This window comes from Ostrinia furnacalis, unplaced genomic scaffold, assembly GCF_004193835.3.
Source record: "Ostrinia furnacalis isolate ACB-3 unplaced genomic scaffold, ASM419383v2 OfSCF7652, whole genome shotgun sequence".
NCBI lineage: Eukaryota > Metazoa > Arthropoda > Insecta > Lepidoptera > Crambidae > Ostrinia > Ostrinia furnacalis.
The window spans coordinates 1-135,690 of NW_021137891.1; the positions used below are offsets into that span (position 1 = coordinate 1).

General features: G+C 38.0%; 6 protein-coding genes across 7 annotated transcripts; all 6 read left to right on the top strand.

Moving 5' to 3' along the window:
- The first annotated feature begins 18,568 nt into the window (after nucleotides 1-18,568).
- Nucleotides 18,569-24,202, top strand: LOC114365810 (uncharacterized PE-PGRS family protein PE_PGRS54-like). The gene is made up of 8 exons (XM_028322486.1): nucleotides 18,569-18,581; nucleotides 18,651-18,743; nucleotides 18,844-19,227; nucleotides 19,554-19,592; nucleotides 19,706-19,834; nucleotides 20,012-20,065; nucleotides 20,447-23,796; nucleotides 24,063-24,202. The coding sequence occupies exons 1-7, from the start codon at nucleotides 18,569-18,571 to the stop codon at nucleotides 23,788-23,790; spliced, it is 4,056 nt and encodes a 1,351-aa protein (XP_028178287.1). The 3' UTR covers nucleotides 23,791-23,796; nucleotides 24,063-24,202.
- Nucleotides 24,203-27,374: 3,172 nt separating this feature from the next.
- On the top strand, nucleotides 27,375-30,369 carry LOC114365811 (glycine, alanine and asparagine-rich protein-like). Its single transcript, XM_028322487.1, has 3 exons — nucleotides 27,375-27,535; nucleotides 27,719-28,734; nucleotides 28,766-30,369. Exons 1-3 carry the CDS (start codon nucleotides 27,454-27,456, stop codon nucleotides 30,314-30,316), a joined length of 2,649 nt encoding a protein of 882 aa, XP_028178288.1. The 5' UTR covers nucleotides 27,375-27,453; the 3' UTR covers nucleotides 30,317-30,369.
- On the top strand, nucleotides 30,319-38,597 carry LOC114365812 (spidroin-1). Its single transcript, XM_028322488.1, has 14 exons — nucleotides 30,319-30,334; nucleotides 30,417-30,482; nucleotides 30,559-30,615; nucleotides 30,724-30,964; nucleotides 31,200-31,345; nucleotides 31,733-31,756; nucleotides 31,993-32,133; nucleotides 32,487-32,546; nucleotides 32,734-32,790; nucleotides 32,991-33,128; nucleotides 33,307-33,324; nucleotides 34,802-37,069; nucleotides 37,201-37,230; nucleotides 38,357-38,597. Exons 1-14 carry the CDS (start codon nucleotides 30,319-30,321, stop codon nucleotides 38,485-38,487), a joined length of 3,393 nt encoding a protein of 1,130 aa, XP_028178289.1. The 3' UTR covers nucleotides 38,488-38,597.
- Nucleotides 38,598-40,690: 2,093 nt separating this feature from the next.
- On the top strand, nucleotides 40,691-46,514 carry LOC114365813 (uncharacterized). The gene is made up of 5 exons (XM_028322489.1): nucleotides 40,691-40,730; nucleotides 42,005-42,185; nucleotides 44,005-44,082; nucleotides 45,315-45,472; nucleotides 46,435-46,514. Exons 1-5 carry the CDS (start codon nucleotides 40,691-40,693, stop codon nucleotides 46,512-46,514), a joined length of 537 nt encoding a protein of 178 aa, XP_028178290.1.
- A 2,338-nt stretch (nucleotides 46,515-48,852) lies between these two features.
- LOC114365814 (uncharacterized) lies at nucleotides 48,853-53,754 on the top strand. The gene is made up of 4 exons (XM_028322490.1): nucleotides 48,853-49,052; nucleotides 50,654-50,768; nucleotides 51,207-51,364; nucleotides 53,588-53,754. Exons 1-4 carry the CDS (start codon nucleotides 48,863-48,865, stop codon nucleotides 53,752-53,754), a joined length of 630 nt encoding a protein of 209 aa, XP_028178291.1. The 5' UTR covers nucleotides 48,853-48,862.
- Nucleotides 53,755-87,274: 33,520 nt separating this feature from the next.
- On the top strand, nucleotides 87,275-88,986 carry LOC114365815 (solute carrier family 25 member 35-like). Of its 2 annotated transcripts, none has more exons than XM_028322492.1 (3): nucleotides 87,275-87,715; nucleotides 88,093-88,295; nucleotides 88,766-88,986. In XM_028322492.1, exons 1-3 carry the CDS (start codon nucleotides 87,477-87,479, stop codon nucleotides 88,777-88,779), a joined length of 456 nt encoding a protein of 151 aa, XP_028178293.1. In that variant the 5' UTR covers nucleotides 87,275-87,476; the 3' UTR covers nucleotides 88,780-88,986. The 2 variants fall into 2 exon arrangements, with proteins under 2 accessions (XP_028178293.1, XP_028178292.1); XM_028322491.1 differs by having other exon boundaries at nucleotides 87,280-87,715; nucleotides 88,735-88,977.
- Nucleotides 88,987-135,690: the final 46,704 nt, after the last annotated feature.

The following is a 135,690-nucleotide window of genomic DNA, read 5'->3' on the forward strand; positions in this document are numbered from 1 at the left end:
GGGAGATTACTTGCATATTTATGCAAACAACTTGAATTTACTTTAAAATTATGACTGAAATGTAATGTAGAATGTTTTTCAATTATGATATGACTGTGATTTATTTGGAATTATTTTTTCAATTATTGTCATGTAAATATGAAAATTTGCCGGAGCAAAATAAAAAAATTAAATATTTAAATTGACAACAATTTAATTGTGGGTTAGACACAAATATTTAAAAAGAAAATTTAAGGGATGGGTCGTTGGGCCGTTTGGTTGGTACTGATTAAAAATACTTAAGATTACTAGCGCGCTAGTCGCCACCACTCGGCTCAACCCCCTCCGCACCCGTCGGGCGCAGCAAGCGTCTGGCACTGCGGGACAGCCGGTGCCAAACACCTATTGAATGATCAAACGAACTTACCAAGTGAAGTTCGATCTAAATTATCCTGTTTTCGCCGAAGAGATTTAAGGTCCCTCCCAACCCGAAGATTTCTATATCTTCTTCCCTGGAGGTAAACGTCAATGTCATCTCTTCTCTAAATATAATGAGACCGCTCGGACACCGAGCCCACAGCGTGGTAGGGGTGGGGTTGCCCGCTCTTTTGTTTTTTAATACTACTACGCTGAATATTGTGTGCGGATTGGGTTGTCGTACAGGGGTACTACATGGTAAAATAAATCTCTTCGGCGAAAACAGGATAATTTAGATCGAACTTCACTTGGTAAGTTCGTTTGATCATTCAATTGATACGTGCAATTTATAAGTTTGCATACCAAAAGATGGAATATGGAGATACTATAAAACCTGTAACACTGACTGTATGTAATGTTCGCAAATAAAAATGATTTGATTTGACGCTCCAATTTACGTTATAGTCTACTTATGTTATATTTTTTTGAAGAGACATTGCTATATTTCGGTACACTTTGTAAGAAAAGTGAGTTATTTAATGTTCCAAACATTGTCGCACCTCTGTCTCACGCTACCTCACTTAAGTACGGAGCTAACTAATTCACCCACCCACTAGTAAAAGGGCGTAACCCGAAAAGTCAATATTTCCAAATACGTAATACCCTAAACGGGAATCGAATCGGCAACCGCAAATCCCGTGAAATACGGCCCACTTACCTGATTGCCCGGCTTGAGGGATGAGCCTATTTCGATAAGATCTTCTACTTGTTACTTTTATTTGGATATTTTTCTAGAATCTTACTTTTAGTTTGGAAGCAGTAAGTAAATTAAGAAAAACAATATTTTTTTCTGGTACCTACAGGGTCGACAGCAAATCAGTTAGTTTCTACTCTGTTCTATTTAATTAGTGTGTATTGCATTTGCAAATAAGTAATTTAACGAACTACAAAAACATTTATGTTGTACAGTATGATCTATTAGGTACATCTTAGCTATCTATTTATTGTGCAGTATTTAACTTGATGTGTCGTTATTTATAATAAGCTATTTATCACTTATTTTCTCCCTAACTATAGTTAAAGAAATTTCCACAATAGCATAACTCGCACAGAAAATGGTAACTCAAAAACTTTAATTTTCGAGTTACACTCTGTCTCCACGGAGTATCCGAGGCTGAAACTCTCAGGTGTCGGCGCAGGTGGCGCTGCAAACTTCCGCGCATTATCATTTTATGCTAAGCAAATACGAAGCAACTTCCGGTGGCGTCGAGTGAAACTGAAATTCGAATTATTTGACTTACGTGTGTAATTTTGTGTTTAAAATGCTTTGTGCTATTTAAGAATGGAAACGAGTGGTAGAGGGTGCTAACAGATAGATAATAATAGGGCTAAAAGTATGTAATGCATAAAGTGTTTGAATGACATAGAACCTACGATTATTTCAGCTATTAATTGCTAAACATTGCCTCGAGAAATGACTACCTCTACTACCTAAGATTAAATTAAGGTTTCGTTCGTTCGTTCGTTTCGGCCAAATGACGTCCACTGCTGGGCAAAGGCCTCCCCCAAGGTTTTCGACAATGAACGGTCCTGCGCTGCCCGCATCCAGGCTCTTCCCGCGACCTTTACCAGATCGTCGGTCCACCTATTAGGAGGCCTGCCCACGCTACGTCTTCCAGCCAAATTAAGGGTTCACTTCTCAACAACAAATTAATTGTCAAAAAGATGACAAAATAGGCAATCGATATTTTTTAATTATCATTCATCACTTTAAATTATTATTTTTTTAAAATTATCATCTCAAAATCTCATATTCAAGCAGCACTAAAATAAAAGCAAACTTCCTATTCCCATCTTAAACTAACAAAACCTAAAAGCTGCAGTCATTAAAACGGGAGTCTGCAGGCTCTTCCAAACCGGAAGGAATTCCGGTCGGCAGGCATGGCGGTAGACGAAACTTTTTGAATATTTTTTGCACTGGTTAAGGAGTTGATACTGGGGATTATAGTGCAAACTTCGTGAACCTGAGGACTTTGGAAGTTGGTTGGTAATTTGTCTAGTACCTGCATATAAAGTTCCCTAAAGAAAAACTGTCAATTATGAGGCATTTGTGCATGGAAAGTGCTCATGTTACATACTGACGCCCGTATTCACAAACGATGCTTGCTTAAGTGAAGCAGAAAATCGAACGCACAACGTTGAATAGGGCTCATGTGTGTCACCCTGTGCATCCACGCGCACTGTGAGAAATTATAGTAATGTTTGTGAATACGGGCGTAAGAATGATTTTAAGAGAATAAATTATTAATCGTACACTGAGAATAATTATTAGCAAGCAAAAATGTAGGTACCTCAAAAATGGGAAGTGTCGTGTTCCACCAGGCCCAGGTTGTTGTATTTCTCGAATCACACTTTTCACCAATATAATTATTGTAACAAACTATTTAATGTAACACACCATTTAAACCGAGTCACAGAAATATTCTTATTTAACCGAAATTTCTAAAAAAACTCCAATTTTAAGGGAGCGACGCGCGACCCGACCGAATACATTTTCCCAACTGCCAGTAACACAACTACCGTCCAAAATTTTTAGTAACTTTAAATCATTCTACCTACCAAACAACTTGTATACAAAAACTTTGTTCGTAATCAGAATCGAAAATTAGAAATAGCACTACGAACAGTTTCACGGACCCTCACGTACTGTTTTTGGTTTTGTCGACAAAACATAGTGCACTTTGTTTTCGCGTAAAAACTTTGTTTTTCCTAAATTCATCCTTAGAAACCCAGTTCCAAATTCAAGTGGAATTGATTTGAAACCCTCCGTCCAGGCCCTAATCAAGGGCGGAAGCCCGACCGGACGGCCGTAGGATCGGTTGTTTACACACCCGTAAAAATGAGTTTATTATGCATGCGAATACGCGTATACGTGTATTTGCGTGTACATTTTTCGCAGGCGTTTGCGTTTCGGTCACATCACAAAGTTAAATTTGTTTGCAAAACCGTATTGTTTTTACATGAATGAGTTAACGAAAAATATCAGTAGGTATTTTGTGGAACGTAGGTAGTGTACAGTCAGCGTCAAATAGTCTGTGACACCCAAAGTAGCCAATGTAATTTCAGAAGTTTAAATGCATCACGTAAATTAGTTTTCTTACATTGATTTATCTAGCTTTAAATTCTCTACTATCACGAAAAAACACTACGTTATGGAATTTTTCACACTTGGTTGTATAAAGTTCTAAAAAAGCCAACCTTGTCTATCCTACTAATTCACAGAAAGAGAAGCGTTACAGGCAACTTTGGATCCACTCTACAATATTCAGCTGTAGTAATGAAAAATCGAAGCTCTATTCTTATATCATTGTAAACGTAAATTGATCGATGTACAACAACATGGCTCCAGGATGCAAGTCGACGAATGTCCCTGCATCCGTAAATGGGACACATCCGCAGCGAGGAGGCAATTTCAGCTGCAAGAACCAGGGCATTGCTAATTGTAGTTTGAAACGTATGCTGTTTGCACTGTTTTGTGCTGGGCAAAATCAAAGAATAGTTTTTGTTTGATTGTGATTGCTGGAGCTTAAAATTATTTGTTTTTTCATTCGAGTTAAGACACTTTTAGACCTAAAGATAATTTCTAAATTTAGCCTAGGCGCAGACCACCGGCTTTTAGTTGGCCGATAGTTGGGTCGGGCTGTTGATCAGTATGGAGATGTATGAAAGTGCGCACATTACACCGATTTGGTATCGGCCGATTCTTCATACAAAATTAGAATCGGGCCCAACTATCGGCCAACTAATAGTCAGTGCTCTGCGCGTAGGCTTAGGGAGGACACTCCTGGTAATCAATTAGTAAATGTTTAATAATAATGTAATTACAGTCTGGAGAGCATTAGCAGTTTTCTAAATGAAGACTTTTCTGCTATCTTTTGACTTGAATTTTCTTTGACAACCAGCTTTCCACTGTTCTTGATCAACTGTCGACGCTACTTTTGAGGTAAAGCAAGTCGAAATTGTTAAATAATTTTGGATAATGGACGCCTCCTTTAGAGTAAAAATAGCATAATAACATTGGCACTGCCCATTTAGGGTTAACGTGATCAATGTCAAAATGCAAACTATCAATTTGGGCAAACAAAAACTTAACCCTCACTCACTCACGCCACAAACTTAGGTTCAAATCCCCAACTAGCACTAGTACTAGCCCAGCATTTGCCATAACGCCGCCAGATGGCGTCAAAACATAATGATAAGTGCTTTAAAAAGCGCGAACTCGGTCCACGGAATCTGGGGGCACGGCAGTGCCCCCACCAAGTCGAGCAAAAAAGCGGCACGGCCGTACCTCTGGGGGCACGGCAGTGCCCCCACCAAGTCGAGCAAAAAAGCGGCACGGCCGTACCATCCTTTTCTCGAAGCAATTCAGGCCATTTTCGACTGCCTGTAACTTCGTTGTGGATAAAACTAAAAGGCTGAATTTTCATTAGCTATGCAGGCATTGTAAAGACACGGTATATTTAAAATTTCATTCAATTTGAACCAGTAGTTTAAGAATTATAACGGGTCAAAGTTACTTAATTTTGTCACTCACTGACTCACTGACTGACTCACTGACTGACTCACCGATCATCAAAACTCTAAGGCACTTCTAGCAGACCTAGAAGCTTCAAATTTGGAATATAAGTAGTGTTTGGTGTATGAATCAAGGAAAAACTAAAATATTTGGGGGCACGGTAGTGCAACCGCCAAGTCGAGTAAAATTTTTCAATTTCGGTCCAGTTTTCTAGATACATAACTGCTGTCTACAAAATACAAAAAGAAATGAGATCCCATCAAAAACAATACTTGTCAAAAAAACCAAGTCTCGCAACTCAGTTGTTCTACGGTAAAAAGTTGTGAGATCCATGTAATACCAAGTCCAGGCCAGGAAATCTTTAACGTTTTACATAAATATATTGACTTGGCCATCGCATGAAAACACGTGTAAATTAAATTATTTAGTGCGATGGCCAAGTCAATAATTTATGTAAAACGTTAAAGATTTCCTGGCCTGGACTTGGTATTACATGTTCTCACAACTTTTTACCGTAGCACAACTGAGTTGCGAGACTTGGTTTTTTTGACAAGTATTGTTTTTGATGGGATTTGTATTTTACCCGCATTATTATGAATACGCCTGAAATATGTGCCCATTTCCCGGCTTTAGTCATGGCTGCACTCTAAATAAACTCAATGCTTGCATAAATAATTTTCAATCAGCTTTATGGGAGTTTTGAATTTATTAAGAGTTAAAAAAGATTCGTAGATGATCTAACTTATGTTAGGTTGTCGTCGCGACACAAGAATAGTTGTTGTATTTATTACATAACTAGCTTTCCGCCCGCGGCTTCGCCCGACTGGAATTTTGTCTGTCTGTATTTGCTCACCGTTTAGACCTACCCTGGATTACGACAAACATTTTAAAACCAAAATCAGCTCAATCGGCCCAGACGTTCTCGAGTTTTAATCAGACTAATATGATGATGATAAATAGTAATTAATCTGTTAAACAAAATATCATGGGCAAGAAACTTTTTGAGTGCGCTACCTAATAGTTTAACAGCAAGGGCTGAGTTGCACAAATCTTACTTTAACTTTAACAAACATCAACTCCATACATAAAACTCCGGTTATTGTTATAGCTTCGATTAAAGTCAGTTGGTGTGGTGCAACCCAGTCTAACATTTAGAAATTCATGACTCATACATTCCATTTTTTTTTGTTCAAACATAGTAATTTAACACAATTTGAATAATAATTATAAATAAATTATTGAACCAAAATGGCTCCTACTCAGCTTGTGTCATGTAGAACATGATGCTGACTAATTTTACAGTACTCTACTCGTACATGCATAGAGTCTATTACTTATTACTTCCAGCTGGCAAATAACCCCTTAATTATAATCATTGTACCCAAGCAGTTAACATAGTATTGTGTAGTTTAGCGTTTTATCTGAATCGCGCATGTAAACACCAGCAGATGGGGTCGAACTTTAAATTGCATGTAGATGTGATCGCGTCGCCCTCCCGGGACAAAACTTGCAGCGTAACCAGTTAGAGCAGTTCGCTGGTTATCCCGGGGGATAACATTAACAAACGAGGGGTCAGACGTGTGAATTACGCCCGTATTCACAAACATGGGCTCTCACAGTGCGCGTGGACGCACAGGGTGACGCACGAACCAATCACAGAGGTCTATTCAACGCTGTGCGTTCGATTTGCTGCTTCACTTAAGCAAGCATCGTTTGTGAATAGCGTTAGTTTGCAACAGCAATAAAGCCTGTAATCGTGTGGTTTGATGATAAATATTTGTTTTACCTTAATCTGCGAGACTGGTTGGTGGAAATGTTTTTATTACCTGTAACAATAATAAAAGGTAATTAGTAGATATCAACCATAAACCAGTTATAATGTAATAAAATTCAAAGTTATCTGAAAATATTAAAATTCACAAAATCGTTGAGACAAGGTTTCATTTCAATAAACATTTTCACGCCAAAAACGTTTGACAAATCTACAATGCGGATCCAATGTAATGTACTTAAACGTAAATTTTCTAATCTAGAGTAAGTATTTTAAAAATCCATTATAAACCCTCAATGAAACGGTATAACAGTCACCAGTACGACCTTTTTATTGTAAATCGTAATTATGTGACAACAAATTAAGGTTAGAATAAAGCTTGATATGCTACCCTCCTTGAATTTGAAAACCCTAACCTACGGTATTGCGTTTAGCAAAGCTTCTTAGCCTCCAAAATTAATATGATGATCCAACAAAAACAATGTTCAAAATAAGCTCTATAAAATACAATCAGAAACCCTGACATTTCCTGTTATCAGTTAATCTTAAGTTATCATTTTAGGATATATTGCCATGAGTATAATATTAAGTGGTAGAAGATATTTTAGTAGTAAATAGCCCCAGTTCAGTGTACTTCAAAATATAAAACGGAAATCAAAACAAGTTTTAAGTACTACACATTTTCATGAAATCCATTATTTTTAGTTCTACAGCCTTAATGAAGTTACTCTCGTCGTAAAATCAAAATGGCCGTCAGCTGCCAACAGCACTCTAATAAAAAGAAACTGCGTCAAACAATCGCCAACTTTTGCACTATCAACATAAAATAATAAACCACCCGATTGAGCTAACTGCGCACCTATAGTCCGATTTTTAATTCGACGGAATTCTGACAGCTGTCATTTTTTGACAATTCAGATGTAATAAGCCTTTTTTGCTTTGAATTATTAATAAATAATATGAAATGAAATTTCATCAAGTACAACTTACAAGAATGAACTATTGTTTGTTGTGTCAATTCAATGTACACTAATTATTATGTACATTTTAGAGTTTAAATAGAAAAAAAACTGTTTTTAACACAGTAAAACAACATATTATCACTAACGAAAATATGTATTGATCATCAATCATCATTATCGTCGTCATAATCAACTTGGATTATAAAATAGGCATCTTGTTAAATTGGTTATTTTATGAACCTAAGATTTTATTAACAACAGGATTTTCATAAAAAAGGTTTGTAACCCATGGATTATTGGCCAGGGAGTCCAGTGATAGAAAAATACAGTCCTCTCAACTTAAGCTGAGAATTGCATTTGTGTGAGTGCACACCGATAGTTTAGAGTGGCAATCGGCTTGAAGCGCGGCGCGTCCCGCGCATGGTTTATTATAGCAAGCGGCCTGAAGCGCGGCGCGTCCGCCACGCACCGCTTCCTTGTCGCTCACATACTTCACTTCACCCCCGGTACTGGTAGCAGATACGTGTAATTGTATGTAATTGTGTTCCAAATATTAGTGAAATGGCTCCTACTGTAAGTGAATTTCCTGTACGAAATCCATTAAGCAGCCAAGTGAAAGAAATTTTATGCAAATTGAATAAGTATTTTAAAGGTGTGAACGAAAAGTTTTTAGTCTGTTTTTATTTTGTAATTTTATAAAGTTTGTCTTTTTGTTGTATTTTGTAAGGCTGGCTGGACGCCCTCTCTATAAACGGTGCTCGCAGAATATCAGCGTCGAGGTACTTCGTGCCTTGGCATATGCTGAGCGAGGACCTGTTTTTATTTATTTATTTATTTAAAAGGATGTGTCAAGTGTCGTTACATCGGCCCAATTGGTAGCAAGTGTTTTATAGACTTCCTTTTAATAAAACATTAATTTTATTTGTATGTGTTTTACTAACGGTACTTTTGGCGATCACTCACACAAATGCAATTCTCAGCTTAAGTTGATAGGACTGTACTTTCCCAATTTTTTTTGTAACTTCAAAAATATGATAATAAAAATTCAAATAACCATTTTGAAATGATCAGTACATTTTTAAGCCTTAGTTTTTCAAGTGAAACCTTAAATTCAGGAAAGGATTATTTTTTAATTTGTGAAAATGCTCTCCATTCACAATGGGAATGTTTCAATGTTGACAACACTTCTGAAATGTCAAAATTCCGTCGAATTAAAAATCAGAGTTTAGCTGGAATGCGAGTCTCCCGCGCACCTCCCTGCCACAAAATATAACAGAAGGTAAACTCCATACTAAGCGCGCTCGTGCCACGCACACAGACACCGCTCACGCACGCGTTATCAAGATTGTCTTGGACGAATGCGAGGCGCGACTGCGTTCGCTTGAGTGACGCTGCTCACGCGTTTGTGAAATTATTTTGTTTGTGCGAAAATGAGTGACCAACAAAAAAGGGGTAATACAGTGTGAGTCACGTTAAAGTGTACATATGAAAATAGATGAAACTAGACCTATTTTTATCGACAAAAAATAGGTCAAAAAATTTTTGAGATTTTTTTAAATTTTTTATAGAATTCTTTTTTCTTCCAATTACTTATTGTAAAGAAAACGTAATAACTTTTAAACTAAGCGGTATATCCTGATAAAATAAAAACAGTAATAATGCTAAATAACAGGCAATACTAAAAAAATACATAAAATACATAAAAAAGCCAACAAATAATAAAAAATGATACTTTTTGAAAAAAATCAGCTTTTAAATTCGTGTTTTTTTTGGTTATTTGATAAATTTCTCCAAAAAATGCCCCTTATAACCGGTAGTTTTTATTACTTTGTATTATTCTCTATCGTATTACCTTCGTAAAACAAAAAATCGCATGTCTCTATCCCTATCACAACGTTTGCAATGATCGTTTGAACTAAGCCTCTCCGGGCGCGCCATTCAACGCTTTGTTAACAACGAAACTGAAAATGGCTCTAGACTTGTTATTTTGATAAAGACAAGTTAGATTTCAAATAAAAACAAAAGATTTCGAAGTAAAATAAGCATTTTAGTTAAAATTAAAATTGTCTCTAACTATAGCGGAGAATAATGTTGTGGCAGGCCTTTGTTCAAACGATCATAGCAAATGTTGTGATAGGGATAGAGACATGTGATTTTTGGTTTTACAAAGATAATACGATAGAGAATAATACAAAGTAATAAAAACCACCTGTTATAGGGGCATTTTTTGGAGAATTTTATCAAATAACCAAAAAAACACGAATTTTAAAGCAGATTTTTTTCAAAAAGTATCATTTTTTATTATTTGTTGGCTTTTTTTTTGTGTATTTTATGTATTTTTTTAGTATTGCCTGTTATTTAGCATTATTACTGTTTTTATTTTATCAGGATATACCGCTTAGTTTAAAAGTTATTACGTTTTCTTTACAATAAGTAATTGGAAGAAAAAAAATTCTATAAAAAATTAAAAAATAATCTCAAAAAATTTTTGACCTTTTTTTTGTCGATAAAAATAGGTCTAATTTCATCTATTTTCATATGTACACTTTAACGTGACTCACACTGTATAATATTTGACAAGTAGACGGTTGCTTACACTCAACATTAAAAACTAAATTTTCGTTTTTAAACTACGTAAGTAAGGTATTTATTTGTATTTGAATAGTTCGTTTAACGTTGATAAATTGAAATCCAACTCAATTATTAGGAATATCGAATTGTTTTAAAGAGGTTTTAGGAATTATTGGATAATAGTGTCAATCACTCAACTACATACTACTTCCTTCTCGTGTATTTGTTTGCAAACTATTACTTTACTTACTATCATAACGAAATAAACGAAACACATGACAAGACAACCCTAGCGCGACGGCCGAGCGTGCGAGCGAGCGAGGTATGTAAAGCGAGGTACATACATGAGTTTACCTTCTGTTATATTTTGTGTCCCTGCGTTCACCGCGCCCGCAAAAGTGCGTCGATGTGACATCACGGCTGCCGGGTGCGCAGTTAATCCAACCGAGTTGTAAGTTCCACTACTGCCTCTCCCTACTTTATGGTCTTCAGACATAAGACTAAGTCCTTACAGTGAAACCCGAGTGCTATCATAAATAATGCAGATTTATGTCAGCAGGATAGCTCGTAGTTTGGGGAAGTGGACTGTTTTAAAACGGGCTAAAGTTTTGTTTTGTGGTCTTAAGTTTTGTGAGACACAGGCTTAGCAGTCTTCGCACTGTATAGTAGTACCTAGGAAATCTAAACAGTAGTACCTATACGTAAGCTTAAATAGGTTGTCAGAAAGCTCAAAGCTCTTGTAGTTTGACATTCGCTATAGACAAGGATGCGTGGTCAGTTCAGTCTGCACATATTTGATGTACTTAAATTTGACTATTGTTACCGTTAGATAATTCCTGGCAATAAGTGGTGACTGAGTTTGTTCCGGCGTTTCTTCTCAGCTCTTGCCATATGTTTGTCTCGAAGCGCTGGTAGGGCCCAAAAGATAAGGAGACATGTAAAGTGCCCCATAAGGGCTACCTTTTTCTTTTTTTATTATTTTCTATTGACGTTCATAAGTGCCACTTGTGGTCTAAGCTGAATAAATATTTTTGATTTTGAATGGCTTAAGAAACAAGTCATAATAAAAAAGCTTCAGTAACATAAATTCCATTCTTTTTCTTGGGCTGAGTTGCACCACCTTACTTTAACCGTGACTATAACCATAACTGGTGCTTTTTTGTATGGAATTTGACAGACTTTTGACATTCAGTAAGATGGTGCCAAACCAGCCTTAGGCCTTAGTGACATCCCATTTCCGTACTTCAGGCTACATTTCCTCGACTGTAACGTTAATTTATTCAAACTTAAAATCACAATTTATAGCCTGCCCGAGTACAATACCTATGTTAGAATTTCCGTTTTATACGTAAAGTTTCTTAATAGGGTTCGCTGAAATTATACCTAAGAGGCGGGCTAAATGAAACTTCTATGATGGATCTTTGGCTATAGCGAGTGGGTGTAGCCAGAGTTTTATTCCGGGAAATAATAATAGGCGAGTCTTGGCATTATTAATAGTTAGTACTTGAAGTCTAAAATTAAATGATAATAGGACCGAAGAATGAGAATAAAACTGTCAAGTGCATTAATTTAAGTAATTAGATTATTATTAAAATCGATCAATCTGTGCAAAATAGGTTCTGAAACTTACAAAGCAGTATAAAAGCAAAAATACGAGTAAGTAGAGCAAAAGTATACAGAGTAATCAAGATAGCATTTTCAACCAATGAAATTCGTCAAAAATATCACCTGAAGGCCTAGGATGCGCCATTATATCGATTTTACGCGATAAGTCAACTGTCGCCAAATACGACTCAGAGACCACAATAATTCCCCTAAGTGGGTCCCTGTTGTCGTTTCTACAGCGAAGAACGCAACGCTGCGGCGAATACTCCGGAACTTCAAGGAAACACCCGATATTGTTCTATTTAAATGAGATCTCCAAAATTATCGTTACGTTCGAGAGTGTGTGGATTCCTGGCTCTTGTTGTAACGTCGGGTGTTCATTGGAAAAGTTTGCAGGAGAGACTCATTTTTGAGTCGAATAGGTAAGGAGAGGTTATGATTTAAGGTGAAGAAATACATCCGGAAGAATAAGTAAAAATTAGGCTTCAATTTGAGAACTACCAAAAATCTAAAGCTTCATAGGCATTTGTACAGAATGAAGCCCCTATCAATCACAGATATAGTTGAAAACTTCTGTTACCTAGCTTTTAAGATGATTTTTTGACTGTAGACCTCTTAAATGCATTACGATGACAATACTACTTAAAACTCGCTGATGACGTATGTATATTATTACAACTTTATTGAGATAGATACTACAATTAAATATTGTCACCAAACTTTCACGATTAAAATTTTATTATTCAAATTGCAATTATAAAAATCCAAAACACCTGTTATCACCCCAGAAGGGTTTAACTGCGTAATCTATTTTTAACCGCCATAAATATTAAGAGCGCCTAGCCCTCCCTCTATCTGTCGGTCGCAGGCCTGCGTCATTGCCGCGAGATCTGACGAAGGCGCACACAAACGTTATGGCAGGCAAACAGGCCTACCTCACGTTGTAGGAAGAAAATCGCTATGTTAAATAGAATTTTACGTAGAAATAAGCAAAAATGCTTTAGTCAGGTATGAGAGTAGATGCACTGTGATAGCCAAAGGTTTTGTTTGTGTAGTAAAACTGAGGTTACAACTCTGATGTTAGATGTTGTAGCTATATTTAGTTCAGACCTATAATTCACTAGGTACCTACATATAAAACAAAGTCGCTTTCCTGTCTGTCCCTATATAGGGTGTTTGGTAAATGGGTATATGAGCTGACACTAGCCCATGTTTTTATTTGTATAGAGAACAATAGTGTCTAGACAAACCTAAAAAGGATTTAGGACGCTATTTGGATCAAATATGTAATTGCTCAATAATGAATAATAAATAAATAAAATAATTAAATAAATAAATGTTAACATGGGCATATAAATGGTATGGTGAAGTCAGAAAATTTATATCATCATTTAATTTTTTTTTTGTTTTCATACAAAATAAATATTATAAAATCCGATTTGTATGAAAATTAAAATAATTAAAATGAAGATATCAATTTTCTGACTTCACTATACCATTTATATGCATATGTTAACATGGGCTAGTGTCGGCTCATATACCCATTTACCTAACACCCTGTATATTCTTAGATATTTAAAAATTACGCAACGGATTTGCATAAGGTTTTTTAATAGACAGAGTGATTCAAGAAGGATTTTAAGTATTGTACTTGTACGAAGCAGGGGCTCGCTAGTTGAAGTATAAAGTACGAAATCGTATTCCAAACAGTAAACGATAAATCATCTTGATACCATATAAATCTAAAGGACTTTTCTCGCATCTAAAATGTTACCCGCAAAATGTAACGTATTCCAGCAAAACATAGCTGATTCTTTTCCTCAATCTCGGAGGCATCCGTCAAAAAAGACGTATCCCTGTGACGTATCGGAGTCTTCCCTCCTCCCACACTATCGAAGCTAATATCCTTTACTGTAAGGCGGAGGACTCACTGAGGTCGTCAATCTACACTAATAATATTAGTCGTCGTAGGTCGTCAATCTATATCTGAGTTACCTTCGCATTTATAATAATATTATTAGATATTATTATAAATGCGAAGATAACTCAGTCTGTCTCACTTTCACGCCTAAACCACCGAACCGATTTTGATGAAATTTGGAATAGATATAGTTTGAGTCCCGGGAAAGAACATAGGTTTTTATCCCGATTTTTGAAACAGGGACGCCGCGATAAAGTTTTTCTGTGACAGAGTATGTGAGGGCGGAAAGTTATTTGTCTAATAACCACATGAATATATGTATTTAAACAATATTTTGACTAACGGATTTGGTGAAACTTTTTCTGGAAGGTCGCGGGAAAAACCTGGATGCGGGCAGCGCAGGACCGTAACCGTTCATTGTGGAAAACCTTGGGCGAGGCCTTTGTCCAGCAGTGGGCGTTATTTGGCTGAAACGAACGATCGATTTCTGGGACTGGGAGGTGATTCACACTTAGGTAGGAAAAGACAAGACAAGACTGAAAAGCATAATAATGATTCACTGAGAGCTGGTTTAGTGATAATCGTAGTAAACCCTAAGCGTAATTTATTTAGCTGGTAATCGGTTTTCAGTTGGGTGTCACAGGACAGAACCCAATTAAGATGTAGCGTTTGTGTGGCGAACATTGCTAACGAGGTTATTCGATATACATAGTTATCGATGACCTGAAATTAAAAGACAACACTAGCTCACAATATAAAGGGCGAGTGTTTTTTTTAACCGACATAAAAAAGACTTAGGTGACATTTCATCCGAAAAAATCACATCCGCGGATGAGTTGAATCATCCACAAAATATTTATCTTCGGGTAGAACGTGATCGTTTCTTTCGATTTAATTTAATTTAATGCCAAGAATGGAAAAGACAAAGGTAATAAAAAAGCCGCGGATGAGATTTTTTCGGATTAAATGTCACCTAAGTCTAAAAAAACGGGGGAGGTTATTTATTTTTTAGATCAGTAATAAGATCAATCACCGGCTAGTAAAAAGTCAGTTTTATGGAAATATTTTTTTTCAAAAGCGAGCAAAAATAATTTCCGCGGGTGTTGTACCCCCAGCCTTACGAAGTGACATTTCTTAAACGAAAAATAGGGTATCAATTTTGACATTCCGCTGTCAATGCGTCATCTTGGATTGGTTTAATCAATCACTTTACACGCTATTGGAAACATAATGCGTGTTGTTAACCGTATGATACAGGTTTTATTGTGCGGTTTTGCTTCAGTTTGTTTTAGTTACTTTTATTATATTATATGGCAAACATCGTTTTATGTCTTACGTAGACTTTAGGAATCTGTATTAACTAGTTTTGATAGTGAAAACTTGATGAATTATTTCTTCTTCTTTTTCTGCTTTACTTTTTTCCATTTAATTAAGGGTTAACTGTTCGATCTACTTAGGCGCCAATATAGCTTATTTTAGGATGTCTGAGCTCCTTCTGAATATTTCGACATTAAATATCTTACTCAAAATGTTACAGTAGTAACGTTAGGACAAGTTTTTAATTTAATCGAAATAAAGTTAACAATTAAAATCCCCACAATCCCCGTGCGAATACAAAACTCAAACAATCCAGTCCGCACACGTCGTAGGTGGCGCTGGCGTCGTTAGTGGGTCGCGCTTCCGGTTCCGCTTCCGGCGCGCGCGACGCTATTGTGGCGGCATTGATGTATTTGTTTTAATGGGGGTTGCCTACTTAAGGGCGGTTTTGAGACAGTTTTGGTTCACGTGGAGAGATGTATTACCTATTATCATCATAATCATCAAGGGCTCTACAATTTCTTTAGTAAAAACAACGTAAAGAAACGTACTTATCACAAAACATCGTCCTTAAAATGAACCAAGTCAAAAAAGCGCAAGATTTAAGAATAAATTGGTTATTTATTATGAATCTTTTTAAATTGTAAGTTAAGTAATTTGACATTTTTCAATAAGGGCTATCGTTTTTATACTTAACAGTTGGCACCCCTGGCGATTGACAGGACCTTACTCTACAGTGGCGCCATCTTGATGAGTGCAAATACGATAGTCCTCCTACCACTTTCGCACTCACCAGTTGGTGCCACTGTCTTCGCTACTAGCAAGTGACAGGACCTTACTCTACAGTGGCGCTAACTGGTGAGCGCTAAAAAGATAGCCCTCATTACTTGATGAATATTTTCTTTAAAAGAAAATACAGCCGAGCCCGAGAGGTAGATAGATTTCAACGGAAATAAACAATGATTTATCGAGTAAATTCATAGTTCGATACGAGCTAAATTAAATCTTCACGTCGTCACGGCTCGTTTGGGAATATTAAAATGCGATGAAAACCGTTTCGAAATTATTTTTAATAATCAAATCGATTTTCCATACGTTTCAACGCGTGATGGTGGATGGTTTAAATACCCGGTGTAAGGTGATCAGAGGCATCTTCGGTGGGTGGTACCACTCACTGTTGGGTTGTTGTGGAGTCTGAACAGCCCTTGGTCAAGATGTGGAAGGTCGTTGGGGGTCTTTGGATCCTGCTGGCGCTGGCAGCCGGCGTCAGAGCTGAAGGTATGTTTTCATATTTTAAATTTTCATTGTAACTAAAAATTCAATCGCTTTGAAATACAAGTGGTGAAATTCAGTCGTAACATAACTTTTGAGTCAAAGATTGAAGCCAAATTCATCCCTATTAAATAAAACTTAGGCAACAAAGTAGAAAATGTGCTTCTTTATACCAGAAATCAAGCACTACTGGGCCAGCTAAAAATACTATGATTCTTCTTCTAACAGTTAAAATCAATAGCTTCTCTATATCACATCCACTTACTGATACATTTTTTTTGGTTGGGGAATATGGTCCTGGGGATATAAGCCCAGATATTTCTAAAATCTAAAGGTAAATGGGCAAGTGAGAGCGATTGTCACCATCCAGTACCTAAAGACATTCTTGCTCTAACACCATAATTCCGGAAGAATTTGAAAGTTGTTGTTAGTGTTCAAAAAGTTATTTGTACATTTCAGGCCACGATGATGCCGAAGAAAGTGGCGTGGAACAGCGCATGCCTAATCCCTTCGCACCGAAAACACGTGAGTAACATATCCACATTATATTCGCATAGTTTTGTATCGGCAAAGTTTCTGTGAGAAGAAATGGAGTTAGATCGATATGTAGGGGATCTGTGATAAATCTTATTCTTTCAAACTACTTTGAAATGATGTAGCATACATCAATATATTAACAATGAAATTATTCTATTCTTGAACTTAATGTCCTAGAATAGAGTATCAAATTGATTTAAGTTGAAACTTAACAGATGTCCTGTCAGATTCTCAGATACCATCCATCTTCCATTATTTATACTATCATATTCCATTTTTCTCAGGCTTGAACAAAAAATGTGATCAACAAAGAAACAGTTCGCGTTTTAACACCATTACTAGGGATTGCTGACATAACCGCAAAAATTCTTGATGTCCAGGCCCCTGCACTTCAGTCGGCGAGATGTACTACACTCGAGACATAATAGGGCGCTGCCACGTCTGCGCCTGCTTCGCCAACTGGCGTGGACTCTACTCCGACTGCCGCTCGTGCACCGAGTGTCCGTTATGTAAGTCTATCATTTCACTGTCACCCGCTACACTATTACACTAAACAGATATTTTTAACGCACTGACACAACGCGCCAAGGTTTTATCGGGCTGACATCACATGACATACAACATTACCGGTTTCATTAAAAAACTAATAAGAAAATTAAATCCAGTACTAAAATTATTGCACATTCTGATTTGAAAAACTGAGCAAATACACTTCGCGAGTATATTGCCATTTAAAATGGCAAATTTCAAATTTATTTCCATTTTTTAATTGTAAAACGTTTGTAAAAATACAAAAACAAATAAACTTAAAAATAATATTGCAAAATACATTTTTCTAATTTCAGTCCCCAAGCCGTTGCCACCAGGTAGATATTAAAATTTAATTTAAGTACCAATCAGTAGATTAGGTTGATAAAAATATTTTTAAAATTACAAAATTTATTTACAACTTTATAGTTTGCATTTATAAATGCCATCGCACTTTTATTTATTTTTATAATAGTGATTGAGAATTTAAAAATATTGTTATTAAGTTCGTCGCCGTTTTTCAGTGCCCCCTGGACCAATCCCAGGTAAATACTATTATATTTACTTATTCGAGAATGCAAAATAAAAAATATATTTTAAGGCATCTTCTCGGATTAAACAATAATACCGGTGGTAATTTAGAAGATTGATCAAATTAGAGTCTTATAAAAGCAAAATTATTTCTATTTAAATAAATAGTAATTTGAGAAAACTTTATTTGTAGTATTTATATACAATGCAAAATATATTTCAGTAGGTACACAAAAATATTAGAATAACTGAAAATAATGAAAAACTACTTGCATTAGCATTATAGTACTACATTGTAGGTTGAACACTTCACTTTACCATTTTTCATTTACAGACCCAATTATACCAGGTAAAATATTTTTATTTTTCTCTATTACCGTGAATTTCTGAATTCATTCGTGTCATCTTTTTTATCCTACTAACATTAATTATAATTTTATTTTTCAATATAACGATTAAATTATCAGACACTAATGCTTTTTATTGCTAAAAACAAAATTTAACGTTGCTTTTTAAATTAATTTATTAAAGAAATTATAATACTTGAATTATTATCGGCCTCTATTGTTTACACTTGGAAGATGCCAGCTTCAAGTTTCAAATTGCTATGTAAAAACTGAATTGCATATGTCTTAAAACGACTTAATCAATTTATTTCACCAGTACCCCCTCCGCCACCCCCGCCACCCCCGCCAGTTCCGCCACCACCACCACCGGTGCCACCAAGGCCTATCCCATGGCCACCACAACCGATTTGTAAGTAAAACTGCTATAATTAATTAATTAATTTGTTAATATTCCGAAGACTGAAGAAAACAACTGCTCAAGTAAAAATAAAACAATATATTTTCATCAGGCCCGCACCCAATAATCATCCCAGGTCCTCCCAGGCCCTACCCGGTGCCTGTACCTGTGCCGGGGAAACGGGTGTTGGTACCAGTACCGTACCCTGTGCCCTCACCGCCCGAGAAGATCTACATCCGCGGCCCAAGCATACCAGTACCGTACCCACAAAAAGTGCCGTACCCAGTACCGATCAACAGGCCGTACCCAGTGCCGTCACCGCCTAAACTAATCCCGTACCCAGTCACCAGACCTGTGCCTGTACCTGGCCCAGAGAGACCGATCCCGATACCCTATCCGATCCGCGGCCCGCCGATCCCTATCGCTGTACCGTACAACAGATACATCACAATCCCTGGAAGAGACAGAATCATCCCAGTACCAGTGCCGGTCAGCAGTAAGTTGATTAATATTTTGCTTTTATTTGTGATTTCTATATTTTATTGTACTGATGAATACAAAAGAATTGAAAATAAAAACGCTGTTTTTTATTACTAACATCTTTTTATAATTTTGTGTACAGTCGACGTCAAATAGTTCGTGACACCCAAAGTTGTCAAAAAGTTGACAACACAACTTTATTCAAATTGTAACAAAGACGTGTTGCGAACTTTTTGGCTACTTCATGTGTCAACTATTTGACGCCATTTAAAATAAGAACAGCGTTCAATACAATACATTTTAGAATACATTCAGATGTGTATGATATTATTTTTGTTTCAGCTACCAAGTACTACCCAGTGCCAGTCATCATCTACATTAGTGAGTAACTTAGCTCTCACATATTTAACAACAAAGTTAAAGCCTTTGTTGTTCACTTACATAAATTAAAGTTCTTTAAAATAAACCCTTTACATTTTGATTCCCCCTTTTAGGTCCGCTTTGCCGAGGACAAAGACCTTTGACTACCTTCACGATCCCTGGAGACAGGTGCCGCATACACGTGTGCAGGGTCAAATACAACTACGTCTACATTGAGTCTCAACCCATCCCTGGATGTCTTGGTAAGTTTCATTCATATACAGTTTCAAGAACTTCCATTATGAAATTTAATAAAAGAAAGTCTCCTGCTCCATTTCATTATGTAACATGTAATGTACCACATTCTGAAAATAAATAATTTGAATTTGAATTAAAAAAAAAAAGGATTCGATTAAATTATACTTATCATATTTTTACAGGTCCAATGCCAGGACCAATTCCTGGTCCAATTCCCGGTCCGATTCCGGGTCCAAGTGAGTGATTTTTTTTGGTATCTACCACCCAAATTTAAGCATGAGTGAGTATAGTATAATACAATCATCGGACAAGTTCAGGCTAGTTTTTATCTCGAATAGAAACATCAATAACTTTTCATGCTATCAATGAAATCGTTGATTATATTTTATGATTGATGCCTAAATAGGCATAAATGACGAACCGAACTAAAATTATTAATTTTTTTTCACACTATCTATTGCACTTAAAGGATTTGCCACATTAAGCCCGCATCATGTACGAACAACATTATCAGTCTCTATGCTTATATTTGACTGGCACATCCAGTGTGTCCAAATCCTAAATTGAATGAGGATTCATACCATAGTGCATAGTTTTAATTTTCATTTTCTTTTCAGTAATCTTTGGTGGCAGTGCAAACGCTCATGCCTCTGCCAACGCAAACGCTAACGGTGGATTCGGTGGCGCTGATGCCAGTGCCAATGCTATCGCCAATGCTAACGCTTTGGGAGGCCTCAATGGAGGCTCAGCACTTGCCGAGGCCTTGGCTAATGCCCACGCCTCTGGTGCCCGAGGTGGCGCATCTGCACTGGCTCAAGCCCTCGCTGCCGCTCAGGCGTCAGGCATCGGCGGTGGATCCATCGCTGAAGCCTTAGCTCTAGCCCAAGCTCAAGGTTTAGGAGGAACCGCCATCGCTTCCGCGTTGGCTCAGGCCCAAGCCCTAGGACTCGGAGGACTCTCAATTGCACAGGCTATCGCCCAAGCACAAGCTTTGGCTGGAGGACTCAGAGGCGGAATTGGAGACGCATCGGCCCTAGCTCAAGCCCTCGCTGCCGCTCAGGCGTCAGGCATCGGCGGTGGATCCGTCGCTGAAGCCTTAGCTCAAGCCCAAGCTCAAGGTTTAGGAGGAACTGCCATCGCTTCCGCGTTGGCTCAGGCCCAAGCCCTAGGACTCGGAGGACTCTCAATTGCACAGGCTATCGCCCAAGCACAAGCTTTGGCTGGAGGACTCAGAGGCGGAATTGGAGACGCATCGGCCCTAGCTCAAGCCCTCGCTGCCGCTCAGGCGTCAGGCATCGGCGGTGGATCCGTCGCTGAAGCCTTAGCTCAAGCCCAAGCTCAAGGTTTAGGAGGAACTGCCATCGCTTCCGCGTTGGCTCAGGCCCAAGCCCTAGGACTCGGAGGACTCTCAATTGCACAGGCTATCGCCCAAGCACAAGCTTTGGCTGGAGGACTCAGAGGCGGAATTGGAGACGCATCGGCCCTAGCTCAAGCCCTCGCTGCCGCTCAGGCGTCAGGCATCGGCGGTGGATCCGTCGCTGAAGCCTTAGCTCAAGCCCAAGCTCAAGGTTTAGGAGGAACTGCCATCGCTTCCGCGTTGGCTCAGGCCCAAGCCCTAGGACTCGGAGGACTCTCAATTGCACAGGCTATCGCCCAAGCACAAGCTTTGGCTGGAGGACTCAGAGGCGGAATTGGAGACGCATCGGCCCTAGCTCAAGCCCTCGCTGCCGCTCAGGCGTCAGGCATCGGCGGTGGATCCGTCGCTGAAGCCTTAGCTCAAGCCCAAGCTCAAGGTTTAGGAGGAACTGCCATCGCTTCCGCTTTGGCTCAGGCTCAAGCTCTAGGACTCGGAGGACTCTCAATTGCACAGGCTATCGCCCAAGCACAAGCTTTGGCTGGCGGTGGACCATCTCTCAGAGATGGTATTGGAGGCGCATCAGCCCTAGCTCAAGCCCTCGCTGCCGCTCAGGCATCAGGCTTAGGCGGTTTAACAGTTGCTGAGGCTTTAGCTCATGCTACCTCTCAAGGACTAGGAGGAACAGCTATCGCTTCTGCTTTGGCGCAAGCCCAAGCTCTGGGACTTGGAGGACTCTCAATTGCACAGGCTATCGCCCAAGCGGAAGCTATGGCTGGCGGTGGACCATCTCTTAGAGATGGAATTGGAGGCGCATCGGCTCTAGCTCAAGCCCTCGCCGCTGTTCAGGCATCAGGTTTAGCCGGTGCTACAGTTGCTGAGGCTTTAGCTCATGCTCAAGCTAGAGGACTAGGAGGAACCGCAATCGCATCCGCTTTGGCGCAGGCCCAAGCTCTAGGACTCGGAGGACTTTCAGTCGCAGACGCTATCGCCCAAGCGCAAGCTTTGGGTAGCGCTGGAGGACTTGGAAGCGCTGCTGCCCTCGCACAAGCACAAGCGCAAGCTCAAGCTGCTGGATTAGGAGGTTTGGGTGCCGCTGATGCTCTTGCTCAGGCTCAAGCTCAAGCTCAAGCTCAGGGAGGCGCTCTTGGTGGCGGCCTTGCGCAGGCCCTAGCTCAAGCTCAAGCGCAAGCTCAAGCTCAGGGAGGCGGTATAGGCGGCGGACTAGCTGATGCATTAGCTCAAGCTCAGGCGCAAGCTCAAGCTCAAGGAGGCGCTGGTGGTGCTGGTCTCGCTCAAGCTCTGGCTCAGGCTCAGGCGCAAGCTCAAGCTCAAGGAGGGGCTGGTGGTGCTGGTCTCGCTCAAGCTCTAGCTCAAGCTCAGGCACAAGCTCAAGCTCAAGGTGCTGCTGGTGCTGGTCTCGCCCAGGCGTTAGCTCAAGCACAGGCGCAAGCTCAAGCTCAGGGAGGAGCTGCCGGAAATGCCCTTGCAGAGGCTCTAGCTCAAGCACAAGCTCAAGCTCAAGGAGGCGCTGGTGGTGCTGGTCTCGCCCAGGCTCTAGCTCAAGCTCAGGCCCAAGCTCAAGCTCAAGGAGGTGTTGGAGGTGCTCTTGCTGAGGCTTTAGCTCAAGCTCAGGCACAAGCTCAAGGACTGGGTGGACTAGGAGGTAGCTCTGCTAATGCTGAGGCTTTGGCCAACGCTGCAGGTTGGGGTGGACTAGGTGGAAGCTCTGCTAACGCTCAAGCCGACGCTCTAGCTAATGCTGGAGGATGGGGAGGCCTGGGAGGCGGCTCAGCCAACGCTCAAGCTGATGCCCTAGCTAACGCTGGTGGATGGGGAGGTCTTGGAGGCGGCTCAGCCAACGCTCAAGCTGATGCCCTAGCTAACGCTAGAGGATGGGGAGGTTTAGGAGGCGGCTCAGCCAACGCTCAAGCTGATGCCCTAGCTAACGCTGGTGGATGGGGAGGCCTAGGAGGCGGCTCAGCCAACGCTCAAGCTGATGCCCTAGCTAACGCTGGTGGATGGGGAGGTCTTGGAGGCGGTTCAGCCAACGCTCAAGCTGATGCCCTAGCTAACGCTGGTGGATGGGGAGGTTTAGGAGGCGGCTCAGCCAACGCTCAAGCTGATGCCCTAGCTAACGCTGGTGGATGGGGTGGTTTAGGCGGTAGCTCCGCTAATGCTCAAGCTGACGCCACAGCCAATGCTGGAGGTTGGGGTGGACTTGGTGGAGGCTCTGCCAACGCCGCTGCTGATGCCATAGCCAATGCAGGAGGTTGGGGAGGACACGGCGGCAGCTCAGCTAATGCTCATGCTGATGCCCTAGCAAACGCTGGATTAGGAGGCAGTTCTGCTTCCGCTTTAGCAGACGCTCAGGCGAATGCTGGTGGTTGGGGCGGTCTTGGAGGCTCTTCTGCCAACGCTGCTGCTGATGCCTTGGCCAACGCTGGCGGTTTAGGCGGCGCTTCCGCTAGTGCCAACGCGCTCGCCAATGCCAACGCCAACGGGTTTGGCTTTAGAAGCGCTGAGTCCGCAGAGGCCTCCGAGGAGGCTAGGGCAAGGCGTAGCGTGAGCCCAAGGATGGCTTTCGTCGAAGACCATGCCGAGTAAATACATGTAAGTATCCTTCAATCGAATTTACTATGACAAATAGTTTTACACAGTTTATCCATTTATTTGTTTAACCAGTTTGGTTCTGATTTGACCTCAAGCTATAGATATTATATCGATAACAAGATTTATAAAAGGCCGTTCAGTGTAATAATTTATTATTGTATATTAATACATTAAAGTAGATCCATGAAATATTGCAAACTTCTTTTCAAGTAGCTAAATGACTAAAGCTAAACTCATTAATTAATCTTGGTTTTTATTTGTTGCAGAGTACCATGAATTACATCACAATGATCTCCCTCAATGACAACGCCGGAACATCGGATCTGATCAGTTTAGTTTTAGTTTGAGCAATTATAAAATGACAGTCGAGTAAGCTTCACACTTTTGTATAAAACAATAAATTTTAGTGGGATACTACTGCATTTTTATTTCAAATAGGCCTTTATGCTTTTTTAATTCACCACAATCACACAAAAATATATCACACAAATACAACAAGGGTATTATTTACTGAATTGATAAGTTAAAAGCGAATTAATATTTAATTTTCTGATTTCTTGCGAGCATTAAATGCATTATTACTATTGATACTATTTTATAAACGACTATTGACCCGCCCCGGCTTCGCTCGGGTGCTAAGTATACATATACACGTTCATCTTGAATCACTCTATTTGGCTGGTGGTAACCAAAATTAATAGTTTCTGAATCATATATAAAAATGAAACCCGTTTCGCGTTGTCACGGCATCACGTGTGAACGGCTGAACCGATTTCGATAATTCTTTTTTTTAAATGTTTGTGGAAGTCCAAGGATGGTTCTTACGGAAAAAAATATTAAGAAAATCTCTACGCTAAGGCGGTACGAAGTTCGCCGGGTCAGCTAGTTTTTTATAAAACAGTACATTACAAGACAATTTAAATAAAAAAATGTTCACTGTTTATTGAATAAAATTATTTCAATTGGTATTGATAGTAAGATGTAAACTACATAATATCTTTTCTGTATCTCAACTGACCATTGAGTTGGCTATCGGGATGATCTTTGTTTTGTTGTGTATTGTTTAGGTAGTGTTGTATGGATAGGTATTAGTAGCAGTCCAACCTTTACTAATATTTGGTAATAATTTAAGGGAAACCTGTTATTGGTCATATTGTGTGTTAAATTTATGTATGCTAAAATTGTATAAATACGCTGTTGGTTTTCTCAATAAAATAAAAAAAAACTCCGACCGCTTAACAAAATAAGTATACTCGTACAAAGAAAAAAAATACATCAACTTAATTGAACAATGAGTTCGTTTGAATGGCGTGGTAAAATAATCGATTCAGCTTTTGCACGAGAAAAAAATAATTTAAAATAAATTGAAATGACATAACTGTTTCATGGGTTCTTACTTAAAAATATTTTTGTATCCAATTAAAAATAACAAATACATCATAATACCAGGCCTGTTCATTGTGTTCATCTCCGCGAGTTTACATCGATAACAAAACACGCACGATGGCCCACCTACAGGATACTATTCGACAAGGCCTCACATACGAGCGAACATTGACTCACGCACGCGTATTCTTATGTATGATGGAAGAAAATAAAGAAAATGGTGTACTAAATACTGTGCAGTATTTAACTGCCTAAATAATAATAAAAACACAGAATTTACTTTTTTAAGTTGCCTCAAGACACTGAGAGGTAAATAAGTAGTTAATATTATTCATGATAATTCATGCTAAATCATGTATTTCCTCCGCCATTTTCCGCAGTTTGGCACCTCACATCTCATCATTTTACCGAAGTGAGCCCTATAGCTTCGGCGCAGTGCCGATCACTGACGTTTGTCAACAAAATGGTGCTTGACTCTTGAGACAGGCTAAATTACACCATATTGTTATTGACATTGAGCATACATTTTTTTAAATACCTTCGCGAAGTAAAACGTCTGTACCGGCCTTTCAAAAGACAAATTCTTTTGCGTTCCCTCAATTAATTTTAATCAGTGTATAATGAGTGTTAGGTAATAGTTATTTTCCCCTTAAAGTGAATTTCTTTAAGTGAAATTCTTATTCGCGCAAGATGATATAATTTAGTAAAATAAAATAATACAAAATATTACTACTTATTTAATATTTCCAAATACAATTAAGAGAAAATAATAACACTGGTCAACAAAAAAAAAAATTGTTTCTTGTGATTTTTTTTCTGTTTCTATCTCAAATAGACGCATATTTTTTAAATATGGCAACAGCAGCAACAGTTTTTCACTAACAGCTTTTGTTTATGTGTTATAGCTATCTACCCTCATTTAATATTTTTAATTAGATTTTTGATTTAATTGGAAAAAAAAATATTTTGTTGGTATTTTCGATATTGCTTCGTTATGAAGATGTTGTGTGCTTAATCCAGATTGCTTCTGCTATGTTTGTGGTAAATATTATAATATTTGAAAAATATCGAAAACCTCTATCGGACTCGATGAAAACTGCGTAACATCGACACTTTAAAATAAATATTTGAAATTAAGTAATAAAGACCACAAATGGGTCATTTTTGTTCTGAGAATAAGTAACTTCTTTTAGACCAACAAGGGGGATACACAAAGTTACCGTTCCATGGTGTCTCTGGAATAATCGAAAGAAACAATAGCATTGATTCGTCGTCGGCCGTTTGGTGTAGTGGTTCAGAATGGACTACTATGCCGAGAGGTCCCGGGTTCGATTCCCGGCCAGGCAGAAATTGAAATGATGAATTTTAATTTCTGTGACGGGTCTGGGTGTGACTATGTATAATATTTATGTATTTAAAAAAAAAAAAGTATATAAGTAGTATATCCGTTAAGCTAGCACCCATAACACAAGCATTAAGTTGCTTACTTTGGGGCTAGCTGGCGCTGTGTGAAGTTGTCCAAAAGATTTAAAGATTAAAGATTTAAAAAAAAGATTTAAAAAACTTTTGACCAGTGCGGCTTTCCACACACACAACTTTAAGCTATCCAACTTGCAAGGGTTAGGGTGCAACATGGGCATAAAAATACACTTCATGTACTCGCATTAACATCGATTTTCACAAAATGTGGGTGATTTTAGTGAGGAGCAGCATAAAAGATTTCATTAGAATTTTCGGACAATCGAAGAAGGTTAGGGGTGGTATTTTTTTTGATAATCAGGGCCATAGAAATACCCAATAACAGAACAAATTTAAAGGCAACAAAACATGTGTTGACCAGTGTAATAAATACGTGTAGTCATTTTATAATAGTAAGTAAAAACCTTAGCTTACTTTAAAGTAACAATTTATCAGTATCAAGAACATTTCGGACGTGTATAAGTGCACTGGAAAGGGCCTATGTAGGTACTGAATAAAATATTTTAATTTGAATTTTAATACAGAACTCTAAACAAAACATATCGTATTTTTGATTACTTTTCCATCAATCAAATAGCAAGTGACATCTATTAGTACCGAAGCGAATCCAAAAACATGGCGTTTCAAACTAGAACTAGATTGCTACACTAATAAATCATATATCACTATTTTCACACTGCATTAAGACATGTTTAAAAGGAAGGTACAACTGAGACCAACCATCAAGATCGGGCTTGGGAAGGCATCTAGTAAACAGGTTTATGTTTTAAGAGGCTAGATAAAAAATAAAAGATGCAAAAGGCCATCATCTGGGGGTTAGCCCTCCTGGCCTTGTTGCTATCTAGTACTACAGCCGATGAAGATCTCAACCCTGGTGAGTTTAGATTGAATTTTATTTAAGAAAACCACAGTTAGAACGTTATTAAACGGGTCAAAATTCCTACGTGTTTAGATTTTAAAGGTACGTCAAAACTTTTCGTTATTTAATTTAACATAGATTTTTTTGATCTCTTAATTTCATGTAGTGATTGTAATCAGTGTTTCTGATTTATTTCAGCTTACTCAGACCAGGTGGACGACTCTGAGGGTGTTGACCAAGTGTACGGCTCGGCCCATGACGGTGGTAAGCGCGGTGATGATAGTTCAAACGAAGATTATTCATCAAGGAAAAACAGACCGTATAAAGTGTACAAGGCAACACAAGGCGGCCGTGGAGCTCGTGTAACCAAGGCCAACCAAGATCGTTATTCCGACGAGGGATATGAAAGTGAAGATCATTACGAAGATGAAAATGGATCTTATCAAACCGCCGTAAGAACTGGCCCGGGATACGCCGCATCTGTGTCTAGGTCTTCAGCGCATGCCAGCGCCGTCGCTCAAGCCAATAGTGCAGGAGGTGGAAGCAGCTATCCGTATTCTCCTTTCTCTCCAGTAGGCGGGTCTTCAAGTGCCCAAGCCCAAGCCAACGCTAATGCCAACGCTGCAGGTGGAGGCGGCGGCGGATATTACCCTGGCGGTTACCCTGGCGGCGCTGCGAATGCTCAAGCCCAGGCCAACGCTAACGCCAACGCTGCAGGTGGAGGCGGCGGATATTACCCTGGCGGCTACCCTGGCGGCGCTGCGAATGCTCAAGCCCAAGCCAACGCTAATGCCAACGCTGCAGGTGGAGGCGGCGGATACTACCCTGGCGGCTACCCTGGCGGCGCTGCGAATGCTCAAGCCCAAGCCAACGCTAATGCCAACGCTGCAGGTGGAGGCGGCGGATACTACCCTGGCGGTTACCCTGGCGGCTCTGCGAATGCCGTAGCCAACGCTAACGCCAACGCTAATGCCGGAGCAGGAGGATATTCACCAGTTTACCCTGGAGGCTATGGCCCAGGAGGCAGTGCTTCAGCTGAAGCCAATGCTCAAGCGAACGCTCAAGCTGGCGGAGGAGGATACGGGCCGTACGTAGTCCCAGGAGGAGGTTCTGCTGGCGCTAGCGCAGCCGCTCAGGCACAAGCACAAGCCCAAGCCGCTGCTCAAGCTCAAGCACAAGCGCAAGCTCAAGCTCAAGCCCAAGCTCAAGCTCAAGCTCAAGCCCAAGCCCAAGCTGCCGCTCAAGCACAAGCTCAAGCTCAAGCTCAAGCTCAAGCCCAAGCTGCCGCTCAAGCACAAGCTCAAGCTCAAGCCCAAGCTGCTGCTCAAGCTCAAGCTCAAGCCCAGGCTGCCGCTCAAGCTCANCCCAGGAGGAGGTTCTGCTGGCGCTAGCGCAGCCGCTCAGGCACAAGCACAAGCCCAAGCCGCTGCTCAAGCTCAAGCACAAGCGCAAGCTCAAGCTCAAGCCCAAGCTCAAGCTCAAGCTCAAGCCCAAGCCCAAGCTCCCGCTCAAGCACAAGCTCAAGCTCAAGCTCAAGCTCAAGCCCAAGCTGCCGCTCAAGCACAAGCTCAAGCTCAAGCCCAAGCTGCTGCTCAAGCTCAAGCTCAAGCCCAGGCTGCCGCTCAAGCTCAAGCCCAAGCTGCTGCTCAAGCTCAAGCTCAGGCGCAAGCTCAAGCCCAAGCTGCAGCTCAAGCTCAAGCTCAGGCACAAGCTCAGGCACAAGCCATTGCCCAAGCTCAGGCCGCCGCTCAAGCACAGGCGCAGGCTGCTGCCCAGGCTCAAGCTATTGCTCAAGCTCAAGCTCAGGCCCAAGCCGCAGCCGCTGCTAAAGCCCAAGCCATTGCTCAAGCTCAGGCCGCTGCACGAGCTCAAGCCGCTGCTTATGCTCAAGCACAAGCTCAAGCTCAAGCTCAAGCCCAAGCACAGGCTGTTGCTCAAGCACAAGCTGCCGCCCAGGCCGCTGCTCAGGCTCAAGCTCAAGCCCAAGCTCAGGCTCAAGCTGCTGCTCAAGCTCAAGCCCAAGCACAGGCCGTTGCTCAAGCTCAAGCTGCTGCCCACGCCGCTGCTCAAGCTCAAGCTCAAGCTCAAGCTGCTGCTCAAGCTCAAGCCCAGGCACAGGCTATCGCTCAGGCACAAGCGGCTGCCCACGCCGCTGCACAAGCTCAAGCTCAAGCCCAAGCTCAAGCTCAAGCTCAAGCTCAAGCCCAGGCAGCTGCTCAAGCACAAGCTGCCGCTCAAGCTCAAGCTCAAGCTCAAGCGCTTGCCAGTGGAGGAGGTTATGCGCCATATCCACATATTGTTCCTGTCGTTCCTGGTTACGGAGGTGGTTCTGCTTCAGCCAACGCTGCAGCGAACGCTATCGCTCAAGGCGGCGCAGGCGGGTACGGGCCAGTGCCGGGTTACGGAGGCGCATCTGCTAACGCCGCGGCGAATGCTCAGGCCATCGCTCAAGGAGGCGCCGGGGGCTATTCACCCTACCCATATGTAGTCCCTGGCGGCTACGGAGGGGGTTCAGCTCAAGCCCAGGCAGAAGCAAGCGCTCAGGCTAACGCTCTCGGAGGAGGAGGCTACGGACCTTACGGCGTACCTGGTGGAAGCAGTTCAGCTCAAGCAAACGCCCAAGCTTTGGCTCAAGGTGGCGCAGGAGGGGGGTTTCCATACCCTTTTTACCCCGGACTAGGAGGAGGCTCTGCTCAGGCTAACGCCAACGCCCTCGCCAACGCCGGCGGGTACGGCCCTAGCTCCGCTAACGCTAACGCCAACGCTTTAGCCAACGTAGGCGCAAGTAAGTATTGATAATGATCAACCTGATTTGTTTGTGTTTTCTGTTTTCACAATAAACTTTACCATTCAAATTGTTTGTTTTAATTAAGCATATCTTTCAACTTATTCGAAGATTTAGGTTCCGTGCCAAAATGGCTTTCTTTCAGAAATAAATTCAAAACCAGATATACCGTTACAGGTAATTTCAGTTTGTATTCCTTAATACGTTTAGTGAAGGCCATATTTGAATATTTTTATTTATGTTTCACTTTTAGATGTTTTTTCGAGAGTAGTCCCATACAATGAATACATACAACCACACCTAATACCAGGTACGTGTTATTTTATTACAACGCTAAGCTTAATTTGAAAGACAGCTTGTGGCTTTTGAGATTTGGCTTTGAGGTTTCGTTTTTATGTCGCTTGATTGGTATTTGCAGGAGGTCAAGACATTGTGTACTGTACGAGGCCCGGCGAGCTGCACTATGTGTGGGCGGTGGGCTACGATTGTATGGTCTGCGTGTGTATGAATGACTTGAGCGCGGTGTGCGCGAGCTGCGGCGGCTGCCAGAGACCTCCGCCGCCGCCTCCGCCGCCTCGGCCTACACCGCCGCCCCCAAGGCCAATTCCACCGCCACCTCCGCCGCCGCCGCCACCTATACCAATACCGCCACTCCCGCCAATACCGCCATTCCCACCTATACCTCCACCACAACCGCCGCCACCACCACCACCCCCAATTCCCACAGGTATGTAATAGTTCTCATCATAAGATCACTATTACGTATTTCAAACAGAAACAACAGAAATATTTTCAAATTCATATACCTACTAGGTACAAATATAATAAGATACATACATTGATATTATAAATTAGCAGTATTGTGAAAAATACGATTCTATATGTAATTCTAATTTCAGTGACCTGCGCTCCACTGCCATCCAACACACCCTTCCAGAACCCTCTGAACCCGTGCCAAATCTGCGTCTGCCGGGAGACCTTCGACTTCTTCCAAGGAAGACCCGACGTCCAGATCACGTGCCAGGACAACCCTGAATGCGGTAAGTGGAACTTGCAAATTTTATAATCATTGAACGATAGAGAAATTTTAGTATTTCCTTAAAGAATAGGTTCTTGATCCATTTTTGATGAGCCGTCATTTACACGCACAATTATATTTTTTCTCTTTAGTTTTACCACCAGATGTAACAACGTTGCGTAAGTTCAGATTCAAGAAATATTAATATTACATGCGTATTATTCTTTTTGATTTTTTTTACCCCAATAACAATGTCGAGTAATATCAAAGCTGATTTTTAACTTGTAATATTATTAGAACATTAATCCAATTATGAGGTTTTCAAGGAGTTACGTAAGTCTTAATATACGTAGTTTTAAGTAAATAAGTATACTTTATGATTTTTAATTATTTTTATTTATTTTTACAGCACCGGCCCCAGAACCGATACCATGTAAGTATTTCTTCGTATATTAAATTGCCTTGATTTGTCTTTTACTATCAATAAGCAGTGAAAGTTTGTCCAAATTTAATTCTGTATCATCATAGGCTTCAATTGAGAATAAATCATTCGACAATTTTGTCAAAAGGGTTTAAGCATTTAGGGTTTTAAGCAGGTGATCAGGTAAAGCCATTAACATAACTTCTTATTCCTCTTTCTTCTTTCTTTTACCTGTTATGTCATTCCAGTGCCTCTGTGCGAGCAGTTCCCTCTGGAAGTTCTGTTTCCTCACCCCAATGACGTGTGCCAGTTGTGCAAATGCATCGCTCCCCTGGTCTTCGCCGTCGAACAAGTCAAACAGTTGATCTGCTTCCCGAATCCATCATGTGGTATGTTTTGAGATATCTTCTACAATATGATGATCACTTTCATGCGAAAATTGTGTTCCAAAATAGTAAAACTCAAAACTCATTTATTTTTGCAAATGGCATTTAAAAAGCACTTTTACACACCCAATATTAACCCTACCACTGCTTCGGGACAATAAATGGGCCAGTGCTGAGAAGAAGCAGCGCAAGAAATTCAGTCACTAATAGTGTCTTGGTTGTCAAGATCAACTTCAATATCAATTATCCAAAGTCTTGTCGTAAGATAACATAATGATTACTGCCATTGTTAATAGTTTCGTAAGAATAAAGGTGTCCTATTTCTTGAGGTCTGAAATACATTATTTACTTCTCAGAACCGACCCCTGCACCTGTCCCTGTGCCGATACCAGTGCCAGTGCCAGTGCCAGAGCCGTGTAAGTTCAAAATATTCTTTTCGCGTCTCCATACTTGGTCTAAAATTAATAATCCTAAAAACACATCACTATGATGTACCATGGCATTTAAATGCACTAATATTTTAACATTTTTAACGTCCAGTGTAATATAAATATAATAATCGTTACACTACACTGGTGAATCAATATTTTTTTGTTTTTATAGTACCGTGGCCCCCTGTACCCGATGTGAACCCAAGCCCCTTGCCAGGACCTCCACCGCGTAAGTTCCTTTTTTCCTTTTTTATTCGAAAACAAAAAAAAACTGACAAAATATTGCTTTACCAGTGTAGCTCAAAAAATTTAGTTTTTTTTTTCATAAAAAGGCTGTAATTTTAGTGAAATCGCGATGAAGTGGGAGTTATAAATTACCTAATATTCAAAATCACTTTATGATTATAGCGATTTGACTTGACTTTTCAGATGAATCTTGCCGCCCGTTCCCACCTAACCAACCGTTCCAGCATCCATGGGACGAGTGTCAGGTCTGCATGTGCAGCGAGACCTACACGCTAAACAAAATCATCATTGAGGTCAACTGCTACACGAAGAAGTCTTGCTGTAAGTCCATCTTTGATTGATTTTTGTCCAGTTTTTGAGTTATGTCATTAGAAGATTCTAATTCCGTAAGTCCATTTCTAATTGATTCTTAGTTTTTGAATTGTGTCATTAAAAGATCATTTCATATAACTCCGAATTTTTATTTATTGGATAATCAAATTATTATTTTTTGTTATAGGTAATGATGGTGGACTCCGTAAGTATTTGTCTCAATAATACATAATAGCACAATTCAGATCCCAACCTCACAAATCTGCAGGACAAATCAAAATTCCAATACCAATTGAAACTCAAACAGAATTCTTGCAAAATACTATTCCGCTGCGAACTCAAGTCACCTGCAAATGTGGACGTCGCAATGTTAATTTAACTTTGTAATATTGAAAACGTGCGATATTTATGAAGTTTTCAATACACGATACGTGATTGGAAACTTGCATGCACTCGAGAATATGTTTTACGCTTGCTTTAAACTTGTGTACGTGGAAAAAGTTGCCGTACAGTTAATTGCAAGGATGAAATAAGCAGGTAGACTTCACTATTCTACATTATCAGGAAAATGTCTTGAAATAACTAAAATTACTGAAGAACAAGAATGGATGTAAAAACATCAGCAGAAAAATCAATGACTATCTATAATTATGAAAATCCTAAATAGTATTCTCAGACGATGGACAATGTTGATAATCAAACATTTCTAAACAGTGTAAAAAATTATCGAAACCAAACTTGAATAGATACTCAGGCAGTAACACCACTAAAATAAAATCAATTTAGTCCCAACAATAGACGGTGGTCATCAAAAAGTTAATTCAGTTTGAATTTTTGTTTCACCCTACGCTTTTACAGACCCGAATGTGTAATAAACATACTGAAACCGAGCGTCATGAAAAATAAAAACATTTATTGGCGACCGCAAACACCTGCGCTAACGCCCTCTGTGATGTACTAAACATTTACGACGCGACATGTACGTCAGAAGTGGAGTAAAATTTTGCCATCGACTCAGGTGCTGTTAAAACGCGAAATTCAACCGTCCAATTTCGGAGCGTTTTGTCCAGGACGCAATAAGGGATCGTCAATGGACACAGCTGAAACTAAACAGCCAATTTCCATTAAATGCCTTTAGATCTTCAAAATTTTATATCACCTTCGTAAAATAAATTCAACGTACTACCACTTGAAAAGTATTGTTATACCTATTTAATCGATCTGTTTGGATAAATGTCTGTCTCAGATAACTTTCTGTGAATCGATTTGAAACTACCAGTCAGCGTAGGACGTTGGCAAGCTTTTTTATTTCCGCTGTGGCCCCGTATATCTTGGGTGCGATCAATGGTCAATCAACGTAACAATCAGCCGCGCAAACCGCGCGCCAATGATTGACCGCTTGCTTTCTCGTTGCCGTTTATCGAATTCGTTCGCCCTTGATAGCTGTTGAGGGGTAGCTCGTAATTGCACTTTTTGTTTTGTTGTTCCCCGCTCGGTTTCGGAACTGGTGCCTTTTGGCCATCAAGCGGTTAGGTAAAGGAGTTTATTGCTCAGACAATGGTCTTAGCATTAATTTGATTGTTAAAGTTAGGTAAAAACATTCGTAGGCATTCATCGCACATTTATGTACTTATCACACTTAATTTGTAGAGGCAATATTTTTTTTTTCTTCTTGCTTTCAGCTCCTCGACCATTGCCACTGCCCTACTACCCCGGTGGATCTGCCAGTGCTGACGCCCACGCGCACGCATCAGCTAATGCAAATGGCGGATACAGCCCATACCAACCGGGATACCTTGGAGGAGGTGGTGCTTCAGCTATTGCAGACGCCAGCGCCAATGCTATTGCCAATGGAGGATACAGTCCATATCCAGGCTATCCAGGAGGCGGTAGTGCTTCGGCTATAGCAGATGCCAGCGCGAATGCTATTGCAAATGGAGGATATAGCCCATACCAACCGGGATACCTTGGAGGAGGTGGTGCTTCAGCTATTGCAGACGCTAGCGCCAATGCTATTGCAAATGGAGGATACAGCCCATACCAACCGGGATACCTTGGAGGAGGTGGTGCTTCAGCTATTGCAGACGCTAGCGCCAATGCTATTGCCAATGGAGGATACAGCCCATATCCAGGCTACCCAGGAGGCGGTGGCTCATCAGCAAGTGCTGATGCTAGCGCAAATGCTATTGCCAATGGAGGATACGGCCCATATCCAGGCTACCCAGGAGGCGGCAGTGCTTCGGCTATTGCAGATGCCAGCGCGAATGCTATTGCAAATGGAGGATATAGCCCATACCAACCGGGATACCTTGGAGGAGGTGGTGCATCAGCTATTGCAGATGCCAGTGCCAATGCCAATGCAGGTGGTGGTAACATAGGATACTACCCACTTCCTAGTTACCCAGGAAGCGGTGGCTCATCAGCAAGTGCTGACGCTAGTGCAAATGCTATTGTCAATGGAGGATATAGCCCATACCAACCGGGATACCTTGAGGGAGGTGGTGCTTCAGCTAATGCAGACGCCAGCGCCAATGCTATTGCCAATGGAGGATACAGCCCATATCCAGGCTACCCAGGAGCCGGCAGTGCTTCGGCGATTGCAGATGCCAGCGCCAATGCCAACAGTGGTAACATAGGATACTATCCATTGCCTGGTTATCCAGGAGGCGGTGGTTCATCAGCAAGTGCTGATGCTAGCGCAAATGCTATTGCAAATGGAGGATATAGCCCATACCAGCCGGGATACCTAGGAGGAGGTGGTGCATCAGCTATTGCAGATGCCAGTGCCAATGCCAATGCAGGTGGTGGTAACATAGGCTACTACCCACTTCCTGGTTACCCAGGAGGCGGTAGCTCTTCAGCCAGCGCAGATGCAAGTGCAAATGCTATTGCTAATGGAGGATATAGCCCATACCAACCGGGTTACTTAGGGGGTGGTAGTGCTTCGGCTATTGCAGATGCTAGCGCCAATGCCGGTGGTGGAGACATAGGATACTATCCACTGCCTGGTTATCCAGGAGGCGGTAGCTCTTCAGCAAGCGCAGACGCTAGTGCAAATGCTATAGCTAATGGAGGGTACAGTCCATACCAACCGGCTTACCCAGGATATTACCCAGACGTTGTCCCCGGAGGTGGCAGTGCGTCAGCCATTGCCGATGCCAGCGCGAACGCTAATGCCAATGGAGGATACAGTCCATATCAACCAGCTTACCCCAGTTATTATCCCGATGTAGTCCCAGGCGGCGGCAGTGCTTCAGCGATAGCGGATGCCAGCGCAAATGCTAATGCCAATGGCGGCAATATCGGATACTACCCATTACCTGGTTACCCAGGAAGTAACAGCGCCTCAGCTAATGCGGAAGCTAGCGCTAACGCTGCAGTTGACGGAGGATACCCATATCAACCGGGCTACACCACATACCAACCGGGTTACACCACATACCAACCGGGCTACACCACATACAACCCAGACGTAGTCCCAAGCTACCCAGGTTCAATCGGCTCAGCATCTGCTTCAGCTGAAGCTAATGCTTTGGCCAATGCGGGATCAGGTTATAGTCCTTACCAACCAGGTTATGGACCAAGTTATGGAGGTGGTTCCGCATCAGCTGATGCCAGTGCTCTTGCTAACTCATATGGCGGGGGATCAGCGTCAGCAGACGCTTTAGCGAATGCAAACGCTGGATCAACAGCGTTGACTCCTTACCAACCAGCCTATGGCCCAAGTTATGGGGGATTAGGAGGTAGCTCAGCGTCAGCCGATGCTTCAGCAAACGCAAACTCGGGAGGATACAGCCCATATGTTGTCGGGAGTTTACCAGGATCAGGATCAAGTGTGGCGGAGGCTGAAGCTGATGCGGTAGCAAATGCTGGCGGTGGAGGCCCATTCGGAAGCCTTTACCCAGCGAGACCAAATCCAGCTCAAGGGCTCTACGGAGGATCTTCAGCTAGTAAGTTTCAATATTAATTTTATTCTAATTGATTTATTCTAAAACGATATAGAGAAAATAATCGCAAAACAATTTTTTTTTCGTCTTATTCCCTTCTCCTTGAAATATAATTGTTAATTTTATTTTTTCAGGCGCTCACGCATCAGCAATCGCGAAATCTGGTGAGTAGACTCACAAAGTTGCCAAGTCAACCGCAAAAAGTTTGTAAAGGAAATTATTTAGGGAAACTTGCGTATAATTTTTAACAAGGATATCCCGGTAATCCCCGTGGACTCCGACAACTTTCGGGACATAAATTAAAAATATATTATAAGAGCAGATGGCGCTCGGGTCTCATGCAAATTCCTATTCAATCAAACTTCTATTGGATCCCTTGCTGGAGCTAACTTATTGGATTTTTTGTACACAAACGTCTTGAAAATTTCGTTGGAAAACGTTTTCAGTAAGTAGATTAGTAGTTTGAACTTCCCGTTGCTTTGATCGGGAGTTCGGAACTTGATGTGTACTTAGACGACCCGACGAGAATTTTCGCCACCTAAGAATAAAACTGCACGTAAAAAGTTAAATACAGAGCAGTGTTTTCGTCAATGTATTACGAATTTGTAACTTAATTATAAACTCTAGGCCCTAACTAGATAATAACTATAATAAATTGTGCACATATTTTATAACAGAAATCCTGTAGATCATTGGATCTAAGCCACTTATAGTTTCAAAGTGCAATAAGTATTAACAGGAAAAGAATCGGATACACATCTCAGGGATAAGACCAACATTAATCTGGCGATCTAAAAAGGTGGCGATGAGTAGAAAAGTCAAGTTAGTCCTATACCAAATAAGGTTCATAATAGTCTGGCGGGTCTGTAGGGCCCGAGTTGTGCCAGTACGCCGGTGACGTGTACCACGAGGCGTGTCAAGCTTGCCTCTGCTACAGCTACACGAACGGCAGCCTCTATTCCGTGTGCTCGGGCGCCCCTTGCGTGTAAGACTTGATTTGACTCAGTTAAATTTTGAGAGAGATCGGAGGTTTTGGAATGCACTACTTTTGCTTGAAGCACACCCTTACTGTAGATTCCCCTTAGCGTGGGAAATGTTTGCTTTTTTTAAATTTAGTTACCGAATAATGTAACACAAATTATCCTTACCATAATTAAAGTAATGAAAAAAAGTTATAACATGGTAATCAAATTGTCTTGAAACCAAACATTTTATTACCTACTCCAAATTACGAAAACGCAAGTCATTGTAAAAGTATATTGTTCAAGACATTTTTGATTTTTGTTACAGCTGACGATGCCGAGGGCGAAGAAGTAGAAGAACAGAAGGTGGTAGAAAAAAGAGTAGAACAGAAGAAAGTAGAAGATAAAGTGGAAGTAGAAGATCAACCGGCAGAATCAGAGGCAGAGAAGAAGAAATGAATTAAATGTTAGATTTTAAAATATACGACGACTTATACAAAACGACACGGATTGAAAACGGACCTTTCGAGATTTATTTATATACAGTAACAGTGTGATAAGCAAAAGATGCTTAAAAATATTATAAATAAAGTTATAAGCATCGCACCATTTTGTTTAATTAATTTCCAGTCATATAATTGTCCTTGTAAACAGATACAAATAATAAAATTACATTGAATATTAGTATTTAGTCAGGGCAATAATAGAAATATGATCACATTACACAAATTAGGAATTATAACATTCAAATCCTATAGTTATGTCAATTCAGGGACTTGATAACAAAATTAATTTGCTTTTCTGTTATTATCTTCACAAATACGAGAGGAAAAACTACAGTAAATATGCTTTTGCAGATGAAATAAATTCAAGACCCGATAAAAATTGGTATCAAGAGACGAATACACGTCATAGCATCATTCAATTCTCTTGAAACTGAAAATAATGCCACCACCAGTTTTGCAATACAATAAGCAATAAAATATACGGCGGGTTATTACTTTGCATCCATATTCCATGGGCGTGCTACAATGTGACTTTATTGTATAAAACCTATGAGTTATGTTCCTTTGGTGCGTTGTGCTGCTTGTGATCGATGGTGAGTGCGAAAATATCCAGAAGTTTATTTGTAAGATGATCTAATTTATTATCATAATTATATTTAATGCTTTTTGCGAGGAGCTTTGAGTTTACATCAGTGATCTAGTTCATAATAACACTATTTAGAGGTTTTATTATTACTAGTAGGGCACGCAAATAGGCTAGTTGCCTAAAAAAATTTTTTTAGTCCGTAATGTTTAATATCAAAAAATATTGGACACATATATTTTTATTTGTCAATCTAACAAATAATTACATAGTTATGGTGCGTTGAAGTTGCGCACGACGTCACAACGTGCGGCATTTTTAAGCAAGCGTTGACGTCACGGGCCTCTTCTTATGAACTTTGGGGCGCTTTATCTCTTTAAATTTTCATTAGTTTGAAAAAGTGAAAAATACGTGTAGAGTATTTTTTGATAAGTTAACTGACGGACTAATTAAAACTCTTGCTTTTTGACCCAGGCAACATCCCCATTGTGAGGTTATTCTTAGTTCTTTAGTTAGAGCATTTCAGATTTGAATGAACCTACAGATTGGAAGCCCTTGCTTCCTCCCTTCCTTCCTTCCTTGCTTAAGATTAAGATAGATTTGTTGAAACATCAAGAAATCAAATTTTATGTATTGTTAGACACATTTAGCCCGTGTCTAAATATACGAGTAAAATATGTAAAAACGCTGTTCAATTTGTTGGGTCCATTAATTAAAACGAAGCCGATTCAATAAGTTAAAAAGTACAGCGACCTTTAAATTCTTTGTGCGTACAGCTTCGAGTCTAATCAGTCATCTCAAGCATGACTTCAAAGAAATCAGAACAGTCCAAATAATTTCCACAAAGGCATTTGCTTTAATCAAAATCCAAAATGTCCGTTTGGTCTTTTCACAGGATAATTTCATCCTCTAATAAATTAGAAATGCTAATTTTGCCGAATACAGTGTCACAGTCTTGGGGGTAGAGCCACAGTACATTAGACTGTATGTTTTGTAGTAAAATCACCCTTAATAGAACTGCATAAGATGTCATAACGTTTTTCTTGATGTGCCGCCAGTTTTAACATAGTTAAGGCGACGAATGCATTTACCACGTTTCTTTTTCAATCAGTATAAATATTAAGGAGGTTGATCTTTTTAGTTTTATCCATTATGGTGTGGCAAATCAGTGGTATTTCTTCTTTAATCTAAAATGTAACTATAGATGCTATAGTTGACAAGAACACTAATTTTAAATAAACACATTCCTAAACTATGATCTTACTAATACTTTAGTAATGTTTGCAATTTAACTAATTAAAGCAAACAGCAGCACTGTCGCTATGCGCCTTAACTGGGTTTGTATGAATATTTCTGGCGTTCTTGGTTGGAACAATGAATTTGTATAAAGCGCTTTATTCCTTTATTCTAGGGTGCATGCAAATGGAGATCGGATTACTCAACACACAAATTTTAAATAATTTATAGATACTTTATTCAATAAAGAACTTTATGGATATCGTTGGAAGTTTGGGGGAGGCCTTTGCCCAGCAGGGAGATGACGACATACGTTTATTTAAAAAATACTTCCACAATGTGGATAATATCAGTCATCATGACCGAAACAAGTATTTGTAAGTCAAATGGTGCAGAAATACATTTCCTAGACTAACTAGAAAATCCGTAGAGAAAATTCGTGTCTTAATCAGTACCAAGATCTCTGATTCGTTGCTATCAAAACCTACACACAGGAGGTTTCATCGATGAATAAATTATTATCGGTACGTAGAAGGGAAAGTTGTCGCAAGTTTTACTGTCAGCTGGAAGTTTTAATGAGCGCTTTTGGAGAAAGACACACTTAATCACTTCTGTGATTGGGACCGAGATAGGAAAAACTCACAGAGATTTTCCTTTAGTAAGCTCCGGTTTGGGTATTGAAAGATTTTTATGGAAGTTTGAGGTTTCTTTTGAACGTTTTTTTTTTGTGTATAATCTTTTTAACAATGTGTTGATTTTGATCGTGGGATTTTTTGGAATCTCAATTTTATTATAATAAGTGCGTGGGGTAACGGTCTGAGACAAGGGACATGGGCATTTATCAATCTCTCTTCTGTTAAATTTTCTGGCAGATCTTCTCTGATCTCTAGATCTTCTGCTAACATGTTGCATTCATGCATTAACATCACAGCGTCATTCAAAATACTAATCCCAGATGTAGCTTTCAATTAAATTTTCAAACCTCACATTCTGAATTGCGACTACAATCATAAATGTACCGTGAATACCCTAAGGGGATAAAACAGGAATAAAACCCGCGTTATCCATATTCCAGCTTTGATTGCGAGAATCTGATTATTATTTCCTTCCTCGGACGTATTTCTGCTCCATCCTCGTTTCTGTTTAATTGAAACGAAAGTGTCTGATGATATTATTTTGATGCGAGTACTTACGTAATAAGATTACGTTACATTTTTCACTATTTTCATTTGTAAAACTACTATAGGTAAAGATGTAGTACACAATTAAGAGTGTGTATAAAAACATTCATGGTCCTTGTCAGATATAACTTAAAAGGGCGATTGCAGAGGATGCATGCATTTTTTTATATTTTAAAGAGGAAGAAATAAGAGATGAAAGTTAATGTGAACAGCTCACTATTTCATGAAGGTAAACTTTTATGCTTGTCGTAAAAATATTGTTTTTATCCAGAGAAAGCGCGCGATGGTGATCTTGTTTTCCCAACCCATATGAAGGCAAAACTGCGGGTAGAAGCTAGTGATGATGATGTCAATGCTTGCTCTATGTAATAGCACTGAATTTAGGTTACAAAGGAAGGATTTAAGTTTCTTCATATCCGTTGCCTACCCATAGCAATACACTTTATTTAATGACTCTCTCACATCTCCAGCCAACGGTTGGTCCCACGAGAAGGGCCTGACCCCCTCCGGTCTGGCCCACGTGGACGACCTGAAGGACGTGGGTCACTTCGGGGACGCCCAGCACAGGGGCCACAAGTGGTACGACCTGGCCACCTCCAGGGAGGACTCGGGAGAGAGCGACCTGCAGACTGACGTCATCTCTTCTAGCAGGTATGGGTTTTATTAGAGAAAAGCGGGAGAAAGGTACAGGTTTGATACCAGGCAGGGCACCTATTCCAAATCATCAGTAATCCACGGAAATCAGAAATATTTATCTACTTTAAACATGATTTTACAAAGATACGTCAAAAATTTTAGCTTGGCAAACAAAAATATCGATGAAGACCAATTGGTGAGATGACCACTTTGGAATAATATGATGGCTGATTTTTGCAAACATTTTTTTTTTTTTTTTTTTTAAAAAAAAGATTATTAGTAATTTGTTATTTCACAAATTACTAATACTCCCGTTAGCCCCTCGTACTAAGCTAAATATGCTTGTGTCACGAGTGAGCTCACCACAATAGTCGAGCGGCGGCGGGGACCGAACCCGCGTTCCCCGGATCACGAGTCGACCAGTCCGACCCCTTCACCGTTCGGCTATCGTGGCTTCCTTAAAAACCTAAAAATTTTGTCGAATTAATCATTAGAAAGGATTGAGGATATAAAGCTTTTGGATCTACAGATCTTCAGTATCTCATTCAGATCCTAGCTCTTGTTTATAACTAAGAAGAACATTCAAAAGTTTTAGGTTTTTAAGAATGTGTAGAACATTCTTAAAAACCTAAAACTTTTGAATCAAAGCATCTTAAAAGACACAACAAAATAATTAAATAATGTTTCAACAAAATTATTACACAAGTACTTAGATCCGAGCCAAATAAACCCATTTGTACAACTAAAATGCTTAGATTAGATTTTGTAACTGGTAACACTGCTATTGCTAAGGTCATTAGACTAGCATTACTACTAATGTTGCCAGTTACGTGTGCGCTTGCATTAATTCGCATTGTTCGCTGAGAACTTGAAGATACAAATAAGAAATATGTAGGATTATTATGTAGTTATTTAATTAAAACACGTGAATAAGGTACACGGACTTGTATGGTATTATACGCTATTTGACCATGTGGTTTAAGTATCGTTACAGAAAAAGCCACAAAGTAAAAAAAAAACCCTCTTCGAAAATTCAAACAAGGGTTTTCATACCTATTAGATTTATTATCTTAGTTCAGGTTGGATGCCGTGTGGCTCACCGGTGAGACTGAACTAGATTTTCTATTGTGTTAAAATTCTCAACGTTTAAAGAAAACAAAATTACATAATATTGAGGGAGATTAGGCAAGTTAGAAAGGTAGAGTTCTTTGCAAACAGAATTACACGCGTTGTTTATTATGTTTCATAATTAGCAAGTCACAACATTGTAGCGCCAACATGATTTACCAAAATTCGAAACCTGCAGCGGAATTCGGCAATCCACACAACACATGTTTGATCAAGACTCAATTACGAAGCACGCTAATCCGCAGCTACTTAATTAGGTCGCTCAATAATCTGTATTAATTAATGGTGGCTACAGGCTACAGGCACAAACTGCTGCTAACCGGCACTCGGCTATCGATTTGTTTGATGGGTAACCACAGGTTTATGTATAATATTGAACGTCTACAAAATTTCGGTCTGTACATCGCTCTACGAGTAGATAGAGTAATAATTTCCTAGAAAACATAGTCTGTATTGACTGGAAAATAATGAGTGAGTAAACGAACTAAAGGCGCTGACATAGCCCGATGGATTAGTAAGCTGAAATGGCAATAGGCAGGGCACATAGTACGCAGAACTGACGACCGATGAGGCTGCAAGGTTCTGGAGTGGAGGCCACGTCATATCGGTGGAGTAATGTTATAGTGAAACTGACGCTTGATTCTGGTCAGGACCATGGTGGTTCACTTTATAAATCTATTCCTTATTATGTTTACTTTGGTTCCAGTTCAATATCAAGTTCGGTGATCTCATCGAGTTCATCATCAGAAGCGTCATCGGCTGAGACAAAGGAACGGAGGAAAGCGTGAGTTTGTACAGACAATGTAGCGCATCAGACTTTATTTTAATTACAAATAGCAGTCTAATTAGGCAATTTGAGATGTCTTTATTCTAACACAGGGCTTCCCCAACTTCACGCCCTTGGAGATTGAGATTTTTTTCGCACAATTTGTAAGCCCCTAGTCTTAAACCTTTGTGTTACGAACGGCCTCTTTTGATAGTTTATGGTTTTATATTTTTATATTTTACTAATGTCACTTGTCATCTTTCTGTCTCTTCTATATCCCTGTTTTCCTGTATCTTCCTTTTATCCTCCTTCTATTATATCGCTTTCCCTTCCTTGAGCCTGAGTATCATTTTTATCCCTTTCTATCCCGATTCTTAACATTACGGCGCCTTCAAGTCGGGCATCACATATCTACAGCTCTGCCTCTCCGGGCGCGCCTATCTCTGCGGGCCCAGGTAGAGCTGCCGCAGGTTTCCCTCTCCGGGCGCGCCTATCTCTGCGTGCCCAGGTAGACCTGCTACTTCAAGTGATCCCGATTTGCAATCTGGAGCTGCCACCGGGGATGCGCCTACCTCTGTGCATCCCGGCCGTTCCTTATCTAAGGTTGCTGCGCCTCTTCCTTCAACTCTGCTGGACGCTGCTTTATTTACGGTTGCCACGCCTCTTCCTTTCTACACGACGCCTCATCTGTTCACCTGACTGCAAGACTCCACCACCCCCTGACCCGAAGCCAGAACAATCTGAACCACCACGTCCCGTCACAATGTTAGATAAACTTTTAACTCTTTTTGTAGCCCACCTTAAGGCCGGTCGTATCAATCTCTCCCGCTCTGTCTCTCTTTTTTCTTGATATTCATATTCTATCATTGTTGAGAGAGAGGGAGAGATGTTACGAACGGCCTCTTTTGATAGTTTATGGTTTTATATTTTTATATTTTACTAATGTCACTTGTCATCTTTCTGTCTCTTCTATCCCTGTTTTCCTGTATCTTCCTTTTATCCTTCTATTATATCGCTTTCCCTTCCTTGAGCCTGGGTATCATTTTTATCCCTTTTCTATCCCGATTCTTAACACTTTGTATCACCATGAATTAGTGTTTTTTTTATTTCTTGTTGGTGACAAAATATTTTTTCTCTCAGCACCCTATCCTATACGCCTGGCCCTTCTCTCATGGATCTTGTATCTAGGAGATTTTTTATTTTTTCGTAAGTTATATTGGTAGCAAATAAAGGCTTCTTCTTTCCCCCAGCACTCAATCCTTCCGCACCTGCACCCCCTGCCCCCAGGATATGCTCAAAGCCCACAACAACGTCGGCATCAAGTGGCTGTGCGGCGGCTACCAGCGGGCGAGGAGATCCTTCAAGAGCGAGTGCATGATGCGGTACAGGAACTGCCAGGATGGGACGCGTGAGTATATGTATATGAAGAAGGTGTCACAATTTTGAGTGATTCTTCTGTCTTCCAAAATAGGCATGCCTGAAGTATGGACGACAGTGTCCTTTTGATTAGCTGTATTTTCTCTATTTTCCTAATCTGATTCTTTCTAAATTTCTTGTTACTTCTTTTTCTGTTTTGCTATTTTCGTTAGCTACAATTCTAGCTCATACAATTCACTTCTTCCCTACCCTTGAAGAAGTAACAGAGTTACTTTCAAACTTTGACATAGCAATTAAAACGGATAATAGTGTACTTGATAGTCATTTCCTTTCTTCCAAATAATATTTAGATATCTTATTCAAAAACAACACAACTTTTCCGCCCGCTGTTTCACTTTGCAAGCAAACTTCCTGGAACATCCCACAAAACACGCAAAAAAATATGCTGACAACGCCTCGATTATTATTCCCTTTCGCATCGCCCTTTTTATCATGTCTACAAAGCCCTTACAACTCCGCTTCACTTACAAAGTTGAAACAAATCTTTTCACTCGCAAACTTTAATCATGGAATTGCCAAAGACGCTGACAAAAACACAAATAATTATTTGGGACCAAAAGCAATCACTGGCACAAATAGAAAAAGAATTCGATCAAGTGTCAGGAACTTTTCACATTTACGAAAATAATGCGAGCCGAATGCGAAGTTCGGCGTAACGAAGCGTTTAACTGACGTGCAGCGCACTGTGAATGGGGGAATGAAATATTCTTCTAGGATGAAACAACGAACATATATTATGCTTTTTTCCGTCGATGAATCTGAGTGACTCACTCATCACGAAATCTCAGAAACTACAAGTGCTAGTCTCAATTTTGCATGGGGTCCTTTTAGAACGTAGATTTTGCAAAATTCAACCACTAACAGGATCCACGGGTACGAAGTCGCGGGCGGTCGCTAGTAAATCTATAATTTTCTGTTTCAATTTTCTTTCAGTGTTCGTGAAGTTGTACGACCACCGCTGCAAGAACGACTCTTATCATGGAAAACACTGGTTCTACGTTTACAAAGTTTAAATATATAAATTATAATAATATTATAATTTCTTATACATTTGTAGTTTCATTTCTTTGTCCTGTTTAAATAAAATATCTTTGGATGGCCTGGTGATAATTAAAAAGGAAAAATTAGACATATTTTTGAAGTAAAGGAATGTAAGAGTTCTGTGCGGTTTTGTTCGTAATCAAAAGCAAAACTACATCATTTTCTATCAAGATGCAAGACCTGAGGGAATAAATTACTTGTATTAAAACTTTTGCACACCAAATCATTTCTTTATCCGAACAGTATTCTATTACGCCATTTGCTGAATTCGCACGTCGTAATTACACCCACGGTCAAGGACGAGGGCACATCGGGATTCCTAGTAGGTTCTGAAGCAATTTGCCTCAGTTTCCACACCGGTGTTTTATTTAAAAGGTTTACTGCTCCACTTGAGAACATTGGCTTTAGTGGGCGTGCTCCAAATGCCGCAATCTACGCCGAAATCAAATACAAATAACGTTTTTGTTTGTGCAGCAAGATTGACTAATCTAGCTGTGATAAGTATTATTGCTTTACTATTTCCTTCGCTTCGCAAAAAGTTATAGTATTATCTGTCATATGTACTCGATTTGATCTGATAGGAAAAAAGTGTTAATAAAAGTGACTCCTAAGCCGTCACTACTTTGATGATGAAACTTCGTACAGAGATAGACTGAACATGAAAAAGGAAAAATAGGGTAATTTTTGGAAAAACTCGTTCATTTATCGTAGTATAATGGGACTATTTGTATTAATTCGATCAGCTGAGTGCTGACTGACATTGGCAGTATAACTAATGTGCTTAATCCACGTCTAATTAGCACTATTATGATCATCGGTAATTAGATACACAATATTAATGCGTCTTTAGTGTTTATGGTAACATCAATCAATCGTTATTGTTATTATTGTGGGTAGTAAATTTTGATTGATGACTCTTTGAAAAATCCAAAGATTCCTTCGAATGTAGCAGCTCAAAGTATATTATAGTGACCTGATTAATTTCATCCAAAACTCATGTCAGTTCTCTTGGCAAGACACTGCTTGCTTGTTGAATCGCCTTGCAAGTTGAAAATCAAGACGTTAGAAGAAAAATGGCTCGTTTAAAATGTAGATAGGCAGACTATATCATGAAAATAGTTCGCAATGACAGAATGAAACAAATGGGAGAGATTTATCTGGCACTCCTTGAGAAAGGCTGACATCTAGCAAGGAAAACAAAGGCCTCCTCCAATGCCCGCTTCTTGCGCCTAGCTTTTGCCATTCTTTGCCATTCATGGGGGGGGGGGGAGTTCTTGAGTGGCGACCGTTAGCCGGAAGACGTAGTGCGGGCAGGCCCCCACTAGGTAGATCGACGATCTGGTGAAAGTCGCGTTGGATGAAATCCTTTAGGGAGGCTTTTGTCCAATAATGGACGTCATTCGGCTGAAACGAACGAACCTATGTTGTGGATGTCCTACTACTCTAGCTGACTTGACCGATATCAACTGATAAATACATATCTATATATATAAAAGAAAGTCGTGTTAGTTACTCCACTTATAACTCAAGAACGGCTGAACCGATTTAGCTGAAAATTGACAGGGAGGTAGTTTAGAGCCAGGAGAAGGACATAGGATACTTTTTATCCCATTCGACAGCATTCCCGTGTGATTTGACATGAAACGTCAGTCACTATAAAACGTGGTATAACAAAAAAGAATCAGACTTGGAATAACAAACCACGCGGGCGAAGCCGCGGGCGGAAAGCTAGTTATGAATAAAGGTTATTTACAACTTGCCTGATGCATGCTCATAGTAATCACAACTTTATAGAATTTGCGAAAAACGTAAAATAATAAAACTAGCAATAAAAGTCCATAAGCAGCTAGAGAGATTTACGACTCAAATTGTGAGCCGGTGCGAAGTGTTACTGGTGCGACGAATTGGGCCGATATGCTCTGGCGCAGCTCGCAGTTCGCAGTTTTACTGGCTATCGGTGAGTTGGTATTCAATAAGTTCATTTCATATACAGTTAACACTACAGCTGCAGTATATTACTGTAATAAGCGTGTTACTTCAATGCCGCTTCAAACTTCATTTGGAATGGTGAACGTTGACAGATGATTCAGAGATATGTTCAGTAGTTTACCTGTGAGTTGGAGATTTCGAAACATATTTGTGTTTTTCTGATGTATGTACAAAAACTGCAGCATTATAAAGTATATCTACTCAAAATCCATCCAGTTAGTGCGTTGCGTGAAAGAGTAATAAACCAAAAAACATGAAGACCTTACTGCTTTACAGGTGATAGGATTTTTTTTACATTATTCAACTAACAATAAATATGTTCATTTTGTAAATGAATTCGATATATTTTACAGCAGACATAGCAGTTGCCAGCATAGGAAATGGCACCATAAACAGCGTGAGCAACAAATTGGACGTGGAGGCCATAAACAAAAAGCTGGACTTCATTGACTTCGACACCAGAAGACAGAGAAGAAAGAACACGCACAGGTCGACGTCTTCGTCTTCTGGAGAAAAGAAACGTAATAAAATATTATTTTCTAATTTTAAGCATTGGGAAGGTAGCTATCACAGTCACTGCAGGATCTACCTTGATGAGACTTTTTTTACTGTGACGAAATTTTAAAGAGATATTCCGATTGAATAAGGGGACGAGGCCATAAAGATTTTCTAAATAAGGTCACAATACATGACCTTCACAAAGTTAATACAAAAAACAAAGATACAAATACTTATACAGGGTGGAAACGTTAAGTGATCTCACTCGATTATTTCTAAACTACACAAGATATCGAAAAACGGGTTAATGATCCTGAAAGTGCTTCACGAGTTCTTTTTAACGGTATCAATAAAAGGTTACATCATTAACTGGATCTATCCGAAAATTCAATGTTTTCAGCCACCATACTAAATGTATGCCAGCCACACAATATTAAAAGTGTATTATTTTTTATTAAATAATAAACACTTAAAATGAACTCGTAAAATGCATTATTATTTAAAATTATTCATGGAAATCATTTATTCTAGGCTTTACTTGCTATAATGTTATCAAGACATGAGTGCCATGACTGTGACAGAACTAAATGTATGGAAGTTGGAAACATTGAATTTTCGAATAGATCCAGTTTATTTTGTGACTTATAATTGGTACCGTTGGATAGAGCTCGTGAAGCATTTTCAGGGTCAGTAACCAGTTTTTGGATATCTGGTATAGTTTTTAATATTAAGTTGTTTTACTAAATGTATGGAAGCTGGAAATGTTGAATTTTCAGATAGATCCATATTATTAGTTTATTTTGTAACCTGTTATTGATACCGTTGGATAGAGCTCGTGAAGCACTTTCAGGATCAGTAAACAGTTTTTCGATATCTTGTATAGTTTAGAAATAATCGAGTGAGATCACTTATCGTTTCCACCCTGTATACTGGGAAAGGGTAAGAATTGGGCTCTACGTGGGCATCTTATCTATATTCCTTCTCTATAAAAATAATAACTTAACGCCTGACAAACCAAGCTGAAAATTTTTCAATGTCAGGTTTCAATTTGATCTCAATGCTTTAACAACTTTGATCAACAGTAGGACTAAATGATTGTACATTCTATTACGATTTTAGACCGAGCGTTCATTTCCCAAGCCGATCGGCTGGAAAAGCGTAAAGTCCGTGTTTGCCTAACCCCGGTCTATCCACAAACTTAGGCAGAGCAAATACCCTACCTGTACTACTTAAGATGTTCTCAAAACTGCCAGAGAATTTAAAACCTTATCTTAAAGGAGCAGATCTGGTTTTCGGAGCGACAGGCAAAGATAGTGGTTACGTAATACTTGTTGGAGGCGTATTAAACAGTATCTCGATTCGATTTTGTTTCTGCCTCCGATGATAGTGAGAAACCGAAGGAAAATTTGCTTTTAAGGAAGAATAATAGTGAAGGTAGATAAGATGATGTTGATACAGTATTATGAAGTTTGTTTTCAAGGAACAGTAACGGCCCAAATTTAAATTTTCTCCACACAAATTATAAAAATAATTGTATCATCACTTTGATAGATGATAAAAATGACGGAAACATGAACTTTATCATGTGCTAGTCATTATTTTTATGATAATTTTATATTTTCAGATTCTGATGGTGAAAGTGGGGTATCAGGAGAGTCTCTAGAAGAGTCATCATCGTCATCATCAGAGCAAAGAGTTCGCCCGGCTCAACCGAAATCCAGCGCAGAGAGACCGGGATGGTGATTAATGCTATTAAATATTGAGATAATTTACTTAGTAGCTTAACTTTATTAATAACTTTATTATCTTTATGATAAAGTTTCAAATCAGTGGAGCATTTAATTTTGTCATTTTGTGAACGGTCGATTTATTCAAATAATTTTGAGTTATGCATTCACCATGATGGTCACCATAAAATTAGATAGAGGTTATGGTAATGAGTTTGATTCTACAAAGAAGTTCACAAAGTGGTTTTAACACAAATCAACCTAACCAAGAGGAGAAATGCCTAACCAAGCATGAAAAAGAACTGTCGTTCTTTAAATAAAAATTATCAGATATTATAATGTATGTTATACAGTCTATGCCTGGAACATGATATATTCTGAATCCCTTTCTTTCACATCTTAAGCGATGACAAAAGGTATAGTTTTCAGCAAATATTATATTTGTTACAGGAGAAAATGGCATCGCAAGTGCACCCCATGCCCTGAGGAGATGGGGATGAAGTGGCGTGATCCTCGGATCAAGTGGATCTGTGGCGCATACCAGCGCGCGCGCCGATCCTTTAAGAGCCTGTGCATGATGCATCTGAGGAACTGCCAGGATGGCACCAGTAAGTAAGAGATGGCTGTGAATTCCATCATCATTATCATCATCATCATTCCTTCAAGAGCCTGTACATGATGCATCAGAGGAACTGCCAGGACGGCACCAGTAAGTAAGAGATGGCTGTGTCCTTCATCATCACTATCATCATTATTATCATCATCATCATTAAATGGATCTGCCACTCATGTGCCGAAGTTTTGGGCTGACACCATCATCATCAACATTAACTATATCATCCTATAGAAGTCCACTGGTCTGTAGATCAAAAACCTTCCCAAAGGCGCTATTTTTCATCCTGTCTGCGGCTTGTCACATTCCAGCGACTTTTTGTCACATTCCAGTGACTTTTTGCAAGTCATAACTTAACTTATTCAAACTAAAGAAAAAGAATTCCTGACAAGTTCAAGTTTAATTTTGCAAGCATCGTACGTATAGCAAGACTTGCAAAACTTTTATTTTTGTGTACGAGCTGTAAATATCATTTCTCCCAAGGACGAGACTGTTTTCCTTAAATTTTCATAAATTACTTCCTAATTTCGCGGCCGGGTCATCTGCCCCGACATTAGTATCCTTAATTCTGTACCCCCAGTGAAAAGGGATCTAACTCGACTTAGATCAAAATTGACTTTATAACATAATGTGAATCTCTGAAAAATTAGCTATTTTTGTATCTAATCGGTATGTTTCTACGACGTATAGAAAAGAAAATAATTTTGTGCCAAATGATACAAGTAAGGCTTTGTGAACCAATTTTGAGTTTTCTTTCGTGTATATTGATACATGTCTACTTTTAACAAAGTGTACCGGAGGCTTCTTTAAATTTTTTATTGTGTCAAGAGGTACGACTCGTGTTACTACTTTTTACACGATTGAAGTTGTTCAGATTGAATTTGTGATTAACAATATAAGATGACTCATATTAATATACACAAAAAAAACTATGTATTGTTGGTTGGTGAAAAAGAATGTAACTTAATTTATAAGCCTTATTCCTTTACAATCGCCACTTATATCACTTTACACATAATTATTAGGATACTTAGATCGCTATTATGTTAGTTAGATCAGTTTACACATTTTTTTTCTCATCACAAAATTGGTGTATATTGATATAAGTAGAAATTTTTGGACGATTTACCCTAAATAACCTGAAATAATGATTCCTCATAGTGTAATTACTAATGTTTGTTTTACAACTTTTTCTAAAATTAAAGAAACAAAAAAATATCAACAGAAATGGCGTAAAATGTATCACTTTACACTTGTTAGCGAGTGGTCAATTCAGTGTGGTGTAAAATGATTTATGTCCCATTACATCACTTTACACGAATGTAAAGTTGCCGTGCATGGCGATATAACTGGGTTTTTATTTAATTACGAAAAAACTACATGCTATATTTCCCAAACTGGCACACTGCCTAATTATATCTAACATTACCTTTCACCTAAAAAATATTTCACCAAGTTATCTCTAATAGCGACGAAGCAGGATTTTTTTTAACTTCAAATGCGATTTCCCAAAAATCACCATTTTCGACTTAACTCCGTTTTCACTGGGGGTACAGAATTAGAGTAATTACTAAGATTACAAAGTTAATTTGAGTTGGTAAATATGTTTCGTTTAAGTTAAACACTTTAGTAGAAGTACCAGTTTTACTTTGGGAATGCCCATCAAATACCATAATATTTAGCTTTGAGGGTAATTAATAGGGATGATATTTATTTAGGGAGTGTACTTCATTCCGCTGATAGACTTAGAAAGTTTCTGCTGAACCAGAAAACAAGAGGATTAGGTATTAAATTGGCAATAGCTCTTCTATAAAATCTGCTAGCACCGTTTCATACCACGACTTGTTAGCACAAAGTTAGCTTTCAAAAAAGCACCACGGACTGGTAAATGCAATGAGGACAGACCTCCCACAAAATCAAAATCAAAATTATCTTTATTTGTGTAGACTAATTAAATTAGTACTTACAAATCGTCAAATGCTCTTATGGAGCCTATACATGTCTCATTCTTTTTTTGTCTCTTGCGCAGTGTTCACTAAAATCCACGACCACCGCTGCAAAGACAACGAGACACTCACGCCCGTATTCACAAACATTACTATGAGGTCTCACAGTGCGCGTGGACGCACAGGGTGATACACGATCCAACCACAGAGCAAGCATCGTTTGTGAATATGGGCGCGTCTCTGGTTGTAACCACCTGAGGTCTCTTTCGTAGTGTTCACCAAGATCCACGACCACCGCTGCAAGGACGACGAAGCCGGTGCCGAAGCCCCGCACGGCGATCACTTCTTCTACGACTACAAGGTGCGCATGAGTGGCGACACCAGCAATACTGAGGACAGCGAGTCTACATCTTTGGAGGACTCTTATGTTTCTGTATGAAGTCACCAATTTGACTTTTATTGACATAATAATAAATACTAGAATAGGCTGTTGGAATAAAACAAGTAATTGAGTACCTAACAATTTACGGATGAATCCCTGTATCTTATAAGCCAGTAATTTCACTAGAACTCAAAACTACTAGCATATAAATATTTTTTGATCATCAACATCGAATTGAAGGTTTTTATTTCCTCACAATGTGGGTTTCCCCTCTTTAATAAAACGATTTTTAGTAGAACATCTTCACCGTATATTTTTTGTCAAAAATTATAATCTATGCCAAGTATCAGGGACGTGTGGTGCTTGCCACCAAATGGACCAAACCAATAGAGGCACCAGCCGAGTATCTATCTAAACACACTTTCTAAAAATAATTTGGTATTATTCTATCTACTGACTACCTAGATCTAAAATCAAATGACTACCAGCTTCTGATCACAGCTAACCATCAAGTTTTAGCAAAGGAAAGAAGAGAAAGAAGTGAGCTTAGTTATTAAAATAAAATAAGTAGTTCAGATGGAAGAGCCCGGCAAGCGAAAGAACGTAAATTCGATTCCCACCTTAGGCAGTTCGATTTTTTCAAGAAATACGCTTACTTATTTGCGATGAAAAGTATCATATGTCATGTGAATGAAATAATTCCCCTCCTCAAAAGTTTGGAACAGCCACGATCGGACATTAATCACTATTATCGTGGAGACATCATCAGAGCTCGCGAACTACCCGGCAATTTGTCAGGAGCACTGACAGCCGACGCCATGTTGAAACAGGAATGGAAGTTAAATAATTTTAAAACTGTTATTTAGATTACAGTTACAAACATACGAGTAAAACTCGTTTTCGTCGGTACCGAAACAGTAAAAATATTAGCGTATTATACGCGTAGGTATGTATGAAGACCAGTACAAAAGGTATACCTAATACAAAATGCGTACAATACATTCGAAAATATTGGAAGTCCAAGACTTACGTTTCATATTGTTCAGTTTGTATCCTTCCTTGCTATAAATTCAAAAATATCTTGAGTAGTATTAAAAACTAGGTCATATTCATGATGACACTATAATTACATTGGTCTAAAAGGAATAAAATATTTTTGATTTTAATTTTATGCCTCAGCCTTTATTGATCTTTCAGGAATTTCAATGTTTCATCCTGTCCAGTTATAACTTGAAAAAAAAAAAAAAAATTTCTAGATAAATTATACCTTTATGGCCAAAACATGACCCACACATTAGCGTATCAATAACCCACTAAAGCAACTTCCACTAAATGTACAAACACTTGTAATTGACGCCTCGGCATTGGGTGGCTAACACGCGAATCAGCAAGGGCTGCTACATAACCGTTATGGGAACCGTTCGGGAAACTGCCCGTTTAATTATAAGGACTGGGCGAGGAAGCGGCTTGACTGAGGGCGATGAAATGCTGTGCTAGCAACAGTTTACGGCTTTAGCAATAGTTAAGATCAGTGGAGATTACTTTCTGTGCCTCTGTACGAAAGATTATGATTAGTAGAGTAGGACGATTTCAGGATACAATTCACAGGTAAAGCACATAAAATTGTGAAGATAATAATTTATTATGGCTTTTATTTTAATTATATTGCGATAAGCGCCCTAGAAAGGGCCTAAGTGCTGAATAATAGCTTTGGCATTGACTTTGAATTAGAAAAGGACAAATACAAGTTTACGCAGGGTGAAAATAGAGTTCGAGTAAATAGTTTTCCAAAAATGTTGTTTCAATACCTCAAAAAACCAAAAATATTCCTACAGTCCAGTCATTTGGAAGTTTCAGCTGGAAAATTTTCCGGGCGTTTAGAAATTGTCAATATTTGATTTTTTTCCGAATTTTAACGTTGCCACATCGTATCATTATCGCTTATGTATAGTTTAACCTACTTTCAATATGTTCTCCCTCTCTCAGTGAGACCGCGTCCTTGCGTGCGTACCAAAAGAAGGTTCGAAAGGATATCAAAGGCCGCGGCCCTCCGCGCGGATAATCCGAATATTTCGCATCCCCTCCACCCCCTTTGTACTTGTATACTCGGCAGGATTAAACAGCCCCAAATTATGTACTTTTTGTAAAGATACTTTGTGGGCCACGCGTGTTTATACTTTGAAATACAATATGGCGGGTACGAGGAACGCACAGAAGGAAAGTAATCTTGAAATTAAAATAAACTTTGGACGGTTTTCACTTATTTAAATTGTAAAGAGGTTTGTGAAAAAGTTGGAATAAAAAGAGTTGTATTTGTACCAAATTAATTGAATCAAATATGTATTGCACTTTGAAGGCACTCTTTAATATGTAGAGTAGGTGATTTTCTGTTAGGATTTTAATTTTCAACCCACAGTTGATGATAAATAAAATTTAGGAAACTAAAAATCCTTTCAATGAAATAAGCAGTTTACAAGATAAAATAGGTAAATAGATAATAGCTACGAGTACCAATCCCGAGTCCCTATTATTCAGATTCGCGTCTAAAACAAGGAAATCGTCCAACAACCGTAAAAAGATTTCAGCCCATCCAGAATTTCAATTTACCACTCCAACGCCTGCGGTCTTTAAGGCCGCAACAATACCAGAAACGCGACTCGCAGACAACAGGTTACATCAGGCGCTATCAACCCTCAAACGCCGTAATATCACAATTTGCATAATGTACCCTCACGGTGATGGCTTGGCACTTTTAACCACCGCATAAAAGGGGGTTATGTGTTTGGTGAGCGTCAGCAAACCCAGGATTTTAGGACATGAGTTGCTGTATAAAAGATAGGGTTGATTTTATTAAATCAGTCCGGTCAAAAAGTATTAAAGTAATTAAAATTCACGTAAAGCTGAATTATTTTGGCATAGGTGCATGCTTGTTGTGCACAAGTTAAATAAAAAAAAGTAGCTAGAACTTTTTTAATCGATTTGAAAGTTATGCGAAATACATAAAGTTCAAAACCCATTTAAAAATCCTGATTTGTGGTCTGATGTCAACCATACCTTCTTGATCCTACTTGATTTCTTTATTTGCCCCAAATAGGTCGGCTCTAGAGGTAGGGCTACAAATTGTCAAAGGAAGAAAAGGTTATTAAATTTAAGTCTGCCCTGCAATTTATTTTCAACCGACTTCAAAAAAAGGAGGAGGTTCTCAATTCGACCCGTATTTTTTTTTTTTTTTTTTCTATGTTTGTTACGCGATAACTCCGCCAATTATGAACCGATTTTCAAAATTCTTTTTTTGTTCGATAGGGTACACTTCTGAGGTGGTCCCATTATCACCAAATCAGGATCTGATGATGGGATCCTAGGGAAATCGAGAGCAACCCTCAAATTTTATAGGCACGTATATCGTTTTTCAAACTTTTTCTTAAGTTATTCATATATTTGCTCCTGGAAATCATCATCTCATATTGATGAGCTGATGATAGAAGGTAAAACTCCTTAATGCTTAGGAGTTGGAGGATAATTCTTTAAATATTATAAGTACAAATAGAACAACAGTTGTATTCTTTCATGTTTTTAAGGTGGGCTGACGGTTTAAGGTCTTTTTAGGTTTCCTATATGGTAACCTGAATTTTGTAGGGAATATTATTTTACACTAGACATGAAGAGTATGGTCTCAATGTACTGCCTACCTTCAGTGGTAACATCAAGGTAATAATTAGTTAACTAAAAAGCAATAAATAAGTAAAATTTTATAAAAAAAAATAAAACCGACTCCAAAAAACCTACATTAAAAAGTAGAAAAATAATTACTAATAACCTACTTATTTATTAGGACGAATTAATATTTATGTAGGTATACCATGATTGATACTTTATAATCGGCGGAGATATTGCGTATAAAAAAGTTCATCCCCAATTTTCCACCCTTGGGGGTTGTTTTTTCTATTATTAAATTTAAATGGGACCACCCTTGAGGTATTACCTATACGCCGAAAAAAGATTTGTTCAAATCGGTTCATAATTGGCGGAGTTATCGCGTAACAAACATAGAAAAAAAATAAAACATACGGGTCGAATTGAGAACCTCCTCCTTTTTTGAAGTCGGTTGAAAATGTCAAGCAGCGCACTGACGTCGAACGAAATTATAAAAAAAGAAACTACTCTCTCTTTGACCTGAGGCTCTGTCCATCTTTTTAATTTTTTGCAAAGAAAAAGAAGATAAAATATAATTATACAGGTTATAAATTGCCTAAAATTCAAGCCAGGATAACACACGTATCTATGCTAACCAGACGCACATTTTCAAAATACTACGCGCTCGAACGTACCGTCCGCAAAAAAGACAATGTAAAGTTATTTGCATGTTAATATCACTTCAACAGTACAACACGGGTGAATGAGCAGGATCACTGCAAACCGTAGTAGCCCATTAAGTCAGACATACTCTTATTGTTATTAAGACAATCACTGAGGTTTTCTGAATTGCATTTTAAAACTTGAAAAGATCAGAATTCGAAATTTTATTTTCCAATATAAATATGTAAAAGGATCGCGATCAAAATTGATTGAGCTATAAAGGCATATTAAATTAAACGTAAAAACAGACCGATCGATTAAAATTTGCGTCGCGATACAAACATTCCAACTCATACCTCTACATTTCTTAACGTAATATTCATTTTTATCTTACTTAGTAATGTGAAAAAAGTGAGTTTTCTGTGTTTTACTTTATGTAACAGGCTGTTGAATTCGCGGGGTGTTAAGACAACAATTTCAAAGTCTCACTGCTTCGGAAACTTGATATTGAGTGAAAGAAATTGAAGAAATGCATGCAAAGAAGGGTGTTAACGTATTACAGATCAGAGCAGTAAGTTCATTATTGAATAATAATATGTAAAGTGACCCATTTATAAGTACGTGGTTACGTGGTTGGACAAATAATAGCTAGGCTAATAGCGAAGAAATAGCAAAAGTTTAGTGTATTTTTCTTCTGAGGCCCATTATTCATAACAACTAAATCTGTAGGTATCATTTGCTCTCTAAAATAATACCTGAAGTAACTATGAAAATGGTTGATAAATATTTTTGAATTGATTGTCAAAAAATATACCAACATGACAAAAAAATACTTTCACGTGTCAGGCTTTTGTGGATTGATTCATACTGATACTTCTGCTACAATATTCACTGTGGTGTTACACATTCCGCGTCTCACGTCACGTGCCTCCCGAATGACAATTGTGGCGTTGTCTTTAACTTGATTGACACGATGACACGCGAACGCCTATTTCCTACTCGTATCGCATAATGTGTGTGCGCTTTGTTTTTTTATTACAGACGACAGCCCCACAAGCTCTTAGAGGCTATTTTGCAATAAAAATATTTAGTGACGTGCTGACGACATTAGAAAGAAAGAAAGAATAATTTATCTTGTTTTAGATTTAAAAAAAAACTCATTGCCGCAGTATTATTGTAAAAGATAGTTTTTAAAATACTATCAGTTATTGTTCTTATGAAAAATAATAAATTGAACAAAAGTTGGAAATAAATTCGAAATACTTATGTCAGTATCTTTTTATATTTTTTTAAACACATCGTTTAAACTTTTCTTTCACTTGTCAAGCACGTGTTCTTCCACGTGATATTTTTGCTCGCCCTCCGCATTTGTTAAACGACGTCATCAAGCTTACTCATTTGCGTGACGTCATAAATTGCCGTAGGTTAAATTTTACCCATTTTGCGTCATAAAACATGTTTTTTGTGTGAGTAATTTGAGCAAAGATGACGAGGAAACATGTTGCAGTAAGAAAGACAAACAAATTACGACAAAATTTTCCCCAACAAATATATACAGAGGACTTTTTCCGGATGCAATAAGAGACATACCGTTTTTTGCAGGAACTGTTTAGTACATGAGTTTTAATTGTAACGTTGAAATGAAAGAATTCCGTTTGCAGTGTCCCACAAAAAAATGATTCGTTCGAACTTGTAATTTGGATTTCAAACACTTATTAAGTGTGTTCACAAGACAGTCCAGTTTTGCGGGATTTTGCATTACTGGAAAGAGCCCCCTACGTGTATTGAACGCCTTTCCTACTAAAGGAAGTGTAGATGTAGAAAGTTAGCAAATGACTGACATTTATTTTAATTATTTTGCTACCACTACACTCGTGTGAAATCTCCAACGCCGAATTAATATACCGAACTCAAAATCGGCCCATTAATCATCGTCCACGTACTGCACTGCACCCCCCACGAGGAGGGGGGATGTCACTCATGTGGCATGCCAATCAACTGGCGCTCCCTAGCGGGTACATGGTCTACTCAATTACTGTTGCGTTGCCATGGAAACGGGGAATGTCACAAAAAGGCCACCATTCAATAAAAAGTATTCTTTTTTAGTTGAATGCATTTACAAAAGTTCTGTTTTAATTTTATTATTGTTTTTTGTCTATCAACGGCACAACGGACTATAATATTGATGTAAAGATTATCGCTCTTCTGGTTCCACTATTTTCTTACAATTTTACCAAGAAAATGTTTGCCTAATCAATTGGACCCCTTTCATAAGTTGGTATGTATGTACAAGTGCAGGATAATAATCTAACAGATAACAATACAACACACTTACATTCTTCGAAAGCGAAGAGAAGTTCTCGAAACGTGAATGCAAAAAAATCTTACCTGAAACAAAAAATAAACATTGTTAATAACACTAGTCAAAAGTGATAGCAAAATGTTTCAAAAATGATTGATGAATTAGAAAATTAAGCACTCTTAGAGCCTGTTTCACCAATTTCAGGGATTTGTTTGGTACTTTAGGTCACCGGTCACTATCATCATTCGAAATACAGCGTTAATGACCGATAAAGTATCTGAAACTGTGTAAAATCCAGTGAAACTGGCCCTAGGTTATGATGATACATAGCTGACATTATCTAAATTGAGAGCTGAAAAAAGCAAGTAAGTTAAATAATTTTCTCTATCTCTTACGTGTCCTATTCAAATAACTTATAATACAATCTCATTCATGAGGTAAATTGTCCATACGATAATAATTATAAATCAAACGCACATCAAGCGACCCATCTATTTTTATTACTATTGGCAATGAAACCATAATGCTATGGTCATTGTGGCATAACGAATGGGCCATTACTCGCAATGGGCCAGAGCCATATTTGGGCAATAATGGAGGAAGAAATGTGGGCCTTTGTTAATTTTTTGCACAGCCTCAAGTGTGCGAAGATGTGGGCGTGGAACATTTACATTGTAAGTCGTGGAGAGCTACAAAAGGTGTATAGCAGTTTTCATTGTTACCTAACACCACGACTCTAAACACTTTCAATTTGAATTTTCACAAAGCCTTCTTTTAAATTTACACGTACCTATGTAGGATATGATCCTGGCTCTCTTTCTCTCAAGACTCATGACTCTAATTAACCAAGACTCACTATTTGTGGCCTAATTCACGTAACAAGACTTCAACGACATGCAAGCAATTTGATCGCTATAATAGAGTCACTTCGTATTTACTAGTTAATCGCCCGATTTTATTTCGATTTCGTTTTTATGCATAAGTATTCAACCGTTGCTTTCGCGGTATTCATCTATTTTGAAGTTTGGTTTAATCAGATGACAGTAAACAAACGATAAGTGAGAAATCGCTGAGTTTCGATTCCTATCGAGTAATTTTTCTATCAAAATGACACGTGAATACGGATTAAGGACTGTTTATCAATAGGACGACTTCTAAACGTCAACGACATTTTGACTGTTTCAAAATACGTGAATTAGGCCACAGGTGTATCACAGTCATAGATCCTACAGAATTATTAGAGTTACCTAAGTATCTCAAATCAAATAAAACAATTGCTACCAACAAAGCGAGTCTCAAGCACGCAGCCTCACTAGCGGCCCGTGATTCCGACGGATGTCGGACGAGCCGAACATAATCCGAACCTGAACTTGCATTGAGGACCACCCTCAAGTTACAGGCTGAGCGAGGGATATCTTGATCTTCGGCGAAGCAAATCTTTGACTAGAACATGTTACCAGAAAAGTCCAGGCTCTCCAATCTAGTAAAGTCGTGTAAGAGAGTCGTTAGATGGTAAAGGACACACACCAAACCCTGTAACTTGTTGTCGGTCGACGACTTTATTTTAACAGAAACATGTCGACGACTTGTATTTTTATATGACTTGGCAACATGTCCAAAGTCGACGACTCATGTCGGAGGGTTAGCGGGTTTGATTGTAGACTGCATAAATGATACGAGTACATACAATGTTCTGACTTATTGTCTATACCGACAGTGAGATTACGTTATCACGGCTGCAAATTCCGTCTAGCCAGAATATGCGTAGCATTGAATTTCAAAATAGAATTTGTTCCAGGAAGCAAAAGTCCAATTCATAAGGTACAGGAAGCTCGAAACCGTTGCGTGACTTATTAACCGCTTGAGTCCCAGACGGCATTAATTAATGTCATAACAATTGATTATCTATTGTGTCTAGATTCGCGGGCCTTGAAGGATTAAGAGTCTGACCATTAAGATGTCACAATGAAAACTTACTGAAAAAATCTCCAGATTTTCAGAGTATCTTACTACCCGCTACCGTTACTATTTTGCCCCATCCCCCACTCGCGGATACCTCATAAATATTTTATGGGCCTGCGACCGCTCCTGCCGTTTTTGCCCCTAATAGATTGCCGCGGCGTGACAAACCGACCGACTTTATGATAACCACGTTAAATTCACGTGCTGTTTTCACTGCTTTTATGGGGCCGAATGGGTTATGGTGCGTCTGAACTCGATTTCCGGGCGGAGATGAGGTTGCCATGTCACCCGGTTAAGTACATTTCTTAACATTTTATCACTTGTGTTACTTTGAGCTATATTTTGAGCTCGATTCGTTTTAGATAAGCAAAAACCTGATCATCGTTTTAGTCAATAGAAGTTTACTGCTGGACACAAACGTACCCATAAGGCTTTTCATACAACCAAATGAGAGCTACTACGAGTATATCCGCTATCTTTTTGAGGTTTTCAGGCCATCGGAGCAGGTAATCTTTATGAAGTAAAATTTGTCAATTTGTAAGAACTATTTAATAGTCCATATAAATAAAATGTTTGACTTCGTATTATCTTAATTAAGACCTTTAAAACGTGGTATCTTTATTGACTAGTACGCTACCCTATAAACGCCTTTATACTGTGATCTGTTAGATCTTATTCGAGTGAAGTCAGTAGCGGAGGAAACCAATGCAAGAAAATGAGCACATTCAGATAAGAGAAGTGTCACCATATTCCGAACTATCTCCCCTAGTCAATGGAGGTCAAACGACAGTCGCTTAAAGGCGATCACACACCACCACTTGAGCTTATCGTTAAGCCAAACCGTGTGTAGGTTACGTAGTTTGAGAAGGCTTTAAAAGAGCTTAATTGTACGACGCAATTCAAGTCACGCCACGCTAAGAGTGTGTAAACTAATTGTCTTAACAGTCTTGAATAGAAAATTGCTGTAAACCAGTGTCAAAGGTTTCAGATAGAATTTCAGATAGCTATAGATAAAGACAACGCTATCTAACAAATAAAAATGGCTGATTACCAGTGAATGTCTCAGGTACATCTCTATTCGAACCTTTTTTTATTTCATTTTTATGCAGAGATGTTCAGTGAGATGTAGTCTAGGATGGTACATAATTATCTCCTGTGAACTGAAGTTTTTTTTAATTACTAATTTCATCTTTATTTACATTATACAGATATTTTTACACCTAAAGCAAACTTAACTCAAAACAAACAAAAAAAACTTATTTATTACTCAAAAATAAAAGTGTCCGCGAGGCAAAAAGTTATAATTTACCTGGCAGATCAAATCCAACTAGGCTACCTATTCGTCCCCCAATTCAATAAGCGAAAGCATCTTCCACCAAAGCGCTTCATGCCCACAGATTAGCCCCAATTTACTAGTTGACTGGTCATCACGTCATCCGCCGTAAGTCCGCATAACCTATTTAAGGGCGGAGCTGCCCCGTTAAATATTAACGGGGACAGCCCGCCTCGCCACCTGGGGCAAAGTGGACTATACGCAGCGCAAGAATATACAGGGTGGAATTATGTATTTCTATATGGAAGGAAAGTGTTTTTAATATTGTAGATAGAAAATTTTACAGGTGTAATTTTTAACGGATTTTAGTTGTTTCGATTCCCGGGTGTGGCAAGCATATTTTTGGAATTCTTCGAATGCAGATCTCTTTCTTTTCAAAAATAAAGGAATGTTTTCTTTGAGTACAATTTTCTATCTAGAGTATTAAGAGTGCTTTCCGTCCAGGTGGTATTACACAATTCCACCCTGTATAAGCGAGGATTATTTTGATGAACACACCGTGTTTGGGGCCCTTTTTTAGTGTCTTGGCAACCCAAGGAGCGTTATTACGAGGATTGAGCTTGGGGTAATAAACTGTATGAAGCATTACTTTGTTATGTGTGTTTTATACAATTAATGACAAATGTGCACTATACTCGTACCTTAGAACACTCTTTATTGTACACAAGATAAGAAAAGAAAAAGAAATATACAAAAGATATAGCACAATTTAGGCGGTTTTACCGCTATAACGCGATATCTTCCAGACAACCTAGAGGACAGATTTTTAGAATAATATACAGAATAATAATAAGTATACGAATAAAAGAGAAGGCAAAACTAACAGTCGTTTCTAAAAATTACCACATTAACATATTTTTTCAACCGACTTCAAAAAAGGAGGAGGTTCTCAATTCGACCCGTATGTTTTTTTTTTTTTTTTTTTTTTTTTTATAAGTAAAATTTTATAAAAAAAAATAAAACCGACTCCAAAAAACCTACACTAAAACGTAGAAAAATAATTACTAATTACCTACTTATTTATTAGGACGAATTATTAATATGTATGTAGGTATACCATGATTGATACTTTTGGATTCGGTGCAGGCAGACTTTACATGTTGCATAACCTTGGCACCGACTCCAGAAGTATCAATCATGGTATACCTACATAATATTAATAATTCGTCCTAATTAATAAGTAGGTAATTAGTAATTATTTTTCTACGTTTTAGTGTAGGTTTTTTGGAGTCGGTTTTATTTTTTTATTGAAGCAAGTTTTATTGAACTTATGAGGCTTAAATTGGTTCCTTTAGAAAACAATGTGGCAATTAGCGACTCTACAAAACAAAATAAAAATTAGCATCAGGTTTTCCATTTCCAATAATCGCATCTGTAATATAATCGAATCAGCGCCAGACCATCGAATCGAAAGGAATAAAACAAAATGGCTGGTTTTGTAATCTATCGGACTGATTGCCAAAGCCCGTATTTACGAGCCCGGACAATTTACATGAATGTTGTATGGCTAAACTATTAGCCGGGTCGGATCGCATCGAATATTTATTAAGAGTTATCAGTTACCGACTACCCACACGTTTCAATGCCAGAGATGGCTTTGTGTGACGTAAACAAGTCAAAAATAAAAACTTTCGATTTAAAAAGTACCCAAATCAAAAGATTTTTATTTGTATACAAATAGAATAATTACTAATTCGTACAGTGTATTTTTATGTCAACAAAAGTTATATGTAGTACTCGTAAAATAAAACCGAAAACAGTTACCTAATGTGCAAGGACTTCAAACAAATGAATGAAACTTTAACAGAGTGAATGCCTTATGTTACATTATTTGCTATTTTGTGACGTCCCATCGTAAAAAAAATCTTTCTTTTCTTCATAAAGCAACTTTCTTTAAACCAATTTCAAGCCTATATTTTAGCGCCTACAAAAATACATTCCCGCTAAAAGCCGCTATTTCCATGCACACTATTTCATTATGGTAATACATCACCTTCACCATAATACTTTACTCTATCGAAATCGGATTCTGTTATAGTGTCTTATCCGAGCCTAGATGACGGGGTTAGCGGGGTTCGCGGGGTTTGCGGGATTGACGGGGTTTATGAGGTGTGCGGTGTTCCGATGTCACTAAAGTGAACTAAAGGCGCGGTGACACGTGCGAATTCAATTGGAGTGTCACATCCGTGAAATGGAGTTTGGGGGGTGAATCATGTGAACTACTTATGGGTTATAAGATTGGAGGTACGCTTAACTTATCGACGTCTGATTTTTAGGTATTCTCCAAAATGGGTAAGGTTTACTTATTTCGAACTCCTCCGATATTCTCCTGATTAATTTCGTTGCGGGTCCAATGAAAATTTAACTTTCCCCCGGAACAAACTTGACCTTCACTGGTTGGGTTTTTATTGCCGGTCAAGCTGTAGATCCTGGCTACACAGGAGTTGCAGCGGTGGGCACGAGAGGTGGGAATAGTTCCGTAATGGGTAAGGTTTGCCATTTTATAATAGGTAAATATTTTTTATGCAGCGGAAAGCAGGCATTTGATGCAGTCATCAAACCTGATGTTCAGTATGGTCTAAGATGGTATATGCCCGGAAGAAGCCCGGATTATGCCCGGAAAAGACAGCAGAAGGCGTATAATTTAGAACAATAAAACAGTTTCGCTCTATGGGACCTTTATCAGTCTCTGTTTTTATCTTGTTAAAACTTATACGCAAACATTAAGCAAGTGTTGAAAAGGACCAGCAGAGTCCAGCAGTTATCACTTTCGGCCTGAAGTTTCCGCACTATCCTTCTTTGACTTTGACACAAGAGGTACAAACACAAAACCATACCTCACCTGACCCAAAATACCTGGCCTCATCCCTCACATTACAGACTTAACTTCAGCCCAAAATTACGGGGTTTGATTAAAAAAATTAAAAACCTCTGCATATTTTAATACGGGCCGCGGAAAGCGTAATGCTCATAAAATCTCTTTGACTCCCATGCTCTGAATAGCGCGGGATTTTGTATTTCACGGCGCGTGGTACAAAGCACCGTATGTATTTGTGGAGCTCCGATATCATTTATGTGAATTACATCGTAAATATGGGATGAGTTATTTTAAGAGAATATCTTTTGGGAGTGTTTTGATGAAGTATTTTATCTAAAATAATAAAATAGCCCTGCAATAGACATACTAAGTTAACTTTAAAGATGAAAATATTGTGCCAGGTTTTATTTATCTGTCGGCAATAATACGTAAGCAGTTGAAAACATTTCTGTTTCAATTCTATAAAATAAGTTATAATGTGTGTCCACGACGGAACTGGAAGTTTGCCCAAACTGTAATGCTTTGTTGAAAATGGCAAAATAAATAAGATTTCTTTTATGTAAGCCATTTTATGTTTGCTAGTCATAATTGGGTTTAAATTAATAAATTCACTAACTGTAACTCAGTGTCAATTTTTTGTTTAATATCAGCTCTATTAAATTCGCTATTGGACATCATTTTGGCTTCCTTAGTAAAGCGGTTCCGGGCCAATTATAACAGCATATTAATACTCGTATGTAACTTACATACAAAGTTTTCGAAAGAACAAAGACAACAAATACAAGTGCCATAATTTTTTAACAAAAGATAATAATAGTGTTGTAACAATGTCAACCTGTCACCGAACCGCTCGGTCTCGTTACTTGATATTTTTCACCTGGCACGCGTACGAATTCTGCACGTTTTAGCGTCGCAGTTATTTTTTAATAAATACCCCGAAGCGCCACAAAGACGGGCGTAATAATTGTCGATATTAAAAAAAGCGGCGGCGAAAAATGGCGGAATGATTAAAATCCTTTGTCTTACTTGACAACGAGGATTAAATGCGACATAAAACGCTTTTCATACAAAATTATACATAAAAATAAAGCTTAGAAAAAGAACACGTTTAATTTTCTTTTCTTCTTAATTTAGGCTGAGTTATACAATCTTATTTTAACTTTAAAAAACGTCAAAAATTTGTCGAACTCCATACAAAAAATACCGGTTACTGATAAAGGCACGGTTAGTGCAAATCAGCTCAATTTTCATTATTTTATAGTCATTAAAAACAATAGCAGTAAATTAAAATACCCTTTATTGTGGCCAAATAACATCGCATTTTAGCCAATCGATGTATGATTATCTAATATGCATAGATATTAGTTCGAAAACTTCGTTAGACTGAAATATGGCTTGCCTTGAGCATATTATCTACTTAAATTTGCATTGAGTTTTGCTAAACGATCGAAGTTCGCTGCACAAAAGCGCATAAACAAAGACGTATTCATAATGGCGCAAGTACACTATGTGGGAAATTGATCGAGACGTATGGTGTAAACACGAGCTTTAGTTAGTTTCGCCGTGGGTCGCCCATACTTTGGTGTGCGGGCTCGCGCTTCGTCTCGGTCAATTTCCTGCATAGTGTACTTGCGCCATAATAATGGCTGTGTGGTACAGTCTGCCGCATAATAATGTTAACATGCTACCATATCTGATGCAATTAGGTAAGTGCTGAGCCTTTGAGTGTAATCTCAGTACCTAGCTGTCAAATTAGACTCGTTAGCAAAGTCGTTAAAATTTCAATAAGATACTTTAATTCAATCACATACAATATAAGTTTAAGTTATTTGAAGTCTACAGTATTTTTTTTATTGTACAAATCAAAATAAATTTTAAAATTACCAAAATGTTTTATAGCATCTTTGAATCCTCAAGATTTGTATTAATGCTTCGACTTCTTGTTCATTCGTCAAAAAGCAAAAGTTAAAAAAGCATTATTATAAAAGTCTGGTAAACAAAGATAATGAGATTCATATCCTGTCATACATGTTTAACGCACGTATTCAAAAACATTACTATGAGGTCTCACAGTGTGCGTGGACGCACGGGGTGACACATTATCCAATCACAGAGCTCTATTCAACGCTGTGCGTTCAATTTATTGTTTCACTTAAGCAAGCATCGTTTGTGAACGGGCGTAAGAAACTTCGATATAAATCGTGCCCTAATTCGCAGTAGAGTAACTTATTCAAGCCCCACTGTACCTTGCTCTATCTTATCCAAATATCCCTATCAATAGGAATAAAGGCAGCTGCGCCATCTGTAAGCGGCCATCTTGGAACGTCATAAATTCATGGATTTTCACATAATAGGAGACTCGGACCGAATTCACTCGGGTCGACTGGTTTGTCATGTGATATTTGTCGAGTTAGTTTAGATATTGAATTAAAGAAGTTCATTCGAAAATATTTAAAGAACATAAGTAGTTTTGAATAGACTTATAAAAAACTCATCTTTCTATATTACACTTTTGTAATAAAATAATAATAAGATTAGGTTAAATCGTGGGTTCAATTCCCGCCTTAGGTAGTTCAATTTTTTCAAGTTAGTATTTATAATTTTCAAAATAGATTTAAACTGTAATTAGAGGAATATTATTGGGAGAGGCTTTTGTCCAGCAATGGCCGTCATTTGGCTGAAACGAATGGTTATTATTTATTATCATGGGGCCAGTCTTATTTTTCACGCATCCTACATGAACGAACTACTCTGAAAAAATCATAACTCCCCCTTTTTCTCAGGTGAAATATCGCGTGATATAAAATCACAGTTCTCGCGACTAAAGTATCGGAACGTTATTGAAAATAAATTGAAGGCGATGCGCCCAAGAGTATGATAGCTCGCTATTGGGAGGAATGAGATTGTTTTACGCGAGCGCGAACATTCAGATAGAGGTGTAGCATGTGGAAGAACAGCCAGTTCATGGTAGGAACTTGGTCGTAGTGGCACAGACATTTACCACATTTACGTCTGTTCAAAAGTTTTTGCTACGCAATATTGTAAACAACAAATCTAATAAAAACCCGAAGTACCTATTCTTAGACATAATGTCAAAAATAGTTATTAAATTAGATGACGACATCAACCTGATTTATATGTCAATATAGAGAATTAATTACCAAAAAAAATATTGTAAGAGTTGGGCAGCTTAATTTTCTATTTTTTTCATCTCATGCAAGGAAAGTAGAATGAGCTTTTCCAAACTTTTTTCTGCAATAATTATATGCAGTTTTTATGAATGCCGAAAGCAATTAGTGTAAGTTTGGTTTGTCTAATGTCCATTAGATAAAAAATAATAATTAAAGTATTTTGAAACAGCTTTTCAATTACATTTTTGTATTATGCAGTGACGCAGGCCGCTACCAACCGGGCAACATGGAAAGCATTGGGGGACGTCCTATGGCTGAGATAATGATGATTTATGCAGTGTGAAATGTGTTGTCTGCTCTCCTTCAGCTAGGACACGAAGTCATGATACGCGAATATTTCGTGATGGAATCTCGCGTTACTCTCCCCGAGGTGTGAATAGTGATTTTGTATTTTCACATAATAAAGCTTCTACGTAGTGTTTATTATAACGCTGGGTTTGAGGCAAAACCGACGATCAATATTTTTTTTAAGTTTTTCATCCTACTAATATTATAAATGCGAAAGTTTGGATGTCTGGATGTTTCACGCAAAAACTACTGAACGGATTTTGTTGAAACTTTACAGTATTATTGTTTGTAACCCAGTTTAACATATAGGCTATAATTTATGTCGATTTGTGACACTAAATTTCACGCGGGTGTAGCCGCGGGCAAAAGCTAGTTTGATATAACATTTTAAACATAAAAGATTTTGTACTTACTATGACATTTTAAGTTATTTAATACATTAACATTAACTATTCAATATGTTAACTTTTCTATAGGCTCTTCCAAATGACACGTTTTGCATCGGACGTATCAAGAGCTTCCTCGTTGTGGATAAAAAAAAATCATACGGTTAAAGTCCAGAACCAAAACATCTTTGAAAAAGCCTTAACTTTCTGTTACCTGTTGTTCTTTATTTTCTGTTGGCGCTGAAACCGCGTGAACTTGTCATTTTTAACCGACTTAAAAAAGGAGGTTATTATATTAAGTATCGCTCTAATACTGAAACGTATTATACACTTCATCTTCAACCACCGTTAAATATTATCCAGAAATACGCTCACTTTTAACATTTCGCCGATATTCACCTCCCGGTCCTAAACCCCGCATCCTTGCATTCAACAAACATCTTGAGAATCTCGAAAACATGAAACAATTCCTCGGATTTAAGATTCCGCCCTCCGGTGCCCGCCATTTGCATTTATGAATAACGTCTAGGGCGGTTATATTGTGTCTTCAGGATTTTCGGATACGGATACTTTCAGATAAAATGAGTTTAAACATTTTCGGAGCGATTCCTTTTACAAACTCAGAAAGAATCTCAAGAATCTAATGGAGATTTACAAGGGAACATTAAGATAAGGGGGATTAAAAAATAAATTTTTAAGGTGCAACAAAATATAATAGTACTAACCATCGAAATTAAAGACAGAAAAGATACATTATTGTATGAATAGGTGAATTTGGTAATTTACCTTTTTACGAGATGTTAGAAGTAAACGAATAATAATAAATGAATAAATACACCTATTTTTTATTCTATGTAGGTACTTGAAAAGGAACAAGAAAATGAACAGTCTAAAGTTTTTCGGTTAAGTATACCAGCGCTTATCCGTAACATCACTACCGCAGGGTCCAACGTGTTGTGTGTTGATTTTTGGCGGGATATTAAAATCTGAGTTTAGACATAAATATGGGAGCGGTATTAAAGTTCGCGAGATTTATAGAGCGTTAGCATTGGAATTACAAGATTAGGGAAAGTTTATGAATAATGACTAAATATAAAAAAAATAGCCTGAAACATTCTTGTAATATTACGTTGTATTAACCAACATGTTACATAATTTGTTGTTACATTATTGCTTGTATTAATTTGAAGACGAACTTAGTTAAGGCAAAGGCACGCATTTATAGTAAACCAGCTTTTGCCCGCGGCTTCACCCGCGTGGAATTTTGTCTGTCACAAAAAACATTATCGCGCGCGTCCCTGTTTCAAAAACCGGTATAAAAACTATCCTATGTCCTTTCCCGGGACTCAAACTATCTCTCAATGCCAAATTTCATCAAAACCGGTTCAGTGGTTTAAGCGTGAAAGCAAGACAGACAGACAGATAGAGTTATTTTCGCATTTATAATATTAGTATAGATTATAAACCTAGTTATAGGTAAACGTCACTTACTGACGTAGACATCAACTTAGAAAGTAATTTCCAAAATAAGGACTAAAGCAACGTTTCAACGATGTTCCAGAATTTGTACGGAGATAAGAGTGAATATTTTATCCCGAATTTAAACTAATAGCTACGAGTAAGTATTGTAAGACCTATTAAAAGTTTTCACTTTAATTTCTAAAACAATCCATCTTCGCCCGTGTCGCGGCAATCCCACTTCAATACTTTAAGAACGCTTTAAATCGAATAGAAGGTGCAATCTTCGAGCGTCGACGCCGCGGGCACGACAAGTTGGACAGAAAGTCTAAAAAATCTTAGGTCAACGCTTTTGTCTAAAGCATCTAACTTTTGTAGAAAATGTCTTGTTCATATATTACAGACTAGCTTTTGCCCGCGGTTTCACCCGCGTGAAATTTAGTATGTCACAGATCGTCATAAATTATAGCCTATATGTTAATCTGGGTTATAAACAGTAATACTGTAAAGTTTCAAGAAAATCCGTTCAGTAGTTTTTGCGTGAAAGAGTAACAAACATCCAGACATCCAAACATCATGACATCCAATCTTTCGCATTTATAATATTAGTAGGATAAAATCCAAATATAAAAGGATACTATGAAGTGGATAAGTACACATGGTAACACAGTTCATGAACTTTATAATATGACGAAAGTACACAATGACTGAGGCAAACTTGACATTCAATAGTTGAGTTTTTATTGGCGGCCAAGCTGTAGATCCTGGCTACACAGGAGTGTGTGGGAACGAGATGTGGGAATAGTCCCGTTAAGCCAAAATGAGTTTTAATGTACTACGAATATAGGCAGGCACATGTAAAATAAGATAGTTTGCGTTAAGTATTAAATACTAATGACCTACCGAAGCTCTGTGGTGGCCATTAAAACAGTTTCAGCTACAATTTTGGTCTCGTTTTCAGGCGAAGTTCAGCCTAAGCTACACAATGAAACTGTGTGTTAGCGGTTTGTATGTACTTTTATGTGTTTCTCTCAACGAATTTATGATTCAACTGGCATTCATCGATCAAGGAGCATCTTGGGAATGACATCATGAGCGAGGTTTGTTCTATAGAACATATTATTACGAATACAATAAAGAGTTTGAGCCGTGAAAATAAAGCACATTTCACAAGTTTTATTTAAACAAAAATCATCGTATTTCTGGTAGGTATACCAGAAAGACGCTGGACTCCGGACTAAGTCGGAAGTGGAACGCGGTGCTGACTGATTCGCGCCTTCGACACTTTGCTTGTTGAATTTGTCGAAAACTTGTATTAGTTCTGTTCACAGTGGTAGCGATGCGAGGAATCCAAAAACTTTTTCCTACACACAGTTTTTTATCTTAATAACAAGCAATTAAACTACATATCTACTATTCTTTTTCACCCAAAGACGACCATTGCTAGATATATGAAAGGTTGCGGGTAATGTGTATTTTCACAACATCAGGGCTGGCGTTACCCGCACCTTTACCACTATACTTAACGTGAAGTGACTATACATTAGCAGTATTTAGTTACCTACCACACTAATAAAATTCTGTCATAATGTTTGTTACAAAATACCTCTGAAACGGCTTGGCCGATTCTTATCGTAAAAGTGCTTTTTTAAGCCTATTTACAGAAATAAATGAGTTTTAATGAGTTTTTTTTTTTAATGAAATTTTGTGTGTATATTCAGTAGGTCTGAAAATAGGACGTTAGCTATTTTTCATACCCCAAATGCAAAACATTTGCGGGGTCAATAATTATGCTAAATTATTGTTTTTAAGTCCTCATAACCCTCCAAGATACACCTTCTTTCTCAGTCCTTTGTCGGAATTCAGTCTCTAATCAATATTAACAAGGCTTGCTGTATCGCATGCATAATTTAATCCGAAGCTATATATTTATAGCTCGTCTCCCGCTATGCTCGACCTTGTTCCAACTTGTCGTGAGATGACTTCCGGCCGCGCCTGCATCGCGACTTGAAAGCTTCGACAATGCGCCGGATAAACGTTTGCCTTGGACTTGCTTCTGTGAGCTTTTAAGCTTCGGATTAAATTTGGGATTTAAGAATGCATTCTTAAATATTTGGATAGACTTAGGACGTCCATTGAGGTCTTTGTACTGAATAATGATATTTTGTTTTAGTATCAGATAACTAAATTATTTATGCAAGTGTTTTGAAAAATGCTCCATGAGGGTTATGTTATGGATGAGTTATTTTCATGCAATTCAACAAACTCGATAGAAAAGGCATTTTTTCAATAATGAAATTGTAAAACCGTATTATGACGCTTTATTAACATTGTTGTAACCCATAAAACGAGATGCAACCATTCAATTTTATTGCTAAGAAAAAATACAAAATTCCAAATTCAGCACAGTAATCTTAGGTCAGAGTACAAATTATGTCAACCTCTATAAGAGACACCTACATACAAGTATCTGTTTCACCCATCCTTTCACCTACAGCGCTAGAAGCGTAATCTCCCGCCGCATTCACCCTATCTTTCAGCTCTGAAAGGTCAAGGTCCGCCTTTTGTAAGTACCTGAAGTTATTATACGCCTAGGCAACATTGCCTTTCATAAACCTGCAAGAAGCTGGATTATAGACCTTAAGGCTATCAGAATATGGACTTAGGATTAGGACTGTAGGGATTGACGCTAGCTTTTTGTGTTGTTGGGTCTAGGTAACAATATTGGACTCTCGTGTAAGTCTATTTGTGTGAGAGGGAACGTAAGAAGGCACTTATTTAAGATTCAGATAGGATTGATCCTAGATCTTTTCCAAGACATACGCAAATAAAATTGATGATATTATAAGCATTTAAACTTTCGCGTTCCATTTCAATTAAAATAGTAAGACACGGGTCTTAACGCGACGTTTATTAATGAGTTACATTATGGACCTACTCACGGCTTGACGTTTCGGCTGCGATATTGCAGCCGATTTTTAATTGATGATATTGTCGATAAAACTAATCCGAAATGAAACAAACCTTTATGGCCTCATTACAAAAAGTTAAACGCCCGTTGAACACTTGTTTAAATTGACATTTAGTGGGTATGGAAATGTCATTTTGAACCAGTGGTCAACGTGCGTTTAACTTTTGTTGTTGTTATTATTTCACGGGATATCTATCCTTTCTGAAAAACCTTCAGATTTCTCTGTAGGTACAATACATTCAAAATAAAGGTATCCGACAGAGAAAAAATAGAGCAGGCCAAACTGTCCAGTTAACTCAAATGAAAAGTTACACTGATATCCATTGTTGTTCCAGGAACGTACACAACTCCCAGGGACGCTAAATCGTGACAAATCATCAACAAGAGCCGCCATTTTGATTACATAATCATATAAATCACTGGCCGTGATCAAACGGTCTGTCACAGCGCCGTATATCAAAAACTAAACCGTCCACTCTGGGACCGCGCCAAAACTGTTAAATATTATGTCGATAGTGCTCACGCATAAAACACGTTTTTAAACGATCGTGCAACGACATAGACTCAACGAAATAGCTTTCACCATATAGAGAGGCTACAGTTTCTTTTTATCAAGATGTGTTTAATTTATATTTTGTAGAGTCGCAAGCAACAACTACGAGCTACATGTTCCCTCCCTGTATGTACTCTTCCTAGCGATCAGACCTCCTAAATTGTATTTCTTTTATAGGTAAGTATATATCGTGGCATGCAATAAAGAATATCTAACAACATTAAGGTGAGTATTTATTTGTAGCAGAACAACGAGCCGCTCTATGACATGTAATCGTGTCACACTTTAACGAACCAAACGTCGTTCATTTTCCCTGTATTGTACCATTCGCAAGACCGTTACATTACACAGAAATGCTCTAGTCGATACTCACCTTTACAGCGATCTGAACCACAATGTTATAAACGCTTGGGTATACATGCCAATTACACAAAATAGCCATACCAGGCCTGTTCATCTCCGCGAGTTTACATCGAAAACAAAACAAGCACGATGGCACCCAACAGGATTACTATTCGACAAGGCCTCACATACGAGCGAGCATTGACTCACGTACGCGTATTCTTGTGTATGATGGAAAAAATTTAAAAAATGGTGTACTAAATATTGTACAGTATTTAACTGCCTAAATAATAATAAAAACACAGAATGTACTTTTTTAAGGTGCCTGAAGACACTGAGAGGTAAATAAGTGGTTAATATTATTCATGATAATTCATCCATTTTCTGCAGTTTGGCACCTCACGTCACACATCATTTTACCGAAGTCAGCCCTATGGCTTCGGCGCAGTACCGATCGCTGACGTTTGTCAACAAAATGGTGCTTGACTCTTGAGACAAGCTAAATTACACCATATTGTTAATGACATTGATCATATTTTTTTTTTAAATACCTTCGCGAAGTAAACCTTCTGTACGTAGTACTTATTATTATTCTGTGGCCATAAATATACTTTATAGAGAGTAGCTAGCACACTAGGCCTACGACGCGTAATTACACTGTGGTAAATACCAACTGGAATGGGCACGCATAATCCCATGTAATGGGAAAAGTTGTTCCAAGTTTAAACCCGGGAATTTATCTCGCAAATTTTTCGGTGTATCAATCCAACGCGAGTTTGTGGTGGGTTGTGCTTTTATCGTAATTACGCTTGTATTTAATTAATACGTTCCTCAGGGATTTGGTGGAGCTATGTTTTCATAATAGGGACTAATTATCGAAGATGAAAGATCTTTAGTCAATTAACGCCGTCTCCAAAGACTAGTGGTTGGAGAACTGAAGTAAAGTCTTAGATTCAATTTTCAGGTCATACATTAAAAAAAGTCTTGATGTTTTTATTCCTGCTTGGTCGGGGCATAGCGAGCTTGAAAAAAAGCACATTTTCAGAAAACGAGTACTTAAAATCCGTGCTCAGGAAGACATGATAAGTCTTTGGTTCGATTGTTCCTTGTTCTGACAAGGATGTTTTATACTAATGTAAAGGCTATGATCTCACTTGTTACCTACCCAAAGAAGAGCCTATGAAGAAGAGAGTTTGGAAAGGCGGTAATTGTTAATAGGATGGCTTTAACCAAACCAATTGTTGGATAAGACGCTATCTAAAGTCAAAACCGTTAACACCAAAATAATTATAATCCAGTTAAGAACACAATCACGTGCAAACACTTCCCGACGCGAAATAACCAATTACGAATAAACACAAACGTGCATTTAGAGTGTCAACACTATAAAGGAATTCGTTAGGAAACTCCATTCAAAACACACGAAAATCCACCTTAACCCCGTCTCCACAAGGTCTCAATTTGAATAGACACAGATAAACGTCCCAAGATATCTTGAAAACCCTGAAGTTGTCGAACTAATACTCTCTTACCTCAAAATGGCTAAACTTCCAAGAAGCTATTGGGCGCAATTCGCATGACATTTTTGAGCGAAACTAAACCTTAATAACTTGTGTTAGAGTTGCAAATTGTGTGACAAGATTTTTATGTACAGGTTGATCCGATAATGAAGCAGTTTTAGGTGTTTTTAAGTATTTGAGACCTGTTGCATGATTGAAGATATTTTTATCCGCAAATTATTCAGTTCCCAAGTGGTTCATTCCAAGTTGAGTTCAATCCACTTTCAGATAAACTTTGAAAAGCTTAAGTTTCACACTTGCTTGGGTACAGGCACCAGCACATAATCTGACTAAAACGTTTTTGTTAAAATCTTAAGACATCGTCGTTGTGTGCTAACCTTGTAAGTCGATTTCTTACCAAAAATACTTTTAAATGTAATAAGTAAGAAATTAAGAAAACCTCTCAACGCACATTTTTAGCTCACCTATATTCGAATGTTTCTTTGTAATAAACATAAAAAAACCCGGGAAAAGGTTTCGTACAAAAATATTCAGGAGACTTTTTTGTCACTCCTGAAAAAAATTGTTTTCGGTACTCCCGAGGTTTTCAGTGGTCAACGACGATATAACATGTTACAGTGTAGCCCGATTAGTTTTGTCCCATAATCATTACGTTCTGAAACAAAAAAAATATGTAGTCTGATGTTTTTTATCGACTGTAGTTTCCAATGGACATAAAACTTTCGTTTTGGAATCTATGGCCACCTAATCAGCAAAAACCTTGATAGGTAACCGATCACTACCGCATTCATCTCGATACCAGAAGAAATAAAATAGCAAAATCTCAAATCGAGTACCTCCACAGTTTACTTTCTCAACAAAATAGACCGGTAACGACTAAACAAGCACAATCACTGGAAAACCATTTAGCAGCGTAACGAAGTCCTGAAACGCTGCGTCACCGCTACGGAGCCGTCACGGGGCCGCTACGGGGCCGCTGCGACTGAAAACAGCAAGGAGCACCATTTTTCCGGCTCGTTTGATACGTCCGACTCCTGCAGGGCTGGCGAAAGGTTTTCAGGAGTTTACAAAACTATTTCTACCCCCCTTTTCTTCTACTGCAAATACTAAGATTTGAAGTTACTTGGTATGAGTTTTGACAACTGGAATCATTGTGGAGTAACAAGCTTGAATACTATACGCTATGCTATAAACCAATCTGGAAATCATAGGCGGAGGCCTATGTTCAGCAGTGGTCGTCCTATGGCTGAAATGATGATGATGATGGAATTTCTGAAAATACTCCTTAAGGTGGCGGCAAAAAGAAAAGAACTGACCCAAGAAACTCAGTCAAATAGCCTTTCGATTTTTACTTGAGGCAAGTAAATTCCTTGCACATTCTTGTCATACTCGAATCTTTGTGAATAATTAAAAAAATATAAAGAATACTTAAGAAAAAAGAATTGTTGTCAACCTTCCTGTAACTAGCAACCCTGGCTGTGTCCGTTTTGTGTGATTTGCGACGCCATATTTTTTTCTCGGGCAACGTTTTTGTAGCGCCCTGTATATGTGACAGGTGATATTTTTTATTTCCTCGGTATACAGGGGAGGTTACTTAACGATTTAGGATCCACGAGAAGGATTTGTTTATGGGCTAATACAGAACGTTAAGTTTATGGTAGGTACTAAAAAGGATTTAATTTTCCTTTACATATGTACAATATTTCAGACTTTATCTTTAGAAACTTAAAGATTTGATATATTTTCAAAGAAACGTGCTGTTATTTTTAGCTTATCGATAAATCTGAATTCATTATTATTCATACAAATAAAAGATAATACCTTTTATTTTGTATAAGTTAGGTCTATGCATAGAGGTCATGAAGCTTTTGTTATAATTTTTATCCCTAGTAAAAAAATTTAGTTAAGTAAGTCTGTTAAAAGTTCAAAGTTTTGCCAACTTGAGCGGCTGGTCTCCGGAAAAAGTTAAGCCAAGTTCTTTCACTAACTTGCGCTAACGCTCTTGTTAATAATGTATTGTGAAAGTTAAATACACTCGCGAGCAAAAGTATGGAATCACATACATGAAGTTGTTTCCACGCGATCTTGTGTACTAACGAATTTCTTAGTAACTAAAAAAGTGGCACCATTTTAAAGATTAAACTTTTAACTTTAAATTGATAGCAAATTCATTTAAATCACACCAGTGTTTAAAAAGATATCCCGCCTAATGTGAAGAAGTAAGAATAAAGACACGTATCAACTGTTTGATACGTCGCGAGTTGCGGCCTATTTACCCCCTATAAACGCACGAGTTTTCGGATTTTGGCTTTCACACGTTGATCCATACACACCTCCGCTTCTTTTGACACTTTACCTGGGATTCTACACCTTCAGAAGCAGCACAAATCGTTCCACTATTGCAAGAAGGGCTCAGCCATCGGGCTGTCGCACGTCAGCTCCACATAAGCCAGTCCTGGGTTTCGAAAGTTTTAAGACGCTTTCGGGAGACTGGTGGCTTTATCCCGAGACCAAGTTCTGAACAGCGCCGGTGCATATCGCAGAGGGATGACCGTTTTTTCATGTCAAACTCTCTATGAAATCGTCATTTGACTGCTATCGACGTCCCGAAAGAGCTCAGAAATGTTCGTAGGATAGCTGTTAGCAAGTGGACAGTTCGTCTAAGATATGAGCAACAGAATTTGACTCCAAAAAGGCCTGCCACAGGCTCGAAACTGACGGCAGGTCACCGATAAGCACGCTTTCAATTTGCTCGTACACATCTCGATGGGAAGTCGAGCAAGCCACCCCCATAAGCCACTGTTTCAGCGAACCAGCACAGCACAAATGACTCTCCAGGCCGCCTATAGACCCGCCCTCTTAGACTGCTGCACTGGAAACACTGTCTGCATTCATCGGATAACAGAACTTGCCTCCATTACTCACCTTCCCATCAAAATGGGTGCGAGCAAATTGAAATTGGGTGCTTGTCGGTGACCTGCCGTCAGTTTCGAGTCTGTGGTCGGCCTTTTTGGAGTCAAATTCTATTGCTCATATCTTAGACGAACTGTCCACTTGCTAACAGGTATCCTACGAACATTTCTGAGCGCTTTCTGGACGTCGATAGCAGTCAAATGACGATTTCATAGAGAGTTTGATATGAAAAAACGGTCATCCTTCTGCGATATGCACCGGCGCTGTTCAGAACTTGGTCTCGGGATAAAGCCACCAGTCTCCCGAAAGCGTCTTAAAACTTTCGAAACCCAGGACTGGCTTATGTGGAGCTGACGAGCGACAGCCCGGTGGCTGAGCCCTTCTTGCAATAGTGCAACGATTTGTGCTGCTTCTGAAGGTGTAGAATCCCAGGTAAAGGGTCAAAAGAAGCGGAGATGTGTATGAATCAACGTGTGAAAGCTAAAATCTGAAAACACGTGCTTTTATAGGGGGTAAATAGGCCGCAACTCGCGACGTATGAAACAGTTGATACATGTCTTTTTCCTTACTTCTTCAAATTAGGCGGGATATCTTTTTAAATACTGGTGTGATTTAAATGAATTTGGTATCAATTTAAAATTAAAAGTTTAATCTTTAAAATGGTGCCACTTTTTTAGTTACTAACAAATTCGTTAGTACACAAGATCGCGTGGAAACAACTTTATGTAAGTGATTCCATACTTTTGCTCGCGAGTGTAGATTCTGTGGACACTAGGACGTTTCTAAGCAAACTTTATCCTTTTATGCGACAATCATGTAGATTGTTAACCTATCTGATCGAATTTAATACCAAAATTTAAAATTTTACAATGGAAAAGAAACTTGTAAGTTTTCTATCTTTATCTAACTAAATATATAAATCTTAAAGGTGACTGACTGACTGACTGAAATAGTGATCTATCAACGCACAGCCTAAACCACTGGACGGATCGGGCTGAAATTTGGCATGCAGGTAGATGTTATGACGTAGGCATCCGCTAAGGATTTTACGAAACTCCACCCCTAAGGGGTAAAACGGGATCCACGCGTACGAAGTCGCGGGCGGCCGCTAGTTCTTTGATAAAAATCAGTTTTTCTTAAAATAGTCATGGCCTTGTTCACCCTATGGCGCCGGCTTATCGTTGAATTTTGGGACACGATGTTTGTTTGGTGACGAGTTATTTTTAGGATTTTACAAAAAAATCGGAAGGACCTAAAAGTATAAAAAGATATCGAGTTGGCCTCTCCCCTGCTGACGGCTCAAAAGATCTGATAGGAGGTCAATTTAAAATGAAAAGCAAAGAAATATCCCCCCACTCACCCCGTTTCACCCCAGGCGGGGGTGAAATGTATCGCTTTATGAAGATCCCCATTCAAGATAGCAGCTGTCAAAGATGAATTGATTATGGGATATCGAGGAATATTCGAATGGTTTGAAAGCTCGGCTCGTATACCTTTGAAGAGTAATAAAAGATGTCATTGAAATGCTCTCTTGTTCAACTACAGGGTTGTTTTAATAAGATTTGAAATATAAATTAAACTAAATATTGTAGCTATTAGTACAATTATTTATAAGACTGATCGGTTTTTTATCCCATCAATCCCTACAATTAAAACTAGGGACGTACAATTTTAAATTCAGTAACGAGTAATTAACCATTCACCACAGTTGAAGGGCCATTTCAAGTCAAAATATTTTAATTGAACCGTCCATTCAACCATGTGATTCGTTTAATTTTATTTCAATTAAAGCATTTTATAAAACTTCAGCTTAGATAACCACTAACTACTATTTTAGCATGGTCATCAGGTATTTTTAAACTGTTTATTTTCTAGAGCTGTCAAGACCTATCGACGGAAAAGGTCCACCACCACGACAAGGCCTCCGAATAACTTTTTCGCGAATCACCCCGTCAATGGGGTAGTAAGACACGACACTTCGGGCGACGGGGGAATTCCTAATGACAGTTTTTAGCAGTGCCGGTTACTTAAATGTGCCTTGTTGTTTGAGATGAGATAATTTGCCCATATTTTTGTCCTTGGGACACATTCATTTAAGTAATAAATTGACTGGCGATACCAAGTGACAGGATTACCAAGTTGAAAATTATGACATAGAAGTGAAATGTAACAAATTATTTTCTAAAAATTGGTTTCTTCTGAAATTCTGTAACTGTAAGCTTTAAGCACTTACTTTGAATATCGTATGTGAATAACTAGATGTAAAGTACCATCTTTACATCATCATCATCATCATCAACAGCCCTTTACAGTCCACTGCTGGACTATGAGCCTCCTCCACTATAGTGGAGGGTTTTGCCATAATCTCCACGCTTGGCAGGCGGGTTGGAGATCGCAGTTTAAAAGATTGATGTTTTTCAGAGAGCGCTGCTGCCCATTCTCTGTTTGATGTGTAGTCCCTAAGTCGCCTCTTACGACACCCGCGGGAAGAGTAGGGGTTGGTGACAAATGTATTCTACTCTGCCGTCACCACACGGCACTACACGACATCTTTACATAGTAGACATAATATGTCTTATTATGTTACACTAAGCGTTTTGCTGCATGTAACATGGGCAAGAGCCTACAGCTTTTTATGGGGCAAAATATTATATTCTAAATACCTGTGAGTATTTTTCACGAGTTTGTTTCATGAGGATGATAAATTACAGTTTCATAGCAAGCACTATTAGAAAGTTCCATACAAATACATGTCTCGTTAGAAACTTTATATGTTTTCCATGACGAAAGATTACGCATATCTACATCGAAGTTATACGTCCTTGCTACTTTACAAAGATTCATCTGAAAACAAAATCTCTTCAGATGCGTCAAAAAAGTAATCAGCATCCATTTCAGTACAATTTCAAGATTAGCATCGTCACATTTCTCGTCGAATCATGGCCAGCAAACATTAGCACGTAATTCAGGGCCGCATTCAGGGCAAACAAAACGCGGACAATGTAGGGAACATTAGCGGGCCCTCCGACCGGTGTGTATTGTCGCATTGTGCGGCGCGGGCACGGACTTGGGATGCTGGGCAACAATAAAACAAATAAAATACATTGTGGTTGGTGTGCTTAGAGAATGTACTTTACAATATAAATACACAATACACATCCTCTAAATTATCGCTATCACAACAGCAAAAAACAATGTTTTTGGACGTATGGCACTTTTGTAGAGTTGTACGATATTATGATGTTGAGACTACAGTTTTAAAGCTCAAAATCTTATTTACTAGTGGCAGTAAAAGCTTTTACGTTAGCGTCGGCTATATTCCAAAAGTAAAAGATCGATGCCTGTGAAATGTGGTAAGTTTTTCAATCGTTTTAACCGATTTATTGTTTTAAACTTTCATGGTCACTAACATAATTATTAATATTGACGGGATTGCTACCATGCACCTTAATTTTGAGTTTCCGATAACGGTAGCAATCCTGTCAGTAATAATAATTACGTTTTAACCGATTACTTTTCTAGTTTGTAAGTCTGATTGAGATGCATAATGAACTTAGGTAGTAACACTCTAACGGCTATTTTCGCATGATTTATCGAGGCTTCCGGTGACTGGGACCGCAATTAACTGGGACCGCGGTCCCAGTCGCCGGATGCGTAAAAATTAAATAATTTTCTTCCGGCGACTGGGACCACTCATGGATTTTAGTACTGTACCGATTTTGGATTGAATAATATTTTCTTTAAAGTTATCTATGAGTGGTCCCAGTCGCCGGAAGAAAATTATTTAATTTTTACGCATCCGGCGACTGGGACCGCGGTCCCAGTTAATTGCGGTCCCAGTTGACGGAATCCTCGATTTATCGAGATTTGTAATTAAAAAAAACCTGGTGATCCTTAATCCGCCCCTGCAGCACCCATCGACACCGTCTCGCGGCGCAAATGTGACCAACATTGTGTAGCGCCATTGTCGACTTCTTTTGTGCGGGGGCGGACGATATTATTTTATTTTTATTGGACAGGGCTCTAATAAACAACGCCCTGATTATGTCGCGTAATTTTTCTTCTGCGCCGCCGAGTGAAGGGGCGGCTTTCATCATGACTTTTGGGACAGCTTTGATTCGAGATAAAGCTTCGTGTTTGAATGAGATTCAGGAGACACTGATTTTGTTGCTTAGGAAAGGTAGACTGACGATTTTAATAAAACTAGCAAAGATTAAAAATGATGGTTTTAGACATGTTTCTTGATTTCAGAACACTGGAATATTAGTTAAAAACATAACCCTCCTTCTGGCGCAGTCGGGTAAAAATAAACACTATTTGCTGTGCGAAAAGACCAAATAAATTGTCTCGTTGTAAATTTCTGTGGTAAGAAAAAAAAAACAATAACATCAAAAGTTTGACCTTATCTGCACATAAAAGAGCCTTATGTGTTCATCTAAACATTTCTATAGGTATCTACTTCATATTTACTAACTCCTTAATTTAAGCATAACGCGTGTTCCACATCAAATAAATCCAGTGGTCGCAAACCTTTTCAAAAAATCAACATCACATAGAGTACCTACATCTAAATTCATGCCTGCATCGCGCGAAGAGTGCCATTACTCCGAATTGTACTACGTTTTATTGAACATAACAGTCCGCTGGCAACAGGTGAGCGCGGCTGTAAAAACTTACACCCTGACCCCTTTTCGAGGAGTAGCATCTCGAAGCAAAACAAACTTAAAAATCACTAGGACAAGGTGCAAAACAGAGTGAAAAGGCAACAACAGTTGATTAAATGGAGGAAATTAAATCTGTTGTTTGCAATTTAGTGAGCTCCGCTTGAGGTGTCATTCTAGTCGAGTCTTTAATTAGAATAAGGTGTTTTAATGTCAGTAAATGTCTCCAGTTTCACTCGTTTACAATTCTGTTTGACACATAAAGAAATTAAACTGCCTTCGGAGACTGAGCAGAAATTGAAATATTTCAATATATTGTGCTAGATTAAGTTAAGCGTTAGACCTACATTGAAATTGTTAGTTCTAGCTTATTTATAAATAAAGCTCGCCCAAACCTTAAATCAATTATTTACATCAGAAACTTTAAGTTCCAAAGATACAATTTGTCAAGCATTCCAGCAAAGCCTTACACCCACGCGTGCCATCTAACCACCACCTCCACAACTCGAGCCCGTGACATAGTTTCATCTGGCATTAATTAGAACAGCCGCCGCCATTAAGGCCCGGACCACACTGAAATAATCTTTTTAAAAATTCAAAACGCCACACGTTTCGGTTGAAGGTTGAGCACCCCTGGATTTTGCACCACACGAATTCCAACCCTAATCCAAACTAGCAAGGTCGATTTTCAAGTGGTAGCGTCGTATTTTTTATTTTAAAGTAAACGTTGTGTTAACCGCGATGAAAGTGGTATTGCTAATTAAAAAATGTTAGCGTTTTCTGCCTATTTTCGAGGCTGGGTGTTGCTCGCTTTCTTATTAGGTTAAGGGCTCTTGCGGCACGACCTACGGCTCGGTTAATGAGGATCCAGTTATTTTAACTGTCTATTTCTGAAACATTTCTGAAAATGAGATAACTAGTTTCTAGGAGCATCTAAGGAACGGCAGAAAATTAACAACTTCTCTTATAATTATGTTTCAATACTTAAGTATTTTTTCCTTTAAAATTTAATTTAATTTTGACGCCTACCAATCTAGACTAAGAGCTAGTGAACGCCAGACCTACGTCATTTTATAAAAGCTGAAAGTTTGTCAGCGTATGCTCCCAATATAGGGATCGATGATAGAAGATCTGTTGGTGAATCATGAAGTTTGGGTCATCGTGGCTTTGGCAGCTATCCTAAAAAGACTGTCTGGCAAGGAGTTGGAACTGTCAAAACTGTCTGGCTGATTTTGAAACAACTTTTCTCTCTCTTAGTCTAATCCTTCTGTGTCTGAACTGCACAAATTAATATTATGTAGGTTAAGTACATTTTTACAAAGAAATGCGATATAAATGATATCAATTGATAAACGACCAAGCTACGAGTATTTCACAAATAGATTTTTTTATAACCTTCAAAATTACCTTGGAAATATAACCATTGTAGTTAACCCTTTGCGCGCACAGGCCATTTTTATACCCGGATTATATTTCCACTTGTCCGATAATTGGAAATGGAACTCCGGATATATTTGGCCGGCGTATTAACCGCTCGAATCCGGCTCTGAGTGTTTCGGATCGGATCGTTTGATAGAAATTCTTTACGTTGGCTCTTTTAAACGTGAAGTGATTTAACCGACAAGATGGAGGTTTATAAAAAAATATTTAGAAGTTCATATCAGTTACATGTAATTAGAATATTTATGTTATTCTTAGTTTTCTTCTAAGTACCAAGTTTGATTAACACTTTGTTGGAAAATTATGTAAAATTCTGCATTAGTCAGACTACTTATCTTCTAAAAACTTACCGAAATTGAAGTAGGTAATATGTGCAATCCTTACCTGCAAAAAAGGAAAATAAAATTTAATTATGGTTTATAATAAAAACAAAGAGATCACTAAATACTAATAACTACGAACAATATAAAGAAATGAACAATGTAAGAAAGTCAAACTCGAAGATTCTCATTTTATCACTCGAGATTTTGACAATCGTCACTTACTTTTCCCCATAATCCTAGTCTATAATAACTTACCCTGATTAAGTGGAAAGATCAACATTCGAGGATAGGGCCACCTTCAGCTTAATCTTGAGCTCATCAATCATAGAGGGCAGGGGGGTAGAAAAATGCCATGGAGGGGAGAACCGACACCTGACATCTGGGATTTACGTTTGATTAAAACGTTTAATCAGGTGTAATTTTTTGATGACTTAATTTCGAGGGACAGTGTGATTTTGGTTTGATTTGACACGCGGCGCGAAAAGCGGCGGCGCTAGTGCTGCAGTAAACATCGACTCCGTACTAATTTACTGATTTAAATAGTAAAAACGCGTAATTATATTCTACAACTTACTTCATATCATCCGCACGGTCCAATAATCAAGTGATATCGTTTGTGACTCAAAACTCTAATAACTGTGCGATTAAAATGCCCTTCAAAGTGAACAGTGACTGTGGGACGATTATGTGCGTAAAACTGTGTAAACATTACTAATTTAAAATGGAACCATCTTATAAGTGTAAATAACTGTGCTAAATTACTTAATAAACAACTACANGGCACATCAATAGACACGACCGTCAGAAGACCATTTGAAATTTCTGGAAATTAAATTCCCACTAGCCCATCAAACCCTAATCGGTCGCATGAAACCGCGGTAACAATTGATTTATTTATTAATTTTTATCGTGTCCCGATTCGCGGCTACTTGAAAGTTGAAGGGCTAGAAAAGACCTCACAGAAATTTATTAACACCTAACTATCATGTATATTTCTCCTTCCAAAACCCACAGACTAAATTATGGACTTCATCATTGGAGGCCTAGCAGGTGCTGGTGCCACCGTCATAACGAACCCCATGGACGTGGTCAAGACCCGCATGCAACTGCAAGGGGAGTTGAAGGCACGGGGAGAAGGCCCCTTGCGGTATAAGAGCATCTTCCATGCGCTGTATGTGATCGGGAAGACTGATGGGCTCTTTGCCCTGCAGAGGGGGCTTGCTCCCGCTATGCTGTTGGGGTTCACCATGAACTCTGTTAGGTGAGTTGGTAACTACACTTCTAGAATCCTCACTATACTTTTTGAGCTCTAGCAATCGTGCCGTGGGCCCTCTGCGGTGTAAGGACACCTTCCACGCACTGTGTGTGATCGGGAAGACTTAGGGACTCTTCGCACTTCAAAGGGGGCTCGCTCCCGCTAAACTGCTGGAGTTCACCTTCATGGTCTTCCTCTATTAGCTAAGTTGACTAATATTTTTAAGCCGAATGCTTTCTTACTACCCGCTTTGTTTATATTCATATTCTGCTCTATATCTTTACTCAGTTTCTTCAAGGGGAATAAGTTTTATTCTATGTGTCAAGTAACTCCCTTTTTAAATACATTGGTCGTTACCGACTAAAATCCTTAATCCTGGCCAGATTAGGAGGGTACCACACGACGCAGACGCTCGGCTGGACGAAGGATGCCAGCGGCGAGACGGTGCTGACGAGGGCGATGGCGTGCGCTAGCCTGAGCGGTGCGCTGAGCGGGCTCACCGGCAACCCAGCTTTCGTGCTCAAGACGAGGATACAAGCGTCCGCTCATCCTAGCATCGCGGTTGGAAGGCAGCACAAGTATAACGGTAAATATATGATATTTATAGGATCATAATCTGTGGCTCTTTTGCCACTGATAGCAGCTCGGTATTATCAGCTTATCTAGTCTCCCTTGCAGGAGCCAGAGACAAATGGAGGGTTTGGCGTAAACTCCCCAGGTTGGCCAGATACAGGTTGAGGAGGCCTGATGTTTGCATATTTTTCCCTTAGTCAGCTTTCAGGACGACATCATCCAAAGATATTCTGTAAAAATCCACGAACATTCGTTTGTTAAAAAAATAATGTTTTCTTTTTACCTATTAAGCTTTGGTAGAGTATCAAACCATAATGCATTGCAACCTCTAACTTAAAAGATCGAAAACTCGTATAAAAATTACCTGAATTGTCCAATGACGAGATTACCAGTAACTTTGAAAAATGATGTGCTTTCAAAAAGGGATGTCATCACCAGCATTCCCTTTGCAGGAATGATTGACGGCTGCCGCATCATTTACAGAACGGAAGGCCTGAAGGGCTTCTTCGCCGGTGTCAACGCGACCTGTCTCCGTCTGGCGATCGGCAGCGCTGCCCAGCTGCCGACCTTCACCATGTATGTTCACTTTTACTAGTTTCTTAAGGATTTCAAAATAAATGTGACTCTTCTCTTTATACCAGCATCACACAAACAATGCTGATGATAGAGGCTATAGATAAATACAGAGTGAGGTTTTCCAATGTACCCGATTGTAAATGCAAAAAAAGCGGCGGTAGTGCTGCAGTAAACATCGACTCCGTACTAATTTACTGATTTAAATAGTAAAACGCGTAATTATATTCTACAACTTACTTCATATCATCCGCACGGTCCAATAATCAAGTGATATCGTTTGTGACTCAAAACTCTAATAACTGTGCGATTAAAATGCCCTTCAAAGTGAACAGTGACTGTGGGACGTTTATGTACGTAAAACTGTGTAAACATTACTAATTCATAATGGAACCATCTTATAAGTGTAAATAACAGTGCTAAAATATTTAATAAACAACAATAAGTGACCACAAAACAAGATAAGACTATTATGTACTAAAGACATTGTTTACTTCATACACCGTCAAGAAGAAACCAATAATAAAAAGTGTCGGTATATTTAACAAACCGGTTAACGACGAACTCAAGAACAATCACCACTCCCTCATTCACTTCTACCAAAAATTCGCCCATGTCAAACAAGCGCTTGGTGGCGCAACGGTACTGATCGCACTCTGCACGCAGCGGGACCGTGGTTCAAATCTCAGTACTTCCAAAATATTTTATTTTAGATATTTTGTCATAAGCCAACTTACACACTATGGCAAGTACTTCAAAACAAATGGCTTCAACTGCCAACCAGAAAACTTCTGCGCAAATGGTTCTTTGTTTTAAGTGTAAATCTAACACTAACAAAAAAGACACAATATTGTGTTCTAAATGTAAAAACCACTATGAGTTTGACTGTTTAGGAATGTCAGAGAAATTATATCGATTAATGGACTCGACAAAAAAACAGAATTGGAAATGTCCTTCGTGTATTAAGCTGCTGAATAAAATAATAACAACAAATCCTTCGGAGCAAAATAATATCACCTATAGAAAAAACAAACAACAAAAAATTGCGAAAAAATCTCCTTTAAAGAACAAATTGATGGATACGTCTTCATCGTTACCAGAAATATCTGAAGAAAATTGCGTGATTCCTGACAACACTAGCACTCCAATAGGAAGCGATTTATCTGAAAATTCCTATAATTTAANAAAATCATTATAACAGGAGACTTTAATATTAACACATTAAAAGACACTTCAATTTGTAGGGATTTTTTAGGGTTGCTTCAGAACTATGGTTACATGTCACATATAAAGGAACCTACTAGGCAACTTTCCTGTATTGACTTGATAATCAGCAATATATTTGAAGCTAACAGCAAAGTGCACCATCTTGGACTGTCGGATCACAATACAGCTCAATCGTTGGAAATCCCAATAGATAGCAAATCCAATAGTGCAAAATATTACTTTATTAATAAACGAGATCTCAGCCCAAAAAACATGATTAGACTTAAGCAATGCCTGCAAAGTTTATCCTGGTCTGAGGTTTATAATGAGGTAGATTTGGATAGGGCATTTAATGCTTTCCATGATATCCTTACATTATTTTATAAATTATACGTTCCAATAAAAAGAGTAAAAATAGCTCTAAAACGAAAAAAAAGCCAGTGGATAACGAAAGGTATACGGTTGTCATGTAAAACAAAGCGATTACTAAGATTTACATATTATAAAAATAGACATATCAACGACAAAATCAAATATAAAAAATATACAACCATATTAAAAAAATGTATAAATAACTCGCAAAAAAACTGTAATAAAAAATATATAGGGACATGTACAAATAAATGTAAAGCATCTTGGACTCTAATAAAAAATTCTAGTAATTTGAAATTAAATTATATAAAAAAAATTACACATGACGGCAAAAATATATACGAACCAAATGACATAGCGAACCTTTTTAATGATTATTTTGCAATATTAGGCGATAGGGATAGCACGACAAATGTGCTAAATAATACCCACAACCACGTCCAGTATGTGAATGATACAATTTTTCTATTTCCCACTGACAGTGATGAAATAACTAAAATAATTGCGAATCTCAAAAACAAAAACTCTGTAGGATATGATGAGATCCCTACAAAAGTTCTCAAGGCTACTAAAACTGTAATTGCGCCAGTATTGAGTTACTTAATTAACCTGTCTTTTACACAGGGCATTTTCCCTGAAAAATTAAAAACAACTATTATAAAGCCTATACACAAATCTGGAAACACTGACACATTAGATAATTATAGGCCAATTGCTTTAGTACCTATATTATCAAAAGTTATAGAAAAGGCCATGTTTGCCAGGTTGACAACCTTTATAAACAAACTAAGCATTTTAAATAAAAATCAAAATGGCTTTCAAAAAGGCAAATCAACAGCTCTGGCTACCTTTAAAGTTATCGACAAAATCATGAGCCATGTAGACAAATCAAAAGAAGTTACGGCAATTTTTTTCGACATGAGTAAGGCATTCGATTACGTATCGCATGAACTCCTCTTAGCTAAGTGTGAAAAATATGGCCTTAGAGGTAAAATCTACAATTGGCTAAAAACTTACCTAAGCGAAAGATTACAATACGTAGAGATTAGAAATCTAGATAAATATTTAAATGAAAGGACATATAGATCATATACACAAAATAAGATCACTGGCGTACCGCAGGGTAGTATCCTTGGCCCATTGTTATTCCTATTGTATATTAATGACCTCCCAAAATCCACGCAACATTTTTGTACATTATTTGCTGACGATGTATCGGTGGTGATTCCAAATACATATGACTCATTGACAGAATATAATAACGACATTAACAATACAATTAACGACGTAATCAACTGGATGAAGAATAATAATTTGAAAGTTAATATTAAAAAAACCAAATATATTCAGTTTCATAATCAGAGAAATAATAAAACTTGTAAACTATCAATACAGCATAATGGACAAAACATTGACGAAAGTAATGAAGTAGTCTTCTTGGGGATAACCCTAGATAGTAGGTGCACATGGAAGCCACACATACATACGCTGTGTAATAAGATTAATAAGTTTGCATACGCATTGTGGCGCCTAGTGAACATTACAGATGAAAAAACTGCTTTATTAGCATATCATGGATATGTGGCTTCTATGCTTCGATATGGCATTATATTATGGGGCAATTCAGTAGACTCAGACAGAGCTTTTATTGCTCAAAAGCAATGCATACGCTCCATTTGTAAGCTATCCATTAGGACAAGTTGTAAACCTTATTTTGAAAAATTAAGGCTCTTAACATTACCCTGCATCTATATCTTTGAAATGAGCTGTTTTGTAAAGATGCACCCCTACCTTTTCAGAAGCAATAGTGAAGTAAATACAAATTATCGTGGACGCTATCCAAACAAACTGACACTGCCTGTAATGCTCACATCCTTGCAAAGTGACAACTGCTATCCAATGGCAGTACGAATTTTTAATAAATTGCCAGATGAAATAAAAACACTGCCTATTCGAGCATTTAAGACACGCTTATTTAAATTATTGGTTAGCAAATGTTATTACACAGTGCAGGAATATTTAACAGATAAGTCAATAAGAGTCTTTGAATAATTATATTGATGTTATAAATTATTATTAGATGACATTTGCAATTATGTATGTAATCGTTATTGAATTATGCTTGGTGAATCTTTGACATCGACAATTTCTGAATTTTTGACATTGAGTATCTACTATTGACATTTATATTGACATCTTACATTGATAATATTTTAATGGAATTTGTTGAAATGTTTAATAATTAATTAATTTAATATTTGCATGTCAGAAATGACTAATTGTGAGACCTAACCATTAACTGTATCCATCTCCTGTACCACATTTATAGCAAATAAATGATGATTCTGATTCTGATTCTGATTCACGAAGTAATTTGGAATTGATAAGTATCTAAATTGATCTATTATTTGAGCATTCATGGAAACAATTATTATAAAAGACTTACTAGGTAAAAAAAAATGAGACAGAAAAACGGCAAAGAAGATTATACAGATTGTCCCAAAAAGTAGTGTCAAGCTGAAGCCCAGAGGTAGCATCAGTAGGACTATCCGAATCACCCCCATGTATGCATGCATGTGTGTTCTACGATTTTTGATAGTTTTCGAGTTAAAATTGTTTTTAATTTTTGTGTTTAGGCACTTTTTTAGTTACTGTGGCGCGAATAAATAAGGTACATGTCTAATTTTTGTATTATTATTAGACGAATACTAGGCCTAGCTGATTCAGAAGTATTTACATCCATAACAAGAATGTAAACTAAAAAAGTTGAAAATCCTGTATGTTGTAAAAAAAAGTCATGACTCGAAAACTATCAAAAGTAGCGGTGATTCGGGTAGCCCTAGTGATGCTTTACCTCTGAGATTCGGCTTGACACTTCTTTTTGGGACACCCTGTATATCGTATAAAAGGAATACCCACAAAATAATCCACAATTGACTGCAAAACCGGACAAAATCCTAAACACGTGGAACTAGGTTGTGAAATCCGAATTCCCAAAATTACAGGAATAGGGAACAGTGATCCGTATGCGGTCGCCGGTGGCTCCGGCTCGCCCGGACCGAATTAGCTCCGGTTTAGCAAATTAACCGGATTAGTCCGGTTTGGACCGGTTTTTGGCGGTTTGAATTTCAAATAAATTATCTGATTACTGTACTGCTAATGACGCGTGAAGAGATTTACTTAGGTATTTATTTTTATACGATGTTATGTATTAATAGAGATTTAGTGTTAGTTGGACGAAATATATTATCATAGGTAGCAGGTGTGGTCTGATCACAATAAAAAATTGGTAGATACTACATATAATAAATCAAAAATGTCTGACAGTATGTCTGTTTGTGACTTTAAGGCCGGGTTGCATCCTCTTACTTTAACTTTGACAAACGTCAAAAATCTGTCAAACTCTATACAAAAAACACCGGTTATCGTTAAAGTTACGGTCAAAGTTAGGTGGTGAACTCAGCCTAAGTGATGCGACCGACGGCATGGGATCAAACCAGTAATAAGTTATTCAGAGGCAGATAAATTTAAACCCTGCGCTGCACTGGGTTTACTCACTGTTATTTACCAAAAAGTACCTTTTTTGCCAAAAAATGGGGACAATTCAAATTCCTCGAATTTCGTAAAACAAATTCATGTAACAAAGAAAAGGCCACATTCTCACTCAATCCCTCAATTCGTCGACAGGTAAAGGTCTTATTTGAGGAATCCCAAACTAATAATAACATCCCTCGATCCAATAGGAGCCTGTGCAAACAGAAGGACACAGAAAGGTCAACCGGTGGTGGCTGGCCGTTTGTTATTACATATTTCGGTACGTGACGCCGGCTAGTGATGGGACAGATACAGTTCGTTCGTTCGTTTCAGCCGAATGACGTCCACTACTGGACAAAGGCCTACCTCACGGAACAACGACCGGTCCTGCACCGCCCGCATCGTGGCACCTCCCGCGACCTTCACTAGATCGTCGGTACACCTAGTGGGAGGACTGCCCACACTACGTCTTCCGGTTCGTGGTCGCCAATCGAGAACTTTCCTGCCCCAGCGGCCATCAGCTCAGCGAGCTATGTGTCCCGCCCACTGCCACTTGATTTTAGCGATTATGCGGGCTATGTCAGTCACTTTTATTCTCCCGCGGATCTCCGTTCTGACGTCCATATCTACAGATAGAGTTATTAGAAAGAAAGAAAGAAAGAAAGAAACATTTATTGCTATGGACATCACAAAAGACAAAAGAGGTAAAATGAAAAAAAAAAAGCAAATAAGACAGAGGTGACATAAAACATACAATGAATGAATGAATAAACTAAGCAGTGCCACCCTGTCGCACAGCGATGCCCATCGCAATGGGACCCCACTCAGCATATGCCGTGGCCCCCGGTGAGGGAAGCCACGACGCTGGTTTTCAGTGTGCCCCATGCCGAGTGAGAGTCACGGACACTAACCTATACTGCATACAATATACATACATAAATAATAATAATAGTGCGCGTATAAATTTTAAATGTATATACAGACGTAGTAGAAAATAATAATATACGATATAGACGAAGTAGAAAAGATGTGATAAGATATTTATAAATAAAAAGATAATATTTAAAAAACAAAACTGTGTGTGTGTACATAATAATAATAATAAATTGTAATGTATTACTCGATTAATCAAGTAGGTACTCGAGTAGGTACTCGTATGCGAGTACGAGATGTTCAAGCGAACATACTCCAATCCTAAGCTACTCGACCGTATTTAAGTCTTTATATCGCATTATTATACAATTTATTATTGTCCTTATAGAAAGAAAACAGCCAAATCAATCGAGCCATTTCTAAGTTATACGTGTGTGGCATTAGATTTAATTCTTTAGGTACTTATTAGTCGCAAAACTAATAATTCGGTATAGTTTAAAAATATTGTAGTATAACAGTAGGATTAAAGACTAGTATCAATAGCATAAATGATCAGTCGCGACATTGCATCAAAATTGCACTCTCGTGAAAATCCCACAGATTCCGCAGCGGGCACATCACTAGTCCCGGGGCTGTCTGCCGTTTATAATTTTAGCCCGGTATCGATCCGTCTACGCTGTGCTGTCTTATTAACTCTTTGTTTCAGATGGGCTTTACCCACTGTTGGGACTTTGGGAGTTGGAAGATGCGTGGATGCAGAATAACTTGTATGCAGATTGGTAATAAGTTTGACCAATAAGTTGTCTTTAATCAGCATTAGTACGAAGGTGACGTTTATTTATTCATTGACTTCTTCAACACTTACTCTTATATTGACGACATCGTAATGTAATTAAGTATATTAATTCAGCAACAATTAATGCGTTTGTTTCTACAGGAGATGTTTTTAATTAGTAATAATGTACAGCATTTTACAAATCTTGGCCAAAAATCTGTTTCAATGCCGAAAGGAACTGAGATGTTGTATATCTTTACTGACAAATTAAATGAAAAAAGAAACCAAATTACGCTGTCAAAAAGCCCTGGAACTTTATATTCGCTTCACATTCACAGCCCACAAAAGAACTCCTTTAACCCTTAGCGCGACGCGTTAAAAAACCGCTAAACGCTCACTCATAATTCATAACATAACCCACCTGAACGCACGATTTGATCAACCCGCCGCAATTACTTGGGCCAGATAATCGAGACGCGACACATTATACCCCACGTTAAAAGGGTCCGTGTAATGGAGCAATTGCCGGTTAATTACGCGTGGTAGGCCTAACAGGCCGCCTCGTGGGTTAAACGCGATTTACATAGGATGAGGACGTGCGGTCAAAGTTGGCTGAAAAAAGCCCGAAAAGTTTCGGGAGTTGTCAAATATTTGACAAACGTAAAGGGCAAAAAGTGTTTATTTTTATTGTGCGTTTTGTATCAAAAAAGGTTTTAGTAACCTTTTGTTTGGGCAAATACAAAGTTTTAATCTGAGTGGCTAGGACACGAGCTGAATGCGAACAAACAAAGAAGAATAGGCCCAAAATTCTAATAATGTATAGGGTAGTTGACCTGAAATACTACATATCTTTTTTCTCGTTATAATGGTACTTCTAAAATCATGCCTTCATTATTATTATCATTATCCTTCTTTTAAAAACTCAAAAACTAAAAGGATTCGCAGAGTTCAATTCCCAAGCGAAATCATATACGAGATAATGTAGGTAGGTACATTATAATAGTGTAAATCGTCCTTTGATAGCATTAAACAGTCGCTTTGGTTGCCTAAAGGGGTTTTAGCGACCCACAATGATAGTGTAGATGTGAAACGGATTAGCTTTGTTTCGGCTGTAAAACATTCAGGGATATTTGTACCCCGCGGCGGGGCAAGGGTTAAGTGTAAGTGCTGTTGGAATACACGCGAGTTTGGAATTATACAGGTGTTGGAAACTGTTTTTGAAGAAGATTTAATGATCTATCTATAAAAATATTTTTAGGTTAATGCTGCGAATGCTCTTCTGAATGGTCCAGACATTTTTGCAATTTCTCAAGTAGAAGCCCTACTACCTGAACTTAGCCTCATTACTTAAGACCGTTTACATGATCCTATGTAATAATTCAGACTCTATTCGCGTAAGAATGTATAATATAAGTTCTGATGAAAAATCTAACTGGTGTTGATAACAGATATCGAGGAAGAAAACGCTAGGTAAATTTTTCGTGAGAGAACTAGAATTCCAAATGCTGTAGAGGTTGACATGGGATATGGGAAATTGGCATAAACGCCCAGCAATAAATATAACCTACATTTAAAATTCATTGAAGCCCGTTGAACTTTTTGACAACTCCCCTCCAAAGCCCTCAACAATAAACGCAACGTTGCCGTACAACCCCAGCGTTGCGACCGAGTGCTGTCAGACAAATTTAACATATTAATTAGGCCGGCGCTCCACCGGCCGCTAGTTATTATTCATAGCGAAACAACGAGTGCGAGGCTTGTGTATACAGAGAGCTAGGAGTTGGCGAACAAAACTCGCTGTTTACTCAGGCACAGATTTTGACCACAATCGCACCTGATGTTGTGGGATGCAGTCTAAGATGGTACATATCTGCCCTGTAAGTGCCTATTCACTCTCGCCTTGAAAAGGTCCGGATTATAGTCTTCGGGAAAGACAGCAGCAGGCAACGAGTTCGCATTATAAAAGAGTAATCGAAACGCTTATCTCAGATTTGTATCGTGAGTATTTGTATTGTGATTTCAAAAAACTAGACCTTCGTTAAAGAAATGATATACCTACATATCTACAAACGTAATATTATTATGTAAAAAAGTACAATTATACCATATTATGTAAAGTTTTTTTTATTCGTTCATTCGTTTCAGTCAAATGACGATCGGTCCTGCGCCGCCCGCATTCAGGCACCTCCTGCGACCTTCACCAGATCGTTGGTTCACTTAGTGGGGAACCTGCCCCAGTTTTTATTTTAGTAAGTTTTAACTGCAGGACTGCAGGTATTATGCAAATTTAATCTTCGTAAATCTATCGCTATAAATCTATCGGAAGCTCACCTTTCATGATCACATGACGATAACGGCAAGAGAATCCTTCAGAAGACTAGGGTTTGTCCTCAGAAATGCTCGCGATTTCCGGAGCCAGTGTGTTATAAAGCTTTTATATAACTCACTTGTTCGCAGTAAACTGGAATCGAGCGCGTGTGTTTGGAACCCCTATGAAGTCACCTATATTTTATTGTTGGAGAAGGTGCAAAAGGCTTTTCTAAGATTTCTTTATAAACGTGTCTATGGATACTATCCATATTTATATCCCACCTCGTTTATTCTTGGGTGTCTTGGGTACCTACAACTCGTTGGAAGTTAGGAGGTCTATGCAACAAATTGTTTTCATCCTCAAGCTGCTACACGGCAGACTCAACATGTCTGGCTTACTCAATCAATTACTGAGGCTGTTCGCACCCAACAACTATTATCGTGGTCGAAGGCATGCATTGTTTGCTGTTCCTCCGTGTCGTACGGTTTCAAGATCGAAATCACTTATACCACGTACATTAAGTGCTCTCAATCGTTTCCTGGACCAAAACCCAAAATGTGACGTATTTGCAGAGGGGTGGAGTACGTTACTAGCAGAATGTTTGGGTTACTGTGAAAATAATCGCATCTGATTTATGTACCTACTCTTCCTAAATTAAGTTAAGTTAAATTGTTTTTAATTACTTAAATGTTATTCTGAGCTTTGTTACGTCTTGTTTGAATAGTGTAATTGGTACTACCGTTCTATTCATGAATAAATAAAATAAAATAAATCGCACCGCATTCCGTGGCGCACCACCCTCCCCCAGCATACTAAGTGGGAGTATTATTCCCTCCCTATATATTATTCATCCTGGTGCATTTTAATTCGTTTTAATTCAACCCTTTGAGCCGACATTTATTAATATTAACTCCGGTGAAGCCGCGCTGCAACTTTCGGATTAGGTTAGTTAGTAAATTAAGCATTTTGTTGGGAAGTTGGTGGGCTTTTGTGTGGACTTTATTTGAAAGCCAATGTGAAATTAAAAGTCACAATGTCAAACAAATAAGTTACATTACTCTCAACTGCATCAATCATACTGATTAACCACTTGTAACCATTTCCTAATACCTATTCCTAAACAAGAAGTTTTGTAACAAATCAGAGAAATCCTAAGAAAGCGTTTTAAACAAAATTTACTTCCACGGAACTCAAACTCAAAACCTAACTAAGTATAACAAACGTCGAGTCTGTCAAACTTCATACAAAAATACCAGATAAAGTTAAAGTTCAGGTGATGTAACTCGCAGAAGGCCGCGTACCGGAAAACGCAGCGTGTGACGTCCACCCACAAGGTGGACCGACGACATCACAAAGGTAGCAGGAAGGCGCTGGACGCAGGCCGCTACCAACCGGGCAGCATGGAAAGCATTGGGGGAGGCCTATGTTCAGAAGTGGACGTCCTATGGCTAAGATGATGATCATGCAACTAAGCCGTGTGTTTTGGTCTCCAATAAGAGATAACGTCATTAGCCTCGTTCATGTGCGGTTTCACAATTTTAAAAACCGGCCAAGTGCGAGTCGGACTCGCGCACCGAGGGTTCCGTACCATTGATTTATGAAATTAAAATTATTATTTTTTATTTAAGTTATTAGTATGAAAGATTACGCGGTAATAAGCGGTTTACGATTTATAGATTTTTCATTTTCTTATTTTAGAAGTTAGAGGGGGGGGGGGGACCAACTTTTTTCCACTTTGGAAGCGTCTGTCACGCAAACTATTCGGTTTAGAAAAAAAATGTTTTAGAAACCTCGATATCATTTTTGAAGACCTATCCATAAATACCCCACACGTATGTGTTTGATGAAAAAAATTTTTTTGAGTTTCAGTTCTAAGTATGGGGAGCCCCCAATATTTATTATTATTTTTTTATTTTTGCATCAAAATCTTAATGCGGTTCACCGAATACATCTACCTACCAAGTTTCAACAGTATAGCTCTTCATCATCAACAGCCCTTTACAGTCCACTGCTGGACTATGAGCCTCCTCCACTATAGTGGAGGGTTTTGCCATAATCTCCACGCTAGGCAGGCGGGTTGGAGATCGCAGTTTAAAAGATTGATGTTTTTCAGAGAGCGCTGCTGCCCATTCTCTGTTTGATGTGTAGTCCCTAAGTCGCCTCTTACGACACCCGCGGGAAGAGTAGGGGTTGGTGACAAATGTATTCTACTCTGCCGTCACCACACGGCTTATAGTTTCGGAAAAAAATGGCTGTGACATACGGACGGACAGACGGACGGACGGACGGACAGACAGACAGACAGATATGACGAATCTATAAGGGTTCCGTTTTTTGCCATTTGGCTATGGAACCTTAAAAAAGGGTAATATTAGGTATATGGCAGATGGTTGAAGTCTACATTAGGAGCAATTGAAAGAACTACACGTTACGTGCCTGCATCAAAAGCTTTTCAACATACTTGAACTCATGTAGAATAAATAACCTCTTAGTTAGCACATTGCAACCTTTTTAACCAACTTTTAACCCCCAAGTTTTATTTAGAGCAGGTCTAACCACGACCTCTGGCGGACAAACGGAGTACGGATGCGGAGTACGGATGCGGATGCGTCGAGTAATGAGAGTCTTTGTTTGCGGTTAATTACTGATCCCGCGGTCGGTTGCGACCCGGTGCGGTGCGGACTCTGCGTAATGTGGGAGTTTCGCGAATGTTATATAGGGTGTAATGGAATGGACGAATTGGTGTAATGTGTAAGTGACCACGGTGACCACGCTTGCAAACAATTTTTTAAACATATTTTTAAGTTTTTTTTTGGACTTTATAGAAATGTATGAAAAAAATAATAATAAGTATTATGTATCAAAAATTAATAAAAGCTCTGAGAGATCAGAAAAGGCGTGTTGTTCAGATAGACGACAACACGTAATGCAAACAGAACTAAAAATATCCGACTCTCAGAAAAACTCTACAAAAATGTAGTGAACAGTAGCGAGCTGAGTTGACTGTTAACGTTATTGCTTACTTGCCCTTACCATACACTCTGTATTACGTTAAAAATATATGGCAGTTATGAATTTTTATTCCCTATTAAAAAGTGCAAATAAAGGTACCACAGTCCTGGTTTTTGTTGTTCATACCAATTCATCAAGCTCTGTAGCAAGCTTTAAAAAGAAAGTAGTAACGAGAACTCATTAAGTTCAGAGTGACGTCACAATTCCTCAGTGCTGACGAATCGAATCTATATATTAAAATGTAGAATTGTTTGAGAGCCTTTTTACAGGCCAATTCAATGTAATGAACTGCATATTAGAGCTTATTCTAATTCCACTATGAAGTTTTAAGATATCGGAATATACGAATTCATACTTCATACATTTCATGACCATGAAAAATCACATCCCTTCAATTTGTTAAAAAAATGTTGTCCCCATAAAACATAACAAAAAAACAAGCTTTTTATTTTTCATCAAACATAAAAACACAAAGCCCATCCCATCTAACAATACAAGGATGTAAAGCGCGTATATTATTACGTCACGGTGTTGAATTCCCCGCTAAAGTTAAAGCTATGACCTGAAAAGCTTCAAAAGCTCGAAATGAGAACGTAATTACGAGGGTGTGCTTTCAAAGATGGAAGAAAAAGTTTTGGAAAATATCTCGCACGATTCGAGCGTGCAATTTTTCGTATAAAAATCAATTTTTTGTACTTGTTTTTGTTTCGAACTGCGCTAACGGAGCTTTTGGAAAAAAGGAAGAATTTTCGATACCTTAACAGTACCTAACTACTAAAAGCAATATAATACATATTATGAATAAATATAATAATAAGAAAATTAAGATTTCATTTGATAAAGAAAAGAAAATTATTTATATTGCTTATTGTAGAGTAGATAAAACTTCCAGCATGAAAAACCAATTGTTGAAATCCGCAAATACGGGAATGTGAGATGTCCAAATGAATCATCTCACTCAGCATGAGTTACCACTTCAAAGCGTAGGTCACACTCGTTCCGAGTGACCCGAATAATTCAATTGTAACTCTAAGAGCGTCTAATTATACAGTTACAAGCACTACTTCATCTAGGACACCCTGTATAAGCAAATTCAATTTAAAACTGTCACTTTGAGAACGAACACAATCAGTTTTGATAATTTCCTTAAAGCCACCGAGAAACACCGCATTTAATCTCGGGAAATACATTTATCTCTATCACACTAACTTGGTTATAGTTCGCTAAAGAGAGAGAGAATGATAGAGATACTGTATCATCATAATCAACGCGATGCAGTTGAATCTTAAGTTTGATACACACAGCTGTAGAGCTTGGTGAGCTTTTGACCTAATTGATAAGTACTATATTCATCTGTATTGAATGTGTAAGAAGTTTCGCCAAGTGTTACATGAGATTTATTTTCATATGAAGACAGAAAAAAATAATTTATTTAAACAAACACATACAGATTTAATAAAATATGTAACATTATTGTGTAAAGCTTGTATTGTAACGCAATAAAGCTTGTGATGTAACTAATAACATTGTTATAAATAGCTCATGTTAATTGACTTAGTTTGCGATCATGTGACAATTAACCAGGAAATCATTATTGGATGACTTTTATCACAGTTAAATAAGAAACAAGTAGATTGGTTATATTCCTTAAAATTTACAGTTTTATTTCATTAATTAGCTATCCATTACGACCGTGTTCCCGCCCACCACGGGCGTAAACTCAATAACATCATTAGTTATTCCCGCCCGCCCGTCCGAGCGCTGTTCCCGCGACAATCTGTTCCCGCGCGACCTGTTCCCTGACAAACTGTTCCCTGTCGAACTGTTCCAGGTTGCCAGGGGATTAAGAGTATTTTGGCTGCTCTTTGAGGTCGCGAATTATTCGACGTGTCCGGAACACAAGTTGCCTTTGTATGCTTAAAGTAGCAAGCTCCAGACTGTTTACATAGATTACATTGCGGTTGCAACTTTGTGTATGTGCCTAGATTCTGTCTGCGGATTCAACTGACTGGATTTTTGTCTGTGCACGACTCCCTATTCAAAAACTGTTATTGTAAGCCCAAAGAACTTGTAAAAATCAACTTTATTGTAAAGAAAGGATATCAGCCCAGAAACTTGGTATCGGCAGCTTTAATTTAAATGTTAACGACTCAAGTGGCGACCACGGGCCGGAAGACATAGCGAGGGCAGAGCCTCCCCTCACCTTAGGTGGACCGACGATATGATGAAGGTCACGAGAAGAGCCTGGGGAAGGTCTTTGTCCAGCAGTGGACGTCATTTGGCTGAAACGAACGAACGACTTGTTCTTTCTATGACTTTTGACATTTCAAAAGTCGACGACACCTGTCGGCGGATTTGGTGTGCATAAGATTTGCAGACTTTTGACTTACTCGTACACCTACATACAATTTAAATTGCCCCCTTCATATGACACTGCTAAATCTAACAAGCATTCACAAAAGCTTTTCAATCAATGGAATAGAAACCATAAATTCGAATGCCATCAGCACATTCACTCTGTCGGCGAACGTTCGATATTCTTCGACAGATATGTGTGTATTTCCACAATAGTTCCATGCGGTATTCGGATTCGATCTGTCGATGGCATGGCTTAGTTTTTAGAATGATTTTAAAAAAGAGGCTTATGCCCGTTTTCAACATCAATCCCTAATTTTTAAGTGTCACTTAATTGCATTATAAATAACCATAGTCTGCCACAACGGCTTTAAAGGTAATAGCTAAATTGACACTTTGACGATACCGAAAATATCTGCAGACAAAAATAAAATAATGCCTTTTAACAATGACATTGATATTTTGAAGTTTGATTGGGGAGAAATTGAAATTGGCACGAAATAAGCATTTTTAACAAATCGGTTGCGATTTAAATCTTAATTAGATCAATCAATATGAATGTTGTTATGGTTTTGCAAACTAATATTAATTAATTCAAGTATATTATAGTATATGATAGTATTTTGTTGTTAATACTCACTTATTACAGGTAATAAAAAATACTACAGTAAAAGATAACTTTGGACCAAAACAAGTGACGTCCATATTCTTTCCAAACAAATTTCCAGCTAAAAACAACGTACGAGTACAACTTCAAAAATAAAGATAGTTAAACTTACTCCCTTCCCGTTTCCAGTCGCAAAACTTTCCACTCTAAGTCTCATAAGTTAAGCTCTACATTACTGTAAACATAAATACATCATCCCTGAGGAAGCGGGAAGCGATCCATCACCCTCTCTGTACGGCTGGATATTGGCCTTGTGTGTACTTAACAACATTTTTAAAAGTTATTTTCGGGGCACCTGTAGTGAAGTGGTATAGAAAGTGCTTGTAAGATAATTACAATCTATCTTAAGGTAGACTGTATTTCGATATGATGCCGCTGGCAATCGGTAGACTTATTATATGAGGCGGTGACAGATTTTGGGAACCGCGCATACGATAAGTTACGTCGCGGTAGCGTCGCTACGCTGTCACGCCACGAAAGGAGAGTTGTGACGTGTGAATTTGGAAGTAAGAAGTGCCATCCTGATATTGTCAAGCATAATTATTATACCTACTTCTTACTGCTAGTCTTGAATTAGAGTTATAGAAAAAATACAATAACCTACTTTAAAAAGTTTTTCATGGTTCCCCAGCTGCTTTTTCAGCTAAATTACAGTACCTAGGTCCTAGGAACTTATTCAAAAAAATCTTCTACAGTTAAAATCTAATCTAACTAGTTCGGGTTTACTTTCCAAGTAAACACTACTAACATCATAGCAAATGATAGCTAACCAGTAACTAGTTTCATATCCCGACTTCCTTCGCTCGTGTTATTTTTAATTTCCGGCGAACGCATCCTCCGACGGGAAGTATGCCCGTCCCTTTCTTCCTTTTGTTTCCGGGCGAGACAGCGCTATGTAGATTTGATATACAGGATGAGAAATATGGGTCAGTAGAATGTTATCAGGTAAAAGCTTTTGAAATTTAAACCACTGTGCAAAATGATACTCGATGGTTAGGCTGAGGTATTATTTATGTATGAGTGTGAAATAATAATGTTTTCGTGCCACGTATCCCCTTTACTTAGTTTTTTTTATGATAAAGTTGTGAGAAGAATATAATTAGGGTGCATTCATGATTGTTGTGAGAGTTAGCGCGCTTCCCTTGGGGCCTATTATTTTCTCGCAGCAAGAAATACAGCCTTAACAAGCAGGCTTTTGACAGCCATTTGACAGCTCTTCGCACCCTTGTTTGACAGAGGCTTAATTGTTTTATTCAGATTTAAATAAACATAAACAATTACTTGTAATCAAGAGTTAGGTTGAATAATTTTAGACTCCCTCAAAGAATACAAAGAATAGTGTATTTTCCTTCTGATAGAACCTTAAAATCATTATTGAAAACAGAATAATAGGTAACAATGTATGTTATAAATTACCTAAGTAATAAATGCTAGTCCAAATAGGATTTCGTTTACTTCCCCACCCTACATAGAGTCGCAAGTAAACAGATATTATTTCTTAATTACAATAAGACAGAAGTCAATAATGGAACCAATATCACCGCCGGGCTGTCAAAACACGCGGCTATACAGGGTGGCTGAGCAAATATTGGGTTCGCACATGGATTGGATTACAGGTCAAGGTTTTGTTTGCGATTGGTTAATTATACAGGGTGTTTCTTGTAAGGTGTCAAGCCGAAGGCAGGTGATAGGTGAGGACTAGACCTATCGATTTGACCCCCATGTATGTTCTACGATTTTTCATAGTTTAGAAGTTATCGTCAATTTTGTGATTTTTTCAAATTGTATGACCCAGTAGGCTTTAAATTTTTGTATCTTTTTTTTGGGTCGACTTTTCTCAGATTTCTTTTTTTTGACAGATTCCCTATTAATTGCAGATTTTTGAAAAAAATAATCAACTTCCTATCTTTGATGCAAGATACAAAATTTTTGCTAGAAACATAAAAAATATGCTATTAGCCTAACATTCTAAAATTTTTAACTTAAAAGTTAAAAAAAAAAGAAGAAATTCCATAGGTCCAAAATAATTTTAAAAACTGCGCAGTTTTCTGAACTTTCATAATAACACAAAAAAACATGTACTTAATAGGCCATTATTTTCTGTAATCGCTCCACTAATGTGCGAAGTCGGAGATTCCGTTACATGTTTTTGACTTTCTTAGGACTAACTAATGATTGCAATTCTCTAAGTTTACGTTACTTAGAACACATTTAAAGACAATAACTGAACAGAACATTTTTTTATCCACAACGAGGAATTTCTTGCCCTTCATCTGACTTGATGAAAACTGATGGATGATCAGCGAGCTTCACTCGGAATCCTAAACCACAGAGGAATTGGCTGTCCTAAATAGGTGGCCTTACCACTAGACCACAGTGGTGGTTGTTACTTTACGATTAAATTCGATATAACTACCTACATATTAGAGTGTGAGAGAAAGGGAAAGAGTTTGTGTGTGTGTGTGTGTGTGTGTGTGTGTGTGTGNTCTAGCAAAAATTTTGTATCTTGCATCAAAGATAGGAAGTTGATTATTTTTTTCAAAAATCTGCAATTAATAGGGAATCTGTCAAAAAAAAGAAATCTGAGAAAAGTCGACCCAAAAAAAAGATACAAAAATTTAAAGCCTACTAGGTCATACAATTTGAAAAAATCACAAAATTAACGATAACTTCTAAACTATGAAAAATCGTAAAACATACATGGGGGTGAAATCGATAGGTCTAGTCCTCACCTATCACCTGCCTTCGGCTTGACACCTTACAAGAAACACCCTGTATAACTTATCGATTTCATCACAATTTGGGAGGTAAGAAAAAAAACATCTATCGAATGACTGTGTGAAAAATCAGATTTTGAGATATATTTTTATAATATTGATGATAAATGATTACACAAAACATCCTACTTCCTACTCTAAAGTTGGTGTGAATGTTTGTTACCAACTCTTTCAAGCAAAAACTACTAAACGAATTTTGAAGAAACTTTACAGTGCTAACAAATTACAGTAAGATTCAAGTATTCTGTGGCAATAGGGTAGGAATGAATTTAAAAGCATTGGTTTTCGAATTAGATTCACGTCGTTGAGTTTGCCAACCTGTCCGTTACTCTGCGACAGCCTACACTCAATTTTCTACCCAACAATAAAGAATAAGCTGTCACCTGCTCCATTAGGGGCCAAATAAATAATTGCAGGGTTCCACATTGTATCGAAGACGAATGTGCGGAACCCGCGCTAATATGGACCCATCGATCTCGATGTCGCAGATTGTTAAGGTATTGTAAATAGAGCTTGGAGGATGAGGGATTGGTTTGAAGATGAATTGGGGCGATATAGTTGTTTGTTGGCTTTATAAGATTAGGTTTTGGGAAGAGTTTTCTTGTAGCTTGGGAAGGGAAAAGGATATTTTTATACCATACTAGCGGCCGCCCGCGACTTAGTACGCGTGGATCCCGTTTTATCCTCTTAGGGGTGGAGTTTCGTAAAATCCGTCCTTAGTGAGCATCTACCTTCCGCCAGACACCCTGTATATGTATGTACTGTGGTTAGAGTGAGCACCTAAGTTCTAAAAGGAACCCCCACGCAAAATTTGAGACCTAGCGCTTGCAGTTTCTGAGATTTCGTGATGAGTGAATGAGTCATTCAGTTTTCTTAGTTAATGTTCTTTTTTCTTAGTTTTTTGTATAAAAGAAGCAGTTATATTTCTTCAGCTATGCCTCTTCCAATTTCATTTGAAGTACACTCCTCGTTCTAAGGTGCCAAGACTTGTCTTGAGTTGTCATCTGAGATCGTTCCAAAATCTTTTAAAACAGTTGTTTAACATTTTGAATAGTAAGTAAAGTTTAATTTTCAGATTAAAATAAGTTAATAAGGCAAAGAAATGCCCATATTTTACCAACGATATATGAAAATGTATTCGATGAAAACGATATTATATGAAAAGTCAATCGCAATCTTTTAAATTGCCCAGACCGCCTTTCCACAGTGGTAAATATTAATCAGAGCGCCGACATAATTGCAATGATTACACGCATATTCATGCGGCATAATTAATGCCCTCTTTAATCCGAGTTGTACAGTCACGTGCAAATATACAGGGTGAAATTGCAAGGTGATGCATTTTTTGTAATAAGCTCTACAGGGTGTTAGGTAAATGGGTATATGAGCCGACACTAACCCATGTTAACATATGCATAAAAATGGTATGGTGAAGTCAGAAAGTTGATGTCATAATTTTAATTGTTTTAATTTTCATATAAATCTGATTTTATAAATTTTATTTTGTATAAACATTTAAAAAATTAAATTGATAATATCAAATTTCTGACTTCACCATACACCCTGTATAGACCAATGTAACTTATCGTGAAATTTATCGTATCGTATCGTTTTTCTATGAGCGAAACGAACTAATTATTCACATGTGGCAATTTTGAAATCACGCGCACTGTAGACAGAAATAATGAAATATAAAAAAAAATGTTTTTTCTTTACTTAAATCGATTCAAGTGCTCGTTTGCTTCCTTGCCCCATAAAAAAAAATTATTGATTCCGAATCGCTTCTAAAAATTGGCAACACTTTGCAGTCACCCTGTATACGTATACGGACTTACATTTAATTGGAATTGAAACCTTATTACAGCGGAATAAAATTACGTAGTTACTATACATGTTAGTTCCTGCGTCTGTACCCGGACACAACAAACAATGCAATGCCCGCCGGGCATTATTCAGAATTACAGCAGGGCCCGTATTTGCCGAGCTGATGCTCATTACGATTTAAGGATGTGGTTAACAATGCGGTTTTTATGTTGAGATTTCATTTGCAACGAAAATACACGGATAAGATTGTAGAGAGAATCCGAAAAAGCACTGCTACTGTATTTTTACCCGACTGCACCAGAAGGAGTGTTATGTTTTTATTTAGCGGTTTCATAAGGTGGTCTTGAACCTAATAAAATACAACCATGCAAGTTGTGGCCGGTTCGAATTCCGTGGAGGACGAATGTTTCTGAGATGAACAACTGTCACGAATCAAGGACGTTTGGGGCAGCAAGGTTCTGGAGTGGAGGCCACGTACTGGAAAGCGCAGCGTAGGATGTCCATTGTCCACCCACAAGGTGGACCGACGACCTCATAAACCTAACAGGAAGGCGCTGGATGCAAGCCGCCACCAACCGGCCATTGTAGAAATCATAGGGGGAAGCCTAAGCTATGTTTAGCAGTGGACGTCCTATGGCTGAAATGATGATGATGAAGGACGTTTATATTACTGGAGCTATCTATGATTTTGTTATCATAGTTTAACCACTATTTATACGGACATTGTCTATCGGATTCATGATTGTTGAAATAATTTACTATCTACAAACATGTCTTGATGCCTCAAAACCACGAGCCTACAGAAGTACTAATAAATAAAGCATTAACGTTCCGATACCCATTAGCATTAGTAGAGCAAACATCATCATGCTCCGCAAACAAAGCGCGGATCTTAGCAAAACATTCAAACAAGCCCTCCAAAGTAATGGCCTAGCCGCAAACCTCTGGATCAGAGGTTCTCAAACTTATCTTTTCTATTGCCTACTTTGAAAATGAAATATTTTTCAGCGCCTCTAATTTTTTGCAACATCTCAAATGTAAGGCGGGTTTTAGAATCGCGCTGACCGCTCGCTGATCGTCAGCGCTGACAGATCAAAACGTATAGTTCCAAAATACTGAACTGTCCTATGCATGACATTGACAGTGGGGCGCCACCGTCAATACCGGATCGCTGGTTCAGATTTTTGCCATGTTGGAAACCATATAGTTGAACGATGGTAGCGCCCTCCTGTCATTGAGTTTGGCGGGACAGTTCAGCGTGGGTCATCTATATGTATTGAAGGGAACGTTCCTGAGAGACGCTGATCGCTCGGCGCTGACGCTTCAGACATTTCGGCTGTCAGCGCTGACGGTCAGCGTGCTAATTAATTCGATGGTATGATAGCTACCCTAATAGACTTTGAAAGATACCGGTTATAGTTGGTTAGTTCTGAGCATATGGTACGGAAAGCCCCACATAATACCGGTCTCCTCAAACAAGTAAGTATGCAATTTAATGCACTTCCCGACGAAAAAGGCAAGTTTTGATTAAAGATAATTTTAAAATATTAATCAGATGAAATTACAAAGCGCCCCCTAACCACTATAATGCTTTTTCTGGGGGCCCCAGTCCATCTCTAGACCTCCAGTACCCACAAGGGGGCATCATCACTCACTTTGACAAACACAGCTCAAGACGTTTAACATCTAAAATGTTAATTTGTATTCGAGGCGCTAATCAACATTACTGGGTAGGCTCTAAAAGCAGCATTCATTGGACCGACAAGTGCCCTCTTGAATTGACGAATTGCGAATTGTTACGAACGTTCGCGGAATACAAATGCTGCGACGTCATGCGCGGGGGTAAATGGTTAAATTCAAATTATTTATCATCATCATCATTTCAACCATAGGACGTCCACATGAATGTTGAATGTTGAATAAAGACCTCCCTCAATGATTTCCATAATGACCGGTTGGCCTGCATCCAGCGCCTTCCTGGTACCTTTATGAGGTCGTCGGTCCACCTTGTGGGTAGTTTCCGGTACGCGGCCTGCACTCCACAACCAGAATGCGTGAGGGCAACATTTTTTGCTCGGTTAGTAATAGGGTTTGTTATAAATCAGTCAGGCTAGCTACCACCATCTTACCTAAGTCTGTCGCCATAACAATAATATCAACAGGATTGTTGTTCCGGCAGTTGGAGGTAGCAACTAGCAAGTAGCTCTGTGTCAACCACAGATTGCGGGTGAAGCTCGCTTCCACCTTCAGCCTGATCATAACTTTCCATCAGATAAAATACAGGCTAACGCTTCTCCAATGTGTGTAAAAAACCTTTTTAGGACACCATAAATATTGACAACATATCGGTCAAGACATTTTTTACTGCGGAAAATAGCGAACCAATGCTATCAATCTTAGTTGAGAGAAAATGTAGTATTAACGAGAGCACAGGCGCCTTTACATTTAATATTTGGCAGTATGTACGCAAAGACATATTTTAGATATAGGTAATGTTTGTTATGAGCACTATTAATCGCCCTTCTCAGCACTTGCCAAATGTTGGTCTCGAAGCGCTAGTAGGGTAAAAAGATTATGAGACATGTAGAGGCTCCTTAAGAGCAAAATATTTGACGATTTGTAAGCACTATTTAATAGTTTATACAAAAAAATTTGACTTGACTTTGACCTTAAAGTCATTGGGAATTAATTAAGCGAAGAAGTCTTCGCTACAATTTTCAATCAATTAACAATTTTCGCATAAATTTTGTCATAGTTATGGCCTACCCCGAAATGTAAATTTTTGAACTACAATCAGGTCTACTGACTTTATTTAAATATTGCAACTGCGTTATTTGTCCAAAACCTTTAACATTCAAACAATAAACGTTCGCATACATTACAAAACCAACTATTGCCGTTAAAAATGCGCGGGAAATATTCGTGCGAAATTTTCGGAGCGTATTTTTTCGGAGGGTAAACCGAAAAATATATATTTTACATCGGCGCCATTGAATTTCTTCGTTTTTTGCGCCGTTGTAATTGGGTCAATTGCGAAAAAATCGCGGCGGGGGTGGGGGAGGGGAGGCAGGGTTGCCACTTGTTACAAATCAATCTAATCGAGCAAGGTCAGCGTTGACAGATCTTCTATAAGTTGGACATTACAGACAGAATGTTTGGGATTAAGGGAGCAATTTTTTTGGGATTGAACTAGGCGTCTTACAGACTTGGTAAACTCCACATAACTTACACTATCCTACAGGGTAGGTATGAAATGTAATTCTATTTTTCCCCAACCAAAAAATGGTTGACTTACTTGTAATGTATAGTCGCTATATTATTTATAAATTAATGTCACGATGGATTTGTGACAGCCCTGAGCAGCTACGATAAGAATCGCACCCGCGAGCGAGTGAACACCTGCGTCTACGTCCTGTGGCTGTATTTATACATAAAGAGTATTAAAACCAGCTATAATATTAAGCAAAATTAACGAAATGCTTGTATGTAAATACTTTTTGATTGTCTACAATACGTCTTCTGTCTTTAATACACCTAATAGGAAGATTTGATGAAGGCTACTGACAACGCCATTCTTGTGGCGGAGTTTTGGGCCGACGCTGTGTAGGTTTGTTGTCGACACGACAAGAAGAAGAAGGATACACCTTTCTACCTTTCATCGTCCTGAAACTTTCGTCAGTTTGTTTGCTATAAAGAAGGCTTTAATACTCCCAAAACACTTCAAAAACATGCCTCAAAAAGCAAAGGTAAATCCATCAAATACAAAAAGGGCACAATTTTCAACACTCGCCTTTCAGGGCTATAATAGCAATAAACTGTCACTTGGAATACTTAATATCCCGGGTTCAGCCACATCCGTCATCCTGACGTCTTACTAAAGTTGTTTACGAAGATGTAATTTGTGGGGCGACCAGGCTCAATAGACCTACGGAGTTTTCAGCGACCTGTTTGAGGGTTAAGAAATGAAGAGAAGTTCCGTATAATTTGGCGAACAAAACTGTTATTAAAATAGCTTTTGCCAGCGGTTTTGATCACGTGATTATTGGTCTATCTGAAATGTAAAATGCAATAAAGTAGGTATTGAGTATCACAGAAAAACGTGCGTCCCCTTTTTAAACGGAATAAAAATTATCCTGTTTTTCTCCTTGATAAATCATATTTTATACCTAACCTAAACATTTCTCATGAATAAACTCTACAGGGTGGAAACGTTAAGTGATCTCACTCGATTATTTCTAAACTATACACGATATCGAAAAACTGATTACTGATTCTGAAAGTGCTTCACAAGCTCTTTCAAACGGTACCAATAATAAGTTACAGAATAAACTGGATCAATCCGAAAATTCAATGTTTGCAGCTTCCATACATTTAGTAAAACCACATAATATTAAAAACTATACAAGATATTCAAAAACTGGTTACTGGTCCTGAAAGTGCTTCACGAGCTCTATCCAACGGTACCAATAATAGGTTACAAAATAAATTGGATTCATTCGAAAATTCATTGTTTCCAGCTTCCATACATTTAGTACAGCCACAGTCATGGCACTCATGTCTGGTTAATATTATAGCAAGTAAAGCCTAAAACCAATGTTTTCCAAGAATAATTTTAAATAAGAATGCAATTTACGAGTTCATTTTAAGTGTTTATTATTTAATAAAAAAAATTGACACTTCTATTATTGTTTGGCTGGCATACATTTAGTATGGAGACTGAAAACATAAAAATTTCGGATAGATCCAGTTAATTCTGTAACCTAATATTGGTACCGTTGGATAGAGCTTGTGAAGCACTTTCAGGATTAGTAACCAGTTTTTCGATATCTTGTATAGTTTAGAAAAAATCGAATGAGATCACTTATCGTTTCCACCCTGTATACATATTGACGAAAATTGCATGAAAATCGATTTAGTGACTTTGAAATTATCGCGAACAGACAGACGCGGCGAAGGACTTTGTTCAACAATAATTAATAGTTTGTGATGTAGGTAATATTAATAGAAATTTATGAAATATACGCGCTAGTCCGCGAAATAATCAGGCAGTGTCAGATCAAAACCCACGCGTGTCAATATCGGTATTCAATAAATAACAAAGGAACCCCAAACCGAATCCCAAGGAGCGTGGGAGTCCTTCCTCCGCTGGTCCGAAGCGATGAGAGCGCAGAATTGTTATACGGATCATTACGCGGGCCTATACGTATTAATATACGCTAAAAATGCGAAATAATGTGTGTTTTGTTTCGAAACGTTAGCACATTAATCAAGGAAAACCAGTCGTCAATCATGATAATTAGGGATTGTTATTTTTGGAGTTTTAAAAATGCGAATGTAATTGAAAATTGGCTTTTTGTCATTTAGATCTTTTAGTAGTAGAGTTCGGCGGGCAGTATCTTTTTTATCCAGTGTTTTATGAATATAAATAAATGCAGATTAGTGCTAGGAAAAAAAGAAAAAAATAATTACTAAGTTTTGGGTAAAGATTTTATGACTTTATTAAGACAATATTCTTTCTTAACAATGACTAAGACTGTGTAATTGAACACTTTTTTTAAGCTCTATAATCAGACTTAAATAGAACAGAATTAAATATTTCTCAAAACCGTCTAATGACGCTAGAAATAGAGTTCCTTTTCTCTCAGAAAATAGGTTTCTTTAAAGCATAGGTGTATTGGCACAAATTCTAGAAATGGCTTTGAAGTAATGCTTTGTGCAATTTGAACAGGAAACATATTGTTTGATCGATGTACGTACGAGTGCAGGAACATTGTTGTCTTATTTAACTAAAAAAGAAAATACATTTTAAACTTGAAGTTGAGGTTTTATTTAGTTTTCAAATCGGGCTCTACTAAAATTCTGAGAACATAAACTATAAAATATCATTCATGTTTAAGTATACCTATGTATAAAATAGTACCTATATGAAATCTTTCACAGTCTTGGTTAGTGTCACGAATGTCACCGAGTTGAACTACTCAAGTATTCTTCAAGCTTATCCATTCCAATCCAGAAATCACTTATTTAGGAATGGTCATAAATAATGTAACTACTAAGTACATGACATAATCTACTTTTTGATCAAAACCAGAGGCTTGTAAATTCGGTAGGCGAACCATCAAGTCAAGGAGCCGTCAAACGGTGCCAATACCCAACAGTGAAGTCCAAAGAAAACACCATCGAAGCAAGGAACCATAATATAATTCAGTTTCATAGAATAATGCAAGTTACAGTTAAATGGACAAACTTGTAATGTAATGTAATGTCCAGTTTCAAAGTCAAATCGTTTCCGTAGGTCCGGCCCTCCAACTCAAACGGAGGGCCGGAGTCAACAGACCTCCCAATCCGACGGTAAATGAGTTATAAATTGGGGCGAATAATGTTTCTGACTAGTTTTATTAGAGTTGTGTTTTACCTATTTCCGAATTAAGCTAGATTTGCAAAAGTTGCCTGTTTAAAAATAGATTTGATCAATTCTGGCAGCTGCTACTAAATACTTCATCTTTAATTGATGACTGGATGACTTTGTTGCGGCGCTTCTTCGCACTGGCTAAATGTTTCTTTTTAAGCACTGGAGTGCTCTAGTACGATGGGGCAAAAAGATTAAGAGACATGAAAAGAATAAAGTTATCAGAAAAAAATATTATGCAGAAAAAAAAGGTATTTGACGGTTAATTTTCGAAGGTTAATTTTATGTTAAGTTAATTTTACGTTCATGTTAAGTAGTCTAGGATGGTAAATATCTGCTCTGTAAGTGCCTAATCACTCTCGCCTTTAAAGGGGCCCGGATTATAGTGTTAGGGAAAGACAGCAGAAACTTAGTTTTAATAATAAAAAATAAACAAAATCAAATAAATTGTTCCATACGAGTTGCCCTAATGCCTACGTTAATAGCGCAAAACTATATCTACTACCTATCTACTAACTTGTAGATACATTTTCATGTTCATCCGCACTAACATTCTTCCCCTATGGGATTGAAGCCCGCAACCACACTCATATCAAAACCTATACGAGTATACCACGTAGCTTGCAATGTGTAGTACGACCTAAATCCGGGTAATAAGTAGTTTAATTTTAGAACAATTAATGCGCAAAACGTTATGGACCATTAAACTGTTTCATTACGGTTCTAAACATATTTCCGGGAAAATCGATCGCATACCATATTTGACTGTTGAGATTCCATCCCTGGTGAAGCGAGGTTGTTTATAATTCATAGGCTGGGTGTTTGAGTATTTATTCCTGCATTGTTTAGTGTTTTTAATACAAAAGAGAGAAATAAGGAATTATACTTTGAGTGCTATGATTAAAATAACACTGTTGCTTGAAAGATGAAGATTTTAGCGACACCTCGGGAGGAAAAATTGATTGAGCCATTAGTCTATAAAAAGATTCAGGCGCACAATTTTTATTGGTAAAAATCTTCCCTTTTTCGATTTAAGATACAAGTGGCACGTGTAGTCTAAAACTAAGATAAAATACTAAGAAAAATGTTTACTTTATCAAGTTTTAAAAAAACGCTTTCAAGAACTTATAAAAATAAAACTCTAATAGACATCTAGACATCGTACGCGTGGATCCCGTTTTACCTCCTTAGGAGTAGAATTTTGCAAAATCCCGTCTTAGTGAGCACCTATGTTCTAAAAGGCACCCTTATGCAAAATTTGAGACTCCTAGCACTTGTAGTTTCTGAGATTTCGTGATGAGTGAGTGAGTCAGTCAGTCAATCAGTGACCTTTCGCTTTTACAAATATAGATGAATACCACCGTACTTTACGTAGTGATATGTGCGATTATGCCACAAAAATACATAGGTATGTCTCAATAACTGTGCATGACACACAACATGTTCTAAAGTTCAAGAAACAAGGCACTAAGTCAAAAAGTTCCAGTATTTTACAGTTAAAAGTAACTTCGCTTCGTCGCAGCGCTGCGGCAATCCCGATATCCTGGACACAGCACGATATTTAACAGGAGTCACGTGTGCCAACCCCGGGGGCACCCACAGATATTATTTCACAATTCTACTAATACGATTTCATATTGAAAAGGCGAGAATGCCGAATAACGGGCGAAATATACGGCGCAATTTTCCAGTTTTAAAGCTAGTGTACTTTAACACTGCCAGGAATTGAACGAATTTAATTTTAGAGGAATCACAGTTGTGAAAAAAGGAAAATAGAAACGTAGAGCTTCGTAATATTACCGTAACACTTCGAAAATTGTAAGTAAAAATGTAAAGTATGAAATATGTAAGTTTACTTTTTATGCCACCTGTATGGGGGTGGAATAGAGTAGTTGTTCGTCAATTAATCGCCAACTTTTTATTTAATACGGTTTAATGACGTCACTTATTTGCTCAAACAGTAATTCCAACTACCTACTCACATCAATGTACGAATATTTTTTAAAAGAGAAAGTGTAGTAATAAAACTTATCACGACGCTCAACTGAACACTAAAATCTTGACAAAACTACTGAAAACAAAGTAATTTGCATTTCCAAGTTAACAATTTCATATCTCAAGCTTTCATACAGTTTAATGGTACTCAACTGCTAGCTCTATTGTTCAGACAGTTTTTTCAAACTACGAAAGTAAGGCTTCAGTTACACTTGCTTGATTCAAATAAGAGCATGTTCGTGCTTCTAAATCCTTATAAGAGAGCGATTAAGGAAGCATGAAACATTGGCATCAACCACAGTAAAAAAAGAATAGTAAAAAAAATATGTATAATATAAAATTAAAAAATAACCACTATTTACTTCATTCGGTATCCAATAAAGATTTGATTGTTAGTACTTTAAGTAATTTAATTGCAAGTTGTAATAACGTTTTGTTTGCAAGACAGTACTTTTCTGTAAAGTCAGCTTCAAATACATAGTTCGTGACACTCAAAGTTGCCAAAAACTTCGCAACACGTCTTTGCGAAAATTGGAATAAATTGTTTGTCAACTTTTTGGCTACTTTGGATACCACGGACTTTTTGCATCGTCAAATACTACTTATTGATATTCCGTTACTAAATTGATATTTACTGTGCCTTCTGTTACTGTCATAAAACTACTCCATCTGGTCCCATATGGTGTACCCTCAGCCTTATTCTTAGCAAAAACTCCAGTGGATTTTTTCACAAAGAGCGTTATAAATCTGTATGACAGATCGCTTCAGCGGTTCGGTGCTCGCCCGGGACATTTAATTAATGGGGCATTTCACGCGAAGCGGACAGCGAAAATCAAGTCAGGTTTTGGATTTTGTTCATATTTGGATTAAATGTACTGCTATATGACCTGAATGGATGTGCATCATTATAATTTTTTTATGAAGCTTAGTTTATTTTTTATGAGCGTTCAAAAAATTGCTAAAATTTTAGGAACAGATTTTTCAGAGGCTATTACTGCTATTATTACATTTGATTAAAAATAAACTAACTATTGGACTTTTGAGAATAAATAACTGTGTTTCTTACTGTTTACTACAAATTTGAAATTTCTTATTTGTTCACATAGAAAACCGGAAGTAAAGTTTTAAAATCGAATTTTACAAAACTTCGGTATTTTTTAAATTTTTTATTTTTATTTTAAAATATACCTAGTAGTCTATAAATAACATGTGTAAAGTTGTAGAATGGAGTCTGTATTGGTTTTTGATTTAGACGCAGTACAGTGCGAGCGCGCCGCAATGAGCGCCATACTGGCTATCGACATTTGGCTACTGTATAAAAATTATTTGTTCGAAAATAACTGAAACGTTAATATTGTTGCATGCATACTCTTAAACAATTATAATTTTGACTCGGCGAACTTTGTACCGCCTAAAAACAATGATTGTTGGCATTGAGATGGTATTACGTCGCAGACCACCCACAACTTATTGGATGATATTCTTAAAACATTACCCTTCTTTTTGGGTAGTCGGGATATGTTAGTCCAGGGTGCCAGCTATCTCTATGCCAAATATCATTAAAATCTGATCAGCCGTTCTTTGTTTTATACATAAAACAAAGTCGTGTTAGTTACACGATTTATAAGTCAAGAACGGCTGGACAGATTTTGATGAAATTTGATATGGAGGTAGCTAACCAACTACCTAAAAAAGAAGAATAATATTTTTAGTGTATTATTCAATAAGATGTGGGTAGTCCGCGACGTAATACGCACCATCTCAATGCCAACAATCATTGTCTGTTAGACGGTACGAAGTTCGCCGAGTCAAAATTATAATTGTTTAAGAGTATGCATGCAACAATATTAACGTTTCAGTTATTTTCGAACAAATAATTTTTATACAGTAGCCAAATGTCGATAGCCAGTATGGCGCTCATTGCGGCGCGCTCGCACTGTACTGCGTCTAAATCAAAAACCAATACAGACTCCATTCTACAACTTTACACATGTTATTTATAGACTACTAGGTATATTTTAAAATAAAAATAAAAAATTTAAAAAATACCGAAGTTTTGTAAAATTCGATTTTAAAACTTTACTTCCGGTTTTCTATGTGAACAAATAAGAAATTTCAAACTTGTAGTAAACAGTAAGAAACACAGTTATTTATTCTCAAAAGTCCAATAGTTAGTTTATTTTTAATCAAATGTAATAATAGCAGTAATAGCTTCTGAAAAATCTTTTCCTAAAATTTTACCAATTTTTTGAACGCTCATAAAAAATAAACTAAGCTTCATAAAAAAATTATAATGATGCACATCCATTCAGGTCATATAGCAGTACATTTAATCTAAATATGAACAAAATCCAAAACCTGACTTGATTTTCGCTGTCCGCTTCGCGTGAAATGCCCCTAATGCTAATTAATGTACTCGGTCCGGGCCACGGTTTGTCAAATGAGTTTAGTTGAGATAGTTTTAAATTGTTTTGTTGGTTACCGGAGAAAAATCGCTTTGGAGAAAAATGAGTGGGTTTACAGAGCTTTATAAAGAACTTAGACACTAGTGATGTTCTAGTATATCTACCTAGTTTACAAGTTATATTTATGTGTAAGCATTAATTAAAAGTTATGCTATTAAATAATTAAACTCTTTAACAATGTGATATTTCACAATAAGCCTATTTGAAACTGTCCCCAACTATTTTAATGAAATGTCCGGATAATCCTTTACAGCAATAAAACCTCTCCCGCCGTTAACAATAACATAGCAAACGACCGTAACAAAATCATAACAGACATAACTTTGACACTTAACTATAAGAAACTTTTGCCACGTTAGCTAGTGATTGCTCGTGGCTTCGCTCATGCGAAAGTTTGTCACAAATAACCCTCCTTCAGGCGCAGTCGGGTAAATACAGGGGAGATCGATCCATAGATTTAAGTTAAGATTTCTTAAATTCGGGGTGGCTACCCGAGGTACTGTTTTACTATTAAATTTTTAAGTACGAGTACCTACCTAAACATCATCCAAAAAATCAAATCAATCAAATCAAATCAAAATCATTTATTGCATAATGTAGGTACATATAGGTCACATAAAAATTTATATTGTTCAGCTACATCATACCATATCGGCATGCAACAGAATCAATTTTTCGTGATTCAAGAAATTAAGAAATTATACAAAAAAAAAATTAAATGTCACAATAATAATTAACAATGTCAAATTTAGTAGATAGAATTTAATATTACATATTAGTATGTCAATTTGTCACATAGATTTGATAATAACAAGGTCAAACAAACAATTCATGTAGAATAATGTCTTTAAAATGGATCTATCCAGGAGGAATTCGCTAACTGAGTAGTATGCTTTATCAATTAAAAAGTCGTGTAGGGAAAAAAACATAATTATTTAGGATTTTTAAAGCCAAGGTCTGAATCATCAGGTGATCCGTATGCTCGTTTGACTCCTGTCACATAAAAAAAAAAAAAAAAGATTTTTAAATAATTTAGTTATTTAATCTTATAAGTTCTTTATTATAATATACAATAAGACAAAAAAATTTGATAGATAGAGTCTGCTCATTTGCCTCCTGTCCAATAAAAAAAAAGATAGAAAGTATTTACTTGTCTTAAAACAGGTTTATAAATATAGTTTTTATTACTGTTTTGTATGCTACAAAAATATGTTTCTTGTTTATAAAACCTTCCACAACAAACTAAAAAGGGTTAAGAGCGTGGTTTTAAGTACGGTCAAAATCAGTTCAGTCGTTTGAGTTAGACTAACATTTACACTTTTCTGCTGTTTCAACGTTCATCCCTTTAACTTATCCCGCAATTTGACCCTTATACCCAAAGCTATAAACCACAGAATCCTCTCCACGTCTGGATAATGGCCAGAAAGAGCTCCCAGAACCTGTATGTCGGCGTCAAGTCGCTAATTTCTGAGAGACTTTAAAACTGAAGAAAATAGAGAAAAGACGGTGCTTTTAGTGAGGACGTTGGGGGCTTTTACACCGCAAGATCAATTGCAGGAACGATGCAAAGCAATTAATTATGAGATAGGTGTTTTTCAGATGTAAGTTAGTAGATAATGTACGAGTACATGGTATGGTTTGAAATGCAACCGATCATTTGAATAAAATCAAAATATTTAGCACTTTTTATTGAAAAATATGTAAAATGCTGCCATTTACTATAAAAAACTTATCTGTTTAGGAGTAAAATTTATGAGAGTTGATCTTCCTATAACCAGAAGCATTCAGTCATAAAAAATCTCACCTACAATGGGTTAGAGTAGAACAGGGGGAGAAAACGCCACGGTCTTTACTACAAATAACCCTTTTACCTACTGATTACATTATTTACCTTTAATTTAAATTTCCCGCTTTCCATTAATTTCTGTATGATTCGATTATTAGTTGCATTAAATTGACGTCCTAACTTCGGCTGCTATAAGTACCTCTACCAATTTTATTTTACGTACTACCTATTAGGAAGTTTCGTTTTGAGAATGAGGTAATAAAAAGTATGATAACTAAATGGTGCTGTCAACTACCCAATCGCACAGTGTAAAGACCGCGAAATCTAATAAATACCATCACACCCTCCCACCCCTAATTGCAGCGGGACACAACGCAGACTGTTTTCCGAGAGGCACAAACACGGCGCGACATGTTGACTCGGCTGTGCTATGTGCCATTCTTTTCTTACTGTTGACTCTGGCTGTGCTGTGTGCCATTATTTCCTAGCAAGCTTAACTTAATGCGATACGATAGTGCGTTTTTGTAATTAACCGACTTAAAAAAAAATAGGTTCTATGTTCAGCCGTATGTATTTTTTATCAAAGCTTTTGACGGTGATTCAAAGGTCCCTTGAATTGATTTGTCGATTATAGAGATTTCTTTTGTTCTGCTTGGGATTTCTAGAATAAATTATTTGGTTTTCCGAAAGGCACGCCAGGTTGTTTATAACTGACACCAGTGCATCTAAAAATCTTAATGATAGAAATAATGTGCATTAGGAAAGTAAACCTTACCTACATTGTTACCTAGTTTGTTTAAATAGAAACGCAATAATGCAATTATTGCATTGCATTGAAAAGAGATAAATACAGTTTTGTGTAAATATTTTTTTTATCTATGACAAAACATTCACAAGATTTATGACCCAGAAAACCTATGTAATCTCTCTCACCCCTGCTCAAAACGATCAAAAGCATCAAACTTCCAACAGATTTAGAAACAAATTCCAAATCATAATCACAAAATCAACTACACAATCACAAAACGAGTTTGATAAAACTTACTGAATGAACCCCAATATTTGCCCAATCTCCGAACCATAAACAAGTTCCGTTTGCCTAACCCGAAGTAATAAAATAAATTATACAAGCTGTTGAACTCCAGCTTACTTATACAACTTATATAACTCACAGACGTTGTATGAGTGCGCTTTAATGCGTGCTTTTGTTTTTTATATCTCTTTTGGAAAATATTTTGGGCAATAACACTAATATATGAAGGTTTAGAAAGAATAACGATAAAAAGAAATACTTTTCAAATGGCTCTCCTTCTCTTCTATAGCGGCGAGATAAGGTAATGTCGAAAAAATAAACTAAAGGTAATATGTTTTGTCATTTGCAACGAAAACGAGAGCTTATCTTTTGCATTTTAATGTTATTGGTAAGTATTTAGTGTATTTTTAATTTGGTAGGGGATTTGTACTAAAAATAATCTAAAAAGGGATCGCTCGACTAATAATAATAAATTAAATATAGCATTTTAATGTGCGGGAAAAGATGAGGAAAAAGATTGCTGACTACGCCGTAGTAGTTACTACGGGGCACGTAGTGTCGTAGCGCGTAGATTCGTAGCTTACTACGCTATACGGACTACGAGAACTTCGTAGCGTTGTAGCAAGCTCGCTTTATAATTCCTTTAAAATTGTGTAAGTTTATTAAAGTTTTGTAATAATAATATTATAGCTATGTAAATTAATTTTGGTTACAATGGGATATAAACCCATAGCCAAGAAAATCATGTGGTTGCAACACGAACCAGTTATATTCTTATCAAGTTACAAATACCATATTATTTAAAGAGCTGAATCAAAGAAATGTATTTAGATTAATCCACTTTTAAACTACCTCAATTTAAAAATAATCTCAATCTAACAAAGTAAACCACGCTCAAAGCAACTTCAGTCGAACCTCACATAATCATCATTCTAATACGTATACACTTTTCGCGGTGTTTCAGTAATTTTTCATATCGAAACAAAAGCGAGGGGAAACGGGGTCAAGAGAAGCCGGCTCACAATATGGGAGGAGAGGCCGGGCTCACCTCATAATTGGTACCTGTATCGAAAGTATGTTGAGCTTGGAAATGGCGAGATGAAATTTTTCAAAGTAGAGATTTTACAGACTGAAAGTTTCAAATTATGAAATTCTTTCAGCGATTGCTTACACATGTTCACTTTCAGTCTTTGAACCATACAAAGTTATTCTTGTGCACTTTTGATTTTGAGAAAGTTTAAAATGAAAAGGATAATGATTTTGTACCACATATTTTATATGACTTACACAAAAAACACCCCCATACACAAAAATGGTTTCATGGCAAGAATAAATAAGCACCTACTCGTACTAGGTAAATGAATATAAGTTTGTGTCAACGGACATTGCAGTCACACATCCTACTGGATAAAAATAAAACCAATAGCAGTTTAGAGTTCGCATGGAAAGAATTTTCCTAACGAAGACGTGTTTATCTGTATCCCTTAAGTACTCTATTCAGAATCATTCTATGTAATACATATATTTCAAAAGAACATTGACACTCCCTAATGCGTACATAATCGTGAGATGAAAATGTTTTTATATATCTAGAGTTCAATGATCGGATAACTAGTCCCAATTCAAGCAGACATGATACAAATCATTCAAAAGAAGATTGATACCACTTTCTTCACACGTCTCAAGTATTAAGATTATATCGTTTGCGAAAATTCAAAAGAGATGTTGTAGAGAATGTAATATCGTTAACGAAAATAACTATCAAATGTTTTATCTTAGCTGAAAACTTCAAATATAGTCGGGGTTAGACGAAATTGGCAATCTTGGAAACAAATAAAATAGACTAAAGTTGATGCAAAATCGACTAAGACTTGTGATGCGAATAATATTTGATGGGAATAATAATATCTTTGATTTCAATGTTTCAGATGGAAATCATATCCTTATGTAACGTAATGTAAACAAACAAAGGTATACAAGTTAGTTTCGATATCCCGGAAATTAAATGGCGAAATACTTGTCAAATATTATACAAATCCAATACCAATTCGCACTGTAAACACGAAACACTAAAATTGGTTTGGCTAGGAATGCTTCTGTGTTTCAAACGAGTTTCACCTTTACGAGTCAGTTTCACACGGATTCCAAAGCTTTTTGGGAGATTATTGTTAACGACACAAATAGGTCGTCAACTAAACTTGTAGTTTAAGAGTAAGTTACCCAAATAGGTAATGTGAATGGTGTCACATACTTCATGTACGTAGAATAGATCATTTCAGTCTTGAATTAACGTTTTTGTTGAATAAACAGTACACTATGTACTACTATACAGAGGTCGGGGCAATGAACTTACTTTGAGAACATATTCAACTAAAGAGACACAATTTCCCTAAATCCCAGTATGTGTCATTTGGGCTCTAAACTAAAAACTAGTTAAGTTTACAAACACATAGCGCCAACTTTGGAGATACTTATTACGGCGGCGCCGAGAGTGCGACATTATTTAGCTAGTTGCGAACATTATCCAACTTTATGGGGAATCATTAACACTCCGCTTAGTCTTTTGTGCGAAAATTAATTATCAAATGTAGCCTTCGTGCCAAAGTTTTGATACCAAAGACGAGTGATGAAATATTATTGTGCAATTTTGTGAATAGATTATAAACGTGCCAAGGAAATAACGTGAAAATGTACACAGCGTTCTATCACTAAAGCTACGGAATAACAGAGAATTTCTTGTTCCATGAAACAATATTAGCATAACACTTTGAGATAATAAAGCAAAGCATGAAACTTAATGGAGTCGAAATTCATCAAGTGAAATTCTAAGATCTAATGATAATAAAGTCAAAAGTTTGTTCTGAAGCAAGATTATTTTCAAAGCTTTTGTTCAAAATTACGCCGAAAAGCTATATAAAACACTAGTTTGTTAATTCAGCAGTGTGAAGCTGAAATGAATTAAATTATTTCAATTTTAAAACGCGAGATTCACAATTCATATTTCAAGTTCAAGTTTCTAATACTAACGCCAAGTTAAAGCAAAGAATCCGAGAGAAAAGTTTTACACTTTTAAGCGGATTAAAACAAAATCCTTCGTTTGCGACGTTTTGTCAAACTTACTCCATCACCGGATGAAATATCCCACTCGGGGAGATTATTGAATAAGACCTTTGTAAACATTATGAATTTGAGCAAGAAACATGATTGAACCTCGCGAAGTTGATACTTCGGAAGTGAACACAAGCTATTTGCATTATCCTTCAGAACAACACGAATTCATCAAATTGAGCACTTTAGAAAATTATAAACACCTGCTTCGGAGCGCCCACCTGTGAGAATCTCTCTTGAGCGTCCAGGATCTCGATGAAGAGGGACAGCTTGTGGTCCATGATCGGGAAGCCGTTCCGGGGCTGCTGCAGCAGGTGCCGGACGGCCTCGCGCACGGCGGCCGGCGTGCTGGGCGTGCCCGGCGTGCCCAGCGACACGTGCGGCCCCATCAGGTTCGACAGCCCGTGGAAGGTGGCGGAGGTCTTGGGCGGGTTCTGCGGCCCGCCGGGCAGCGACAGCCGGCGGGAGGTGGACGGCGGCACGGCGCCGTAGCCGTTCGTCATGATCGCAGGTCTTTGCAACTGGTAATCACTTTGCGAGGACGGTAAACTGTAGTTGGCGCGCGGGAGCGTGGCCATCGTGGCGGACACGGGCCGCGGCCGGCGCGGCACCGGCTGCAGGAGCGGCACGGCGGGCCAGTCATCCTCGACGGTGGAGATGGAGTGCGGCCGGCGCGGTTGGACCACAGGCGGTCGTGGCGCGACCACGCTGTGCGGCCGGCGCGGCCGCGGCGGCGTGTAGGGGCTGAAGGCGCCGAAATCGTCGCGGAGCGGGGACGGGCCGGGGCGCGTGGGCTCGGGCGCCGGCGGCGGCGGGTCGTCCCATCGCGGCCAGGCCAGCGCCAGCGAGTCGGGCTTGCGGGGCGGCGCGGGCCGCAGCCGAGCCGCCCCCTCCGTCATGGCGGCGGCTGGCAGGGTCACATGACGCGGGCGTAGCGCGCGCCCGCCGTCGGTCGACTGGCGGACGGCGCTCTGCAGCGGCCGACGCAGTCGTGTTTTCGTTTTTCAGAGGTTTGTTTTCAGTGCGTGCGGGTTAGTTTTTGCTGAATAAATTGTGTAATCGCGTTTTTGGACGTGATTGTTGCAATTGTTTTCGGTTGCGAGTAACGGTTTAACTTATTGGGTATGTTTTGGTTGCAGTTTCAGACTTTTGTTATGATTATTTCCGATGTTATTTTAGATAAATGGGTTTGGTTTTTGATGGTTCTAAAAGTTTATTCAGTTTTCGTAGTGCGGAACAATGTAAGTAAGGATTATAAAGATAGTTTGGAAGCAATTTTGTGAAAAAATACAAATTAAATGGAAATGTAAATTTTTTGCTATAGCTTTCGAACAAAAGTCATAGAAAATAGTGAATACTTAACAAAATAAAGTAAATAAAGTTCTATGAGCTTCAGAGCTTATAGCGGCATAGTTTATGTATCTTTCCATGAAAACTTCAGATTTAAGTTATGAGGAAAATTGTTTACGACTCAGTAACAATTTGTTTTATTGTTTTCGTGCAATAAAACATGAGTAATACAATAATAACAGATACGAAAGTATCTAAAATACCTAGTTTCCCGTGATTTCAAATACTAAAACCCCGCAAGAAATTAGTATGCACATCAAGCGGCAGTTCTTTTGCGGCAGACAGTTGAACTTTTAACATTTCTATTCGACTTTTCACGGAACTTTCCGAGCTTAAAAGCTAAATATGGCTTACATGGAGAGACATTATACTAAATTACGTAAGTACTGTTGCATTCGTAATGAGTAGCGTTAGTTGTAATTTACACAAAACTATGACGCATTTAAACGAATTGATAACTTTTTGGTGCGTTTTGTATGCGAATGCTGAAGTGAAAATCAAAGATTACTTTATGTTACAGACTGAGTAAGTAAATGACTTTGATTGTATGGTAAAATATTAAAAAAAAAAACACAGCCGTGCAATTTTTCTTGATATGAAACTTATGATATTTAGCAACAGTGTAACTTAAAACTTTTTTTTAAATTAAATGAGCCTTTGGGGTTCATCTTCGAATATATTTTTTTTTATGTGACAGAAGGCAAACGAGCAATTAAAAGCAATCACAATTTGCTTATACTAAATACATAAATAAACACAATTTTGTAATTTGAATTACTTTTTCACTTTTAATAAGTTGCCCTTACTATCACCAATTTCCCAGACTCGCCATTATGCAGCTAAATCACACGAACGGGGTCCGATTCTGAAATACGGTCGATCTATATCGAGCGCTCGTAAGTCACGTTTACTACCGAATAGCCACTCTAGTAGTGAGCGGTAAAAATTACAACCATTTTATAGCGTGCTAGATATATTACATAGTATTGCTTGCCATGATTTTTAGTGTACCTAATGTTGGAAGAAACAAGAACTAACATAAATTGTTACCTACACCCCTCAATTCTACATTTTCAGTTGGTTTAAATCCCGGGGAAGGGAGCAAGAACCAAATACATTTAAGTTTACAGTAATTTAAATTAAATTGGTTGATTATTGTTTGTTGTATCGCATTCGTATTCATCATCATCGTCATCATCATTATTTCAGTCATAGGACATACACTGCTGAACATAGGCCTCCGCCAATAATTTCCACAATGGCCGGTTGGTGGCGTCCTGCATCCACTGCCTTCATGCTACCTTTATGAGGTCATCGGTCCACCTTGCGGGTGGACGTCTTACGCTATGCTTTCCGGTACGTAACTTCCACTCCAGAACCTTACTGCCCCATCGGCCATCAGTATCGGTATTCGTTTTGTCATATTATTATCTATTTTTTTAAGATGGAAAAGATCTGGTGGACAAAGATTTTACGTGTTCATAAAGTGGCACATAAAAACCATGCCATTTATTTAAAGATAAGTCACCTTTTCAGTCCAGAAATGAAGGTTCGTAAATATTTTAAATCGAAACTATCCACGACATGAAACTGGATAGAATCCATTGTCTACTTAAGTATTCATTAATCCATCCTAATTAACTTCATAAATTCCAAGACTAAAAATTTAACCCGTTCGTTTACAAGCATAATGACTCTCCGATAAAATTTAATTATTCCAAATGTGGCTCTACAAGAACTATAAATAAGTGTGTTTTGACGTCTGTAGCTGCATAAGGCAATCAGATAAAACGTTTCAAGTGCGCACGATTGTTTAACCATTTCGGGCTATTTTCGGCCTAAGTGCTGGTAGCAAGTGGTTAAGAGATTGGAATGCACGTTACTGTGCCGTGTTTGGTTCTTTTGTTGTGATCTGTAAATGGGTAGAGTTTTGAAACTTTGGTTGAAATAAACCGTATCAAAAAAGTTGTGAATATTTGGCCAGCCGAATTTGAATATCTATAGGTATTTGAGGTTAGTTCAAATTGACATTCAAAACGTGAATGCATTTTTCATAGTAAGTATGACAAGACTGTCAAATTATATGAATCCTCAAAGGACTTTCGAGTAGGTACACTGTATAAATTAAAGTAAGGAACGCATCAGTTTCGCATAATTTACTGCAAAAAACATGAGCGTCTGTGACTTCCAAGTAAAAGGTTATACTTATAAACGTAAAGTTCAGATTGATATTTACGTGTTTCTTAGAACAGCTCGTCTTTGAACACAGCGAAGTGAACGTGCAGAAAACTAAGTAACCTAGGAATTTATTTAATTTCGTGTAGTCAGTAGGTACTAACTTTCAAACCACCAATTTCACAAGTTGACAGGTATTGTATTGTTGGTTTTTGGGCCTTCATTCTATTGATCTATTGACAGTAGGCCCTATTTAATTTCTTATATGCCTCCATCATCCAGTCATGTTAGTTTTCAGTCAGTAAGACCACAAAACTGATTAAAAAATTGGCTGCTTCTTCTCAATCACTATAACTAAGTAATAATTTATGTAAAAGTAGCCAAGGTAAACTGTTCCCCGTAACTGTACTTAAGTTACGGGGAACAGTTTACCTTCTACAATTTTCCATAACTATTCCACGGGCAGAGCCACAGTCAAAGGCTAGCCCTAAACAAACTGAGGGTCTCAGATCAAAGGCGGGTTCCGTAATCCTTAATACAATATTAGTCGGCAAGACGCAATTTTCATATGGACGTATAAATCAATTTGGCGAGCCGTCGGCGGCGGTCCACTGGGCATGATTCTTGTAGTGTAGTGATGGGGTTAAGTTCGGATATAATAGGTTATCGATAAAGGTCTTTACATTTCATTGCCTAAATGAAACTACATCATTTAAATTAGCGCCACTTCCAGAATAATCCACTAATGATTATTCTGTAGCTTTTTTGAAATTTACTGATTAACACAAACATTCATCATCATTATTTCAGCACAGGATGTCCACTGCTTTAAATAGGCGGAACCTCGCTTGCTCGAAATACAAGTTACCTCTACATATCTCAAAATTATGACTGTTAAATATTATGAAAGGTGGTGATTTGAGAACAAAATTCAGAGTTTTGAGTGTGTCCTAAAGTTATAAATAAATAACTCTTATGCCGGATAGTTATTCCATATTATTATTATTTCTTTACCGCAAAAAACATCTAAAAATACAATCATCTATCGACACATCAATCCCTAAGCGTCCATCCCACCACTACATGTTCCACGCGACCGCACTCCGGCCCAAACATCGTCGGACACAATTGCGTCGAACGCCCCGGGGGCACATCACTAGCGCACGCTCACATCACTAACCGATACACTTAATTGAGTGAGGTTCGGCGAGAAGCCCGCGTGTGGGAAGGAAAACACTTATGTTTTAATTGTGGGATTGGATTGGGATATGGAATTATTATTGTATGTGGGAATATGTGAGTGTACTCAGGTTATTACTGAAAAAGTGCTGAACCAAAATGGGTAGATTCTGCATCTCAAATACTGCATGTATTTCACTCTTTTTTACTGGCACTTCTCTCTTTTTTACTGAAATAAAATGAAAGTGCAAGGTTTAAAACAATTTTTTCATGGAATTCTGCAATCAGTGCGTAATAACAATCTTCTTCTATCCTATGTAATGATTCTTATTGTGTCAGACTTTAGAAGTCACTTAATAATCTTGATAATTCAGTTATTTATTTATCATATATTAATTTTAGGCTAGGATTATTTTGATAAATACTTTTTTATGCATGTTGAATGACTTATCCCATGCGACACTAACGGAATAGTTTTGAATAAAAAAAAATCCATATTTTGAACGCATCTTACGGCCGAAGGCATCAACATAACTAAAACGTCTTTGTGACCTCTTTATAAAAATAGGAGCAGTACGCTTCCCTATACTGTCGTCTTTTATAGGAAGTATTTTAAGGTATGCCAACTCAATTACTCAACAATAGCCCTAAACGTCAGTCTGATTGCGCACAAAAAGGCATATCTTAGACGTGATGATTATTAATTAAATAATAACCCTTTCTGCGGAACGCTGGCAACCCTAGCAGCCCTGGCACTTGCGTTTGGCCGCTTTTACAAGAGAAATGTAATTAGATGTCTTCGGCGATCTTGAGTTAGATTGATTACGGGAGGTAGTGATGGACTGATCGGATATTTCGGATATGGTAATAGTACTGATTAAAAATGTTTCTATTTTTGGTCAGTTTACAAAATGCTAACACAATTCATTGAATAATATAATAGAAACACTATTTAAGTAACTACAGAAACATTTAATTTTGTGACTTAGTATCTGTATTATGTTACACCTTGTATGCCGTATAAAACAGGAATTTACTGAAAATATACTTAGCAATAAGACTTGTTTTGCTGGAAACCGATCTCTTCGAGGCCGAGAAAAGTTTATTGAAATAAAATACCTCACGAAATATCAAGTTAAGGATCAGCTTTTACATAAAAAAACTGTGTTAGGTATAAAACATCACTTCTACCTCAGAAATTGAATCTAAGATCTTCAGACTTTTGAACTACGTGAAGGCGAAGTAAACATGCAAATCATGAAGTGCACACATAATAATTTTTGATAATGGATAAGATTGACATAAAACTAGATTTTGCCGTACCTCACTATCTACAAATCAATCTCAGTTCGCCTTCACAACACTATCCCGTGTCCATTTAGTTCACAATCACCGATAGAACAAACCCAAACATTTTCCAACTGATGATCTTTATCTCCGAACTAATTTAACGGATATTCCATTAACCCTCCCACCACTAACGGCCAGAAAGGGTTGCTGTTTCGGACAGAGTACACATTGTAATTGGGCCCGTACCGACGGATTCGATGGGTGCCACAGTATAAAACATGGTCAGTAGCTTTACATTGTACGAGAAAAACACACTATACTCGTAAGAGCACGACCCTCTCTCACTAACCACAAATGAAGGATTTGGTCTACACAGTACATAATAAATAATAAATGTTGATACTAGGTATGTAACTTGAAATCAAACCTTAAAATTAAATACTTTCTAATACCTTCGCAACATATCAATCAAGGAACTGATTTCTCATATCATTTTTATACAACCGTCGTAAGCTCAACTCAAATATTCTTATTTTGCCAAAATCATCATGACGTAGATCAGTTTGCAAATTCAATAGAAAGTGAGCTCAATGCATAAATTCAATGTGTAATAAAAACATTGTGTGACATGACTCAGAACGTCACATACGTATACTTATTGAACTTACTGAGCGCATTTGGGTCGTGGTTTAAACCAAAGTTGATTACATAGTCTGATTAGCGGTGTGATTAGTTGATTAATTTGTTGACACACGGCCGTGTGTGGCGCTCATTGAATTAGCATAATTACTTAGGGATCATTCAGGAATCAGTTTGACAAGATTCCCATATTTGAAAACCTTTTTTAAATTACATTAGATCAGGTAGGCGGCCAGTAGGTATGCGCAAAAGCATTTCCAGACGGAAAAAAAGGTAGATAAATCCAAAAATTTCATATTTTTACGAATGATATTTTATGACTGCTAAACATTTAAGAACCAACGAATCGAGACACAATATATTTATCAATTGTTCTGTATCTATTCATTTTAACTGTGGAAAATTTGCTGATTTCTGTCCTATTTTTTGTGTGATTATTTGTCTGTATATCAAAATTGTTTGTTTCCCTAATATAAATAAATAAATTATCGTGATTTCATGCAACCGTTTAGCTAGAATACGTTTTTGTCAAGATCATTTCGTGCTTTCTAAAGCACCTTAAGATGATCTATAGGTAACAACATCCGATCTAATCCATAGATTATTCCACAGCACAAACGTTTTACCATTTCGCAACAATTATTTGCACTCAGCCGCTCATCTCGGGCTCATTGTATCAGCAGCACGTATAACTGAAGCACTACACCGTCTTTCGCGCGTCGTATTTCAGCTCTAAGTGAACAGGGAGGGAGCTAGGGGGCAAGGGGGCCACGGGGGGAGGTGGAGGGTAGTGTTTATGCGCTATAACACCTGGACAAAGGACTCGCTAATGACTTTTTGATGCTAGCATTTTTAGTGTGTAATTAGTATTTGAGGTTTATGTGAGCATGAAATAAGTTATGTGAACCTAAATACTGGAGGGACATAAGCCCCCTTACTAATAAAAAGTTACACAGTTGTTGAACACTGTTTTAAAATGACATTTCCATACTAAACGTCACTTTAAAACACTGTTCAACGAGCGTGTAAGTTTTATTAGTAAGGGGGTAAAGATTTAATTTCTTAGGAAATGTGTCCACTTGACATATTTTATTAATATAAATTAGCCGTTTAACTGGTTGGGAAATACGTGAATAATAACTAATCTAGACTTAAGTTGTAACATGGGATCTAGATTCTAAGCTAGTTAAATACTTTAGATGTAGAATTGTTTGTTCCAAAATTTTCCAGTATTTAACATCCAAATAACTTTGTTTATGTCTTTTGTGAATTTTCCGCAAGGGTTGACGAAGCGTCGTTAATTCATTCAAAACTCTGCCAAATTAAAACACAAATGAACGTCATAAATTACCGCCATTAAAAGTCACTCAAAAAACTTTTTAAAAAGACACCGTAAATAAGTTGATTATAGGTCACGAGAAACATTTTCCTCTCGGATGAGTTTATTAAAAAATCTCCCAAAGAGTGCTCGGAGTGACTAATTAAACGGCGGGCTGATTTCTAATGAATTTTTCACGGGCCCGACGAGTTTGAGGAAAAATTAAAGGGTGGCGACGCGGAAGGAAACGGCAGGGGCGGACTTAGGTTGGGTTGGGGCCCGCTGTTGTACAGTAAGCGAAACGAGACACGAAGTGAATGTTTAAAATAAAACTAGAGAATGAAGTTAGAAAAGGGTCCAAATTGTATAACTGCCTAAATTGTAAGACCTAATGTGAAAATACTGATGTGGTTACGCAATAAACGATTGAGTATTGAAAGGTACTTCATTAGCTCCATTTTTTCTTAACTATCCAAAAAGTTATCGCTATCCAGCTAACGAAGAATTTGATACGTTTTACCATGACCTATTGACCTTACAGTTGCAGTGACAATGAATATTTGGCTGCGTAGTTGTATTGAAATTACAGCCAATCATTTTGAAACACAGAGGGCCCCTGTGTCCCCTAGGTGCACACCTGCCCCCGATGATCTGTACCGAACGGCGCGATAACTGCGCGCTAATACCCCGCGCTTTCTGCCAGTGCACCCGGGTGGAAACTTACAATTTATTGGCGTGATGCTGGAAAAATAGCCAGGGCCGGGGGCGGGCCCCGATCCGGGAACGATAACCGGACGAGGGTTGAAATTATTGCAAGGTGGTAATTGGTTTCGCGCATTTGTTTTCTTTCTTTTTAATAAGTCTACCTTGGAACCACAGAACAGACCGAAGTTTGGCATTATAAGTAATTTTATCTAATTGTTTTACCTACTTTTATCTGAACAATTAAAAAAGAGGTCAGGTGCCAGGTCAGGCATCTAAAATAAGGAAAGCTGGCCTCAAATTATTTAAAGATGCGAGCAAGATTCTTCGCCTCTATAAGTAATAAAAAAATCAAGATTATGGAACTGCTAAGCGTTTATGTATTCATTTTAGCAATTAAAATATTAGACCCACGATTCCTTTTCAAATAAAGATGCAAATGCTTTCTCACAAACGCCTCAGTAATGCCGCACCTGTCAAGCCCGGTAACAAATTTTCCGGCTCTTTTTTGCTTGAAAAAAATAACAACACAAGTTTCCCTAAACTTAATAATACGAAATCACAGGTGCGTCCAACGCCCGCGCCGGTATTAATATTTGACGCAACTGACAGGGCTACGGTGCCCAAAATGTGAAATACGGCGGGATTTACCGGTTATTTGTTTCCAAGTGTAAGTAGAAGTTTTGTTATTATGAGGTTCTGATACAAGGTGTAGTGTTTTGGGGAAATATTGAGTCGGATGGAGTAGAATTAGGGTCTACAATTGTTATAAAGAAAAAGCTTTGTCATGATAAAATCGAAGCTTGTATATTTTCAAAAGGCGGCTCTCTAAAACGACGCCTTTGGAGAGTTCAGCCATAAAGCGAAGCATAAAAAAATATACCAAATTTTATCCACATGTATAACATTATAATATAGCAACGCGATTGTATTAAGTTTTAAAGGAGTGTCAAGGTCGCAAACAAATAATAAATCACTATAAAGTCAGTCAAAAAAAACTACATTGGAAGTAAATACCATTGGAACTTTCAACTGCATTCTATTGGAACACTAGTTCAATTTTATACTCTACAAGAAAAGTTAAACAAAATGTTTAAAAAGGCTTTGGAAAGCAGTTTTATTTCCCAGCACAAATAAATCGTTGCAGCATTTTAACGCCCAAGTGAGTTTTAAATGTGTCAACAAGATTTTTGGTCTACATTTTCCGAAGGGGAATACTATAATTCATTCTGGTTTACGGATTTTATTTACATAAGATAATTGGGTACTTTTTTTAAATGAAATTTTAATAAACAATACCTACATGATATTTTTTTCAACGAGGAAGCTCTTGGCCTGCATCTCACCTGATGGAAAGTCATGATCAGGTAGAAGGTGATGACGAGCTTCATCCGGAATTACAAATAAGCTGGAAAAACCAACTTCCCATGTAATTCCGTGTAATTTGATGACATTGCATAGCTGTGCTGTTTAGTGCTAACACCCAGTCTATCTCATTCTTGACAAATAACAAAATTGATATTGCTGATATAAATTGAAGTATTTAAAAAGTAGTGTAGTAATGCTGTGCAGGCAGAACTTCGTGTAGAGCTAAATAATTTATCTCTAAATGTCCTGAAAAGACACGATATCTGTACCCCCAGTGAAAACGGAGTTAAGTCAAAAATGGTGATTTTTGGG

What these genes read in the sequence shown, in the direction of transcription:
- LOC114365810 (XM_028322486.1), top strand. An exon ending in GCCAGTCATCATCTACATTA is followed by an intron (nt 19,593 to 19,705) that starts GTGAGTAACTTA and finishes TCCCCCTTTTAG; the next exon opens with GTCCGCTTTGCCGAGGACAA. An exon ending in ACCCATCCCTGGATGTCTTG is followed by an intron (nt 19,835 to 20,011) that starts GTAAGTTTCATT and finishes ATATTTTTACAG; the next exon opens with GTCCAATGCCAGGACCAATT.
- LOC114365812 (XM_028322488.1), top strand. An exon ending in CCAGGACAACCCTGAATGCG is followed by an intron (nt 31,346 to 31,732) that starts GTAAGTGGAACT and finishes TTATTTTTACAG; the next exon opens with CACCGGCCCCAGAACCGATA. An exon ending in GGCCCCAGAACCGATACCAT is followed by an intron (nt 31,757 to 31,992) that starts GTAAGTATTTCT and finishes ATGTCATTCCAG; the next exon opens with TGCCTCTGTGCGAGCAGTTC.
- LOC114365813 (XM_028322489.1), top strand. Translation starts at nt 40,691, where the DNA reads ATGTGGATAATATCAGTCATCATGACCGAAACAAGTATTT. An exon ending in CATGACCGAAACAAGTATTT is followed by an intron (nt 40,731 to 42,004) that starts GTAAGTCAAATG and finishes TCACATCTCCAG; the next exon opens with CCAACGGTTGGTCCCACGAG. An exon ending in GACGTCATCTCTTCTAGCAG is followed by an intron (nt 42,186 to 44,004) that starts GTATGGGTTTTA and finishes CTTTGGTTCCAG; the next exon opens with TTCAATATCAAGTTCGGTGA.
- LOC114365814 (XM_028322490.1), top strand. Translation starts at nt 48,863, where the DNA reads ATGAATTCGATATATTTTACAGCAGACATAGCAGTTGCCAGCATAGGA. An exon ending in GTCTTCTGGAGAAAAGAAAC is followed by an intron (nt 49,053 to 50,653) that starts GTAATAAAATAT and finishes TTATATTTTCAG; the next exon opens with ATTCTGATGGTGAAAGTGGG. An exon ending in AGCGCAGAGAGACCGGGATG is followed by an intron (nt 50,769 to 51,206) that starts GTGATTAATGCT and finishes TATTTGTTACAG; the next exon opens with GAGAAAATGGCATCGCAAGT.
- LOC114365815 (XM_028322491.1), top strand. Translation starts at nt 87,477, where the DNA reads ATGGACTTCATCATTGGAGGCCTAGCAGGTGCTGGTGCCACCGTCATA. An exon ending in TTCACCATGAACTCTGTTAG is followed by an intron (nt 87,716 to 88,092) that starts GTGAGTTGGTAA and finishes AATCCTGGCCAG; the next exon opens with ATTAGGAGGGTACCACACGA. An exon ending in AAGGCAGCACAAGTATAACG is followed by an intron (nt 88,296 to 88,734) that starts GTAAATATATGA and finishes TTCCCTTTGCAG; the next exon opens with GAATGATTGACGGCTGCCGC.